General features: G+C 39.6%; 4 protein-coding genes across 4 annotated transcripts in view; 3 read left to right on the top strand and 1 right to left on the bottom strand.

The window, feature by feature from the left end:
- Window positions 1-8,961, top strand: part of coq7 (coenzyme Q7 homolog, ubiquinone (yeast)) — an 11,210-nt gene extending 2,249 nt beyond the window's left edge. The window contains exons 3-6 of the mRNA XM_033967593.2: window positions 7,067-7,181; window positions 7,283-7,422; window positions 7,726-7,794; window positions 7,894-8,961. Of these exons, the coding sequence (XP_033823484.1) occupies window positions 7,067-7,181; window positions 7,283-7,422; window positions 7,726-7,794; window positions 7,894-7,971 (402 nt within the window). The 3' untranslated portion in view covers window positions 7,972-8,961. The remainder of the gene's footprint in view (window positions 1-7,066; window positions 7,182-7,282; window positions 7,423-7,725; window positions 7,795-7,893) is intronic.
- Window positions 8,962-12,496: 3,535 nt separating this feature from the next.
- Window positions 12,497-18,233, top strand: notum2 (notum pectinacetylesterase 2). The gene is made up of 12 exons (XM_033967582.2): window positions 12,497-12,926; window positions 13,042-13,384; window positions 13,558-13,610; window positions 14,027-14,122; window positions 14,195-14,255; window positions 14,326-14,435; window positions 14,561-14,663; window positions 14,923-15,111; window positions 15,191-15,291; window positions 15,375-15,522; window positions 17,569-17,616; window positions 17,728-18,233. Exons 2-12 carry the CDS (start codon window positions 13,044-13,046, stop codon window positions 18,029-18,031), a joined length of 1,554 nt encoding a protein of 517 aa, XP_033823473.1. The 5' UTR covers window positions 12,497-12,926; window positions 13,042-13,043; the 3' UTR covers window positions 18,032-18,233.
- Window positions 18,234-19,168: 935 nt separating this feature from the next.
- Window positions 19,169-22,870, top strand: rps15a (ribosomal protein S15a). Its single transcript, XM_033967604.2, has 5 exons — window positions 19,169-19,258; window positions 19,932-20,069; window positions 20,335-20,414; window positions 20,493-20,578; window positions 22,742-22,870. The coding sequence occupies exons 2-5, from the start codon at window positions 19,937-19,939 to the stop codon at window positions 22,833-22,835; spliced, it is 393 nt and encodes a 130-aa protein (XP_033823495.1). The 5' UTR covers window positions 19,169-19,258; window positions 19,932-19,936; the 3' UTR covers window positions 22,836-22,870.
- Window positions 22,871-51,603: 28,733 nt separating this feature from the next.
- xylt1 (xylosyltransferase I) lies at window positions 51,604-123,928 on the bottom strand. Its single transcript, XM_033971906.2, has 11 exons — window positions 123,583-123,928; window positions 84,350-84,911; window positions 77,068-77,240; window positions 76,717-76,919; window positions 73,079-73,159; window positions 71,331-71,547; window positions 70,446-70,622; window positions 68,465-68,730; window positions 64,603-64,801; window positions 58,738-59,071; window positions 51,604-54,228 (listed from the first exon to the last, which is right to left on the bottom strand). Exons 1-11 carry the CDS (start codon window positions 123,859-123,861, stop codon window positions 53,906-53,908), a joined length of 2,814 nt encoding a protein of 937 aa, XP_033827797.1. The 5' UTR covers window positions 123,862-123,928; the 3' UTR covers window positions 51,604-53,905.
- Between the last annotated feature and the right edge of the window lie 20,251 nt (window positions 123,929-144,179).

Raw genomic sequence — 144,179 nt, 5'->3', positions numbered from 1 at the left:
GTCATTTGTTGCACAATGAAAAAAGGGGGAAAAAAATCAAATTTAACCTCAAAAGCCCAGAGTGCCACTTCTGACAAGATGGCTGACCACATGCTGTTTTGTTGAGCAGGAAAACTACCCAAACAAAATCGTCTTCTCAGCAAACCAGTGGTTGGTAAAATTGTGTTTTTTTGTTAATCTTTTTAGTAATACCTTGCAAAATGTCTAGAAGGGCCAAATTTGGAATAAAGGGTTAAAACTGAAAAAGTGGATATTTCAGTGTTCAGTGAACTTATAACAGTAAGTTAATGCATTGTTCAAAATTTTCCAAAGAAGAAAAGGGTTCTTAGGTTCTCCAGGGTTAAATGCCTTGACGAGACCTTAAGGCAAATCACTACTGTCATAATCCAAAGAATTAAGATTTAAAAGTGCATAATAACATAATACTTCATCTGGAGAAAAGGTTCGTGGTCTATGTAGTTCCCTCTGTTTTAGCTGTTGCTGTATCAAAACAATGCATTATGACAGTTCCCAATGTTATTGTAAGACTTAGACACTAAGACAGTGTCTAAGTTACTGTGACATTCCTAGTAATAAATAGATGAGTTTGTTCCTGTAAAATGAAGCCCTGAAAGTATCAAGTGTATCAAATTATTTGTCAAAGGTTTTGAGGAAAAGCATCAAGTCATCTCAAGTCTTAGGGCTCAAGTCTAAATCAGTCCCGAGACAACGGCCTCAAGTCCAAGCTGAGTCGAGTCTTAGCCCTCAAAATAGTGCCTCAAGTCTGACCCGACTCCAAGTCACGACTTCTAAGTCCCCACTCTAATATGGTCTACCTGTATTAGAGGTCCGGTCTGAGACCGTCTCAAGATTGCCATCTGTCCCGCGTAGATTCGGTTGGCCCCGTATTCACCTGCGTGATCCACTCGCAGCATCCGGTCCAACATCTCTTTCTCATCGTTGTCTCGTGGAGGCGGGATCACACTATGGCACCGAGAGCTCATCACCAGAGGGGGCACTAGAACAGATCATGTTTAGAGAAGATTGCTAATAATTAACAACGTTTAAATCTTACAAAGCGTATTGCCGAATAAGTTCATTTCGCCCATGCAATTCTATCGATTTTGTCAAGATAAAAGCACGTCTCTAAATACTGTACTGGCTCTTAATAGACTCTTGTTTTTAGCATTAGCTAAGCTAACAACATTACTTAACAGTTTTGGACAAAAAAAGCCTTCATCTTACTTTTCAAAAACTGTCGAACCTTAAGCGGACCAAATACAATTAGTCGGGCGTGTGTGGCTTGCTGCATGGCTGTGAAATTTCAATGTTAAACTTAAAGAAAGGTAACTAGGGTTTGGTAACTGTCATTGAACTATCAGGCGAGTCTGGCGCAGAGTTATGACGTCACTACAGGGCGACCAATGTTGATTTGTATTTGTATATAGACAACGTGAAATCAGAAGCGCAATTAATCGTCAGTAATCTTTACAATCAGCTATATCAACCCCACTGATTGATTCGAATACTTTCGTGGCTCTCCACAGGTAAAATATGGTTACTTAGGTAACCATATTGGTTATAAAATCAAAATAAATATATAAAAAGGTAGGCTTTTCATATTTTATATGGGCCATATGTGTTACAATTAACCAACTAACTGCTTGTTAATACTGTCTTTATGTTGTAAGTACATTATTATCTCTTAGTAAATTACTGCACATTCTCTAAAGGTGGCAGTATTGTACAACATGTGCCTCATCTAGGACACTTTACTGTAGGATAATTTGCTGTAATTGTTCACGTTGGTTTACTTACTACGTTGTCTATAAACATAACCTATATTTTGTATATGCCATATCATGTAAATTTGGGGTGTAAATGAGTTCCTTCTTTATAGCTGAAATTTGTGTGCAGGACACAGGGACAGAGGAATTTGAGGAATGAATGGTGTCTCGGCTGTTGGCTGTGATAGTCCTGGGTGCTGCTCCGTGTGTTGGTTTGGGCTGTATGTGTTTGTGGTGAGACACTGGTTATGCGCTTCCCTATCTGTCTGTCTGACTGTGGGCAGTTACACATGTGTGGCAACTATATGGTATGGCCTACGTGTGCTTTCCTTTTTGTCCTTTCCGTACCTAATAAGGACAACATTTCAATTCTTAAGTGTCCTCCTGACCACCTGTGTGTTTAGGAAGAAAGCAAACAGACGCATCAATGCACTGAATGTAAATTAGAAAGATGTATTTATTTCTTGCACAGTTTATTTTAACATTTGCCAAATTCAGACACAGGGATATAAGCCCAGTTTATATTGTGTTGATGTACCACATTCATTAGGAGTAAATGCAGAGCATGGGGAAGGGCATCCAATGTCAAAACCTATGGCGAAGATCCATGCTGTTTTTTGTAGTTTTTTTCTTCCAAGTACCCTTCAAGGTCTTCCAGCTATACCTTTTGATTAGATATCCAATACCTTGACCTTATTAACTTTGTAACAAATAAAGAAGACAATCATTACACTGTTTGCTTTAAGGTGCCTTTTTCATGTTCAGTCTGAGGAATTCTTCAATTAGGTGGTGCTGATGGTTTGTTTTTCAAAAGTCTGGGTAAGACTAGACTTCTTTGCAGAGAGGCATTAAAGAACGTCTGACAGGTGTACCATAGTGTGTGTCATCTTCCAAAAACAAACTTTCTCTTCTATGTGAAAGTATATACAGCATTAGGTAAGCACTAGTGAATCTGAGGTGCAATGAGAAGAAGGAAAGGCGGTCTAGTGCAGAGGAGCCATGACAAATGGATTAAAGAACCAACCACAACCAGAGTGAAGCTCAAATGTATGCACCTTGATGCATATGTGGCTTTCACTTTGTTTATGTGGTGTTTGCATGCATCCATGGACCTGTAGTCTGCACACCCTTGCTCCGAGGCTCTGGCCAGACAGTGCATAGCTGTGGTGGGACGCGGGCTCAGTGCGTCAACAAGGTCTGCTCTCACTAAAAAGAGACGTGATAGGTCTTGTCTCATAGGGCCTGGTGTGGCAGGTCACCCAGAGCTCCCTTTGTGACAGCCATCTGTGTGAATTTAATGTAAGATTTAAATGTATGTGTGTCTGCACTCAGAATTGGACTCATAATTGTCCTTAACAAATTCTTGACTTAAGGTTTGAAGCTCACCCACTGTTATATTTCCCCTGTCAGTTCTTTTTTATTTCTCTTTTATACCAATTGCCCATGCCAACAAGCAGGTGCAATGACAAGACTTATATATATATATATGTTATGTATATATATATATAATTATATATATACACACATATATAATATATATATACATATATATAATATATATATGTATATATATGTATATATATATATATATATGTGTGTATATATATATATAATTATATATATATATACACACATATATATATATATATAAGTCTTGTCATTGCACCTGCTTGTTGGCATGGGCAATTGGTATAAAAGAGAAAATAAAAAAGAACTGACAGGGGAAATATAACAGTGGGTGAGCTTCAAACCTTAAGTCAAGAATTTGTTAAGGACAATTATGAGTCCAATTCTGAGTGCAGACACACATACATTTAAATCTTACATTAAATTCACACAGATGGCTGTCACAAAGGGAGCTCTGGGTGACCTGCCACACCAGGCCCTATGAGACAAGACCTATCACGTCTCTTTTTAGTGAGAGCAGACCTTGTTGACGCACTGAGCCCGCGTCCCACCACAGCTATGCACTGTCTGGCCAGAGCCTCGGAGCAAGGGTGTGCAGACTACAGGTCCATGGATGCATGCAAACACCACATAAACAAAGTGAAAGCCACATATGCATCAAGGTGCATACATTTGAGCTTCACTCTGGTTGTGGTTGGTTCTTTAATCCATTTGTCATGGCTCCTCTGCACTAGACCGCCTTTCCTTCTTCTCATTGCACCTCAGATTCACTAGTGCTTACCTAATGCTGTATATACTTTCACATAGAAGAGAAAGTTTGTTTTTGGAGGATGACACACACTATGGTACACCTGTCAGACGTTCTTTAATGCCTCTCTGCAAAGAAGTCTAGTCTTACCCAGACTTTTGAAAAACAAACCATCAGCACCACCTAATTGAAGAATTCCTCAGACTGAACATGAAAAAGGCACCTTAAAGCAAACAGTGTAATGATTGTCTTCTTTATTTGTTACAAAGTTAATAAGGTCAAGGTATTGGATATCTAATCAAAAGGTATAGCTGGAAGACCTTGAAGGGTACTTGGAAGAAAAAAACTACAAAAAACAGCATGGATCTTCGCCATAGGTTTTGACATTGGATGCCCTTCCCCATGCTCTGCATTTACTCCTAATGAATGTGGTACATCAACACAATATAAACTGGGCTTATATCCCTGTGTCTGAATTTGGCAAATGTTAAAATAAACTGTGCAAGAAATAAATACATCTTTCTAATTTACATTCAGTGCATTGATGCGTCTGTTTGCTTTCTTCCTAAACACACAGGTGGTCAGGAGGACACTTAAGAATTGAAATGTTGTCCTTATTAGGTACGGAAAGGACAAAAAGGAAAGCACACGTAGGCCATACCGTATAGTTGCCACACATGTGTAACTGCCCACAGTCAGACAGACAGATAGGGAAGCGCATAACCAGTGTCTCACCACAAACACATACAGCCCAAACCAACACACGGAGCAGCACCCAGGACTATCACAGCCAACAGCCGAGACACCATTCATTCCTCAAATTCCTCTGTCCCTGTGTCCTGCACACAAATTTCAGCTATAAAGAAGGAACTCATTTACACCCCAAATTTACATGATATGGCATATACAAAATATAGGTTATGTTTATAGACAACGTAGTAAGTAAACCAACGTGAACAATTACAGCAAAATTATCCTACAGTAAAGTGTCCTAGATGAGGCACATGTTGTACAATACTGCCACCTTTAGAGAATGTGCAGTAATTTACTAAGAGATAATAATGTACTTACAACATAAAGACAGTATTAACAAGCAGTTAGTTGGTTAATTGTAACACATATGGCCCATATAAAATATGAAAAGCCTACCTTTTTATATATTTATTTGATTTTATAACCAATATGGTTACCTAAGTAACCATATTTTACCTGTGGAGAGCCACGAAAGTATTCGAATCAATCAGTGGGGTTGATATAGCTGATTGTAAAGATTACTGACGATTAATTGCGCTTCTGATTTCACGTTGTCTATATACAAATACAAATCAACATTGGTCGCCCTGTAGTGACGTCATAACTCTGCGCCAGACTCGCCTGATAGTTCAATGACAGTTACCAAACCCTAGTTACCTTTCTTTAAGTTTAACATTGAAATTTCACAGCCATGCAGCAAGCCACACACGCCCGACTAATTGTATTTGGTCCGCTTAAGGTTCGACAGTTTTTGAAAAGTAAGATGAAGGCTTTTTTTGTCCAAAACTGTTAAGTAATGTTGTTAGCTTAGCTAATGCTAAAAACAAGAGTCTATTAAGAGCCAGTACAGTATTTAGAGACGTGCTTTTATCTTGACAAAATCGATAGAATTGCATGGGCGAAATGAACTTATTCGGCAATACGCTTTGTAAGATTTAAACGTTGTTAATTATTAGCAATCTTCTCTAAACATGATCTGTTCTAGTGCCCCCTCTGGTGATGAGCTCTCGGTGCCATAGTGTGATCCCGCCTCCACGAGACAACGATGAGAAAGAGATGTTGACCGGATGCTGCGAGTGGATCACGCAGGTGAATACGGGGGCCAACCGAATCTTACGCGGGACAGATGGCAATCTTGAGACGGTCTCAGACCGGACCTCTAATACAGGTAGACCATATTAGAGTGGGGACTTAGAAGTCGTGACTTGGAGTCGGGTCAGACTTGAGGCACTATTTTGAGGGCTAAGACTCGACTCAGCTTGGACTTGAGGCCGTTGTCTCGGGACTGATTTAGACTTGAGCCCTAAGACTTGAGATGACTTGATGCTTTTCCTCAAAACCTTTGACAATAATTTGATACACTTGATACTTTCAGGGCTTCATTTTACAGGAACAAACTCATCTATTTATTACTAGGAATGTCACAGTAACTTAGACACTGTCTTAGTGTCTAAGTCTTACAATAACATTGGGAACTGTCATAATGCATTGTTTTGATACAGCAACAGCTAAAACAGAGGGAACTACATAGACCACGAACCTTTTCTCCAGATGAAGTATTATGTTATTATGCACTTTTAAATCTTAATTCTTTGGATTATGACAGTAGTGATTTGCCTTAAGGTCTCGTCAAGGCATTTAACCTGGAGAACCTAAGAACCCTTTTCTTCTTTGGAAAATTTTGAACAATGCATTAACTTACTGTTATAAAGTTCACTGACACCTGAAATATCCACTTTTCAGTTTAACCCTTTATTCCAAATTTGGCCCTTCTAGACATTTTGCAAGGTATTACTAAAAAGATTAACAAAAAAAACACAATTTTACCAACCACTGGTTTGCTGAGAAGACGATTTTGTTTGGGTAGTTTTCCTGCTCAACAAAACAGCATGTGGTCAGCCATCTTGTCAGAAGTGGCACTCTGGGCTTTTGAGGTTAAATTTGATTTTTTCCCCCTTTTTTCATTGTGCAAACAAATGACTGCGGCCAAATATTTGGATATTGTTGCATCCCTATTTGTTGCATGATGTTTTAAAGTAGTACAATTTAGTTTAAAAAAACATATAAATTAGAAAAATTCAGCTGTATATAGAACTTCGGTTTAAGAACTTGAAATGACTGGAAGCTCAAAAAAGAAGACTTGGACTCGACTTGGACTTGGTGCACACTGACTTGGGACTCAACTTGGACTTGCCAGTCTTTGACTTGGGACTTGACTCGGACATGTGCACAAAGACTTGAGACTTCCTTGAGACTCGCAAAAGAACAACTTGGTTCCACTTCTGGATCATATGCATTATCGAGACGTTTACAAATTGATTTCAACCTTTGTGTGTTTGTTTGCTTTCTTTGCCTGTAAATGATAAATACTCACATTCTTCTCTGGTTACAGGAAATGTGGAATCAAGAAAAGAAGCACCTTGAGAGATTTAATGAAATACTTGCTGAGAACAGAGTTCGCCCCACTGCACTTCTTCCTTTGTGGAACATTGCAGGATTTGTTTTAGGTTTGTTTTACATTAGTTCAGTGCAAATTATAATCAGTACATATACTGACCAGTCCACTAGAAATAAACATTGTTTTATTGCTCATGTAATTGGTTTGCAGGGGCATCTACTGCCTTACTGGGGAAAGAGGGGGCTATGGCCTGCACTGTGGCTGTTGAGGAAAGCATCACAGAACACTATAACAGTCAGATCAGAACTCTGATGGAGAAAGACCCTGAGCGATACACTGAATTCCTACAAGTAAGACTGCATCTTCTGCATTTTTGGGTTACATTAAGCCAGAGGTTGCCCAAAGTGGGAGTCAAGCCAGTGGTCATGAGGTGATTTCAAGATAATATTTAAAAAGTGATGGCTTATTTTTTATTTGAAACAGTACATTTTTGTGAAATGTTAAATTGTTGTTTTTTTTACATTTGCACCACCTGAAAGTATTACAGATGTAACTTCAATTTAAATTTAAAACTTACATTTTGGAAACCATACTGAGCTGATGCAATAATGTTAAGAAGAGATGCTAACCAACTCTGTGTGTATCTCTAATAGGTAATAAAGGAGTTCAGGGATGATGAAATGGAGCACCACGACACAGGATTAGAGCATGATGCTGAAAGTGTAAGTATGTCTTCATGTCTGAATACACTCTTATTAAATTAATACATAATAATACTAACACAATCTTAATTTAATGTTTAATTATTTTCTTTATTGTAGATACCTGGATATTGGCTTCTAAAAACTGCAATACAGCTGGGCTGCAAAGTGGCAATATCTGTTTCTCAGCGGATCTAGTTACAAACATCTTCAGTGTATATGTCTCTGACAGGTCATGAGTTTAAAGACTGGTTGCAATGGTTGTTGATCTGATCACTAAATTGCAGCCGTTGATGATGTATAACTCAGTCATACCAGGGTCAGTGAGAATTCCAGTGGCTAACTGCTGTGTGTTAATTCTGCATATGCACGAGTAGTCCGGCAACAGTTAGTTCACAAACTGTATCACTGCTCTGCGGTGCAAGACTAGCAACAGATAAACAAATGCTCAACCACTCTGAGTACAATGTAGAGACTAGCTTCATTTAAAACACTGAAATAACTAATCTTTTCAACCTTTACACCCAGCAAACAGCCTTTTCAGACTCAGGTGAGCCATTTCAGTTTATAGCTGCGGTAACAGTGCATTAAAGAACTTGAAGAGGTGCGTTCTGTAGTTTTTAATGCACTTCACAGAGTAACACCTACACTCCAAATGCATAATGCCGCCCCTCCTTGTTTAATGCTTACTTAAATACTGAGCATCAGGGGAATATAGTTGTCATAATGTGTGAACTTGCCAAAACTCATGAAAGAAAATACTTACAAGATGCAACATGAGCCAAATGGGTATGCAGCCTTAACATCATTATATACTTTATGTGGCGTAGATTAATAGTGGTGACAGTTTTAAAGCATGGTGCAACTGTTTAAATAAAGTAACAAATACACATGTTCAACTCCATCTTGGGTGATGAAACTATAAGTAAATACAAGATTGCACAGATTGCTATGCTAATGTGGCTAGTAATAACCTCAAATGCTACATAAACATCACTTAATCACTGTGTTTGCACATTGTCCTTTTTGTAAATTCTTCAAGTTCTTTGAATATTGTCAAAAGGAATTTGAAATATATGAGAACCTGGCAACAAGAATTTTAAAGGGCTATAAAATCTTCCCCTGTGAAGAATTGAGGTTGTAAATCTTGATACTTCGATAAAACAAATCCATAAAAGCTTTCGGATACAGGTCGTATTCCTTTTTGGCTTGTGTTTATACAGACTATTTCAGACAATCATGTTTTTGGTTAAGGCCCATTTGCACCCACTGACAGTTAACTCAGCAAATATTGCTTGGGGCATTTGACCTTCTCAACAAATAACAATTTAAAATTGTATTTATTCATTCATTTTCGCAGCCTGAGAAAACACAATCTTATGTTCTAAAAAACTGTTCATTCCTGGACTGTCATTTATGAAAGCTCTGAAATAAGGGATGAGTGACATCTTAACTGGGCGAAATGGAGACCCAACATGGCTGTAATGCATGTATACTTGCTGAGGTAAGCGCTCCGGTTTCTACATGCTCCATTCGTTTGGTGTCCCCTATACAAAGTGCTAGGACGACAACCGTAAAGGACAGCCATTAAACTAAATTAGGTCCTATGACAATTTCAGTGCATACTTTCAGGAGGAAGCCACACACATCTGGTTTTGTGGTCATTTTGCTTTGTTATAAATCAAGAAGACTAAGGTTTGGCTAATGAATCTGCTTTCCCTACTATTAAAATAGCAGAACAATTATAATTCATCCAAAGGATTTAATTCAGACTTACTACCTACTATCTGAATCAGACTGTGTACACTTGTGATCACTACTTGGACTGTGTGGCTCATCTACAGTAGCAAACATAAAGGTTGTGCCTCACACACCTCATACATCACACAAGTGTGAATCATAACCCATTTATTACAAAATGTGCATGACAAAAATCAGAAGAGTGAGGCCAATGGCTTAAATTGACTTAAATTGAGTATTTTTATGCTCTATCCAGGTCAGCTTTTCACATGTGAGATAAAAACACTTACTCAAAGCTAAAAAATACTTAAGCTAACTGTTCTACATTATGTGTATACATAAAAATACTTGTAGTGTGATGTCATACTTCAAAAGCAGTGAGCCTCAGTGAGGGGCATGTTAAGGTGATTACTTATAGTACATAAGTTAGATGGTTTATTACTTCGGTGTAATGCATATATGTATGTACACATACATGCTACATGCATGTGAAATATTTCTGTTGATTGGGGTGTGTACAGAGAGCTGTGGCCGTGTGCCTGCATGTCCTCACCTTGTGAACTGACAACACATGATGTAAAGGCCTGACATCACTTCACTGGGAATCCACTCTCAAATGCACTAGAATTATAAAACAAAAACAAAAAACAAAAAAACAAGCAAACTATATTTTAGCTATCATAATGAAAACAGACAACTATCAAACTTTCCAACAAGTTGATCTGTATTGTCTGCTTTTCTTCAGAAAGAAAAAAACTCTGCATTCACTGTATATGATGAAATGGTGACACTCTACAGTTGAGTATTGGGTGAGTTAATAGCAGGACATGACCTCTCCACTAGCATCCATCACTGAACTGACAGCTTGTTGATGCATCCAACACCTCTGCAAGGCTACTATGGTGCTCCATGCTGACACTGTCTTGAAAAACAATACTTGTGCAAACATCCCTTCACCAGTGGTTTACCTAGAAAGCAGATGGTGATGCTGGAGACTACTAATACCAAATATTACTTCAAGTCCTCTGTGAAAGTGACACATCTGTAGTGTGTATACTGTTAGCTCACCAAGTTAATTTGTACTTGGGTGGCAAGTGAATTAATAGGGTTAGATAGGACATAATTGAATAAAAATGCATTTCTTTGTCAGCTCCTATCGGCAATGTCTGTTTCATCAATGTCCCAAATCCAACAGTTGTCCCTGCCTTACATCCCTTCATCTGTCACACTGATGTATTGACAGTTTGTGAAAGGTTAACACGCACGGCCTCTTAGCACCTGGTTTGAGGCTCACTGTGGCTGCCCACCCTGCTGGCCTCATGTAGTGGCACCGCACCTCACACTGATCCCTCCTAAGACCACCCTGTCATCTTCAGTGATTCAGTGACTGCATTACTCTGGTAAATAGCATATATCTCACTGGAGGCTTGTTTTGATGCCTTGTCTCTCCTATTTATCACAGGCTGCTCCTGCAGCTGTGCCCTCTGCTGCTGCTGACAGCCTGCACTCTCAGAGTGATGTTGTCACAGATTGTCAAATTACACGCAACATGGCTACACTGAGAGCCCTTCACTATATAAAGTTTTGGTGAAGGCGCGTAATCTTGTATAACCCAATCAAAAATCAAATTACATATCTTTATGACTGATCTCAGGATCACCCACTGAGGTATTTTATAAAAATATGACAAACTTTGATTTGATCATTGTTGAACCTGTCAGCTAAGCCTGTAGTTCCTCGGTTTGGTGATGACACATATGCTCAGCAGATAAAGGGCTCGGACCACCCGAGCTTTAGGTGTCCTGACCTTGAAGGTTGGCTGTGAAAAATAACAACAGAGAGAAGAAGAATGCCTCGTATGCTGCTCAAGAGGTCAGGCCGTTGCTCCTGTCAGTCTGGAGTTCAACCTGTCTCCTCGGATCAGCACATGCTTTGCAACAAAAGACTTCTTCCTAGTAAGACTCATTATTGAATTGGGTGAGATTCAGACATTTGTATTAAGTTTAATAGCGGGGTCATTTAGTAACACGCATGTGTTTACGCTTATGTTTGTGGTAACCATAAGGGCAACAACTAAAAGAAAAGCACTTTTCGTGATGATCAGGTAAAACAATGAAAGATTTACAGCGATACCTTTTGATTTTCAGATATTTGAGATATCTGTAAACCAGACTGTAGCCTTGATTTCTTGGAAGACAGATGGTGCAGTGCATGCTTCAAGACAACTTAAGGAATGAAGAAATGTTCAGTAGATCCAATTCACTGTACTTGGGCTACATGCTTACAATCTCTTTCACTTACTATGCAGTTATGAAAAACTAACACAGTTGAAAGTTATAATATCATGCGCTCAAAATTAAAAGAAAAAGGCAAAATCATTCATTTTATTATTTTATAATTAGAAAGTTTTGTGTTTTCTTCCGTTGGTTCTTTAAATTAGCTAAATTGAGTGAGTCCAGTTTTGAATGCTGGTGTCCCTGTTGTTGCTTTCCTGCAGACCTTATGTACCCCCATACGGGCCCAAGAGCCGCAGTTAGCAAGAGATCATTAATTGTTATGATTGACAAGTTAGGATGGTGTGCATTTCATTGATGAGAATTTTACAGTCCTAGAGCTTGTGATCTTTCAGAGATCAGCGGTGCGTCACCCCACAGCCATCCCAGAGGATCAGTGTCAGATTCTCCTTCTTCATAAATGCAAACTGCACTTTTCTATGTCACTGTGGGTCAAAAGTCCAGATGGATGTAATGGTATGTTTTATACTTACTAACTATAGCACTTAAAAACAACATATTTAGCTTACTTTATTTGTGATGAACAACAACAAATCCTCATCATAGAGCATAAGCGAAAGCAGTGATGTTGCACGATGGGCCTGATGCCACAGGCATGATGTCATGCACCTGCTCTGTGTGTTGACCACTCTCCAACCTGCACTCCTCTTCATTCCTGTGTCGAAGACTGTTTGAGGTGTGTGCTCCAATGACCCTGGGGTCACATACCACACAGAAGGTCCATGCAGTTATGCCAGTCATGTAGATGTTTAAATCAAATCACTGACCATCAGAGGTGGACACTGAAGAGCTGCAGCTGAAACCTTGCTCCAATGGGAAAGTGTTTGTGGTGAGTGTGTGCACAAGATGTGAAGTATGCCAGAGAAATGTGTGTTATGCTCTCCTCTTAGAGCATCAGGACCTCCCCTCGCCATGTCGTCAGCTGCTTACCTAAGGCCCTGGCAGAAGCTCCACCACAAAACAGCAGGAAATCTGATCCATATGGTGGCTCTATAAAGCTGACCGCTGATTTGAGTCGTCATCAAAACCCAAGCAAGCACTTCTTCCCTTTGATCGCCACCACTCTCCTCTGCACCTGAGCACTGCCTCTGTCCCACCAGCACCACTGTTCCACATAAGGTAAGTGAGTCTGGATTAACACTGGCATGTGTGTGTTATGTTCTTAACACAAAAGACTAGGACCAAATGACTTGAATGAGATATTTTGAAAACATTAACATATTCATTTTCTTAGATATGAAGATACTCGGCCTTGTAGCTTTTCTACTTTTGCTTGGGGCAACTGTTTGCCAAAACAACCGCCAGAACAATGTCAAAACAGGTGGTAGGTCCACCAAAAAGACTGGTGGGGCACAAGGAGCAGATGTGAGCCAGTCCTCCACAGAGGTAGATCTACCTCCCAGAAGCACTGGAAGTACTGCGGCAGCAGCCTCCAGCAGAGAGCAAGGCAGTGGGAACAGAGGAGCAGCTCCTGTGGGGGCTGGTAGCACCAGAAGCCCTGGACAACAGGCCGAGGAGATGAGGCTGCACTTCCTCAAAAACACACATGTCACATGCAACGATGGGACAGCTGCAGGGTGAGGCTTACTGCATCTCTCTCATCCATTACCTCTTATTTTTAATCTTTGTTTTTCTGTCTTTAAGTTCTGTCTTACTTCTTCATCATTATTTCTTATCTTCTAATTTGTCTCTAGATGGCTATATGCTCTGTTAACCAGCTCCTCATTCCTGCTTATTTGTGATGCCACAGGTTTTACCTAAGAGAGTTCAGGGGGAGCCGTCGATGGCTGTTATTTCTGGAAGGTGAGTATTCAAAAACTCAAGTAGTTAATTTGGTCCCGAAGGTCAACTTGGTTTGGCGTGAGGCCCTCACTGGAATTTATCCTTATCCTTTTCTGGTCACTTTGATTATTGGTTGTGCTTACATGTGGATTGCGTATCTTAATTTTAAATATGACATGACATTAACCCGAGAATAGCCTGTTTAGTACAACAAAGGGAACAAATATTACTATCAATTGTTCATGTGAGAGACTTTTCAGCTCATTTTAAATTTCCGTTTGGTCATTTCAATGTGTGAATGTGGCCATGAGTAGGTTTAGCTGCAGGTGCATCCTCACCATACCCCACAGGCCTGTGTAATGGGCTAAAAACAGGGACCACTTAAAGAGCCCTGTGTGCCGGATATGACACCCTAATTTTAGTGCTTGTATTTTTAGGAGGCTGGTGCTGCTACAGCAAGGAGACCTGTGATTTCAGGTACCAAAATATCCCACGGCTGATGAGCTCATCGGCATGGCCCCAAACAAAGACAGGTTGGCCTTGTTTATGTACATTTCAATGGAGCACATGTACTGGAAAGCTAAATTGAATTTTTGATTTTACAGGGAGTGGCATATTGTCTTTTCAGGCTGTAGAAAATCCACATTGGCACAATGCTAATATTGTGTAAGTATCGTTTTATCCGCACAATACCATCAATAACTCTGTTTGAGATGCCACATTTTTGTTCACACAGATTTATTCCATATTGTTCGAGTGATGTGTGGAGTGGAACAGGACCTGCTCCAAACCCACTTCCAAGGCCAAGAGGCAGAGAAAAGGAAAAAGACCAAAATGCAAATACAAGTACGCTTTTTAATTCACTGCAGTACACACATTGAGTATTGTCATTTTGTATTTATCTATAGTTATAAGACAAACAATGAGATAATCAATACATTCAGATCACTGTTCACTGTAATTGATTGCAGCTGAATACACCTTCATGGGGTCCTTGATCATTCGTGAGGTCATCAAAGACTTGATCCCTAAAGGAATAAAGCAGGCCAAGGTTGTCATGCTGACTGGCACAAGGTGAGCTCCTTAATCTCAGCTGTCAACAGCAGACACTTGTAGGTGTCCTTTATTTAGTCATGAACTGAAGCTATGCTACTTTGTATTCAGGCTCAAGTGAAGATCTTAGCAGTAAGCACTGACCTCCTTTTTAAGCAGCATCCCAGATAACACTGGCAACATTAAAGCTCTGTAATATTATAATTGTCAGCACAGGGCTGCACTGTATGACTTAATTGATAAAAGCCATTGCATAGTTATTTTGTTTGTCCGTCCACAGTGCAGGGGGAACTGGTGTCTTACTGAATATTGACAGAGTGGCTGCTCAGCTGGAGCAGCTGGGGGCAGAGGCACAGGTCCGCGGCTTGGTGGATTCAGGCTGGTTTTTAGAGAGTAAACAAGAGAGATCTCCAAACTGCCCTGAGACGGTTTCATGTTCTCCTGAAGACGCCATCAAGATGGGACTCAGGTGAAGATTTTCTGATTCTGTTTCATTTATTAAATCTCTAACACATTCTTATTTGCTTACATGGACATTGTTTTCTCAGATTGTGGAATGGAGTTGTCCCTAATAGATGTCGGCAGCTCTATAAGAAAGGAGAAGAATGGCAGTGTTTCTTTGGCCATAAACTGTACTCTACAATGACATGTAAAATCCATACTTTCATTCATAAAACTTCTGTGGAGATGCTATATGGTCTTTTATCATATGTTCCATGTTTGTTTGTGTAGCCCCACTGTTTGTGGTGCAGTGGTTGTTTGACGAGGAGCAGCTGAGAGTGGAGAACATTTACTTGGGAAGCCAGCGGATGACTCAAGAGCAATGGCAGTACATTCAGAACCTGGGTCGAGAACTGAAGACATCTCTCAGTGATGTTACGTATGTATTCCTAGTAATTACATAATAATAATTGAGATTGACAAGGCACAACACAAATGGCAAGGGGGAGTTAGGATGCCAGGTCAGAGGGAAGTTAACGACAACTCCCAACCGAAGATTGGGTACAAAGTCCCAATAAGTATCATGCTTATTGAGTGAGGCAACGACTGACCTGAAAGATAAGATCATGGCCCTAATGAACACAAGGTAATCCTGACGCCAGTTACAGAGGCTAAGTGGAGTACCAATCTGAAAGTCTCATAAAAGATGTGAATGCAGCATTGAAAGCGATCCTCAACCATCAGAGAAACCAAGGAGCTGATATGCACTTCAGCAGCAGTGATCCTAGAGATGCTTAGCTATAAGAGCAACCATGGGAGCCATGAGAAACAATACTAGAAACATTGATAATTGTCAGAAGCCCAGAGAAGTGCAATGAAAAAACAGGTACCCAAGAGGTACAGCCAGATGCGCATACCTGAAGCACTGGGAACTGCCAAAGGCCTTGGACAGCCGCCTAAAGATGTATGCAAGATAATGAAGCCAGCTGAATAAGCCATCTGTTCACAACACAACTAGCTAAAGTGTACACTCAATGGCAGGGTAATAACACCAGAGGAGACCCACCAAGGTTGGAAACCGAACAATGCTGGAAAGGCATATGAGAAGGAGGCATCATATAACAGTGATGTACCGGGGGCCGGTGGCTCTAAGAGAAGACCACAGCAACCTCTCTGAACAGAATCCAGTCACCGTCACAGTGGCAGATTTCCAGGAAAGAGTCTGAGGTATGAAAAACTGGACGGCACCAGGCCCTGACATGATCCACGCCTACTGGCTAAAGAAGCTCACTGCTCTCCATGAGTGTCTGGCAGCACAAATAAACCAGCTACCAAGGGGTGGAACTCACCCTGAATGGCTAAGGGTGTACGATCCTGATCCAGAAGGATCCCTCAAACGGTACAGTCCCATCCAACTATCGGTCAATAACCTGTCTCTCCACAATATGGGAGCTCCTGTCAGGCGTCATCGCGGCTAGCATAAGTCGGTACATGGATCAATACATGAGCACAGCACGGAAGGGCATTGGCAAAGATACAGGGGAGACAAACGCCATCAGTCACCTCCTCTACATGGATGACATCAAGCTGTACGCTAATGAGTGAGACATCGACTCACTGATCCACACAACCAGGATCTATAGCACAGATATTGGAATGTTGTTCAGACTTGAGAAGTGTAGCTGGATGATGACAAAGAGAGGGAAGATAGTCTAACCAGTCCACGTGTGCTTTGTGGACCTGGAGAAGGTATTCGACCATGTCCCTCGTGGTGTCCTTTGGGAGGTGCTCCGGGAGTAGGGGATCCGGGGCCCGTTGCTAAGGGCTGTCCGGTGCCTGTATGACCGGAGCAGGAGCTGTCTTCGCATTGCCGGCAGTAAGTCAGACCTGTTCCCGGGGCATGTTGGACTCCGCCAGGGCTGCCCTTTGTCACCGGTTCTGTTCATTATATTTATGAACAGAATTTCTAGGTGCAGCCAGGGCCTGGAGGGGGTCTGGTTCGAGAACCACAGGATCTCATCTCTGCTGTTTGCAGATGATGTTGTCCTGATGGCTTTGCAGCCGAGTGTGAAGCAGCTGGGATGAGAATCAGCTCCTCCAAATCCGAGGCCATGGTTCTAGATCGGAAAAAGGTGGCTTGCCCTCTCAGGGTGGGTGGAGAGCCTTTGGCCTTTGAAGGAGGCCGAGGACTAGTGAGTGTGAGAGCCCCTGTCCAAGATGAAATATCCAAGATCCATAAGTACACCCATATATATATATATATATATATATATATATATATATATATATGGGTGTACTTATGGATCTTGGATATTTCATCTTCCCTGTCCAAGATGAAATATCCAAGATCCATAAGTACACCCATATATATATATATATATATATATATATATATATATATATATATATATATATATATATATATATATATATATATATATATATATATATATATATATATATATAATCTATGTTTCTATTTTAGGGCCGTGTTTGCGCCATCTTGCCTCTCACATACGATGATTACTAAAAGGTAAGGTCCTATTTGAGTTTAAAGTATATAAAATTTTCCTCAAACATATGTTTTATAGTTTACTTATTGTTGCAATTAACATTTTTTGTAACTTTTTTCCTGTTTTTTTAGTAACTGGATGACTTTCCAAGTTAAAGGCACTTCTCTGCCACGAGCCTTGCAATGCTGGGACAAGAATCTAGAGGCTGCGCGTAACAACAGGACCCCTGCAAGAGGCTGCCCATTCAACTTGGTGGACACCTGCCAGTGGCCCCAGTGCAACCCCACCTGCCCAGCCTTAGTGGATCAGACTACCCAGCAGGAGCTCACCCTTCTGCAGATGCTAGTAGCCTTGGGACTGGACCTCCAAACTCTGGGGGTAGATCAACAAGAAGATGGGGAATCCTTGGTTAGCATAGTTAGCAATGGGGGCTAAGATAAAAAGAAAAGTGGTGAGAGACATACATAAGCTTGGTGTTAAATTAACACATGTCAAATAACCATTGACACAGTACATAAATCTGGTGACTTGTTGCTGGTATGCATTCCATTATACTCCATGGGTCTGCCAAAAGATGACTTGGCTGGGGTAGCCTATGTGGCAGTGAGAGAATGGTGTAGCGCCCACTACTGGACACAGGACAGAACTAATTCATAAATTAGGCTGTCTGTAACTAGATACTTATGCCAGTCAGTGGATTTCACCACAGAGATCTGCTTGTATTTTGTGTTGTAATAAAAACGGTAGTATTTAATGGGAATTACACATAGTGATATGTTTGAAGTAAATAAAATCATGTTATGAAAACAATAACCACATGGCTTTTTTTGTGAAATAGACTAGGTAATAGGATCCCCTTTGTAAATGTCAATATTGATCAATCACCTATCTAAACTTATATAAATATAAAATATAGTGTTAATACAGCTGGGGTTGTAAGGAACCTCAAGATAAAATAGGCCATGTATCGAGATTGTCCAGGGTCTAGAACAAATGCACTTCCCATACAATGCCCCACATTACCATTCGGTTCAGCAGTTCTTATACTGCAGTTGTCAGCATGTAGTTAGTCAGTGTTTCACTGCATACTGAAAGAGTAGCCTTTCCTATCACAATAAAGGATCTATTATGTCAATACATGCCTAGAAGTCGGTCCGGTTTAAAGTGTATGATAGGCCCATTGATAATTGTTTACCGTGTCTTCTACTGTATCAATTACAGTCCCTTGCTCCTAGACATAAGCGCTTTTCATACAAAAATGTAACACAAAGTGCTTTACAATTATTTAAAAAAAATGTTTCTATTATTTTTAGTTTATTTTCTTCACATAGCTAAATTGGGAAGCAAATCGAGCAGCCTGATTTAATGTATACATCTTACAAAATGAATGAAAACATAAAAAGAAAGATGCTTTGGTAGTAAAATGAGTCGCCGATGAATCAAAAAGTTACTCCGATAAGCTACTTTTCTTAGATAGATACTTTACTGTGACCCCAATAATTAGACAGACACACAAATCGCATTTAAAGCAGTGTCCATTTTATTAATTTTACTATGCGATCTCGCCATGGGATGGATCTCGCCTAGAAAAGGTCTCAGGATGTTTCCCATAATGCTTTGCAGATTTTTTCTACTTCCTCTTTCCGCCATATTGCAGAACCGGTAAGATGTCTTTTTACAGTCCTTCATACAATCTATCAAATATCTCGAACATCTGATCATCAGCCCGCACATGAATAGGGTCTGAATATAATTCACACGTTGTAGAGCGTTCATGGGTGATTATTGTTTCAATATTTACGAAGATAATAAGTTAATTGCACATTTCATTCCGCACCCTCTTCACTCGGCCCCTGAATCGGTGTGTTTAAGCAGTCTTCATGAGTGTTAGCTTTTGGAGATGATATAATTCGTGCCGTGTAATTCGTGTAATACCCGTGGTGTCCGTAAATCGCTGATCAGAAAAAGCTTTATTCACCGGTTGATCCATATTGAGGACCTTTGGTGTTCTGTTCGTCAAGTTTAGTAACGCAAACGGGAATTACTGTGTCAAGAGAGCCATGCTTTCAGATGAGCACTCTGGAGGCTGATGAGTTGTTCAGAAAGGCCAGCGTTCTCCCTATTCTATCTATCTGATATGAAACTGGGAGTTTACTTAGTTGTACAATAGTGGCTCCTTGACTGTTCAGTAGCCTTTGTAAGTTAACGTAATGGAGAAATCCGTCTTATTGCAGGTTATAGCTTATATGTCTCTACATTTACTGTGTTGGTTACAAACACACACTGAAATGACAAAAGAAATGCAGTTGTGCGTATTAATTTCTCTCTCCTGCAGGCATCATGGTGCGCATGAACGTTCTCGCAGATGCCTTGAAAAGCATCAACAATGCAGAGAAGCGTGGGAAACGTCAGGTCCTAATCAGGCCCTGCTCCAAGGTCATTGTGCGCTTCCTAACCGTCATGATGAAGCACGGTGAGTACCTTTTGTAAATACATTCATAGTTGTGCAAAAATGCTCTAACATTGACATGGGAATCAAATCCCATTGTCATAACGGTAATCGGTCCTTGAGACCAGATGAGATCTTGTCCCATCTTTTGTTTTCACTACGTTCCATTGGCTATAGGTTGCTTACAAACTAAAACTTGTGTTCAGTTTATAGTAATGCTACTCATCTTACATTATTTGCTGTGACTGGAGCAAAATCAGTCAGTTTTAAAATTACTTTTGTTTTCTAGGTTACATTGGTGAGTTTGAGATTATTGACGACCACAGAGCCGGAAAAATAGTCGTCAATCTCACAGGCAGACTGAACAAGGTAAACAGTGAAACTTTCAAATTTTTTAATGTGCCCTGTTAAGTTTAAATAAATCATAAAACTTTTGTTTTCCTCTAGTGTGGTGTGATCAGCCCACGTTTTGATCTCCAGCTGAAGGATCTGGAAAAGTGGCAGAACAACCTGCTCCCCTCAAGACAGTTCGGGTGAGAACCACATACTTTTACCCCTTATACTTGGTAGTGTCTGGTCCTGAGGGCTGATGATGCTCTTTTTTTTTTTTTTTGGGGGGGGGGGGCTGTATTAATTACTGTCTGTGTTAAATGGCTTGCATTTATGTGGAGTTCCAAATTGCTTTTCCTTGGATCCTAGTGAGTGTGGAATTTCAAATTTGCACTTAATGACTGTTAGGGCTGTCTTGAGTTGTGATGTCTTAATGGCCAGTTGTGTTACTTTTTACTAAAGCCTACCATCTAAACTAGATAAATGGTAACAAAGAGATTTTTTTCTTGTGCACTGACCAGTTGCTTCCCTCCGGTCACAATACACCAGTAGATGGGCAAACCTCAAATCAAAAGGGCTCTAAATTTTTCTAGTTGCACAAAATCTATTAAATTTGTCAAACTTGGACATTGATGAAGAGGTTATGAATGGTCTTGGTCTTTATCAAAAGCGATTAAGTGGCGTGATTAAAATAAACTATTGTATGTATATGTGCCAAGAGGGTTAGGTGCAATTCAGGTGCACATCTGTTGATACTTAAACACATTTTTTGATGTGCTTTATAAAAAATACCAGACCATATGGTAAAATTTAAAGGCCTGTTTTGTTTTTGTCCTTTGTCTATCATTGTATCAAGCCTATTCCTCAATTTTAGTATTGTGGCAGCACTTTCACCATACATTTTGTTTGGGAGCCCTTTGAGCTTGTATATTTATTTAATGGGTGCTGCTGAGCTGTCCGTTTGGAATCTGGAGAGGCAAATTAATTCATCTGTATCTGCACAAAGTGTCTCCTCCTGCCTCTGTTGCACTTGGCATAGAAATGTGCTGTGCTTTACTATGCAATCAGTGCACTTTACCCTCACTGTTTTTAAGACACAAGTGAATAATAGACCACCATGCAACTTCAGAAAGTGAAGCTGTAATCTTTGAACCATTTACAGCCAAAATGTGCACACATTTTGTCTGGACAGATCCTCAACAACGGCGGACATGCAAATTACATCCAAAGTTTGTATTAAAATGTGCTCTGATGCTTTCCACCACTTGCAAAAAGTTGTGTTCCTTATAAGCTCTGTTTGAACTCACCGTGATGAGCACGTTTGGCAGGCATAGAGGAGGCATGAGTTCAGATGTGCTGTGTAACTCCTAACTGCAATATTTAGACTTTCAGCTTTTGTGGACCACTTTATTCAAACTCTAAAGGATAGCAATTTAACCACAGGAATTCACTTTTATTTTGAACATGTCAAACTTTCATCCTCAATATCCCAATATACGGTGGTGTAATCGTTCTAGTGATACCTTGCAGCTGATGTCAACATTCCCTGGGGGTGTGATGTCAACTGTAAGCACTGCTGTCTGAAGCTGTTGCTCAAATTACACTTAAATCTGAGTTTTGTTTTAATCTATGGAGAGCTGAGTTGTGCTTTTAAAGTCTTACACATATTAGTTGCTAGCTGGCATTGGCAAAGTTTTTCGATTGACCAGACTGTTGTTTTTTTTTTTGTAAAATCAAAGGCTTAAACAGGACCATTAACGCTAGTCTTGATCACAGGCTCCTGAAAATGTATTTAAATCATTTTTTTTCCCTAAAGTTTTTTTGGTAGTTTGCTAATGTGTCCATTGTGTCACCATGGCAACTGAAGATTCCTCCATAGAAAATGCATGCAGACACCTCCAGGGAAAGCATAAAAATTGATTGGTACATTTTAGCACTATGCCCAAGACTTGTATAGTTGTAGTTTAGTAAAATGTTTTTAAAATCAAGATTTGCCTGTCAGGTTAGTGGACTGCACATTTCATATTTAAATGAACATTAAAGCAAAAAGTAATGAGAAAAATCTGTTTTTACTGGTGGTTACTTTTGCAAACCTTTTATTAGTATTGAGAATGTTGACAAATCACATTTTGAACAAAGGTTGCAGTGTAAAGGAGGTGATGGTGACAAAATCGGTAATCAACAAGATGAACATGAATTTATTAACTGGTTAAAAACAAGTCATTTGTTTATTAGGAAGAAATTACATGACAATTGTCTGAAACAAGCGATAATGGCTTTTTCCTGAGTCCTAGTTTTGTGCATATTTCAGTAGTTTTTGCAGAAGTTTTACTTAAACGTTTAAATTGTCACTTTTGTTTTCACAGATATATAGTGCTGACCACTTCAGCTGGCATCATGGACCATGAAGAGGCCAGACGGAAACACACAGGAGGCAAAATCCTTGGATTCTTTTTCTAACATGTACAAACTACAAATAAAAACAACCAAGGAAAGCTGCTGGCCTCCTTTTGATTACTGTTACTTTGGGGGATGAGGTTTAGGGATTTGTGTTTATATGGCACAAACATGCATATTAGTTGTGCTGGGATAAACTTGGGCCACCTGCCATGTCCTTGTGTTATTTGAAATGTTCCGTCGTGTGGCATTAAACTGCTATTGTAATTATAAAATTTCAGTTATTGCTCAAATATCACTTGAAAAACATGACATTCATACAGTGAGCAGACTTTGCTCTAGAGATCTGACCTGTAAGTTGGCTACTTATTACCATGGAGAAGGATGAAATTGATGCCATATTGTGGAAGTTTCCAGGAAAAGTGATACGCCATGGAGTGTTTTGTATGAGACTTTCAGTAATTGATCATTATCCATGTTGCAGAGCTCCCGGTGGCCTGACTCCTGTGCAGGTTGTGAAAGTGGTGCTTTTTGCTCCTACAGACTTGAGTCCAGTGTGACCTTTTCCGGGTTCCTGTTTCTCTTCAGAGTTGACCTCCGCTCAAAGCCAGATGAGCTGCAGTAACAGCTGCTAATGCACTGCTCTATCCAAAGGCTTGTGAGTGTGCAGCCTGCCTCTCCTGGGCCCAGAGCACTTAGATACTGGCTTGTAAAGTGGAAAAAACACTTGTTCTGATGAAACCAAACTGCTCAGAAGAGCTGTTCCATTGGACTGTCTGCTCTGTTAACTCTGGTTGTTTGAACAAATGCATGAAGCTAGTGCATCCATTATGGGCGTGACTTTAAATTTTAATTGCTTTATCTTCTGCAATATGCTGGTAATACATTTTATTGTTGCACACAACCCACTACAAACACAATGGGACTCCATTAGAGTTAGGTAAAGGTTTGGTACTTTTGAACGAGGGTATCTATGTAAGAATGTAGTTAAAAGTTATCTATTGTTTTGCTGTGTAACTGCCCTGAATAGATTAAGCAAACCAAAATTGAACAAAATTGATGCTGTTCACGAGTTTGGAAGTTAGGAAGAAGGTGCCAATTTCCAAGATGTCTTCCAATGCAAGGAATAATGCAGATTCCTAAAATGATTTAATCCCTTTCAGCAGTCGACGTGTTGAAGTGTATGCGTGCAAGCCCCACCATTTTGCTTGGATATGTGACAGTGACAGCCAAATCGTAAAATTATGAGCTGCCAATTATCTTCAGTCTGGGGAAAATTCCTATTGATTTGCAGTTACATTTCAAAACCACTTGAGGGCAGCAAGAGCATGTTTAGTCTCCTGCTTTTGATAATGGGATATTTGGACAAGAGGCTACGGTTGGCAAGCAGATAGAATAATTATGATTGATTTGGTGATAATACCCCAAAACTAACTGAACTAAAATATGAGGCCATAAAATGAGGACAGGAGATCTGTTAGTCCGTGGCCTGTCTGTGCCTATTCCAAAAAATGTCAAAATGGCCTCGTCCCTTTTGTGCATATATAAAATATGCAAACCCAAATAGTAGAATAAGACTGTTTTTTTTAAAGAAATATCTCCTGTCTTTTAATTGGATGACAAATATGTTAAACTTGGGGCTTATAAAGTAAACTTATCTTGAGGCAAGTCTACATATTTTGAATAGACATGTAGCAGCTCCTCTGAAATAGTAAGATTTTTAAAAATATATAACCTTCTGATAAACCTTAAATGTTTCTGTTCAGATGTGACAGTGTTTGTTTTTGGGTATCATATTGGGCTTCAGTCTTCCTCTTGCAGCCATGTGATGTATTCTACCCTAAAAGGTGCCCTATCTGCAGAGAGCCCCGGAAACTTCTGTATAAACTGCCCATCTGAAGGCAAGATATGAAAATGTCTTTTGCAGCGCATCAGAAGAACACCGCAAACCCAATGCATTCAAAGAGTCCAAGGTGAAATAGAGGGCTGCTGCACATTGTCATATGGCCATTCCAGCGATAGACTTATCTCATGTTTTCGCTCTTCACCCTATCTTTGCCTATGCCGTATTTACTATGGGAGGTAGAAGTGTGGGTGGGAGCTGTGTAGTGTGCATATGATGAATGAGATAGTTAGGAAGCGCTGAATTTATAGCCGTGAGTGCAGCCATCCATTCTTGGCCCGCAGTCTCTGGGTGTCCTCAAGGGCAATTTGCTCCTTAGGGTCCTGGCTTAGGTGGTGCTTGGGTGGTGTATTAGACTACTACTACTACTATTACTACTACTATGCATGTTTTTCTTGGTATTTCTTGGTAGAAACAATACACCTGAAATTAAATAAATTAAAGATACTGTGGCCCGTTTCAGGCAAATGAATAACATATCAATGAAACACACGCGAATGGTGAGGCCCTGTTGAAAGTTCCATACGGTAGATACCTCTGCGTTTAAGGGGACACCAACTACAGGCAAACTTCATGTGCAACTGCATCCCTTCTTGCTTTTTGTTAATTAACAAGCGACAAACACAAGCTGCTAATGCACATATAATAAGTGCTAGGCCAAAGGTGCCACACAGACACTAGTGTTATTAATTAGGCCGCTCATTTTGCAGGCATAGATCACCTTGAGCCTTGCAGCGCTGGTTGCGGATGATGTACAGTGTGCCTGCAGTAAACCACAGCCACACAAGTGATTACAGCTCAGGCTAAAACAGCATGTCAGGACCTATAATATGTAATGCAATAATTATATTCTCATTATTACCCCCCCCCCCCATATATATATATATATATATATATATATATATATATATATATATATATATATATATATATATATATATATATATATATATATATATATATATATATGATATGTGTGAGGGAGAGAGAGAGAGAGAGAGAGATGATAAAATTATGTATATTTAAAATATTAGAGACAATAGACCAGAGTTGATAAAGTAGAGGGTAGAGGTTCTTTCTGAGAGTGATGTTTGGGCAGAGGTCCAGCTTGTATTACTTAGGCCTGTCACCTTGCTATCTATATGTAAATCGGGGTGTATATAATTAATCAATTAAGCACTGACTTTATATAATTCCTTTCAAGATATCCAAAGCACTTTACAGTGCATTATTCATTTGCTCTGCACTTGGTGGCAAGGCTGCCAATCCGCACCATCGGCCCTTCCAACCACCAACAACACTCACGCACACACCACATTCATACTAACCAATGTGGCTAAAGTGTCTTGCCTGAGGACACAGCAGTAGTGTTTGCTAGTAGTGTTTCACTGGCGCCCCACTGTGGCACCTGGTTTTCCCAGCAGTCACCCATCCAAGTACTAACCAGGCCCTGCTTTGCTTAGCTTCTGAGATCTGATGAGATCAGGCTTTGACAAGCTGGTACATAAGGTTTGCAGAGTACTGATAAAGGACATGCACTTCATTTCTGAGAATATGTAGATATGGTGGAACATCATCAAACATGTACTAGAACCTATGCATTAACACTATAATCTCACTCACTGTCCATTCAGGGATATTTTCTAACCATTCAATTTTTTTGTCCTTTTTTGTAATCCTTTTAGTCCTGAATTTCCACCAAATTATTCTCTGGAGAACTTTTCAATTTTAAATTGGCAGCTAACACCCAGGTTCCCAAAAGCAATGTCAAACTTTTCATTTTAAGTGCAAACCAATCAATGTGCCCTATTCTCTTTATTTGTCAGAAAATCCCATGCTGCCCAAGCCCAGCAATAAAATGGGCTGTAATAAAACACTCCCTTCTATTCAAAAGGCTGCAATGTTTTTCCTGAAAGATGTACATAAAAAAAACTTTGACACTTTCGGCTCATGTGTCGACAAGCTCTGCGCGTCATTAGGAGTATATTGGTCCATTATATTCTCCATTTTCAGTCCTTGGTACAATAATGCTGCTTTCCCTGCATTCCAAACAGATTGACATTTTAGTTAGTCATCTTACTCGCTTCAGGCTCATGTCTCCGATCTGGACCCATATCCGAGTCACTTTATTATTGCAGCTGGTGAATCATCCTCTTTAAGGTGGAGTAGCAAAAGTAAGCCTGTTTTTCAATTATGCCCCCTGAACACAAGCATGCTGTTTACAAAGATTATGAAAATACCTGAAACAAATAGAGCTTTTTCTGCAAGCCAAGGATTTTGTATTTCAAATCTGCTTATACTTTCAACATGACTCCAAGCATTCAGACAATTCAGGGTCATTATGGAATACTGACATTTTTGTTTTGTGCTTAAATTGACTAAATTGACTGAACCTTGCATGCACATTTTGTAGCATGTAGTACAGGCATTGAATCATTTAAAAAGAAAATCATATGTGTAAATGTGCTGGGACGTCATAGAATATATGTGACAACATTTCATAACTGTAATTAAAAAGTTGTGGTAATTTCTAAAAGTGACCTTAGTTGTGGTAATATTTAAGGAAATGTTGTTAGTTTACTTCATTTGAGATGACATCAGTACCCGATTACATCACTTTCTTAGTGGGCAAGGGGAACAATGACTGCTTTGAGTGACTGTGATGGGAAACAGTGAGGGGCTGCAGAGCCTATAGCAAACACACTGTAAGTAAACAAGAGCTTTTAGTGCATTTGTGTTTATTACACATGTGTGTTTGACAGAGAAAGAGAAGGAACAGCTGTAGGAGCCAGGGGCCCGGAGCTCTCACAACGTCACTGCCAGCTGGATGCCCAAGGGCAGGTCAAGATCAGGACTGGAGACGCAGGAGCAGTAAACTAACCAAAGACCAAAATGGCACAAAATTACAAAACACATCGCGACATGGATCAGTGTAATTAACACTTGAGCAGGGGGTTCACTGTTTGAAGTGTCAGCTACATAAATAAAAATCAAAGTCTATGTGTGAGGAGCAGATGTGTCTCCTTACACCCACCACTCCAATGTCTCACTTATTTCTGCTGCCACAGGCAAAATACTGAACACAAATATACTAACAATGTAAAAGCACTATGTAAGGTTGTACATGTTTGTATTCTCAGAACACTATAGTATTTATTATAGTATCAAAATGGTATTTTTTACTGCAATAAGATAACACAGGCTCAATTATATTCTGTAACACTAAGATAGAGAATAGATTTACAACAACAATTAAGAACCTATAGAATTAGTCGCATTACTCAGCTTTGAGAAAACTACCTCTGGGTTCAAAGGTCCATAGCAATCCAGGATCCGTCTGGCCATCCCTGCTCCTTCCTCTCTGCTCGGCGGCCTCCGTATTGATTTGATTAGCTGCTAATTAAAACTTGGCAGGATGGGCTGGGCACAGAGGAGATCGCTCAATTAACGTGGTGTCAGGCAATCTAATTCTCTCTATGTCACTTTGTCTTGCCTCTCTTCCTGCTCTATCACACATCTCCATTCTGTTTAATGAGTATAAAGCAGGGAGGATAACTCAAGAGACCAAAGCATCCAGCTCTGTAATCCTAGAGCTAATCTTTGTTTAAACATGCCGTTTGCACATAAGGTGGCTGTGTTTGGAGGTTTATTCTAACAGCCTTGCGTCCTTTACACACTTAAAGTAACAGGCTTAACATGACGACTGATAATTGGGGGGTGGGGGGATGGGTGGAGGCAGGACGACAGCGCCATCTATAATCCGACTTCTTCGGGACAGTATCCCAGGTGTGTGAGGGTAAAAAAATCATTCATCATTGCAACCCTGGGACAACAAACATCACTGCGGGATTGGAGGCTATTGAAATACGGAAATGTGCCCATGGGACTTTAAACCGGGACAAGGGGCCATTTTACTCTCACACACCTGGGGTACTGTTTTGAAGATGTCGAACTACAGACGTTGCTGCCGTCCTGCCTCCACCGGTAGGAAGACAGCCCTAAAACCTGTTCACATCAACTGACCGGACACATCACAGCAACATGATTATGAAAACAAACTAATCCTTGGTCTGGAAAAAGAAGTGAGATATACTATAATTGTTGTATCATAATCATTGTATCTTAAACCTTTTCTTAGGATCAAAATCAAGCTTGAAATTCTTGTATCACGATAACACTACTATTAACGCATAAGTGTGTCTATAATGTGGAATACAAAATAAACTAGAGATGTAAATAAATGTACTCTTACAATTAACATAAATCACTATGTATTTTTTGAGAGAGGTGTGAGAATATACACATTGCATCAGTTTGTTTTATATAGGTTTGCATAGTAGACAGATGGCGTCACATCACACATCTCATTAACCACATTTGATAAGACAGTGATTAACGATTTTTCTAGTAGCTATGGTTGTGTAGCTCATTACGATTTAATTCAACAGAGAACCTCCAAAACATTCTTACATTTTCCAGATAGACCGGATTCAGAGACATCTCCACTGGAATACCATGCTGCTGCTCCGCAGAGCCCTCTGGGGGTCAAAGTCTCTCCTCACTGACTTGATGCTTTTATTCAAATAATCAACTGCACACACTCTGAGATACTTGTCTGTCTGCAGTCTACACTGACAAGGTACTGCAAGTATGTTATGTATGTTTTTTTGAAAAGAGATTCTCTGAGGCAGCAGTATAGAGGCCATAGGTATTAGTGGCGTTCATCATTTGGGTCTTACTCCACTTAAAGTCTCTTACTGTTAAATGCAGGCGCAGGGGGAGCTGGTGTAGAACTGGGAGGGCTGGTTCATGGTGTTATCAGTTCATTGCAGGAGTCTTGGATTTTCTCATTCTTCTTCATTTGTCTCTCCACAAGGCCAAGCTTAAAAACTACACAACATGAAATAGAATTAGACGTACACAGTCAGGGGCTTGTTTAGGGGTATTTTGGGTAGTGTCAGAAGGATAAAAAAGTTTAGGGTGTTTTTGTATGTTACACACAATTGAACTGAACTGAATTTACGCATGTAAGCCTATATGGTTCTCAAAAATATAATGGAAATTTCATTTCTGTTAAAGAGTGGTGACGTCTATAAGAATCATAGCACGTCATGTTAATTGCATCGTGTTGCTGGATATTTATTAAATTACCAGTGATTTTATTGTTCAAAACTCGCTGAAAAAAACATGCGTTTTTACTGTCTATCTTTTCCTTCCTACAGATCTAACCAGTAATTTGGCCAGTTTGCATCACTTGCTTGTCTCAGTGAAAATAGGTATGTTTAATTCCTACTGTGTAACATTCCAAGCAAAGTAAACCAGGGATACAAGAAACGATACCTATGTTATGCAAAATTGATTCTTGTGAGCTTTAAGCCATGTTTTAAAGTTGTCACCTCCTCAAAGACATACCTGGTTGTGCTTTGTTTCATTCACAAATGTTTAGTAATCCTTTATTATTAGTCAATCTACATCTCCAAAGCTCAACATGTTCTGTTCCACGTTGTCATAAATTGGTAGTTTCCAAGTTAATAGCTCCTTTTAGTTCAGTAGAGATTGGAAATTCCAAGACTGAAATCATCCAAATGATTCTAGTGAAGGTGTATGGAGTTTAGAAATACAGTGAAGCACTTTTGTATTACCACATAACATCACAAGGTGGAACAGAATGTTTTCTTTTTAAGAGAAGAAGTCAGCCAAAATATGGGGGATTTGTATGTTAAACATGTGTGACTGAAACAAAACACAACTCCAGGTATGTTTGTGATGTGGAAACAACATTACAACAGATCAGAAAACAGCATGATATGGAATCTTTAAGCACAGCCCATTCACACTCTTTCCTTTAATAATACTTTATTATTGTTGAACCGTTATTAAATACAGGACTATAGCATTCCATACAGTACAGAATCACATGCAGTCCAGGGTGGGGACAGCATAAAACGTTTTCAGCATTTTTGTATATTTATGTAACACAAATGTAGTTGACAGACTCATAACACTGCATATAAAGTTCACCTCCCGAAGCTACACCCACACATGCACTCTCATCGGACAGGGCTTGCATTCATTAGTTAACTTCTTATATAATATTTACAAGCTGCAGTTTATATGACTGCCGGGACCTGAGCATTCACACGTTACAGCTTGGTCATAGCCTTAATAGGAGCTCAGTTGGTAGAATGTTAGTCCACTGATCTGAAGGTTGGCGGTTTGAATCCCGCTCTCGACATAAAATTCTTTGGTGGAGTGGCCTAATGTACTAACCCACAAGTTGGTGGTGCAGTTCCAACTCCCACAGATGAATGCTGTTGTTGTGTCCTTGGGCAAGTGTCTGTGTACACTGGTGTATGAATATGGGTGAGTGAGTTTGTTGATGTGAAGTGCTTTGAGCCTTAAAGGTGAGAAAGCGCTATATAAAATGTGACCATTTGCCATTTTAATTCCACCAGTGCTTAGCTGATTGGCTGTGGACTTTATACCATTCTTCCATTTTGCATTGAAAGTATCAGTGAGGTGCCAGCAGTAGATGCCAGTGGCCATGGCTCATACTAGCAGGCTGGCACTGATTAGCTCTGAATAAGCCTTAATGGTAACCTGGTGTGTGGCGTACATAGTGGGCCATTGTGTGATGATAGCTCAGTGCAATCTCTGTGGATTTCCCCCGGACATGCACCAATAAAGTAGGCAGATTAGTCCTATTATTTATACAAAGAGGCCCTATAGAATACATTACTGCTGCTGCGCCCCGAGCTCCACTCTGATATCGCACAATAGAAATAATCAATACACATCGTTCAAATTAGCACACTGTTATAAGTAGCTCTATGTTTGTACTATGCTTTCTTGTTTTCTTGTAAATGTTCCTATATATATCAACAGAAATGGAAAAAATCTAAGGTTATTAACGGCAATGTGCAGATGTAGATGAAGACAATTTACAGCAGTGTGATGTTTTCACTATTTGTATTTGATCATTTTAAAACAATCAAATGTAGTTTTTGTTCCATTTCCAAGAGCACATAAATTTGGAGTTGTGTCAGGAAGGATGTGGAGTAAGAACTTTATTACTATGTGAATCTATGCTCAGTGAATTAGTAAAAGTAGTGCTGTAAACAGAGGCTGTTGTAGATGGCAGAGGTGGAAGAAGTACTCAATTTTGTTACTTAAGTAAAAGTACAGATACTGGACCAAAAAATACTCAACTAAATGTAAAGGTATCACATGAACAAAATTTGCTTAAGAAAAAAAATATTAAAGGAAAAGTTTAAAATGTGAAAAGTAAATAAAGTAAACAGAGTAAAAAGTAAAACTATTTCGCGCAGATTTTGAGGTTTTATAAGGCGTCAAATGTAGTGATTTTGATAAAGATTTGTATATTTTCATTTGCTGAAATTATGAATATGTTAATGAATATGTTGTTTGAATTTCTAGGCGCAGCCAGGGGCCGGAGGGGGTCTGGTTTGGGAACCACAGGATCTCATCTCTGCTGTTTGCGGATGATGTTGTCCTGATGGCTTCATCGAGCCAGGACCTGCAGCAGGCACTGGGGCAGTTTGCAGCCGAGTGTGAAGTGGCTGGGATGAGAATCAGCTCCTCCAAATCCGAGGCCATGGTTCTCGACCGGAAAAAGGTGGTTTGCCCTCTCCGGGTGGGTGGTGAGTCTCTGCCTCAAGTGGAGGAGTTCAAGTATATCGGGGTCTTGTTCATGAGTGAGGGAAGGATGGAGCGTGAGATTGACAGGCAGATCGGTGCAGCGTCAGCAGTGATGCGGTCGCTGTATCAGTCCGTTGTGGTGAAGAAGGAGCTGAGCTGGAAGGTGAAGCTCTCGATTTACCGGTCAATCTACGTTCTACACTCACCTATGGTCATGAGCTCTGGGTAATGACCGAAAGGACAAGATCGCGGATACAAGCGGCCGAAATGGGTTTCCTCCGCAGAGTGGCTGGGCGCACCCTTAGGGACAGGGTGAGGAGCTCAGTTACACGGGAGGAGCTCGGAGTAGAGCCGCTGCTCCTACACATTGAGAGGAGCCAGCTGAGGTGGCTCGGGCATCTGCTCAGGATGCCTCCTGGACGCCTCCCTAGGGAGGTGTTCTGGGCATGTCCCACCGGGAGGAGGCCCCGGGGAAGACCCAGGACACGCTGGAGGGACTATGTCTCTCGGCTGGCCTGGGAACGCCTTGGGGTCCCACCAGAGGAGCTGGAGGACGTGTCTGGGGTGAGGGAAGTTTGGGAGTCCCTGCTTAAACTGCTGCCCCCACGACCCGGCTCCGGATAAGCGGAAGAAAATGGATGGGTGGATGAATATGTTAAACATTAAACTCTCAGCCTTTTTTGCAGGTCTCAAACAATAATGAAAAAATACTTACTTTTTAGTTCTGTTCAAAATGTAGTGGAGTAGAAAGTACAGATATCTGGTCTCTAAAGTATCCAGATACCAACTTTTTTTTTTTTTTTTACTTAAGTATAGTACCTTACTAGTTTTATTTTGTTACCTTTCACCAATGGCAGACGGTTAATGATGCTGAATGTTTTTTTTTTGTTTTTTTTTTATTGAACTGGTCACAGGAAAAAAAACTAAGTGACAGGTTGTAATGTGTGTTTTATCACTGTATAATGAGAGCTATTGGTGCAGAGATAATCTAATCTAATGAGAACAGAACAAGTTTAAGATGTGGGTCACTATTACATGGTTATAACTCTTACACGGTTATAACAGGGCTGGTAAAGTGCACGAAACATCCAAGAAACTAACAGCCAAAAGGATTCCAGTCATTTTTTCTCATGCACCATATTAACAAATGGTTCAGTTTGATTTGACTTTAATGTTGCAGCTCTAGTCTTAATCAAACTGAAGGACGTGTGTGGTTTTAATGGGGTTTCTTCATGTAACTTGAACGTTAAATCCAGTAAAACTCAGCTTACATTTGACAGAGAACAAAGAAACATGAGGGATTAGGAATGATCTAAAAAAGAGTTTAAAGTGACTATGCTGAAGGAGAAGTGAGAAGTGTATGCGTGTGTGTGTGTGTGTGTAGGTGTGTGTGTGTGTGGGGGTGTGTGTGTGTGCGTGTGTGCGTGCGAGCGTGCGTGCATGCATGTGTGTGTGAGGAAGAGGTGACAGAGAGGGATGGGGACATGGGCAGGTCCTGGTAATGAAGGACTGATAAGTCCCTATTTCAGGGGCTTGGGTTAATTGTGCCACAGATAAAGGATAATAAATTGTAACAGGGTAATGGCAGCAGCTGAGGCTGGGCCCTGTCCCACATTCATCATGACTGGTCCACAGCACAGAGTTAGGGAGAGGAGAGATGGAGAGAGAGGAGAGACGGAGAAGGAGGGACAGCGAAAGGAGACGGAGAGGGGAGAGATGGGGAAAGAGGAGAAGAGAGATGAAGAAAGAGGGGGAGAGAGAGAGAGGAGAGACAGAGCGAGGGAGAGAGGAGAGACAGAGAGAGGGAGAGAAAAACAGAGGGAGAGAAAGAAGAAGGAGAGAGGAAGGAGAGAGGAGAGATAGAAAGACAGAGGAGAGGGGAGAGAGGAGAAACGGAGAGAGAAAGGAGAGGGAGAGAGAGGAGAGGGAGAGAGAAGAGACAGAGAGAGAGGGAAAGAGAAAGGAGAGGGAGTGAGACAGTGAGAGAGAGCAGAGATTGAGAGAAACTCAGAGTGTAGGAGCATAAGTCTCTATAGGCACAGTGAACCACAGACTGTATGAAACCTGCTATAGGTGCAAGAATAATGATCAGTCTCTATTTTAAACTGTACAACTCTCCATTTCAGTTTGTACAAGCACACAGCACATATGTAACTATGGTTTACTATGGCCAACCCTGGATCATGCACATGTATCCCTCTAAGATATTGTCAGTTTAAGCTTGATTTCTTCCATTTGTTTCATCTGTTTAATAATGATGTCACATGGGTCACATGACTCTCCAGCTGTGGCACCCTCAGTAAACAAATGACTTCCAGTTGTTTTGATGCAGCTGTAACCTACAGCATCCAAACACATAGTGACTTCTTACACTGTCTTTATAATGTTTATGTTTGTGACTGGATGGACCTGCTGCCTGGATGGACATTATGGATAGGTTGAGTACATGTCTCAGTTTCCTCTCTAACAACTGTGGAGTATAAATGTCACTTAGTGCCTGTATTTCCTATTGAAGAAGTCGTTTCTGAACAGCATAGCTCCTTTTTCTTGTTATTTTGTATGACAATACAAAGAGTACCAAAGCATGATTTTGTCATGTCTGTGTATATGTTGTTTCAAGACTACAACAGAAGAGAACTACATCTATAACAATGTCAGTTTGACTCAAGTGGTTAGTAGTTGTCTTATAACCAGATGGCGATATTCAGAACTCTCAGCACTGCATACATGGTGCTGGGAAAGACCATTGGCACAAATTAGCGGACACAATTCCAACTGTCAGCTTCAGGGCAGCTGTAGTTTGTCTTTGGTGCATTTCAATCAGTCAATCAATCTTTATTTATAAAGCACTTCACAGTAACACAGACAAGGCAAAATAAAATAAAAATAAAATAAAATGTTGTGGATTGTGTCTAATATAAACATTAGACACAATATATGTAACAGTCCAAATGCGAAAGAATAGAAAATTATAAATATTTAAAAATCTAAGAGTGGCACAGTGCTCGGTGTAAAAAGCCTGTCTGAACAAGTGAGTCTCTAAGTTGGACTTAAACAGGGACACGTCCGAGGTAGCACGCATTAAGTGACAGGCTGTTCCACATTTTTGGGGCAGCGGAGATAACATGCACTTCATTTAATAATAAATCTAAATCCCTCTTTAAAACTCACAGGACCAAAAGTGTCAAAGCTCCTTCCTTCATGGTGACTGTTACATGCAAACACTGTTCTGCTCTGGGTACTGCTCCTACCTCCCCTTTGTCTCTCTCCTGTCTCTCTCCTCTTTCCTAGAGGATTCTAGTCTGGTAACTTTGGTTGGGAGGTTGGTTTAGGTGAGTGGGTACCCTATGTAGGATTATGTTTGTTTATAATGTTTATACACACAAATTTTATCAGTTGTCAGCTATCAAAGTCTTTTTAGATACATTAGATCAGTCTTTTGATTTCTTTCCTTTTTTAGCCCATGTTTTTTAGTTAGGCCCTGTTTTTGTTCTGTTAGTGCAACTGTTTCTCCATGTCTTATAGTTTTAAAGGACATAAGAGTGACAAACACAGATGTAGAAGAACGACAACACCTGAATATGATGGCTGGCCACAGGAGGCTGATGGCCACACACATAAGGCCATAATGACACACAGCGTGCTCTGACATATGATGTGTGTACAAACAGTGCAGAGGAGGGGCGAGATTTTATGTGGGTCACACCAGGAGTACCGGGGCGCAGTGGAAGGGAGGGTGTTTTTCATATAGCCCATAAAGAGAAGCAAAACAATGCCCTTGAGATGTGCCTCTGGGTCCCACAGGAAATCACCAGCTCTGAGTTATGAGCCGTACGTCTGGGGCACTGAACCTGCAGGAAAAAGTTTACGTTCCGTGTGCTGTATCCTATTTAGTTTCTTTTCTAAAAAACACCAATCCCATAATGCGTCATGCAGTGTGTTCTTTCAACACCGTATATTCTCACAAAGTACAGTGGTGCAGTAGCAAAGCAAAATGACTTTCTGGACAGCAGTCAGTAAGTAAGGCAAAAACATAAAATTGAAAGAGAAACTAAATATTTAGCCAAGACTTTGGATTTGAGTGTAGAACAAGAACAACAAAAACCTTTTTATAGCAATTTAACAAGCAGTATCTGTTAGTGCATATACTGCTTGTTAGTGCATGTTACTTCTCATCATCCAAACAGGTCACTGATGAATTAAATACAAGCATAGAAATCTCTCAAATAAACCCAACTTGGCCATTATTCAGCACTCAGCCCAGCCCAGTAAACTCTTGTCATAAAGGTTATAGACCTGTAACAAGAGGAAAATCACAGCTAATTACCTTTTATTTTGTAATAACACAACTGACTGCATGTTGTTAAATCCATTGGGAAAAGTTTGACCCATTAGAATTCGAGTAAAGTCTTTGTGATACAGGCTGAGAATAGATTTCACAGTGTAGCAGATATACAGCCAGTGTGAAGGAGACGATGAGATGGAAAACGGGGAAAGAGGGTGCAAGACGTAAACTCAGCGATTCTTTAAATTCATTTGTTCTCTGTTTCTAGCTGGTCGCACCCACCTGTCTGCTCCAGCAGCCACTATTCACAGCCATAAATCTTGCGGTGACATTTGGGCACATAAACATGACCAGTGAAATGCCAGTGCACGAGCCGACGGGCCTGTCTCCGGACGAGCAGAGTCAGACCTATAATGTCACCACACTTAAGCAGCGTCGGCCCCCATCTCTCCTCCTGACATTTAGGAGTTGAATTCCACTTCAACCTTCTGGCCAATGAGCACAAAGGAAACATTTTTGAGAGTGCGTGGACAGGGTTAGGTTCTCCTTTGGGTTGTGGAGCAAAGGGATAAGCTGCTTCTCTTTAAAGTGCCCATATTACACTGTTTTCTGATCTCTGTTCTAATACTGTTTCCTTGTCACAAACATATCTGGAGTTGTGTTTTGTTCTTTTCTCAAACAGAAAACACTTATGATGTCATGGGGTGGGAAGGGAAGTGCACCACTGTGCCTTTAAACTCCATACACCTTCACTAGAATCATCTGGATGATTTAAACCCTGGAATTGCCTATTTCTGCTGAAATAAAGGTAAAAGAAGCCGTTAACTTGAAAACTACAGCAGAATTTTGAGCTTTGGAGATGTAGACAGACTAATAATAAAGTGTAAGCCAAACATGTGTGAATGAAGCAAAACATAACTCCAGGTATTTTTTTGAGGAGGTACCGACATTCAAACATGGCTTAAAAATCACATGAGTCAGTATTGCGTAATATTGGCACTTTAAGCCCAATTACACACACCAGTATGTACACTTTAAAATCATTATTAAAACACACTAATGTTGAGTTGCATTGCTTTTGGGGAAGATTACACTGACTTACATTCTTATCCTGGAGACTGCACCTAACCTTAAAGGGACAATAAACTTAACTTAACTAAACTTAAAGGGAGAATATGTAACTTTTCCAGTTGAGAATCTGCCACCTGCTTGTTTCCATAGAGATGTTATTGCAATACCCGGAATGTTTCAAAGTTTTAAAGAGACAGGCAGGCACTTGGCCAAATTAAAGGTCAGATTTACATAAAAAAAAGACCTGTGATTGATTAAATGATAAGTTTAATGCCATACTGTGTAACATTACAGACACAGCAAATATCATGTCCACGGAGGCAGGCAAGCAAATCAAAAGGCCCTAGTAAAGTAATCTGTACATAGATTCAGTCCCCCAATGTTATAAAAACCCTCTAATAGTAAAATAATTAAAACAGAAAAATTTGGACACAGTAACTCAAAAATACGTGGGCATCAAATTTAAGCTTATCAACAAAAAAGAAGGAGTCAAACTTTCACTATGATATAAAATGTAATTATGCTATAAACATTACCACCAATAGTGTGTTTTTTAACCTTTATGCTCAGCAGCTGTCCTCTGTAACAGCAGCATTAAAAAGTAAAAGTTGGATGTTGAGTTGGCAGATATAATTTGATAGTTATTTTTACGACCCTGTTTTACAACCAGACAAGCCATCGAGGAACACATTTTTCTCTTTGATTTGTGTTGCTATTGACAGCCTGAAGCGCCCGCAGTAAACCAGAGGACAGTGCCACTTCAAATTCAAATTCTGTCCTTAAAATGTGTTGGAAAAAAGTGAAGAAGGTAATAATGATCGCAGATTTAAACAGAAGTCACTTGAAATTCCTTCTCTTCCTCCCTCATGCTCGTTCTTTAATCTGCGCTGGGCGGCATGGGGCTGCTATTGATTTTAAATGAATAAGTGAGAGAGCTAGCTTAAGCGGCCTTTTCAAATCTCCATGGCCTGCTTTCGTGATTTACTCTGCTCCCTTTGGCCTCGCTGATCTATAGCTCCTCTTTGTGCCTTTGCCCAGAGGTGTGGAGACGTTGCATTAGTGACAGATACATACATCTCTGTAGTGTGATTTTTGTAGCAGTAATAGGCTTGAGTACAGTTTTTGGCTAATAATCTTGTGATGTTGTCCGTGTTGTTTCATTGTCATCACTGAAGGGTTACTATAGCAAAGCGGTATTTAGAGATAAGAGAGATTTTTACGCTGGATGGAGTTCCAGTCAGAACCTGTCACCTTACTGTGACTGTGTGAGTAAGTGACATGACACTGAAGCTGCTACTGTTGCCACCATCATGTTCGCCATATTGCATTGACAAAACTTTTCACACCAAGTACCACCTACAAGAGAAGATCTGGCTTTCTGAGAATCACCTGATGTAATGGATGAAGTAGTCCTTCCTTTCTCTTTGTCTCTATCTTTTACCCACTCCCTCTCTCCTTTCCTCTCTCGTGGTGGGCTGCTGCTGTAGTAGATTCAGTCCCCCCCATTTTTGCTCTCTTTCTCCCTCCCCCTCCTCCCCTCTCCTCCATCCTTCCCTCTCTCCTGGTGAGCTGTAGTGGATGCTGCTCAGTGACAGGTTGATCAGGGGGACTGGCTCTCTCTCATGGTTGGTTGCTTGGGCCTGTGGTTGGTGCGTCTCATCTGTCAGAGAGACATGCTGTTGTTCTAGACCTCTGCTGGGAACTGTCTCCTCATCTCTGTCTCTTTCTTTGTTACTTTCTTGGCCACAAATTTGATTCTCACCCTCAAAATATATTACTAATCAAAGATGCCTCAAATGGAACAATACATTTTGAACACAGTCAAGTTGATGTGACGATGTTAACTACTCTGTCACAGAAGTATTTTACTGACTTTTGTACTCTTAACTGAGTAAAGTATACAAACTGTGTAACAATGCTCTTACTTGGTCAAACCTGCTGGTCTATTCTCCTGTAAGAAGTCTACTGTGACAGCTTTATGTTGGCAATATTAGCTGATTTGAACAATTGTGTTTCTTGCAGCGCCCCTTCAGATATGTTTCCTCATTTCAAAGCTTTGAACCACGCTATAGTTGTTTCCCTTCTCATTTACCCTCTCAAAGTTGTTTTTGAAGTAATTTGTACATGTTTTAGCAATCTTTAATCACCTATTTTGAAGACGCCATATTGCCGATCAATCTCCCGATTTCACCGCCACTGGTGACCCACTGCTCTGCATTTACTTCATTCTTCAACTTTATTTTCCTAATTGATGATACATGCAGGATTAGGTGGCATTGCATAATCATTTTGGAACAAATGAAAAAAATTGCATGATGTACAGTCATCCATAGGAGGGGCCGACAGCTACATGGCTCTTTGTTGTGATGACGGTTACGGTGACGTCAGCTCTCATTCCACACTGCAGTTTTCTAATGCTTATTAAGTCATTTTAGATGAATATTGTGATTTAAAATATGCAGATTGTAACATAATGATCCATGGGTGTCATAGATTATAACTATATAGCAGACACAAGCACAACATGTCTTCTTTAATGATTTGCCCTTTAATTTTAGCTTCAAATTATCACATGTTATATTCATTTTCAGACATTTACTTTTAACTACATTTACTTCAGTAGTAGTTTGGTTTCCCATTTTTTCCTCAAATTTAGTACTTCTACTTGACTAACATTATTTTGAAGTAGTGTTCCTACTTGCTTCCTGAGTATCATTTATTGCTATTCTACCTCTGTTTATTCCTCCTAACTATTTGCCTGTTGTAATGACACTAGTTCTTAGGTCATGATGTTAGAGTGAAATGCTCTTTGAAAAAACACTATGCATATGTAAATACAACGTGAGGAATATTTTAACATATGTAATTCTAAATGCTGCGTAAAGTGTGATTACCTGGAGCTGGTAATCAGCGAGATTGGCATCAGCTGTGTGGTAGATGCTGGCTCAGTGGTCGTCGTGGTTACACAGGTGTTTCATAAGATTCCTTTTCACATTCTGGTGAGCAGTGCATACACAACAGGCATTCCCACATCCGATTAATAGCAATACTGAATATAAAGTTCAATTCTGGCAAACAACAATATAGTGATCATGTTTTGTTTGGAAGGTTGCCTGTTCAAATTCCAGTGCATATATATGGTTATTTTGACTTACCTTATTCCGAAAGTTGCCGTGGGCGCCACCATTGTCATTCAGTTTGTATTATTTTGCATGGGCCTGCTGATCTTACCAGTTAATAAGTTCTACATGGACTGCAGAGCTCTGGGATTCCCACCTAACCGCAAGTGCCACCACAAAGAAAGCGCAGTTTGGAATTAGTTTGGATTTAGTTTGGATTTAGAGGACAAATTGGGCAAGCTTTCAAATGTTTTGTAGTTACAACATTTGAAAGCTTGGTAGTGCAAGGTGACTACTACCCAAAGCTTGAATTATTTCACAAAACCGTATTTGTCATTTTCTGGAGCCACCAAAGCAAATGATTTCCTTTGTGGTGCGCAGAGATTTGAAAAAAAAATGCATTTGCTTTATACCTTCAGATACTCGCTCTGACTCCAACAGGCTTCATAGAAATAATACATGTATTTTAAGACAGATCATTGTCCACCAGTGCTTGATTTCATGTCTTTTTCATGTGCAGCCCATCCTTCGCTCCATTCATCTGCAGCATACATAAATGCATGAGCTCTGCGTAGGAACTTGCATATCTCTGAGCCAGGTTTCCTCGACGGTCTCCATGTTGTGTGTCTTTTACTGCTCCCATCTCTCCTCTCTTTGTCTCGCCTTGTAGCAGCAGGTGTACGTGGAAGCCCTGGCCCACTTTAGCTCCTAACTTTAGCCGCTGTTGTTCTCAGTCTGAATGCTTATGTTTTCTGACACTTGCCCATGTAATGCTCACACCGACCTGTCACCTCTCACGGTTGCTCCCACTGTGTAGTATTCAGGCCACTCTTTCCTTTACCCTCTTTCTCACAGTCTACCACTTGTTACTGAAATATTTAGCACCACTCCAACTCAAACGCCTGCCCTGCCTTTTGCACAGTCTGCCTGGAAATGTGTTTGTAGTCTTCAGTGCAGTCTATAGGCTCTTGAAACTGCTGTATCCATACTCTACTACTACTCCACTCTGTACTGTTTCAGGTACTTCAAGTAATGAGTTGAAAAATATCACAAAAGTAATTAGTCAGCTGTCTAATGTAACACTTAAACTGTGTGCTGCTACTGGATTAGATACAGGCAAGGCAAGTTTATTTGTATAGCACAATTTGTACACAAAGTGCTTTACCGAATAAGAAAGACATTAAAATCACAATACAATAAATCAAAATAATAATAAATAATAATCATAATTATCATAAAATCAACATTAAAATACAAGAGTGCAGAATAAAAACCTTTCAGTCATATGCACGGTTCAACTGAACCGTTTGGAACTTGGATTTAAACATTGTCAAAGTAGAGGCCTGTCTCACATCTTTAGGAAGAGGTTTTAGCTGCATAAAACTGAAACGCTGATTCCCCATGTTTATTCCTGACCCTGGGCACCAGCAGGAGGCCGGTCCCTGAAGTCCTCAGAGTGTGAAATGGTTCATATGGCTCTAACAAATCGGAGATGTACTTTGGTGCTGGTCCATGGAGAGACTTGTGCACAAGACCTGAGCTGCTTTAAAGTTTATTTTCTGAGCCACAGAGGCCAAATCTTCAAATCTTCTTCTGGCACTGTATGCTTGGAATAAATACACTGTTCTGTTAGCTTTCCTGCTTCTGATAATTCTGTCAGCATTTAAAAACAAACAAACAAACAAACAAACACAAAACTACACAACAATTTTCAATACAGCATCACATTATTCAAAACAAAATATCTGAATCTTTTCACTGGGTCACGATGTTACATTTTAGCGTTATGATTTTTGTGAGAAGAATGAATGTCACAGTGTTACAGTTATTCATAATTATTAACACTGTGGGAAAAATATAGTAAAATCATGAATACATTTTCTTAAATTGCATCTCTTATGAACAGCTTGATGACTAAAAACTTCTGAATGAAACAGTAATGTTAATATAACACAAAGAAGCATGATAAAAAGCTCTGCTATGTTCATTTAGATAACATTCAAATAACTTATTTTTTTATTCTGAAGGGGGACTGATTTATATTTAAAAAATGCTTAAAATGCTTACAGTTATAATTAAGATTTGTGATGAATGAGTTAACCTCTTAACTGGTTTTGGAGGAGATAGGCAGGAGACTTGGACTCTAATATATTTCTTTAAACATGTTTTGGTGAAGCCTGGATCCACTCTTAGGAGGTTTAGCTTGTTTGCTCTGAAGGATGATGTCATTATAGTGGCCACTGGAGAGGCGATGCTGGAGATAAGTGTCATTATGGAGCAGCGGGTGATCAAAGCCTGACCATTTCCATCCAATTTAAATCTTTTTGTGCTCCATAGTGGTCTTAAATCGTTCGTCGCTGCTTTGTTTCAAGTCGATTCCCCACTTGCCTTCAGTGAGCTCTCTGTGTGAACATTTTCAAAAGTCACAGATTTTTCAACAGTGCCACAAATTCACAAGAAGAATTGTTGAAAATGCATAACAGCGGGACAAGGAGGCAGCGCATCTAGAAGGGGAAGTCGCTGGAGCTTGTCTTATATTCAGTGTAGTTGATGAAGAATACATGCTTACCCTTGGGCTGTCACGGGTCCTCCTCTGAATACATTTAAATGCAGTGTGGGATGATAAGAGTTTAGTGGTTTATATAAAAAGATAAGTGTCAGATAAAGGGCATCTTAGCTCAGGAGAGTAGTGACACTTCAACTTGTGTTTTTGTCGCACGGGGTCAGAAAAGTTAGCAAGATTAAAGGGCCTATATTGCACTGTTTTTATCTGTGTTATAATGTTGTTTCCTCAGCACAAACATACCTGGAGTTGTGTTTTGTTTCATTCACACATGTTTGACACATAAACCCTGCATATTAAACTCCATTCACCTTCACTAGAATAATGTGGATCATTTCACCACTGGAATTGCCAGTCTCTACTGAACTAAAGATAAAACGCAGCAGTTAACTTGAAAACTGTGACATCACAAAGTGGAGCACAGCGTTTTGAGCTTTGGGGATGTAGACAGACTAATAATAAAAGGTTACTCAAACGTGTGAATGAAACAAAACACAACTCCAGGTATGTATGTAAGTAACAACATTATATATAGTATCATATGTCTTAAAGGTCACAAGAGTCAGTTTTACATAATACCTCTAAGTAAGTGCATGCATTAGGTCTTGTTTGTTATATGGATGAATCATAAACCTGCAACACTTGGTATATATATTTTGTATTCAAAGGGTAAGGGAAATAACCATTGTATTCAATAGTCAAAGGTAAAATTTGCTTTTGAATCAACATCACTGTCACTGGTAGAAAGTGTCTGTGTAATCCTTCAGTAGTCCAGGTATGGCGGTCACAAGTCACAGGTAATGGCAATGATGACGATAAACATGGTGGCGATGGCGATCAACATGGTGACAGTTGGAGTTTGTAGGTTGGCAAGTGCTGTGAGCTCACCTTGCCTTTTATATTCTGAGCAGTCGCCAAAGTCATCTGACATCATTCCAGTTGCCTTATTTGAGAATTAATAATCAAAAACATGTCAAACAGTACGTGTTTACAGTCATCTATGTGCTCACTGTAGTAATACTATCAACGTTGAGTGATTGGCAAGCTGCATGTCGCCGATCGAACTACACCCAGATGCACACCCTACCTCTCATCAACTCTTGGAGCAAACATGCCATTTACGCATCAGTGCTTAAACAAGGACATGCGGTTTTGCTTGGGAATACAAACTCCCGTTTTGATAAGAGGCATCAAGGATCAGCTGTTCCATCTTTTCTGTGTGCCATACTATTGCTGAGCAGGGATGTGCATGTTAACCCTGAACCTGTCGGGGGAGTGCTAACTGGAGCTAACGGCGTTTCACCTCTGTGTGGATCTGCTACATTCATGGTCGCAATGAGTTACCCACATGAGCATTCACCACAAACACACGAATTGATAACTTGTCAGAAACTGTGAGCGTCGGTGTGGAGGATATAACACTGTCGTCTTTCCCTGCATCAAAGCTCGATGCGCTCTGCCCTGGCGGCTCCAAGGTAGGTGCTCCGGTACAAACATCAAGCACAGAAATACTACTGGAGACTGTAAAACACTGGGTAAATAAACAGAAAAGTGCCGTAGGGAAGGTTTTACGTCATGTGACTCAAAATTTGCTGCTATTAAACAACAAAAACACAGACTATTTCAGACTGTAAACCAGCCAAAGTGCTATGGGATCCAAAAGTTAAACCTAAAGGTGTATTTGGGGGCACATAAATATAAGAAGTGTTGCGCCTAAGGCTGAACAAGTTGACGAGCTGTTGACACACTCTAATCTTGACTTTTTATGCCTTTCTGAAACTTGGCTGTAACCCTCAACCTCAAATACTGCTATCCACGTCCCGGGCTATAATATCTATAGCAGTGGCAGATTCCTTGGAATGTGTGGGAGTGACTATTCGACTGTCTCTTGAAATGTCATCTTACTGATATTTTGAAAAAGTATAATGCAAAAGAAGTCCTCCTTATGGGTTATTTTAATATTAATTGGTTAGATAAATATTGGAGAAGAAAACTAAAAGAAATCACTCACAAATTTAACCTCACGCAAATTGGAAATGCAACCCAGATTACAAAGACATCACAAACACTTATAGACTTAATTTTCACAAACAAAACTGGCCACACCACAAAGGTGTATAATCTAATAACAGGCCTATCTGACCATAATTTAACATTAGTGGCCAGGAAGCTGTTAAAAGCATGTTATAGAAATCTAAATAGATTAGAATCAAATGAAACTGTATCATACATCCCCAGAAAAGACATTTAGTCATATGATAATGAAATAAGACAGGTAAATTGGAATGAAATAGTCTATTATAAAGACAGCAATAAAGCATCCAGGTTTAATACAAATGTCCCTGCAGCTCATTTTTAAATTCTCTAAAGTAACAAATCCAAAGCATAAAGGAAAAACTCCCCTACCCCGGGTGAATGATGACCTATGGAAATTGATGCGTACTAGAGACTCTGCTCTTAAAAAGTCTTTAAAGAACAGGGCTTACAACCGATCGACTATTATATGCCGGGCTTCAAAATAAAGTAATCCAGCAATTTAGAAAAGCTAGCGCAACAAAATGTGAGATAAACAACTACAGTCCTATTAGTATATTACCTGTAGTATCAAAAAAATCCTAGAGAGAACAATTAAAGAACAGTTAATAGAGCATTTTAATGACAATAATTTCTTGTATCTATTGCAATTTGGCTTTTGCAGCAATCATTCCACCAAAGCTGCCTGCTGCTACCTGACAGAGAGCATTAGAGATAGCCTGGACAGAGTGGACACAGTGAGTGCTGTGTTTCTAGACCTACAAAAGGCCTTCGACACAGTAAACCACTTTGTCCTCCTGTCCAGGCTCTCTCAGTACCATCTTTCCATTGATGCATTGCATTGAGTAAAATCATATCTCTCTGATTGGCTACAGTGTGTCAAGATAAACAATTCTATGTCCTCTTTGCAGCCCTGCATAACAGGGGTGCCACAGTGGTCAATTCTGGGGCCCCTGTTGTTCAGCATTTATATCAATGACCTGAGACGTGCACAAAGATGTAGACATCATCATGTACACAGATCATGTACACACATGATGCTCTCATCTTCGCACATGGAAGGGAAGCACAGCAGGTGGCCACCACATTATCTTCAGATATGGACAAAATTGGTAATTGGCTCAAATCTTCATGTCTGACACTGAACATTGATAAAACAGTTGGTATGTATTTTACCAAAACTAACAGAATTAAACAGAACAGAATTAAAGGGAGGCCCAACATCTTAGTTAACAAAGTAAAAATAAATATTGTAACAGAGACATAGTACCTAGGGGTTCATTTGGACCAGACTTTGTCTTTCAAAAAGCATATAAAAAAAGTACGCAACTCAATCCGATACAACATCTCTTCCCTAAGACACATGAGGATCAGCTTGACAGTAGAGGCCACTTTCACATATTTCAATGCCATGATTATCCCACACATGACTTACTGTGTGTTCAACTGATCTCAGGCCAATGAGAGCGGCTCAAATCTCATAGATCCATCTATAATCAGGGAATAAAGGCAGTCAATAAAAAAAACCCCTTTGTTATCACCACTGTAATATCCTAAGTAAATACAAAATGTTTCCACAATTTAATTTTGTATTCAAATCTAAGAAACTGCAGCTCCACCTACATTGAAAAAAATGTATTGTGAACAAAATGCATTCTGAAGAAACTTCTCAATCCACTCGGGCTTCTGTGAACCAAAATTGCATAGTTCCAAAAAGTTCCTTGGCGTTTGCTCAGGCAGCCTTTTCTTTTCAAACTAGCAGACAAAGAATCAGCTCCAGACAGTCTGAAATTGTCTGTAGATTTGAATCATTTTACTAATAATATAATCAAATGTGTCCACATTAGTTTAGTTAATTTGTACTGTTCTGTCTCACTGTAAAAACCTGCACAAAATGATTTTTTTAATACTTGTATGGACCATATAAACATTAAGCATTGGACATGGGGACATTTTATTGTATTTAACTGTTAATGCTAATGATGAACTGATAGTCTCATAATGTAATTGTAATGAATTGTGTATTTTAATGTTTGTTCACTGGTCCAGGGACTGCAGATGAAAGTAGCAAAAATAATAATTTCTTTGGTAAGATTAAAGAGTTTGTACATGGTTCCTGACAAATAAAGAATAAAGAAAGAAACAAAGAACAAAAGTAAAAGTACTGCTTTTTACATTATTTAACTACATTTTACTGAGAGATACTTCTTACTTTACTTAAATTTACATGAGACCTGCACTTTCTACTCGCACTATATTTTTGAACTGGACTTAGTACAAAGTCATTGTCATTATGGTCTGAGACCTGCTGAAATACCTGAGGGGTTATTTTTTAGCATGTTCATGATGACATCCTGCTCAAAGGTCGTGAGTTCATCACTGGGCTTAGAGTAAACAAAAATATATTCTAAAGATTACTTGGCAAAAGCAAGATAGGTACAAAAATTGAGTATTTCTGCCACTATTGCACACAGACTTTAGTTTTGGCACGAGTACACTTGACATGTGACCCCATGTGGCGGGATTCAAAAAAGCTAATAATTAAATGAGTTTTTTCTTTTTCTTTCTTTAAGATATACATCCCAAAACCGTAACAGCAGTAGCAGAACCAGCAGTCACCTCAGCCTCCCAATCACCTCCTCCTCACCATCACTGTCCATTTCCAGACATCATTGTTTAATCCTCTCTTGGTTGAAATATAGCTACTGTAAGATGCCTGGGCACAGTCGAACGGCTCTCCAAACATGAAGCCTTCTCCGAGTCCATCTGTTGCCATGGAGCCAGATGGACACTTGATACTTTCTTGGACGGACACTTGACTTGGCCACTACACTGCGGAACATGGGGAGATAAAGTCTGCATTGTTTTAAATGGAGAGTGGATGAAGTGTGGACATGTCACAGTGAACAGTGCTAGAAGAGAAATACTATTCACAGCTCCTCTGATAGTGTAGAAAGAGGATGTCATTGTTCAAACTACTCCTCAATGTTCCCTCCATAGTAATACTCACGTTATAACTTTGCCATTGTGTACTTTAAATAGTGTTGAATGTACACAACTTAAATCTATTCTACTATTGTGTATTTTGTTGACTATCTCTGAATGCAGTCCACACATTGCATTTCCGCCTATACAACAAAACTACACAGACTTATAGAGATTGACAATCTTACCAATCATAACATAAAAATGGATTTATATAAAAGGCATTTTCACAACAGCACCCGGCAACTCCACTGTTAGCCTAACGTTTTATCTCTATGGGGTTTTTGCCGAGTCACTCTAAAATTAATATTTAAAGATAAGGCAGTAGACGGGGAGCAGCGTGTGGATGTCACTGACAACATGTTAACAACTACACAAATACGATGAATAGCCCACGTCACTAAGGACAATTCTGTGTTTAGAAAGAGGGATGTAATAATAAATATTAAAACAATGCCACAAACTCAAATATTCTACATTTAAAACAATCGGGTGGTGTCATTTGAATTTTAAAAGGCTGTTTATTTTATATTTTGCAATTTGAATAAAGTTACTTAGCTTTGAGATAGCTTGAGACACAGTGAGCTATCTAGCTTGCTATTGTGCACAGAGCCTTTTGGTACTTTTTGATATCGAAACACTACCTGCACTTGTAATTGAGGATAATTCTAGCTGTGTAATTGTAAGTGGTTGTGTGTTTGGTTGCCTCTTCTCTCTTATACCTACAAACACATAACAACACTACATCGTCTGCACTGATTGGCCAGAGCTCAAAGAATATGTGGACTGCTGTATCTAACGGTTTCATTCAACTGTTTAATTCAAGTTTTGCGTAAAAGACTAATCTTAAATGCTACCAAAAATGTACAGAAATAACTAGACTAGCACTTTGAGTAGTGTAGCTTATGTGTACTTCATACTTAAGTACTAATTTGGGACAGTAGACTACATTTTTAACCATGTAATTGTACTATTACTTGATTAAGACGGTTCAGTACTCTTTCCACCATTGTTACAGCTTATAGTGAGTACTCCTTCTCATATTAAAGATAGGCTTATGTAAATGGCATAATAATGGGCCCCTGCAGTCACACATTCAATAACACGAGTAATAATTCATCCGTGTAACATTTAAGGGTGATTGTGTTGAAAGCGTATACCCGTGATTACTGTTTATCTGTTATTAATCCTACTAATTTCATCCAGTGACAGCAGGAGAGCTTTTAGCATCTCATTCTCCAGTTGAACAAACAACCACGTTTCCTGTGAACTCTCTCCGCATATTCCAAACGCAGTTATCTAAAAGCTGTATGCAACCTCCCATTATCCAGCCGGGCCACTTAAGAACAGTACAGTCATTTAAACCTAGATTAATTAGTCTTATGGGACAGTATATTATGCGTTTTCACTGCAGGGTTCCTTTGATCAGGCTTGGGAAACACAATAGTGCCATGTGACTCCTGCTATGGGAAAAGCCAAGGAAAAGATCTGAGTCAAATATTAGTGACTGATGCCTGTTTTAATGATGGTTCACAAACAGTTGGTGGTTTTTGTTATGGTAATTTAAGAGTTTGACTGGGGAAACAAATCTGAAAATCGCCACTAAGTTTATCTTCAAATTATATATAAGATGTCAGTTATCCACTATGTATTTTTTTAATCTGCAAATTGAATCAAGAATTTTACACCCATGGGAAAATCCGGAAACTACATGCAATTTTGGGAATTTTTACTCTTTTTCAGTGGTGGAAGGTAACAAAGTAAAAGTAGTAAAGTACTGTATTTAAGTAGAATTTTTAGAGTATATCTGTACTTTACTTAAGTACCTTTTACAGTGGCTACTTTTTACTTTTTGCTTCACTACAAAATCTGTACTTTCTACTTCACTACATTTTTGAAGAGGACTGAAAAGTAAAAAGTACTTTCATATGATCTGAAGGGTTATTTTTACCATGTTTGTGGTAACATCCTGACCAAATATTTTTATTCAAGCTTCGGCTTTGAGCAAAAAAAATTAATTAATAAAAAAAAAAAAAGAAAAGAAAGATTCATCTTGCTACGTTTGACCAAAATATGTCTCTCTCTTTTTAAAATATCACTACATTTGCACTTTAACAAATTAAAAACACGTGCGTGAAATACTTTTTACTCTAAAACAGATACTTAAAAACTTTTACTTAAGTAGATTTTTCAATGTGTTACTTTTACTTAAGAAACAAAATTGAGTACTTCATCCTTCCCTGCTCTTTTTTGTTTTTCCTTTTGTTTATGCCACTGTTAATTTTGTATTATTTTGGATGTTTCAATGCTATGAGTAAATAAAACTCCATCCGACACCACTGCACTAAAAAGTGTACTTTCAGAGCTGGTAGCTGGTGTGAAAATTTGAGCTGAGAATCCGCTGAGCCAATCTCTGTAGCTGTATTTCCAAAGTGTACCTGGATTTATAGTGCCATGTGAGGCTTCGCAGTGTCCCATTTTATAGGCGAGCATCAGTCACCCGGAGAGCTTTAACTTTCTCTAGAGCCACACATTAAAGAGCTGCTGTCGTGGGCGTGGGTGGGAATAAGAACAGTTTGGTGGAAAAACATATGGGAGCAACTATAGCACTGCCCACAGTTAATGACTTTGGTCAGGAAGACACTACTTTCTACAATGATTAAAGAAACAGGCGTGAACTATCAAATAGCATTTTAGATAAGGCCATGATTGGTAAAAGGTTTGTGAGAATTTTCGTCAGATTAACTAATTTATCACTAATGAACCCGGACAATATACTTTCTACAAGCCACAGTACTTTGTCAATCCTGTGTCTGAGAGTTAGGCCTGGTTAGTACTTTGATGGAAGACTGCTGGGGATGCCATTTGCTGTAGTACTGTTGTGTCCTAGAGCAAAACACCTACACCTTGCTTAGTGTGAATGTGGGTGTGAGTGAGTGATTGGTGGTGGTTGGAGGGGTTGATGGCACATATTGGCATCCTCATTTTAGTCAGTCTACCCCTGGGCAGGTATGGCTAATTGCTTACTACCACTAAGTCTGGAGTGACTGAATAATGCTATGTAAAGATCTTTGGGGTCATGGAAGGTGCTATATAACCTGAAAATGTTATTTTTACTCTTCAGTCTTTTAATTTGATCAGTACTGTTTTGGGTTAAAGATGAATCTAGTGATAGTGAGTTGTTATTACCCAGAATATTCATAGACAAAACAATCACTTTTCAGCTTTTATTTTCAAAAAGCAGTCAGAGAAACATAAAATAAGCCAGTCAAGTACAACAAATGTCATTTTCAAAAAAGGCATAAAACAAAAGGTGGTAAAGACAGAAGGCCTGATGAAAGTACACAACAGCAGACATCTATTTGGTGTTGCAGTACTGGCAAATCAAAAGCAGATTCATGGTAGTCATTACACAAGGTCAAATTAAAAGAAACATGTGTCATTGTAAAGACAGAGAAGGTTCTAAAGTCAGCTAAGGCACACAGAGCCTCCCCGAGAACAACATGTCAAATAATTGAGTGAAAAAGTGAGACGTTTGTGCAACAGTTGCTCAACAATACATTCCAGTAAGAATAACAACAATCTGGCATTAGATTTACTCTGAGGCGGCAAACAGGCGCTGGCCAAACACTGATAGATTAGGTACTTTATCAATATACACCACCCATTTTATTTACTTTTGTGTCCAATTACACACCTCAAAAACCTTTGAATAAGTCACCATCTTTTTAAACCACATCTGTATTTACATGTACAATACTCTTGAAACAATGACTCATTACAAAATTCTTATGTACATTTTCATCATTGTTAATCATTTTGTTACAAAATAGGACTTTCACATTAATCAAAAAACTGTTTTTGAAATGATCTATTCACTATTAGTTGTATTTATTTTGTATGAGTAAAGTGACACTGCATGTTTCTCATTGTCTCTACCCACAGAAGCAGTGGAGTTCAGGGAGGAGGAGAGGCAGCAGTAACCAACACATTTGACACACACAAGGTCAACTTGACATTAATGAACAGTAATGTCTTTAATTAGGCTTCACTACAGCACTCAATGCTGAACAAACCCAGGTGTCACGCACTGCACAGCTAATGGATGATTTAAACTAAAACTAACACAGACCTCATTATGTGTTTGTTACACAGCCCATCCTCAGATTTCACATGTCCCAAAGGTCCAGATTGTCTTGATGGTTGAACTGTTAACTCAGTTTATGTACTTCATTTAAGTTTGGGCACAGTACTATTTAGTGTGAGCTGCACATTATTGTCACAATGAAACACTACCGTCACTATCACTCAGACAGACAATGAAATAGTGTCCAGTGTAAGTAATGTTTCCTTCCTTCATCTTCTCGGTTTGGTGACGTTGTTAGGTAGCTGACCTTTGACCTCATAGGTCAAAGTTAGACAGAACACAGACTGACACACAGGTGCGGCCATAGAAAGTACAGTTTGAGCTGTGGGCCTTTGTAAATAAAGGCGACTTTCTTTACAAAAAATATTTATCATGCTGCCAAGGCAGCGACGCACTTATTTAGTCACTGACTAAACTTATCAGTCTCCATATAAATTTATAAATAAATACTCATGGACTCTCGTCATTCACACACGTTTGAGACTTCTAGAATTATATACAACATCAAGCGCCATTGAAACTGGAAGAAAGATAAAAATGACAGAACAAAATGAGAGTTTAAGGTCAGCTCGAAAGTTTCAAGTTTGAGGCAGTTTTGTAACAAACAGTTTGTTCCGTCGCCCCCTGCCTGTCACAATATGTGGGATTTATTAAAGACACCTATCCTCTGAATGCTAAGTCTCCAAACATGACAAATGTAGCGATTATGAGTTGAAACACAAAAAACTACCTACATTAGATTTCCATTACAGTCCAAACAGAATGAATTATTCTTGGAAGGCCTCTGTATTTGCATTTGTCACTTCCATTAAGCACAGCAGCTCTGATCAGGCACTCACATGAAACGCACTGAGCTGCTGCACATTTACACTTTTAAGTGTTGTGATGCTAAATATCTGTTTAAAATGATTTGAACGCCTCTGCAGTACGGCACATTACAACATTTAAATATCTTATTTAGTTTGTGCTGACAGAACACTAGGAGGCACATAGTACTCAGTACCCCTCCCCATAAACTATGTCATAAACTATAAGGCCTTTCGCAGCAGGATTCCACAACTCAGCAGTGGGGAGCACATGGCCCTGGTCTGGCTCCATCCAGAGGAATATTAAAGGCTGGACATTTCAAAGTTTGATCACAGTAAAACTCAGCCATGAGGAAACAAATAAACACACTGAAAAAGCAATGCCAGCATAATCCCCACACGACTGTCCCAGGAGCCGTCTCTGCATTCTCCGCTTTACCAACATCCAGAATATAATCCACTTCCTCTGGAGACAGGAAGTGCAAAGGCCCATTTATGAACCCTTTGAAATAAATAAACTGTAACAATACTCAGCCTCCTGTTCCAGTTGAGGCGCTGCTGCTACCTTATGCGCCCGTCAGGGCGTGGAGGTCCCAGGTGGGATTTGGGGTCTGCGCTCAGGGAGCTCCAGCGGTTCTTGGGACAGGCCTGCATGACGGGGCACGCACTAAGGCCCACCGCGCACACATCCACTGCCTCCCACATGTCTCCTACCACACTGTCCACCCAGCCCTCTAGCTCCGCCCCTGTCAGAGCCGCATTCCTCTTGGAGCGCTCCACCAGCTCCAGGCTCACTGGAATGTTGAGCACCGGGTTCAGGCCATGGAAGCTCTGGTCCATGTAACTGTTCTTCGCCGGGCCGTTGTGCAGCTTCAGAGCATCCTCTGGACAAACAAAAGAACAATAAAAGAGTCTGAATGAACACAAACATGAAAATCTGACTGCCTCCAAAATATAAATAAGATTTACATTTGTTATACACAGGGATGGGTGATATTGGTACAGATGTATATCTGAATGCATTTTTGGAGTATTTTGATGACAATATTCAGACCATTTTCAGTGCTGTGATTAAAAGTAGGTAGTGCTTCTACTTAAAACTCCACAGGATGTCTGCTCCTCACTCTGATGTGGTTGTAAATTCCTCACTGCAGCTCGAGCTGGGACATTTAGCCCACATGTTAGCCCACACATTTCTTTTCATGGGCGGGTGACAAGCTGTCAGTCTGAGGAGCTCACTGCCCACTGCCTGGGGCCGGAGCCTCCGAGAGCTCAGGGGTTTGTGTGAAAAATGGTGTAGGGGTTAGGTCACGTCCACTAGCACAAAATGAAAGAGATGGACTGATGAAAACTAACATTACAGCATCCTCAGACGTCATGATTAGGTTTAAACTTTACCAAAGGATATCAAACATAGAAAAATAATTTCATACTTTTTTCCTTCGTCTTTGTTTTATTCACTACAGTATGATTGTGTTCAGATTATAGACTCTCATGATGTCATACTCCAGTTTTCCTTATTCATTGCATGGTATTTTCATAAGAAATATCCTATAGGCAAACATACATTTGAACCAGATCATTTCTATAAGTGATGAGGCCATTGAACTTGCAGTGACACATAAAATATCTGCATATTAACAATGAGAATATTACCCGCACCATATCCATGAAATATTATAAGCCAATCTATGTCATCTGAGACTAAACCCCAGCAATTGACCAGGTAGTTAAAATTCATCCCAATTTCAACAGTTTTAATGAGGAAACAATATATCATGACTAAAAGCTCATTAAGTCAGTTTAGCATGTACAAGACCTATAAGTAAAGTTACTGTCTAACCTAAGGCAACGCATTCCTTTACCACTCCACTCACTAATTGTTCTTTTAATAGAGTGAGGTAATAGTGATTGCTCTCAGTAATAAAACAGCTCTATATTTAAAGTAATGATCAGTTAAAGGTGGTGAGAGTAGGAGGTAAAGGGGGTGATTTGCATAAATGGAGCTGAGGATTCATAATTACTTTTCATTAATGCACAATTATCTGGAACTGGTAATACGTGCAGAAATTGTTTAATGGTTATCCTGGTGTTGTGTTATCTTCTGTGGAGGTACTTCTGTTGGTGTTTTTGAGTCCGGATCTGGCATATCTGTATTTGCCCAAACACCTTACCGATTTTTGTATTGTGACAGTACAGAAGAAAATAAATATTACTTGTAAGACATTTAATGCTTTTAATACAGAAAAGATTGCCTGGAAAATCTTGTTAATCACTGATACGGGAACATACCAGATCACATGACTGCATAAGGCTAAGGACTAGCCACACTACAACTGAAACTGAGAAAATAGAATATATTTCAAAATCAAGTTAAATCAGATACTTTGGTTAATCTGGTAACTTTATACACACACCTGCACCTGTTTTTAATGTTTTATATGTACTTGTATATGTTTGTCTTGTTCTTTGTGTGTATTGAAAAAAAGAGAGATGAAAAAGAGAGTCTCATTGGTCTCCCCTGTATAAAGATAAAGATGATAAAGATTCACCGGTGACCAGACTCACATCTTGGTAAAATATTGAAGAAGTGTGTATTCTGGATCCCAGGCAGCAGAAAAGTAACTATTGTGCACTAAAATCAACGGTTCACTTTTATTTTCAGTATGATGAAAGACCAGCTCCTGCCCCTCAGAGACACAGGTTAAAGACAAAACTGGCTCCTCATTTGTTGCTTCTCTTTGTCATTAGAAGATTATTTAACAGTGAATGGTGCGATTACTCGGCTTTAGCTTCAGCGACTCTCCAGTGACTTTGACAGCCCACGGGCAGCTTATGGACCGGTACAATGTCGCGGGGCCGTTATCCACGCCAGCTGATTGATTTAATTGTGTCATTGTTTTGGGATAGCTAAGTGTGTGCGGTTGTTTAACACACTGTTTAATATGTATGAGCAGCTCTGTGGGTTATTAAGGTTGACTTGATGACAAACAACACGTCCTCAGAGGCCCGTGGGCTTGATTAGAAAGGACATCTCTGCAGATACAAGGATGTCTGCATAGCACGTGTGTTTAGACCGCTCCTATTATTGTTTTAGATTGGATAATGGGCAAACAATACAGGTAATTAATTTCAATGAGCCTAGCCTGAGATTTGCCTTTATTTCAGTTAAAGACAAATTAACTCCAAGAACAAGAGCTGATTTTTGCTTTATCGTCTGGGGAAATATCTGCTCTCAACGCTGAACTAATTTTCACAATCTATCATAAGTATTAGACAATACTCTACTAATCTACAGGCTCCATATTTGGAATTCCGACAGCGAGTATCATAGCAACCAAAGAGCCAATCGGGAGCAGAGCTGTAGCAGGTAATGCCCATTCCCGTTCGCACCACTGGTTTAGCAGGGGTCGGGCGCTTAGCAATGTCAATCAAACTTGTTGCTAACGCTGCAGGAAGTGACCTCGGAGAGCGACCTCGATGGAAAGAAGGCAGCTGATTTGTCTGTTATTAATGTTCATATCTTGAGTTATGGACACAAGAGCCACATAAAAACACCAGGATCACGTAGTGCGGGTCATGAACATTTTAAGACCGAAGTGACAAGCCTGACAGCAGCATTTACGGAGAGAGGGGCGACAGTTTTCTAATGTAAAGTGACCTGGAGACAGAGCTGATGGACCTGGAAGCGCAGCCCATGAGCACTTCCTATTTGAAACGCAGCAGTTAGCACATTAGCTACATCCATTTATACATGCAGTCTATGATATATATAGTAAGTAAATGTGCAAGTAAACATATACGACCTCAATCTCACTGAAATAAGTCTAGGACAACTGAATAAAAATTCACATTACACCACTGCAAATATAAAACTGATGAAGCTTGGTCTAGAGTTGCCCGTAACACTGAATTCAAAGCGCCATACAAACCTGAGACAGTACTTTTTCCACTCCATAACTTTTCATTTCAGTATCCCCAAAGCAAAGTAGTACAGAAACCTGTCTATGGGCCTAGCTGTTGTTTATCGTCAAGCTGATCCTGCCAGTTATGGATTTATTGCAGAGAAGTTGGTAACTTCAGCCGAGAATACTCTGCTGGTTTAAAAGCTCACAAAGTTCTCTATCTTCTGTCACAGCAGCACCAATTTAATAATGCTATAATAATTCAAGAAGCAGCCCCTCTCATGTGTAACAACAAAATATCAAACAAACCACAAAGACTCGGGCTTCAGAAATGACAAAAGAGTGGCGTGGATTCCTTTGTGACTGAGTGTCCACAAGCAACACGGAAAACATTATATGCTTCTCTTGTATGGGTTTATTACAAAGAGTCCCGATTGACTCGCTCAGTGCATAGTTTGGATCACTGTAACCATGATGTGTTATTGGAAGTGATGTCATTGCCAGGAAGAAGTATCTTTTTTTCCAAACAGCAGTAGCAAGTCCCAGCTACTACAACAAAGTGAAGTCCCATTTGATTTTAGATCACTTTTTGGCATTACTGTCACTATTCAAATAATATTAACTGTTAAATATGATACTCTCTTTGAGCTGAGCCTATACGATGATGGTAATATGAAAATCCTATATTGCTCTAAGGCTTGTCAAAAAATCATTAACTAGAAACTAATACATACAAAAACGAGTACTGTAGAATCTGGAAACTACCAATAAAGTATCACATTTTTGGGGGTGCTCCGGAAGTATGGGGTCTGGGGACCTTTGCTGAGGGAGAATCGGTGCAGCGTCAGCAGTGATGCAGTCGCTGTATTGGACTTGTAGTAAAGAAGGAGCTGAGTCAATCTACGTTCCTACCCTCACCTATGGTCATGAGCTTTGGGTAATGACTGAAAGGACAAGATCACAGATACCAGCAGCCGAAATGAGCTTCCTCTGCAGGCTAGCAGGGCGCTCTCTTAGAGATAGGGTGAGAAGCTTGGAGTATAGCCGCTGCTCCTCTACGTTAAGAGGAGCCGGCTCAGGTGTCTTGGGCATCTGTTCCAGATGCCTCGTGGATGCCCGAAGGAGGCCCTGGGGAAGACCCAGGACATGCTGGCGGGACAATGTCTATCAGCTGGCATGGGAAGCCTTGGGGTCCCACCGGAGGAGCTGGAGGACATGTCTGGGGTGAGGGAAGTCTGGGAGTCCTTGCTTAGACTGCTGCCCCCACGACCCAGCCCCGGATAAGCGTGAAAAAATGGATGGATGGCTCTTAACTCAACATTATATAAACTAATTTTGCTGTTGTATTGTATTAATAGCCATAATATTTGTTTTGATTTTTCAATTTTTTATTTTTTTTTACGTTTTAGATTAAATGTGATTCTGATTATAATATGTTTGTGTATTACTGATTTAGTTTAAACAAATACGACCTCCTCCTGTCCTCACCTTGTCTTATGGGCTGGTGCTTGCTGTAGGCCAGTGGTGCAATGAGGAAGCGCAGCTCAGCCACAGGGCTCCAATGGTGCAGGATCCTGACGTTCCACACTCCGGGACGCAGCGGCTGTTTTAGCGGAGGCCGGTAATGTGTGTACTCTGCACTGGCATCGATCAGGATGTCGTAGGTGGCGGCGATAACGTTAGTTGGATCTATCCACACCACCGTCACTGTAACATTTGGGCCTTTGTTCCACTTCTGCATCCCGACCGTCTCATCCATAGGGCCCATCAAACCCCCGAAATTCCTGAACATACGCTCTTTGGCGTCCCACTCGGTACCGACCTGACAGGAAGAGAGTGGGAGAGAGAAAACAGGAAGAGCGGAGTGAGTGACAGAATGAGGTAAGCACAAACATCAAAAGCTGAGTCTGGAAAAGGCTGGGAAATCATTTGCCTGCTTAACACAGCCCACAGTGAATAATTAAGCACTGATTCTGAAGAGAACACAATTAACTTAACCAATACATTGGCTTAATTATCTCGGGGAATTATCTGCTCATTCTACTGTATAGCTTGCATATTTTATCAAACAGTACCATACACCCTCCCATCTATCTCTCATGGATGTTATATAAGTGACGCCATTCTATTTTATTTGCAGAAGCAAAAGCATTGAGAGGTGTTTTAACTTGTGGCATAAAGTATTTGTTAAAGCAAGGCAAAAATGAATACATCTGCTGGTGCGAGACAAAGGGACTAATGTTACAGATCTAAACACAATCAGGATAAAATTGTGTTTTTCCTAGAGCTGAAAAATGCATTGAAGCATTAAAAAGCCATTGTTAAAAACTTGTCATGGTGTGAATTATTGGTTTGTTTAGTTGTTTTTGTAGATTTTTTTTATTTGTAATTTTGTTTTATTTTGACATCTGTGTTGCTTCTTTCAGTGTTTTCCTCCCGTTTGATTGTTGAGTTTTATTCCCAGTGTATTTGAGTCCTGCGTTCTGCCTTGTTCTCTGTTGGTTCATAGTCATTGTCTCATAAATAAGTTTAATGAGTGATTTACATTTTTGGACTTGGACAATTTTGTATATTTTGTTTCTTCTCGAGTTCCCCTCATTTCCTCAGACTTTATGTTATAGCAGTTGTGCACTTTGTGTCTCTTTTTAATAACAGCACATGATACAATGAACCTAGTCAGTATGCATACAGATTGGCCTGTCATGATGATTACTATATCAACATATCATTTAGTATATGGAAGCTGAAACAATATATTTTGGAGTTAAACATTTTTCATGTGTACATTTTCTTCTTCTGCAAGTGTGGAGATTCAATATTGTCATTTAGCACAATATTTCTCTGTGACAATATACTGTGCTTTGAAATTTGAAAATGTCTGTGTGAGCATCTTCATTACTGAAAAGGCAAACTGTACAGCCACTCTCAAAACTCCAGCTAACTCACTCCAAGTTTTCTTCTTTCTGCTGCATAAATTCTTATAATCCCCAAAATAAAATGACCTCATCAACCAATTAATCAGACTGACAATCTTCACAAATGTTTGGAGACTGTAACTCAGCAGGGGTGAAGCTGAACTCAGACTGAATGATGTAGACAAGCAGAGATTAAAGACACAGACGGGCCCATGGAGAGGTGGGACGTCCTGACAGTGACTGATGGTGGCGCTGCTGGCTGGCTGTGAGTGGCGTGGCTGTTTTAGGAGATGCTCAGTCTTTACAAAGCAGCTGATTAACACAGCTTCACCCTTGTGTAGGATCGATGCCTGACGGGAACTGCCTCTCCATAACATCCATGGAGAATACAGATGGCCACGTCCCGTATAAATAGCCAGCATAAATGAGACGCATGGAAAAGAGCGTTCGTTTCACGGCTCTTCGTAAAACACACTTTAATCTCAATTATTGGACCAACCTCCGTTATCTGCGCCCCACGGACCCCGGTGTTTTCTTTTCAAATCGTTAATCAACTCGCTTGTCTTGTGTATAGCTCATTACTTTATCCAAGGCCGTGTCGCTGGCCGGCTAACATCCCTGATTGATTGGCAGCAGTCTTGTTTTAAAGCAGCAAAAATGAAGAGAGTATCGACATAGGGTTTTCAGTGTAATCCACTGGGACGAAGGTAGAGGAAGTGGAGAGAAAAAGACTCTAAGGATGTTTGCTTTCAGAGGGTTGAGAGGGCCCCCGGAGACTGGACTGCCCGTAGTTCATTCTGCAACATACATCGGCCAAGAAAACACTAATTATATTCCACTGGTGTCAAGGTTGAGTCTGCAGTGCGAGTGTAGGAGCAGAATATTCAGGCCAGACGAGTGGGCAGCTGCCTCCTGCCTCCACCAGCCCGCAGGCTTGCCGTTAACTCAACAAACCACAATGAATAGTACTCCCTAGAATAAATATAATGTAAAAGTAATTTGACAGTGCATTCAGTTATTTCAGACAGTCATAATGACATTGTAAGAGCTCAAACAAGTATATTTCGAGCAAAAATAAGGTGAAAAAAAGGCTTTAAAACTGAAATTTAATATTGAGAACACCATAAACTCTTTTAATCCAAAGATGTTACAACCTTTGGAAACATATTAAAGATAATAATAGAGATTGTTAAAGTTATTACTATTGTGATGTGTTGAGGCTTTGTGTTTTTGTATTTTAATCTTTTGTCTTTTAAGTTTGAATTTTTGTCTGAACAAACACTCAAAACTATAACCATGACCTCTGCCAACCAAATATATAGCACTTTTCTACTGTCAACCTGTTTGCAGAGATTGAGGCCGAGGTGGGTTAAGTGTCTTGCCCAAGGACAGAACAACAGTGGGAGCTGGAATCGCACCACCAACCTGGACGTGAATCTGACCGATCTAACAACGATGTTTACCACTGACCTTCAGACTGGAGGACAGCCACTCAACCTCCACCTGAGCTACTGACCTAACGCGTTTACTTTCACTTTCTTTGAGCATCTGACTGTTTGGCTTTAGACATTGTGGATAATTAATGAGGCCAAAGTAGTGGACCACCTTTCCTCCAGTATGGAAGTGGGTCAAACTGGGATTAACTTGTGGCCCATTTGAGCCTGAGCCTGAAGCTTACACTGACCTCCACATTCAACCTGCCTCCTGCTGCTTCTACTGTCAATAAGCCAATAAGACCCAATCACCCTCTCACCAACGTGTAAGACACATAGAACACCTACCGGTAATAGTATTTTGTGATTCATTTCTTCAAGCAATTATATTCCTAAAACTATTACGTGATTACTCTCTGACCAGGGCAGGGGAGATTTAATAATTTACAACAGGTTTAAGGTTTGGTGTTTTTTTAATAGACAGGCCTACAACCAATAATGTGGCAGTACGAGCTCAGCAGAGTTTGAAATTTTGAAGATGAAATTTGATCACTTTTAAATGGCATTGGAGTCTGAATAATTCATTTGTCATCTTAGTTGAGGTTTATTTTAAAATACAAAAATATATACATACTGCCCAGCCCTAACTCTAACTCAAGAAGTCCAAAAAGTCCAGCTAAGGGCATCACTTCTTATTGGACAAGCGCGTATTTCTATGCAAACACGGTCGCTTGGTATTTGCCAAAACACTATTTTGGTCTAGCCTGAGCCTGGATTAATAAAGAAGATAAAAAAAATGAAATATGTCTAATCACTCAAGATCAGGAAGCTGTTGAGTAGTGGATACTCATAAAGGCAAATGTCAGTAGAAAATATTACACTGACACACCAGTGAGATTTTGTAACTATATTTGTGGCAGTACAGTATGACTATAAACAAGTTCTAACAAAACCATCTCCAGCACAAGAACAAAGCTAATAGGTCCCATATTAGACATTTTACTGTTTCATTCGATCCCACTCTCTCCACCTGATTTAATAGACCACATAAAATGCTCCCATCTTATTATTGAGCCTTTCCCAGTGCTTCCCCATGACCCTGCTGACCTCTGCTAACCTCTGTCCTTATGAATGTGACGGTGGCGCCTTGAGTCTGACACCTCTATTAAACATTACAGGTAAATTTAATCAGGACCGGCCCAGCCCATAAACGGCCTCGAGACTCTATTGGCATTTATTAGTGGCACTTCTGTGTGAGGTAATCACACACAGGTGTTCAATGCAGCGCATAAAGAGCCCCCAAGGACTCCAGCTACACAATGGAGGGATCGGGAAGGAGACAATTGTATTTACAGTGCTGTACAAAATGCATATAATTGTGCAAAGAACAAACCAAGAAGCGGTTCTGTATCAAGAAACAGACTGGGTAAGATAGAACATAAATGAAACAATAATATCCTGTGATCTGGCTGTGGCCGAGCACAGCTAAATTATGCCTGACCTTTCCAGTGTCCTCTGGTGTTCACAGTGTAAATACAAGAAGGGTGAATTAAATTATAACAACTCTTTATCCAGAGTTATATAAGTGATCTATGCTATGTTAAGATAGAGCAGTAAAGGGCACCTTCTCATGAGGTTCTTTTTATGTACTAGCCTTTAGCTTCATAAAGGACAACTTGACAAAACACAATCTGGGAAATCTCATCATACAATATGGTTTATATAAAATGCTTTGTTCTTCTATGTCTTCAAACCATTATGCTGCTGTTGGCTATAATGAAGCAGTTGTTTACTGTCAGTAACCTACTGTACTTTCATCTTCCATCACAATTTGTGTATACATTTTGTACCAAGGATAAAGGCATCATTCACAGACTCATCCAGTACAGGGTAAAAATCTCTCAATGTCAAGTCTGTCTTGGGGTGAAATACTAATTTTAACAGTGTGGGCTGAAGCTGCTCTCCTCTAATCACTCCATAAAGTCCTTTGCAGGCAGCTGGAAGGCGTCTATTGAAGAGTTTAAACAGACATAACTGTCCTTCTTTATATCTAGGGGAAGACAGGGAACACATTGTTAAGCCAAGCATATGGTTTATCTACCAAACCCCATATTGCCTTAGCATAATGGCATATCTGCTAAGTCGACAAAGGGATAAAGCTATTGCTGCTTCTTATTTAAAGTCTTTCAGCTTTAAATGACACATGGACAAAGTGAGTGACAAGCACTATAGAGCCGCCGACAGAGTGGCCTTTCTTCAACTGAGCATCCTGATAAAAGCTACAGCTCAAATCACTGCACTGTCAGTCAGGGCCCTGACACCACCACTGCTATGTTACGGGAAGCGGTTTGCACTTGGTTGTTTGTAAAGCCACTAAAAAGGTTCAATAGGGTCACAGCACATGGTGAAAATATAAAAAAAGAAGAGACCATAAAACAAATGACTTTTTGACATTCCTGCAGATCGTCGAAAAGGTCAATTTGCATTCACATGGCTAACTGTGTGCTTTTTTGATAGACATTTGGTAGCTGTCACATCAGAGGGGGGCTTTGTATCCTAACAGGCGTCATGGTAAACAGAAACACAGATTAACATAACAAGACAATCAGGGGAGGCATGGGAGTGTGAAGGTGAGATGGAGTCCTATTAAGAGACAACAAATAAGCAGCACAAGCCGCGCTCGTCCCCATAAACTCCAATGAAGCCAGTCAATTTACATTTTACAGGGCTATTACAGTCTCTCCGTTTAATTGTCTGAAAATGTGCAGCTAGCTCTGGGTCTGGGCAAGGGCGCTATAGCCATGAATGTAAGGTCAGGATGGCAATGAGTTGTATACTTCACCTCTAATTATATACTATAGGGCTGTGTTTTTGCTTACACTTTTAATAGAACTAATTTCCTCTGATGGGCAACGCTTGACTGATTGTTTTGCAAGCGAATGCCAAGCAGGAGAGAGTTAACTGTAAATGAAAAACAAACGCACAACACTAATATGCTGACTCACCTCGGCAAACTGCAACCTGCTGAATGTGCTGCTAGGAGGGAGGGTCATCTTAAAGTTTTTCTTAAGAGCCACCCAGGTCTCCATGGTTTCCAGTTTGCTGGTTGCCAGGTTGGTGGCGTGGTGTCTGACCAGGTAGCCCTGAAACTGGTCCTCCTGGAAGTAGAGATGCACCGATATGGGATGTCCCATGGGGAAGTACCTGGCAGCACACACAAGAACAGAACAGAGGAGAAAAAAATCCAGTCATTAGCAAACCTGATCCGTGTTGACCTACCCGCTGTGCTGCTTTTAGGGCCCAGCGGTGTAAGGCGAGTAGCGTATCTTGATTCATCGGGATAACGGTCGGTGAGCCTTGCACATGCTAATGCACTCAATGCTAATTTATGCTCTGAGTGAAGGTTACGGGGGCTCGTGATTGTGCGACACGCTGGACATTAATTCACTGACCTTTTGTAGAATACCAATTTGTCAAAGACATGAGTAGACCATGCTGATGCAATTTTTTTTACTTAGGTTGCTCTAAAGTTACTATTTTCATACTATGGACTAAGTACAAATGTTACGGGTGTTTCTGATATCTCCTATCTTATTGGCCTATATAGTCCTCTTTCATTGAGTTGTTAAGCTCTAAAACTGTATTTAACAATGTTTATGTGCCTACTGAAGAGAATAATTTGTTAGTGAGAGATTTTGTATGTTTGCTCAATATCTTGAAGTAGTCCATAATCCCTCTTTGTTTTTCAGTATCTATCTATCTATCTATCTATCTATCTATCTATCTATCTATCTATCTATCATCCATCCATCCCTCCCTCTCTCTCTCTGTGTGTATATATATATATATATATATATATATATATATATATATATATATATATATATATATATATACATACATATATATATATATATATATATATATATATATATATATATATATATATATATATATATATATATATATATATATATATATATATATATATATATATATATATATATATATACACATACGCATGTGTATATAGCTGAGAAAAAATATTTGAGTTGTACAGTATTGTACTGTTAACAAGAACTGTCCTTCGTCTTAATTACTGCTTTAATTTGGAGCAGTGGCCTGAACATGTGCTGTAGTCCTGAAGCAGAATGGATCGCTAAATGTGATAAATGGCAGATGGGTTCACAAGTGTTGACAAAGAACACACAATTATGTCATAGATGAGGGGTTTGTCAGACAGTTACCTAGTTACCTAAACCACAGCATCCTTGGTTCAGTTCTCACTAGGCAGACATGCTTGTGTGGAATAATGCTTAGAGATGCTTAGAGGGTGAGGCCTGTTTAAAAAGTATCCTGCTTGATGCTCATCAGCTGCAGAGACATACAGCCTGAATTTACACTTGCGCTTTGAGTAGTTTTCTCTCCAAAAATAATTTTTGACTACTTTTTATTATACAGTATATGTCTTGCTAATACAATTCTGCCTCCTTCTTCTCTCCTTCCTCCCCTGGACCTCTCCATGTGATCTGTCTACACAGTGCCCCCTGCTCTCTGGTGCCTATGGCCTCATCAGTATTCCTCTAAAGGCCCAGGAGTCAACTCGGCCCGGTAAACGCTACTCTGACAAGCAGAACAGCAAATATTTACACCCACAAGGATAGCAGCGAGCAGCCTGTCTTCGGCGCTCTTTCGCAGTGCATGCATTTCTTATAGTTTTGAATACCATTTTTCTCTGACTGTATTTTTCTGTATTGTCTTTAGGCAGTAAGTCTTTAGTTAGTTAGTATATATAAAAATATGTTGCGATGAGCTACTCAACAATCCAAATGAACAAAGTAAAGGCATTATGATGTAATTTAGGTGTAATTACTGGGCCTTTTCACGTTCATCTGGCTTTCTCTGGCATCACAAATAAGAACTGCAGGCGTGCGTTTTTTTTCCCCCTTTTCTTTTGCTTGAGAGGACATGAAAGATTATTTGGGGATTTACAGTTTGGGTATTTCATTCCAAATCAGGGAGTAACCCATAGACTAATACAGACCACTGAAATCATCAGATTCCCAACCGATTGAGTAAATACAGCTCATTGCTACCCATGTCTGGTCTTAGGGACTGACTTTTCCTACAGACCCACAGTAGCCAGTGTTGAGGTGGTGGGAGAGGAACACTGGGCGTATTCTGCACAGACGCTCTATTCAACAGGCTCCTACTCTGCAGCCTTTCCAATCATTTCACAGCAGACCCCCTAAAAGCCACCTCCAGGCCCGGCCCCTCGCCCCAGTCTCACTCTCTGTCCATCTGGAGCAGGCACATCTAAATTCTACACGCATACTGAACAAGGGCCCACACACGCCATATGGGTGTAGCAAAGAGATACTTAAATGTAAAAAGTCTGTTTGTTCTTTACAATTGGGTTTTGGTAATGGGCATTGCAGATCAATAAAGCAGAGCCTGTGTAGTCATGCCACAGATCTCGTGTATTTAATTATTAGGCTCATAAAGCAGTGGCTGGATGAAGTCACAGTGCAGCACTTTTCAGACTTAAGTTTTCGTCTGAGTGCAGCCAACGTATTGTCTCCTACTACTTATTTTTTCTCTTCAAATTAGCCTTCAACCTCACGCTCACGTTTGGGGACAGTTTTCTGTGTGTTTGTGCTTTGTTCCAGGTGTCTTGGAAATCTTTTGAAATACTATACACAGCTTGCTTTTTATCTATCTTTAACTTAACCCCTTGAACGTCCTAAGTTTAACATTTTTGGATTTATATAATGTAATGTAATGAGAAGTGAGAATGACAAGTGATGATGGTTTGTAATGAATAATAACAGCAACCACATTCACAGAGTCATAGCACAGACAGCTGTAGATTTAAAAGATTTTTAGGTTCAACATTTGGAGAGACACTTACCAATAATGCATTTGTACAAGGATGGTTATTATGTTGAGTGTATCAACTTGAAAATGACAAAAAATTCATTGCTAATGTATATGAATTACACAATCTCACCCCTTTTTTCACCCTTGGATCCTCTACCTATATATATATATATATATATATATATATATATATATATATATATATATATATATATATATATATATATATATATATATATATATATATATATATATATATATATATATATATATATATATATATATATATATATATATATATATATATATATGATCTGAGGGTTGACTTTATGACTGTACTCCTCAGCAATATATTTACAGCCAGTCAGCATCTATAACTTTAAAATAATGTAATCTAATCAATTACATAACATCTCCATTTCTCCATTTAATACAATGGGTAGTGTGATTTATGTCATAAATAAATAATGGCCCTATAAGGAACTATACTTCTAAGCGGTTAGATCTTTGATTGCATATTTTTATTCCTTATGTAATTTCTGTTGGAAGAATTTCCCCATTGTGGCACAAATACAGGTTCTTTTGTCAACCTAAGGTTTTGTAACTCAAAAGAAGACACATTTTAGAGTCCAAGTCTGGTTAGTATTTTTTGACACACCTTGACCACTATTAGCCTTGTGTAAAGTATGCATGAAGTTATTATGCCAGGGCTTAAGTGACAGAGAGTCATATTTTGTTTCAAAATAAATAGGGCTGCTTCACGCTGGCTTCTGTTTATTGGAGAAAGCTATTGTAATGAGGCCGCTTTGACATATGATCACATTACATAGGAGCACAAATGCTTTTCAGAGTATGCTGACTTCTCCTGGTTACAAAGGTGTGGTCCTCATAATATCAACCTACCAGCCTACATGTGGAGCAGGTGCGCACTGTCTGACCCTAAAAAAAACATATTTACATACAAGTGTGTGTTTTTAGAGGACCAACCTGCAGCTGTGGTCATTGGGGTTCCCTTGCAGAGAGGAGGCAGCCCGGGACAGTCCCAGTCTGGAGAAGGAGTGGTAGTAGGTGAGCTGAGTGTCAGATAAAGTGGCCACTCCATCGGGCTCGTCGTAGATGTTTTCCCAGTACGAGTTGAGGGCTGGTGTCCCATGAGGCAGAGGGCCAAACAGGTACGAATCCAACTGGTTCACGATCTCCTGGTTCACGCTGGCCTCAAACTTACGAGCGAAGAAGGTGGGGCGGACAGTTTGCTGCATAAAAAAGACATATAACAAATAGTTAGTTGTGAGCACAAATGAGCAGTGTTTCCACATTATGCTCAAGTTGCATCAAAATATTTTTTACTCAATAGAAAATAAAATTAATCATCCAAAAGATTAACGTGAAAGGACAAAAATATAACACTTTAGAGATGAAATTTCAAAGTCTCATAAAACATGGGCTGACCACTTTGGCTACTCATGCCAAGAGTCACCTCACTTTTCCATTACTTTCAGTGCATAAAAAAACAATTCAATCCAACAATCCATTACCGTATCTTGGCTGAAAGAGGAAAAATAAACTAATACTCAAATTTAGGAGATGAGGGGCATTTAATGACCTACAGTGAGACCGTGCAGAATAATGAATTACCTCCCGAGATACATTTATAAATATAAATATATGTAAACTCTGAAATCAAATACTCTTTGTAGTGATGGTTAAAATCATTTAAGTCCAGCACAATTCAACTACAGGAGCTAACAAAGTAATCCTTATCCAGAGCGTGTGAGAATTGAGTGTAGTGAAAGGAAGGGCACCAGGCATAAACCTAGTCTAAATCAGTGAATGTAGGCAGATGGTTTAAAAGCTACAGACGGAAAATGTTACAGTTTACCATCTACTGATATGTATAATCCCTCCCCTAAACATCACTCTGCCAAAGCACTTTGTGAGAACCCAGATAGTTGCAACGTAATTATTCGTCTCATCTGCAAACCAAATTAAACTTTGCTTTAGTGCGTCTCTATCTTTCCACTGCAAAGGTTCAAAGGGAAAATGTGATATTAAGCCCCATTAATACTGAGGTCTGGCGGGCTTGGATGGGCTGTTGGAAGAGACCGTTTTTGTTCAGGGTTTTGGACTTTGCTGATCCCACAGACTCTGAGCAGTGATGCCAGAGACCCGTGGTAATGTGTTGGCACTGACCAGGGCCAGACTGCAGCCAGACAGCGGGCACACTCGCCAGGACAAGAAGCAGTGAGGTCAGCCTGGCGCCTCTCACTGTGCTGTCAAGGACGGGAAGCCCACCACTGTCCTCAAGTCATTTAGCTATGGTCAGACTTGTGAAAATGACTTATCAATAGTCCATTCAGCTTCACTTTGCAATGACAGAGGAACTATTTTTTTTACATTACACCATCAAAGATAAAAATATACAACCACAACAACAAAAGTGGGAATGAACTCATCTAATAATCAGTAAGTCAAAATCAAATAATATTGGGGAAAAATGGGTAGTGGTAAAAGTAATAAGTCAGATTTTAACAATTAAAACTATTAAAACTAAAAATAACTCCCTTGGATAGAGACATTTTTTAATTTTTAGATGACCCTTGCCTGAAATACCACCAACTATTACACAACTGTTATCACTGCTAATAAAGCCATACACACTTTCGATACAGATTTTAGAGCTACTTAAGCCTCTACTACTACCCCTATATCTGTCACAGTGCTTAACATGTTTATAAAATTACAAGTTTTACAGTTATAAATTAATTGCTAAAATAATAAGACAGAAGTACGGTAGTAGGTTTTTATTCTGCACTCTTCTGTTTTAATGTTAATTTTATAATGATTATTTGTGATTATTTAGGTTTTGATTTGTGTGATTTTAATGTCCTTATTCTGTGAAGCACTTTGAATTACTTTGTGTACGAATTGTGCTATACAAATAAACTTGCCTTGCCTTGCCTTGCCTTACCTGGAAGCGGTGGAAGTCGGCAGGTTTGAAGTCGTTGGGGGAGCAGCCGCACCAGTCCACAATGTGCTTGTACTGGCATTTACAGCCCAGTTTGCGGTTCCAGTTTGTGATGCGCAGATTGTTGTCCACCATGCTCTCGCAGTAGACGCTATTCTCCAGCACAGTGTGGAAAAATGACTGTGACAGGGAAAAAACACACAAAAGACAGTAAAAAGCTGAAGTGAGAAGCAGTGAAATCAGAAAATTGTAAAGCCTTTTATAGGTTTTGCCCACCATCCAATTCACAAGAGGAAATAGAGTAGCAGCACAGAAAGGCTCATGATAAACATCCCATTCGCCCAATTCAATTCTCATCCAATCCTTGTATTTGGCTGAAAAGGAGGGATTTACACCATGCTTTCACTTTACAGTGTTGTCTGCCTCTGTTCATTTTCAAGATAAGCAGAACTGGCACAAGCAGGCAAATAAGGAACACTATTTTGGGGACACTCGAAAATGTGCAATGTACAACAAAAAGTTTATTCAACTCAAATAAATTGCAGCTACACTTTAACTACAACACTTAGGCCCATGCAAGTTTTTAGTACCTTTCATATAAGTACCTTTCATTAGATTGTATTTGATTGTATTTGATTGTATTTGTACTGTATGTTTATGCAGGGAAATTCAGATGTATATAATGCCAAATTAAATAATTTTGTGTAGATACATATATGTAGATATTTATAAATGATAGAATAGCTTTGCCAAAAATCTATTCTTTACTCAAAATGATAGTAACCACATGCATTTAGTTTGTTTTAGGGAGCTAAAATATGTTTACTGTAAACTTGCTTCTTTCTCTATGTACTGACACTAATGACACTGTACTGTAGAGCAGTGTACCTCAGCAGGCAGCAGGGTGTAGGCGTAAAAGCGCTTCATGTTGGTGACCAGGTCGTCCTGAGACTTGATGACATATTCCACAAACATACGATTGAGCAGGAACCAGTCTGAGCCTCCGTCCACAGAGATGCCCTCTGGGATCTTCCTGTCACCCAGTCTCCACATGTGGGTGTCACACTCATAGAACAGGCGGTCCAACCCCTGTTTACGGATAAACCTAGAAGAAAAACATTTGAAATGGTATTATACATTTTATCAGCTAGTCTCCATAAAGGTCATAGGTGTGACTAAAATGAGTGTGTGAACTTAAATATACCGAAATACTCTATTAAACATGTATTCTTATTGTGAAGATCACTTCTCCACAGAACTGATGTAAATTGGCCTGATGGTGTCCCCTGCTCTTCTCCATGAAGAAAATACATTTTATGCCATTATGTGGCTAAATACCAGACAAAGCAATAACATCTCCATGGAGACAAGCAGGTGGTGGACTCTTCATCAGAAAAGTTACAAAGTGCACACCTGCTATAACCTATAGTTATACATATTGCAATTGACATGATTATTAGAATTATATAAAATAAATACAATAGGCCAAAAAAGACAAGGAGCAGTAAAGGGACAAATAAATATATAATAAGGGCTTTGACACAGGATAATTTACAGATAAGATCAGTTACACATGAACTTGACCATTTGAGGTTAAAGTTCGTGTCTGAACACCACATTTAGATTGAGAGATAGGATCAAAGACCACTAATCTCATTAAATGTTAAATTGCTCATTTAACAGCAATTTTCCGTGTTAATGGATGAAACGAGCATTGCTACTCTAATACAAAACAGCATTGTACAGTATCAGGACCCTTAATAATGCATACACCGTTTCCATGGAGAGAGTCAGACAACATGCATTATAGATGACAGGAGTCAGGTGACGGGGTCAGGCTGTTCCTCTGCTCACATGCGACAGAGGATGACTGACTTTGCGACTTTGAAATGTAAACAAAGGCAGGTGTAAACAGTACAGAGTATATATGCATTGTATCATAGGGGATTAGCAAAATTAATTATAGCTGCTAGATAAACCAAATTAAATTAGTCATAAGCCGCTCGCCTCACTGAAAAATATTTTAAGGAGTGACTGTGTTCATGTAGGTCATATATGTGTAAATTCCACAGTGTGAGTTCTCCATAAGCATAAGGTGTATTTTGATAAAGCAATATGAAGAAGTAGACAAAAGAACAAAATTGGCACTTGCCTCGGATAGTACTAAAATATATTAAATCTAAAGTCAGGCATCTATACAACAGCTCATACTACAGCATTACAACAACAGTTCCACAATTCAATTTCACAGTTACAACACATGAATTACTGTTACTAACACAATATTGTTTTTATAATATTTGTGTTACTAATGCTAGAACATGCAGCTTTACACTTATAATTAATTCTACTTATGAATGTAGTGAATGCTTGGAGATGCATTTTGACTCGTTCACAGTTAGTAATGACAGAGCTGCGGGACAGTAACAGCAGTGAGGGAAGTTCTGGCTCTCACCTCTTCCTCTCATCCCATCACCAAGGTTAATTAATAACGCCACAGATGGGAGCTAATTGTATTATGATTCAGTGACCACATCGCTCTGGCAGCACCGCGCCCTGAGAGAGGAGAGCCAGGCAATCCGAAAGGCGGGCACTTTAGAGGGCAAATGAAAATGAGGTTTGGAGGAGTGTCTCACCTGGCGTTATCTCTGCCATGGGACTTGATGAAGTTCATCTCTCTGTATTTGGACAGGAAGGCCACCAGCTGGTTATTGGTCCTGAAACGGGACAAACGACTGAGTCAGACAGGGGAACATATGGTGGAGCTGAGCTGGGAGTGAAATATTGATTTTGCTGTAACATGCAGGGCAGGTGCAGTGTAGCTGCCAGAAAAAGAGATCAAACCAGCTTTGCTCCTGAACCAGCCTGGGTAACTAAGTGTGTGCAGAGGAGAGATGCTCTGATGATTTTACTTTACAATGTCCAGTTATCACGATATGCAATTTATGTTTAGAGAATGAAATAAATTACATTTTTACATATTTAAAAAAGTACTTGCAATACCAGATTATGCTCATATATGTATATAATATCTTATGTCAGTTATACAACGCCTCTCGCCATCATATAATACTGCAGTAACACTTTAGTTTAGGGAACACATATTAATTAAGGGTTCCTTCACACTTGTACCTGTGTATCCTGGTTTGAACCCAGTTTAGCAGCATATTTTTTTCATTTGTATCAAAATGACTATGCGACACTGCTGAATCCTACGTGTATCACCAATTAAGGAAATAAAATTGGAGAACGAAGTAAGAACAGAGACGTGGCAATGAAAACAGGAGCTGATCAGCAATATGGTGTCTTGAAAATAAAAGATTAAAGATGGCTCAAATGTGCATGAATCACTCCAAATACAATTTTGAGAGTGTAAATGGTGAGGGGAAACAACTATAACATGGTTAAAAGCTCTGAAAAGTACATTTATGCAGAATAGGTCTGCTTTAAGACAACATGCATTAAGATAATCCAATAACACCCATATGATGCTAAAGACATATATAAATGTTTACTGAATAAAACATGAATAAGTACTTTATACACACTAATAAAGACCTCTAAATAACCATGTAATATGCCTATTACTACTGGTTAGCCATTAATATGTGGTGCCTAAAAAGTGCCTAATTGCTCTCTGACTTGATTGTTGCTTTTTTGTTTAATATTTAAGAGAAAAATGTATAAACATATGTTTGAGCTGCTTTAAGCCATGTCAAGATCAATTAAACTCCTCTCGTTGCAGCCCTTGAGTCCGTTCATGCTGTTAGTGGCGTTTAGGATAACACAAAAGATCTATGATTTTGATGAATGACTGCATGCTGGTGTTACATTGTAAGGCCGTCTACTCCCTCATACATGGGCCAGACAGGCTAAAAGCATTGCTCTGCAGGCTGTGCCCCAGTCAATGCCTTCAACATTTCATCTGCACTGAAGGCCTTTGATGATGGCTTGGGGTGGCTGTTCTAAAAGAGCAGTGAAGCCATGGCAAAAAGGCTCACGGATCAGTGGGGGGAGGGACCAGCGCATATTAATGTCATTTTCTCTTCAAGGAGCAATTTCACAGCCTAGGGGGTTTATCTTAGGAGGTCCTGAGCCACAAAGCCTAACTGATGATTCGCCCCAGACACTCTCCACTTCCTGAATGCACACATAGGCCCCGGGTGCATCTGCTACACTGCACAAACGCTCCAGGCAGCACTGACACATGCAGTCGCACTCAATGAGGAAGTTCATGTACAGCTCCAGATTAGCCACCTGAACGGTCACCTCCTCCACCATGTCTACTTGGTTTAGTCAGTGTCAGCCCTTAGACTTACTCACCCACAGTTCTCTGAAATAAACAAGAGGGTGTGAGTGTCCAGAATAGGGTATTCATTAGTGGAACTTTATTCTGTAACTATACCCTTGTGCATTTGTAGACACTATAAATTATCAAAGTAAATGAGTTTCAAGGCCTTTCAGGCCTGTGTGATTGCGGCTCCTCTAATGATGACCACATTTGAACACAGCACCTTTTGAACAGGGACTGAAAAAGTGGCGGAGCTTGTCATTGACTCATCAGCTTAGACCTCTTAAAGGTGGTACTGGAGTCTATGAAAGAGCTTTAAAGGGAAATGGCTAAGGCAGAAGACAGTGTAGATTAAAGCTGGGGTGGAGGGCTGCACTGGGAAACGCAGATTCCCCCTGGACACTGCCCCTGTGCTGGTGTGAGGCGCTCTCAGCCTGCCTTTGAGAGGCAGCCATGCGGCAGCACTGATATTATCAGAGAATTAGAGGGGAAATAATGCTTGTCTCCAGTCCCACTGATAACAACTGCGCTAGTCAGAGCAGAACAGGGAAGGGAGCCCCCCACATTCCTCTTCCAACTGCAAAGAGAGGGCTGTTGGGGCTCCAACCCAAGACTACTTTGCAGTCTCGTGATGTTTATATTGTACACTTTGTTGTAATGAGCCCAACAGAAATGCGTTGTGATAAGACGGTAATGATGTAGAAAAATACTAGTGCTACTGTACTGCTGCTACTACTGTACTTTATGTAAGGGCCTGTACACAGCACAGGTTCTGGGCAGATAGGATGGTTAAATGTAATGCTGATGTGTTTATTCTGAGGGAGGAAGTCGCACAGATCACAAAAGTTGTCAGCAGCAAAACAACTACCTGGTTTTATTTTCCTGATTCAGGACAGTCTGGATTCACTTTGACTTGGCAAAGCAAAGATAGTGCATTTGTCTACAATACTTCATACTGCACAAACATGCAGTTCCTGTAGTTGCCCTGGGGCATCTCTCGCTCCATCAGTCCCTTCTCTGCAGATGGGGCTTAAGCCTCACTGTCAGCATCCACCTGATGCAAATGAGCAGATGAGGCAAAAGAGCAGAGGCAGAAAACACACACCAAGAACTGTAATCATGCACTGAGGCAGACAGACAACCCAAACACACATCAGCGTGTAGACAGGTAGTGAGCAGGCCGGGGAAATAAGCATGTAACAGACAGGTAGTGAGCAGAATGCTGGGATAATGCATGAACACCGCATGTATGCGCTGTGCACTGATACAGAGAAGACACAGACATCTGAGAACAGAGGCTCCAGCTGTGGAGCTCCTTTTGCCCACTGGCCATTACAGTCTGTCCAATTCAACTGGTGGACATCTGGCTCTAGCGAGGAGATAACTCTCTCTTTAACAGGAGCTTTTTAATTGGCTGCTGTGGAGCTACATCAAAAACCCAGCAGACCCTGAACTCCCACAAGGACCATAAACCCACATAAAAAGGTACACGTCCAAAAGGCTATTTCCATGACTTCATGTCCAGCTCACACTCTTTTAATTACCTTTTAGAGCCTTTAAAAGCCCCAGTTTCGAGCAGAGACGAGCCTGGGACGGTACAGTACACATCAGGCAGCACAGTCAATATGTATTGACCCTTCGCAATTAAATTGTAATCAGTTCAGCATGTAGCCCATTGAGTGCAGCTGAGGAAAGGAAACAGGGATGGAGAGGTGCGAATGAACCGTGCTGGAGAAAAGCAGAGGCTCTACTTCATTGATCTGTTTGCTTTGGAGTGACTCTTTATTTAAAGCTTGCAGCTAACCACAGGGGCCCTGACCAGTCTGGATTGAATTTCCTCATATTGGCTCAGCGCGCTCTGCTATTATTTTGCACACTGGACATCTGCTTTTGAGGGAAAAACTGTAGGTATTTGCTATCAATATATGCCACTTAAACATCCCTCTTCATAGACACATGCTACTCATGGTAACATTACGTCACCTGATGGGGTAGTCGGCCGCACTGAGGTTGATGAAGAAGTCCCAGCTCCAGTCTCTCATGGCCAGCAGATCGGCCATACTGCGCAGGTACATGGTGAGAAGACTGGCTCCGCCCCAAATGGTGGACATGCGCCATGGAGTCACCCTCACGTTGGGATACTGAGACGCCAGGGACAGCACTTGTCTGTGTAAGTAGTTGGAGCGCTGGAAGGCAAAATAGTGTTACATTAACAACTGCATTTCTTGTCATTTTTGTATTTTTTCAAATGTATTCACTTAGAAGAGATAAGCTCTTTTGAGATGAATGATATTAAATGATTTTTTACCAACCATGTGTGCACACAGCACTTACCTGGTCAACGTGTATGTAGTAATAGTGTGATGTGTGGTAAATGGCTTTGAAAAGGCGCTGCAGTTGTCGAGAGGCTCGTCCATGGACCACCAGCACAAAGGCGATTCGTACTGGTTTAGATAGAACAGTCTCAGCTGAGTCCTCATCCCACTGGATATTAACATTGGCTTTACCTGTGTGAGAAAGAATGTTGGGGCCATATTAGCTGTATCAAATCTATTACAGTACATCCAAATGAAATCAATGGGAGTGCCCCCTGCAGTTGAGAAGAATACACCTTCAGGGAACAGACTCAAAAGCAGCTTTTTTTTTCTTTTGTCTCTTTTTGTTGAAATAAGGCATTATAAGCACACACAAAAAAATTATGTTGCCTAGCATAAAAAAGTCAGAGTTTCCCAGGGGAATTCTCTTTGAGTTGATGTCCGCCATCTTTTCAAGAGTTGCTTTCTGCCCAGAGACAGCAGGTGGAGACGACGGATGCTTCAGACCCCTAAAAATATGTATTTAACCATCACTTACAAAGACATTTGGTAAAATGTTACTTTGTTCTGTTTTAATAAAATGCATAGCATGATGTACCATAAGTATTTGACTTTGAACTGGTATGAGAAAATATTGTAAAAAAATTAAGTTTGAAGAAAGATTTAAAACAGTACATGGACTCCCAGTTGCATACGACAGTGGCACTTCTGTTTGCTTCTTTTAGTTAAAACTCCCCAAAGACGCTTTCCATTTCATACCAATGGCAATAAATAGCACTGAGCTAGCAGTCAAGTGGTGCCATGGTCACAGCCTGCCCATCTTGTATCAAATGAAAGTATTCTTATCCTCTCCGGAGAGACACTGTTAACCTCAAATATTTTTCCATTGTTCATGCCATGCTAAACTGCTGAAGAAAAAGATAAACATGTTCCAAAGCAGCACCAGACCATCAAAGCTAAACCTTTATAGCGTTGTTTGTTTTTGAATCTTTACTAATTGTGGCAATGGCCTCACGAGAGGCTTGTACACGTAATGTCCCATAAAGAGATAAATGGCATTTTAAGTTTTGTCCCCAGCAGGATAACCATGTAGACAAAAGATGGAAGAAAACTAAAACAGCATTTCCCTAAATCCACACCTACACAAACAAAACAGTTGTACATTGTTACCACTTTCACCAACTGGCTCTGTACAAAACTAAGTAACTGAGTTCACAGTGAAGCAAATGGTTTGCACATTACAACACAATTAGGTGTTGTAATGTGCAATATTGGAGAAGTAGCACCATATTTTCTATTTGTAAAAAACTTTCTCTCACTTTGCTGTGCTTCGATATAGGCTTGATGAATGAAGCAGTGCTGCCCAAAGTCCTAGTTAAATGTAACGGTAGTAGATGCTTTGACCATTAAGAAACGGTTAATGACACGCTTGCCCAAGTTGAACCTCTGTCAGTCATTTGTTCTGTGTTTTTGTGTATTTGTGTGAGCGAAACAGAGACAGAGCCCATGGGGAGATCTGCTGCAGGCCATATCAGACTGAATGGTAATTGGTGGCCAGCTAAGAAGGTTCACTGGTTTGCTTTGCACATGGATAATTGGCCAGTCGCTCCACAAAGCACTTTGAGAGAGTGCGCGATGCTAGCTAGCTGAACTAATGAGCATTGCAGGGTGTGTGAACCTCCATTTTACTGACAGCTCAGTTCAGCACGTGTGTTTTTGTGTGGCTCAGTGTAGTATGTGAGGTATTGTTGTACCTGAGCAGAGGCTTGTACTTGAACTCATCACTCTTTATCATGGTGGTCTGAGCAATAAAGCTTTTAAACGGCCTGTATCACATCCACCATCAAACCACTCCACATACAACTGCGAACTCCTGCAGTCTTACCTTCAACAGTGCGAAGGAGCCACACGACCTTTGTCACCCAAAATATAGTTACTTTGCAAGGTTTGCAAAGAAAGTTTTGAAGTTTTAAAACAGATGCTATGACATACGTTTAACATCTGATCTTTTTACTAATGTAGTTTAACTTCCTTGTCATGTAAGTGAGTCATGGTCATGGAAGTGAGGATGACAGAACTAGAGAATTGCTTCTCCTTACTGATTCAAACCCAGAGCCAATCTTGTGAGCAGCTCCTTGACTCTGTGGCGACAGTGGGAAAAACTAAGTCCATGTCCATCACCATGATGAATGCATTAGATGTGACCGTAGCTGTTCCCAGTGTAAATTCTGCTCCTGCTGGTGCAGGATGCACTCAGTCAACCTCTGCCCGTGTTAGCCATGATACATGGGGTTGTCATGGTACAGCTAAACCAAAGAGTCCAACTTCCTCTATGCCCTCACACAAGCGGCCCCTCCCTCGTTATAGTAATAGTAAACAAAAGAGAAAGCGCTCACATCATAATGTAAGTCCTAATCAGAAGCAGACATTGGAGCTGTCAAATAGATTTAACCTTCTTGACCTGAACGAGTTTCCAAGGCGCGAGGAGTTAACATCCCCTCTTAGGTCCTCACAGAGCATGACAATGGCACCAACTGCATTGCGACAGCAAAATCAGAGTAATATGTATGTCCTTAAAGATACGACAAATGTGGAAAAAAGAGCAAAACGTCCCCACAGTAACATGGGATTAATCATCAATCTGCTTGGCCTTGATTGTTATGGGAACGGTGTCCTTCACTGAATAAAACCTGTCCTCAGCTCTTCATCGGTTTATCTGTGGTACATCATGTAACCATCCCACGGGCTGCCATCCTGGAGCCCAGGTATCACACATAAACACTGTGCTCACTGTCCATTCGTGCGGACATATCCACTGTGATAGTGCACATCGGCTCCAATCACATTAAACTACAACAGTCCGAGGTGTTGGAAAGTGACTTCAAATAGCTTATAGACACGGTCCTAAAGTTGGGAAAACAATGCGTAATGTCTGGTCCAATTCCATTTCCCAGTTTCAGTGACATGAAGTTTAGTCAAATGTGCCAAGTTGTGGCTTCTGGCTTTCATATTCCGTAAACATGAAAGAAATTATCGTGTAACTTGGTTGACATCAATATTACTAACAAACATAGTCCCCAGACATCAAATTGATCCCAGGCAAACTCAAATAAGCATAGTATCTCTAAAGAGTTAGGCCTATCTGATATGACAAGACAAGGAAGGGACTGGGAATTATACATATGAATATACGTAGTATCACTACAATCTAAATTAGATTACATTAAAGTCTGGGCAGATCAGACAGATAAATAAATAAGCGATAAGGAAATCAATATTGAAACTGTCAAAGTTTTTCATTGTGATGGAGTCTAAAGGAGGAGATGTTTCCATTTATGTCAAAGATCACCTTACTGGACCTTTTCCTGCTCAAAGCCTAAATCTTTTGAATATTTGTCTCTGTTCGCTGTGAATGATCCTGATAAAAATAAATAAATAAATAAATAAATAAATAAAAAATGGCCATTGCTAGTATTTATGGTGCACCTTCAGCACCTAAAACTGCTCTTAATGATGATGATGTTCCTGATGCTTTCTAAACTGAAAAATTATGAGGTCCTAATAATGAGTGATATAAATATTAACTGGCTGGAGAAAGAGTCTGAAACTTTGAAAAACTAATTTCTATTTTGATTAGGCTTGACCCTAGAAATTTAAATAAAGGTACACTTATTGATATAATCTAAACAAACAAACAAACAAACAAACAAACAAACAAACAAACCCCATAATTATGAGGCAAATGGTGTTTTCCCACTTGATATTAGTGACCACTGTCTAATTGGTTAAAAAGTTAAAAAGACACATCCGTGTGGAAAGGTGAGAAAATCATATGAACATTTCAATGAGCAGGCCTTCATCTCTGACCTGTGTTACAGTGATATCGGGCCAACATCAGCCTGACCCTGACATGAAAAGATTGAAATGAATGAAAAACTGTAACAAGCATTGGTTCAACACAGAAATTGTGAGTTTCATTGAAGAAAGATATGCTGCCTGGAAAACTGCACATACAACTAGGTTAAAATTGGATTGGGCATTTTTTTCAAAAAAAAGAAATAGATCTTCATCAATAGTTCGAAAGGAAAAAACTCCTTACTTCATGTCTACACTTACAGAGTCACGGAAATCCAGTAAAGTTCTGTAGGACAGTAAGATCCCTCTCAGAACCTAGTATTCATATATTTGCAACTCATATTTTATTAGATATTGTAAATTCTAAAAAGGAAATAAATGATGCTTTTAATAGGCATTTTATCTCTGCATGTGACGTTTTGGATAATATTGATCCTTCTTAACTTGATTATGTCAATCAGGTGATTTTAAAACTGCAGCAGCATTTTAATGAAATCCAATATTCCCTAAAAAATCTGAAATCATCACTGAATCCAAATAAAATTAAGTATATGATTTTTTTTTTCTAAAAAAAACATTTAAGTGATGCACTCTACAACTACAAATCTTTATACACTAAATGGTACATGGATTTAAGGAGTCACCACCTATAAATATCTTGGCTTGATGAAAACTTTAAAAATACATATCTCAGAATTATATTATGAATTATGTAAAATTCAGATTTTATTATAAAAAGAAATCTTGTATTCCATTGAATTGCCGAAAAGAAATTGTTCAAGCAGTTTTATTTCTGTACTAGTTTATGGAGAGATATAATATACATGCAGACTTCAGCCTCTACTTTGAAGATACACTCTTTCACTCTGCCCTTCGTTGCATAACAAGTGATGAATTTAAACCCATCACTGTACACTGAAAAAGTAGCTTGGCCAACACGATCAGTCAGAAGAGAACAACACTGTATAAACTGATTTATAAAGGAGTACTTGATAAACTGCCTGAATATCTCACGTGTTGAACTTTTAATACAAGATCTCATGATTGTCTTTGTCTAAAAACTAGCAAAATTAGAACTGAAAAGAAGCTTTTGGTTATTTTGCTTTGCAAAAATGGAATATATTTCAAAGACATGCAAAACTGGGTGCCACAAATGCACTTTATTAATCTGGTGATAATTGTTTTTTGTTAGTGTTGTTCTGTATTTTAACAGGGTGCCCATCACATGAAAAAGAGTCTCTCATTGGGCTCTCCCTGTATAAATAAAGATAAATGAAATTCAAAAAATTAAATTTACGCATTACTGCCAAACACGTAATTACCCTACAAATATCACGGAGAAATATTTATTCTATTACAATCTTTGGACATTCAGACTGATTATTGAGACACACGACTACAGTTCAAGACAAGATTCATATCTAGCCATCTAAGCTATGGATATTTTTGCCCACAAATATTGTCAAAATCTAACACTATAAGACCCAGACTAAAAGTATTAAAAAATCTCCTTGTAATAAACGTTTCATCACATTTTAAAGATCATGTCATCTACTCTGGTTCTCACACAGAGTCAGAGTTGACAAAGAGTTGAAGCTAATGCATAGATTTCATTTAAATGTAGATGGCTTTGTTCATTATAAACTACCCAAAGAGCCACAAAAACTCATATGCCATTCTTTATTACATGAATGGAATAAGTGCTTCCTGCATGGGCTTTGCAGTGGGTGTGAAGCATAATAGGTCAGTCCCTTTAGTAAGAGTAACAAGCAAAGAGTCTGGCCAGTAGGTTAATGCTTAATGCGCTCAGGGTCAGTGAGTGACGACATACTACTCCTGCTACTGCCCACTCAACACATAATTAGCCAAGTTAGCACATGGCAGAGGAAATGGTCCAACACACAGCTTGCTTGCAAATATCACCACTAATACAATTACTAATGTAGCCAAGGTCTCAAGGACAGGACAGCTATCAAATAAAATTGGACAATTTTGTACTAACAAGGTTACAACTCAAATTGGGAAGGGAGCGGCAGAGGGGAAGGCAAAGAGAGAGAGATAATGCATTGGCAGGCAGCAGACAGGCGCTGTAAGAAAGAAAAGTGATTTAATTTAGCTGTCGTGTTGTTACAGGCTAGCCACCAGGGAAAGCCCTTTTTCAATTTCTTTGTCTCTTCTGATCAGACTGTCAGTTTGAGTGGGGCAGAGTTGAACCATGAGATGACAAGAGCTTAGGTGCTGACAAATGATAGCGCTGCTCCTGGGACCACGGGGAATGCACAAAAGTTGCAGAGTCACTGGTGCAGCCTGAGTTATGGTGAAATAACTGTGTGCTGTGGACTGACAGTATGTGTAATGGCTTCTAGTCTCCAGTGCCCATTGTCTAGTGTGTGTGGATGCGCCAGACGCTCAAATTTAGGAAACGGATGGCATTATTGTGAGCCTTTGTAGACACAATAAAACAGCCCATGTGTTTCTTTGAGTCCGTTTGACTAAAGAAATTCTCTGCTGTGTGGCCAGTTGGGCAAAATAAATGAAAATGGGGAAAAAAACTCATTTATACCAAACAAGCTCAATTCTAACCATATTTTCTCCACCATTTTACCTCAGCAATTATACAATACAGATAGGAAGTTGTTTGCTGCATTTGAAAAGAGCTATAATTGCAGTGCATGAACTTCAATTCTTCAATGGACACATAAAGTTCTTTTAATTTGTTTTGCTATTGCGATAACAAAAAAAACAAAAAAACACGGAATGTCTTCATGTATCAAAAGAAGAAAGGCTGGTGTTTCAAGTTTTGCGTCCAACAATAGCTACAGTAACCTGAAGTTGCAACTCGACTCCTGAAAGCTACTTATCACCTTTTTGAGTTAACATCACTTTTAAAGGACGATACCATAGCAACAGACTATGACAAGCAATCAAATGGACCAAGCCAAAAGTTGAAGACATTGAATGAGAGGCAAAAGCTAGGTTTTATTGATTGCAGATAAGCAGGCCTATACGTAGACTACTTCTACTATTTCTGTCTCCTCTGCTGTTTTCTCAAGCCAGGTCTAAAAGCTACACATGTAACACAAGAAACTGATATGTAATGTGGATTAGTCAATGGGATCAATGGGATATTTGATGTTGTCTTTTTTGTAAACTTGAGTGTACTCTGCACATCACCATAGCCTGAACAAAGCTTTCCTATCTTTATCCAAATTCTGTTGCAATATAAGCTATTTGCGCGTGTTTCTTAAATTGTTAATATGCAAAGAATTACAGTTTAACAGCACATGATTACAACATAATGACACTGAAGAGCCTTATTGCTATTTCCCAGCTGTCTGTCTAAATTTGCACTACAGAATATACTCCACTGTTATCTCCAAACACTTAAGCATTTAAATGAACTCAAATCCAATAATCAATCCCATTAATTATGATGCCGTACTCACCTTCAATGGGACAGTAGCGTGTGACCTTGTCGGGCATCAGCTGTCCCTCTTTGTGCCTGCAGTACACCTCCGCTATCTGCTGCCTACACTCTTTGCTCTTGGCTCGGGACAGCGCCGAGATGGCCTCTTTACCATTGATCTCGCATTTGGGCGGCTGCTCGTAGGCGACCTCCAGGGGCGCTGCTGCCGCCTCCTGCCTCCTGTGCGGGTGTACGTGCCTGTGCTGGGTCTGCGGTGATGGGACACTGCGGTACTGTTGGCTGACGTGTTGAGAGAAGTTGTTTATTCCCATTGAGAGGTGTTGGGAGTGCCCCATGGGGAGGACCTCATTGGATGCCCGGCTCATGCTGGGCGCACTGTCCCGCCAGGCTTGCTGCTGAGCGTGGGCCCTCTCTTGGAAATGCGCCCTCTGCTGTTTACTCCCAGGAGAGCCCACTGTTTGTCTATGGGGCTGCGATCTCGCCCCGAAATTACTATTGTCTATATTTTCAAAGTCTTTGGGCACTGAGTTCTCATTGTTGCTGTCCACTTTCTCCTTCGGCCGATGCGAGTAATACCCATCCTAGAATGAAAAAGGGAAGTGTAGGGGAAGAGGGGAGGAGGGGGAGAACAAACAAGAAAAACAAGATCAGAACTGAGCAAGCGTGGTGCATATCAAATGTCGGATTAACAATCAATGTGGCATGTATGCGCGGGGAGCTCTGCATCGAACCGTGAGCCATGAAATGAAGTAGCGAGGTATTGAGTTTGAGCGGTTACAAGGTGCAGGAGGTGAGGCGATGCTCGGGTCTCTGCCACTTCAAGCCATCATCAGATTAGCAGCGGTTTCAATTAAATTCCGCCTCAAATGGGCCCAGCAGTCCGTAAATAGATTACCAAGAAGGGATAAAGAACAGAATATGAGTTTATGTGATGTGTGCTGGAGAAATTGCAGTGTTGTCAGACGAAAGATGTCAGAAATGTGTATGTGTGCGTAAGTAAAAGTGTACAATCTTTATGCTGGGATCAACTGAAAGCACAGGGAAGAACACGACGGCAAGAGAGGGAAGAAGGAAGGAATGAGTGTGATACAAGATGGGCGTTCTCGGGTTGAAAAAAAAAAAAGCAGCGTGTTGCCGTGGCGAAAATGTGCAACAGTGCTTCAAATAGGAGAAGCAACTTACAACAGGAGAGCGAACGGCATGCTGACACTATAGGCGGGAGACAGTGCGGTTAAATCACGGCTATCCACTATGTGTTTCTCCATTTTATGAGACAGATGCACTGCGAGGGAAGGGGCCACGGTGCTACAAGTGCAATAAAAGGTTTGTGCAGGTGAAGCAAGTGGAGCAGTGATTGTAGAACAGGGGAGCACTCAGCATGGAAATGTCTAACTGTGCAGCCCCCAAAGCTAGGTCTGTTATCAAGCCATCACGCTGCCCTCTCTGCAGACACCTTGTACCAGCGCAATTACAAAGGCAGCGGCTGACACAACAGACAGGGAAGGGTGATATTATAGAGTAGAGACCTAAGACAAAACAAATAGAACAATATAGACATTGTTAGGAAGTCTTAAAGTGGGTTACTCAGCTTGCAGATGTCTTCTACATAAAGTCCCTATTACTTGACATGCAAATCTGGTTTTCTTTTACTATTTCTTTTACACTGAATGCCTCTCAAAATGCAGCATAAAGAAGGCAGATGGTAGATTGTGTGAAGGTGTATTAGATGGATAGATAGTTAGGTTAGTCTTTGTTTAACACTATGTTTTTGAATGGTTTTGTCCCTGTTTTTAGTTTGCATTTTAAGATTCCTATACCCCTGATTTATAACAATTATACCTACAAATATATGTTATTTTAATTATTTAGTTAAATTTGTTCAACATAAACCGTTTCATCATCACATCTGGTTGTGAAACTATACCCAAACTTTGTGTCTCCCCTGCCTCCTGCCAGTTTAGACAGAGCATGTTGTGTGAATGGCAGAACGTGCTAATCCGGCGTGTAACAGCTGCTTATACCAGTGATCACCTAAAAAGAAATCCCCACGCGCCGACTTTCAAAGGGAATGCTTTATCAGTCTAATCCCTGTGCTGCTCGTCACTGTTTGCAGAGGTAAAATGAGTTAGGGTGAGCGCATATATGGCAGAAATCATTTTGCCAAAATTCACTTGCATTTGTTTAAGACTTGGAGGGAAATTAAATGGGACAGCTTGTGAGTTTTCTTGGAAGGATCCCATTCAAAGTTGTGTGGAATGTGGAAGTACTAAGGATTTAATTGGAATTGGAAATGTCCATGTGAGCAATGTTGCAACACAATATTCCCTGAGTCACCTAAGTGGAACAAATCCTCCTTGATTAAAACGGATACCATATACCTCTAAGTAAAGCATAAAGCTACAAGTAATTACACATTAGAAACTACCTGGAACAGGCCAAGCCAATGTAACATGTTAATCTGCATCAAATAATCTAGAAAATATTAGACGATTAAAGGTGCAATTTGGCACTTTTTTGTTGGTGGTCCTGCTTTGCCAGGAATGTTTCGCAGTAGGACATTAAACCATAGACTGTACAAAGAAGTGACAAAGGGAGTATGACGTCACCCATAGCGCTTGGCTCCAGTCAAATGAAGCTCATCAATCAAACCTGTTGCTAACGCTAGCGGGAGCGACCTCAGGGAAAGAAGGTGCCTGCTTTGTCTCTTATTAATGTATTAATCTTAAGTTACGGACACAATAGTGAAATTAAAATACCAAGATCATGTAGAGCGAGTTAATATGAACATTTTAAGACCAAAATAACGGGCCTGACAACAGCATTTATGAAGAGAGGGGCGACAGCTTTGTAATGTAAAGTGAATTCGATTCAGCTGGAAGCGCAGCGCATGCATTAAACTCATCTATCTTCCATTTATTCAATTACATGTGTTTTTATTTCTCAAAACATATCTTAAATGTGCTTTATTACTGTGAGCCAGCTTGCATCTCCACAGATCTAACCTGCAAGTTGGCCTGGTGGAGGTTTAATGTCATACTGCAAAACACTCCAGACAAAGCAACAATATTTCAATGGAGAGAAGCAGAAAAGTTACATAGTACATCTTTAACTATTTAATAGATCTCAAGTTTGTTATTAAACCTCAAGTTAACAATAAGCCTTACATATAAATTTGATTTTCTTTCTATTATTAAAAGAAGGCCAAACCATGCCCAATATCTAAGCTGCCTTTTTGACTTCAACTCAAGATGTGGAATAATTATATTTTTCAAGGGGTGCAAATCTTCAGAGGGATACGGCTGATCCCAATAAATTATCATCGATATGAATCAGCTGCAGTCAGCCCCTCGAGCTTATGAAGTGGAAATTAGTCATATTTGTTGTTTGCTCAGGAATGATCTCTTTTGGATAAACAGGTTTTATACTGTAACCACCACAACGTGCTACACTTCCAATTAGGCATTACCTCCCGTATCCCCCCAGCCTCTCCCTATGAGTACCTGAGTTAGCATTAGGGCTGAAACAGTTACTTTAGTAGTTGAGTAGTAGTAGTCAGTAGTAGATACAGAATGAATGATAAAGTGTATTACTGACGCAAATCTGAAATAGTCTTTGTGATAAAAATGTCTTTATTCATATCTTTTAAAGGTCCTATATTGCACAAAATTGACTCTTGTGAGCTTAAGCCATGTTAAAATGATGTTGCCTCCTCAAAAACAGACCTGGAGTTGCGTTTTATTTCATTCACACATGTTTGAGTAACCCTTTATTATTAGTCTGTCTATATCTCCAAAGCTCAAAATGCTCTGTTCTACTTTGTGATGTCATGAAGTGGTGGTATTGAAGTTACCAGCTCCTTTTACCTTTTGTTCAGAATTCCAGGGTTGAAATCATCCAAATTATTCTAGTGGAGGTGTATGGAGTTTAAAAACACAGTGGAGCACTTCCTGTATTACCACGTGACATCACAAGGTGGGAGGAGGAGTGTTTTCAGTATGAGAGAAGAACTCAGTCCAAATGTGCAGGGTTTGTGTGTTAAATATGTGTGAAACAAAACTCCAGGTATGTCTGTGATGAGAAAACATTGTAACACAGATCAGAAAATAGTGTAATAATTGGCCCTTTAAAGTCCAGTTAATGATTATGATTATGAAAATACGATTACATTGATTTGAATAGTCGACTGGTCACTATTATTCTGGCTAGCTGTTGCGTAGCTAGTGAGAATGTACCTTAGCTGCACCTTTATGTTGGGTTTGCTCTGTGCAGGAGTGAACCAGAGGATGAATAGTGCCAGTGGTTGTGGGAGATAGGGCATGGAGCTAGGGGATGCTATTGATTGTTACTGTGGATGTGTTTTCCTGAAGGAGTCTGAGAGAAAAGAAGGGGTGGGGTTGGACTGCTCTGCTGCTGCTGACAAGCCAGGAAAAGGCACTGGTAAATAAATGCTCATATCATCCATCAGTGAAATGTACATTTAGGGAGAAGCCTGGAGGGAGTTAGCCCCCCTCCCTCTCCTCTGGGAATGGTTTGGTCCATTCCTCAAACACAAAGGTGCTCCCTTATTTCCTGTGCACAGCGGGGAATATTTCACCTGTCTCTCTCTCTCCTTTTTCCCTCAGTGCAGCGCCAAAAAGCACATATCTCTCTCTCACCACCTGCCCCCTCTCCCGTTCCCCATATCATCCCTGACTCGAGGAAATAGGAAAGGACTGCTTGAGCAGACCCACCCCCTAATGCCATCACTTACTGCTGCGCTCCCCTGGTAGATGCCGTATCAGTTTCACCTGGTCCCCCTTGGCGTGCTCCCTCTAAAACACATCAGTCCTGAGGGGCCAGCTGCAGATAAGGGGCTGTGTGTGGCAGCAAATACTTACTACTCTGGAATATCTCCACTTTGATTTGGCATTTTTAAAACCTAAACTCATTCTGGTAAAAAAAAGACTTTAACAAAACAACAGATAATAAAATCTGTTGTTTTGTTTTTGTAATGTGTATTGGCGTCATTAGCCTCATTTCCACTGGCATGGTTCACTTGGGGCCACCTTGGAGTGGGTCTCTTTGGTGCGGCTCCCTCCAGCCAAGGGCAGGGTCCAAGGGCAGGGCTCTGCTCCGTGAGACACTGACGTCACTCAAACATTACAAATGTTTTCTTAATAAATAAAATCAAAATGATATTTGAATTATACTTGTAATTAAAAGGCCAATTTCTGCAATTCACAAAAAGACATTTTGGTTGTGCCACTGTGAAAACGCAACGCAATGCTAATTCTGGTATATCGTCAGCTTTTTCTGCATTTATTTCACTTCTCTGTGCCTCTACACTTCATTTTAACCCCTCTTTCGATAAACAGTAAAAAGCTGTTGCATTCGTGCTTTGATGGCTCAACATATAAAGTTGCCATAACTGGAAATACGGCATCAAGTCAGCGTTTGGTGAGATATTATTTTCTGTTCAAATCTGCTTTTTGTTGTCTTGATCAACACCTTAGCTAAAACGATCTGTACAGTGCTGGCCCCCTCTGGGAGCTAATACCCTCCAGGGTCTGCTTCAGACTCCTCAGACAAGGTGGTACGGTTCACAACAGTAAAGACACTTGCAGCCCTTAACAATCCGCTCCAAAGCAAACCAGTGGAAACAAGGCTATTGTTTTACTTTTTAAATCAAAAATGTTGTTTTGAGTAATTCGTATACTTTCTGTTACACATCAGTCTTCCATTCACCTGCCCAACATGAGCTTGAAATTGGCATAAATGTCAAACATTCAGTTGAAAAAAACACACCAATAAACATGGACCACATATTTTCAAATAAGTTATAATAAACAACTTCATACTTTATCTTCTTTAGGCTGCATTGCTCATTTTCAATTCAAGCACTTTATTTATTTTACACAAGCTGCAAGAAATTTCCGCAGCCAAGAGTTTGCATATTTGTCCATAACAACTCCCAAAGTGGTTTTCAAATAGCTTTTTTAAATTTGTTTTTAACTCATCCGTGCATCACCACAGCTGCTGAGACATACCAGGACTGCCTAAGCATCACCGCAGCTGCGAGATGCCAGGATTGCCTTAACCTCCAGTAGAGTTAAAGCAGTGGACAGTTTGTGCTGAATGACCTGCCCGAAGCCCGTGGACATGTGCTTAATAAGCTCAGATTAACAAAGTGGACTGAACCCTCTCACTCAGCACAGAGACATCTGCTTGGACACGGAGAAGGACGGAGCAGGCTCACAGCCGCTCAAGTGTTCAGCACTCCACCACAACTCCAGGGAACGAGCCAAGGTGGGGATCAACTCAATGTAAAGTGATACTCTACATTTACTGTACCATTAAAATAAAATTCTAAATAAATACAACATACTATATTTTAGAAATGTCTTTTTAGCGTAGTTTATATTTGACTATTATTAGCCATTGCTTAGTGTTGCACCATATTGCCCAAGCAAGTTCCTACTAGTATTGTGAATGTCTACTGATAATGGCAATGGAACTTTTCTGATTCTGACATCCAAGAAGTGCATTATAAACTCACTATTTTTTTAAATGTTCACTTTTAATAGTGTCACAAAGGAGAAAAGTATAGGCAGTGCTACATCATGGTTTAAAGACAAGGTGGTGGAGTAGTTTGTATGCTCCTAACTCTGATCAAGGAGGTTGTAGGTTCAGTTCTGAATGTCTTGCCTCACCAACATGAGCCATTGCCTTTTGAATGTTTGTCAGTGTGGTATTATAGTCCATTAACCACCTGCAAAATCAACCAGCCACCTGCTATACCCCTAAAAAAGAACAAATACATTTTGTTTGTTGTAAATACACCCCAAAGAGTCATGCTTTTCATAAAACTAAATACTTCCCTGTTTCCAAAAATGTTCCAGTTTATTTTCTTTGTCCTGATCCAGACAATCCCTTCAATCTTCCTCTTCCTGTGGCAAACTCCACAGGCATGGCTCTCAGTCACATGTAGTAATGTAACAGTGTACGTGTTTTCAGGCACAAATAGCTGATTAACGGTGCGTCTGAATGAACAGTCCTGGTTTGGTATGCACACAAGCCTCTTGTTGAGGGCCATGCGACAGGACGTCCCAGTTAGCGTCCTGAAAGGCACTGGTCTGTGAGTGAGTGAGTGAAAGCTGCTTAGACACATACAGGGGACAGACCCGCAGCCCAAATGACTGCAGAGTTTCAACTCAGTAAAGGGGCATTTGAGCCGCCTGTTTTCCACATAAAGCATCATCTCACTGGTTTAAAGGATTTGCATTTTAATAAAATCCACACATGAAACCAAATGTATTCTGGGCAGTGAGACAAAAAGACCAGACTTCTGTATTTATAGTTATTAAATAAGAACAAGAGAGAAATGGTTCCTTTTTGAGCAAAGCTGGGCCATACATACAACATTAAATTATTGTTTGTCTCCTCCATAACATGACTGTTGTGTTAGGGCTCTTAAATGTATCAAAGATGTCACACTAATCAATACTAAAACTACATACTCATTTGAAAAACTGGACATTTCCTGATTAGTTATGATGTTGATCTTTATATGAACGTGGTAACACACACAAATTACTATTATGTTGCGTGAAAAATGACATTGTAAAGAGTCTTTTTATTAGTCGTATCAATATAGTATAGAGTATAAAGCCCGTCCTTTAGTTTTAAAATCCAAACACTAACGTCAGTCTAATTCTATTTTTATACTGCTGTGCTGTAAACGTAAAGCCAGATGCCATTATTACCAAATACTTTGAGCTGAATGCTTGTAAGGCTTGTAACCACGAGATAAAGCCCAACTGCAGTCCGAAAGCTGACAGTAACTCATAATAACCTATATATAGATGAGGTTAGGAAGGCCGTACACTTGGAGGAGGTATATTTGTATCTGAAGTTTTCATCTATTTCAGGATTAAAACTCATTGAGGATTATAATGGACTAATTCTTGTTCAGATGTGCTTGCGTTTACTGGAAATCGGAAGGCCATAAGTACAGTAAGTGAGAGGGTATCACGTTTATTCCCTGTGGGGACTTTAGCCTAAATTGGATTAAGGAGAAAACAGAGTTGAGAAACAGCCTTGAATAACCCTCTCAGATTTACTGTGGACCAACAGTGTACGAGAAGTGAAATCCCCGAGGTCTGCACTGTGGTAGACTGGAGCTGCTCTGTTCAAAGTCTGCACTGTTCTTACATGTGTGTGGATTAATATTACCATACACTCATTCACTAACAAAATATCAGGCTTTTCTGAAGGCTGGAGAAGTACAGCAGAAAGGAGAAAGACATTCCAAGGAATCTCATGTTCAAATGGAAGTGTTGCCAATATAGAAAGTCCTTTTTATTTATTTAATTTATATTTAGATGCAGATTTTTGAATAAGATGATATCATACTCCCAGATGAGGGGAAATAACCCGATTTCCCTATTGATTACATTGTACTTTGCCATAAAAACCCAAAAGGTAAATTCACAAATGCTGACACTGATCATTTCCAAACCCTAGAACTTACCGTATTACAACACAAATCTGCATTTTAACAATATTCATTTTAGCTGCCCCCCATTTGTATAAAATAGTATTGGCCTATAGAATGTTGTGATGTAATCTGAAACCCAGCAATACAGGAAAACCCAATGAAAGCACTCAGAGTGTCTTTTTCATGGACGCCCTGTTCAAAATACAGAAAAAAATACAAACAAATAAATATGTAAGTCAGTTTAAAACATTAAAAACAGGTGCAGGTGTGTGTATAACAGTTCCTAACCAGATTATTATTAGTGTTTGTGGCATCAAAGTATCCAATTTAGCTTGTCCTTGAAATATAGGTGGCTATAACCCAATCATAACCTCATCTTCACACCCTGCTCCAAGCCCAGTGTCTCCCATTAGATGCCTATGGGGACTGTACATTCTCTCTGGACTCGTAAACAAGCATGACGACGGTGACTATTCTCTGCTTCCCTTATAGCCAGCTCTTATTTTAACATCTCCAACTCTGTATGGGGCCCACCATACTATTCCTGCACCATATCTCACCAGTGCACAAAACCCCGCCCCTCCCCACCTCCCCCTCACCTCCCTGTGCAGCCACGAAATGACACCCCTATTTAATCAATTGTGGATCATGAAATTTTGCACAAGAGACCCCTTTTCTTTGCACTTGACAGTGATTGAACTGCACAGCCATGCAATTCCATTCACCACGGCCATGAAAGGGGAGGAAAAAAAAAAGCTTTGGGGGAGGGGGAGAGTTGAAGGAGATTTCCCCCTGACATCATGGGCTGCTCCTGAATGGGGGAGCTACACAGGGAACCTACTATGTGTTAGGGCCAGCTGATCTATAAGAGACTGAGACCAACACAAACTTTTTTTTACATGGACCCTCCAAAGACCAAGGCTAGGAATAATAACAGAGATAGAATGAGTGTGTGTGGTGGGGGTCGCACAGGGGGAAGGGGCCAAACAGAAACGCCTACAGTTTTGTTGTTAAAAGTGCTTTATGCAACTTTTCTGCTGGGGGGTCCGACACCTGCTTGTCTCTATGGAAACGCTATTGCTCTGCCTGGAAAGCTGTACAATACACAGATAATACAGCAATAAGCATATAGTGTGTCTCAAACTGTGGTGCATGTACTGCTGGTGGTACATGAGCTCCGTCAGGTGGTACTCGGACAGCTCTTCAGTTTATGGGCTTGTCTAATTTAAAGTTCATTTCATCCACATTTTTGTCCTCCTTTGGATCTATTTTTGTTTAGAACTACAGGGGAAACGATGTAGTCCACTTTTAGACCTGGTTTACCCCTAAATTAGATCTGGAATAGTCTTATTATAGACCTGATTTAGATTTGGTGGTACAGGGAAAGCCAAATCTTTTCATTGGTGGTACTTGGTGTGATATACTGATATTGGCTATAGATTTTGTATTTATAGATATATGTGTTGAAAATGTGCTCTCTTACTGTGATCATTTCAGGTAAAAGGAATAGCAGCTACATGGAGACAAACCAGGTAGCAGACTCAACCAAAAAAGCAATAATACTACAAATTACAGAAGTAGTGTCAACAATTGTATCATTATTATTACTGCACGTGTTATAATATTAAAAACGATCATCGTCAATGCCATAAAAATGCACATAAAGTTGTAAAACGTGCTAACTACTGGGTTATGTTTTATCCATTTACAGACACATACAAAATTATATAATACATCCCCCAAATATTTTAACCATAAATGCACTTTTTGTTTCATTTTGTTTTTCCAGCCTGCTCTCCCTGATTGTTTGAAGTTAGCAATGCAATGTAAAGCTTGTTTGCATTGTTTAAGCAGGGATTCCTTTAGGTCATGTGACAGGCCGTGACCCTACATGACCCCAACGCAGAGGTCACCAAAGCTGGACTGTTTAAAGCATCTGGCTCTATGGAAGTCCCACTCACTGACTAAGGTTTGGTTTTGCGACGTAACGGCAAAACCAACATAAAGAGAAACAGAGAGAGTTTAGTTTCAGTTCGGCAGCATTCACACAAGGGCCATTTCCAAAAGTCAATTTTTTTTGAAGAAAGGAGAAGTAGAAAATCCATATTGACCACAGAGATTTTAAAAATAACTTTTTTTCCTGTAACTCAAGACTAAGCTTTTTTTTTTTTTTTTCTTCTTCTTCTTTTTTAGTTAAAACACAAAATTCACTGGCTGAGTTTGCACTTATTGAGACTGCAATGCATATTCATACAGACCATATAAAAAAGTTAAGAAATTGGAAGTAACCCATGTAATACAAACTCCACACGTCCCTATTTCTACACACATGGTTTATTATTGGTATGCGTATCCTAGCATCATATATTTAATGAATGTGCCCTATAATTTAATAATAATAGTAAACAAAATGATCTGCAGCACACCATTTAATTTTGTCCAACCCAAAACCCGTAATTCAACCTGTAATGACTTGAATCACAGCTCCCCTAAATTAAAAGCAGCTTAAACGTAGCTGAACTCACCAATATTTTGACAGCCATAAAAGTACTGTAATCTGCTTGAGTCATTTTGATATCCCACGTTCCTGTTACATGATAGGCTCCATTGGGAATGCAATGCACCTATTAATTACAAGCAGTAATGAGGTTATGGTTTTCCACTGGTCTGGTGACTCATTCAGACAACATGGGGCCTATGTGATGCCGCAAATCACCATATCTTTTAAATGGGTGGAAAGTACGTGGAGTGTATAGGAGGAACTGTTGTATTTGTATTAGTATATAGTAATCTAGTCCCCAACACTAAATCCTTCATTAAGTAGTTACCAAGACTGAATCATTCTTAATAAACGACGTGTTCCTTATGAATGAAGTCTTTTTATACTTTACTAATGTGACTAATGCGTTTATTACAGTGTCAGCCGCAGTAGCAGGTTTTTCAGTTTATTTCAGTTACACTTGTGTCTGGAATAACAAGCAAAACTGTGTAGAGCAACGGCAGGTTTGAAAGACATTGTTAAAAGTACACAAACGGTTCAAGGTTTAATTAAGCAGTAGAGGAATTCAGCAGAGCCACATGGGACACACTGAATGTGTTGTTCATGGTCAGTGCAGGAGCCCTCAGACCACCAGGGCACCCACTAAGTAAGAACGGATCAAATATTCATAAGTCAGAAAGAGAGAGAACAGAGGGAGAGACGGAGAGAGAGAACAGAGGGAGAGAAAGAGAGAGACAGACAGAGGGAGAGAGACAGAGACATAGAGAGAGAGAGAGAGAGACAGAGAGAATGAGACAGACAGAGAGGGAGAGAGACAGAGAGAGAGAAAGAGATAGAGAGAAAGCGAGAGAATGAGACAGACAGAGAGAGAGGGAGAGGCAGAGAGAAAGAGAGAGACAGAGAGAGAGAGAGAGAATGAGACAGAGAGAAAGAGAGAGAAAGAAAGAGATAGAGAGGGAGTGAGAGCAAGAGAATGAGACAGAGAGAGGGAGAGATGGAGAGAGAAAGATAAAGACAGAGAGAGCGAGAGAGTGAGAGAATGAGACAGACAGAAAGAGAGAATGAGAGAGACAGAGAGAGAGAAAGAAAGAGATAGAGAGAAAGAAAATGATAGAGAGCAAGAGAATGAGACAGAGAGAAAGAGAGAGAGAGACAGAGAAAGAAAGATATATATATATAGAGAGAGAATGAAACAGACAGAGAGAGAGAAACAGAGAGACAGAGAGAGAGGGGCCAGTAGAGTGGGGGGGCACAGACAGAGAGAGAGGGAGAGAGGGGGGGGCAAGAGAGTGAGAGAATGAGACAGACAGACAGAGAGAGAGAGATGGAGAGAGAAAGAAAGAGACAGAGAGAGAGCGAGAGAATGAGACAGACAGACAGCCAGAGAGAGACAGAGAGAGAGAAAGAGAGAGAGAGAGAGTGAGAGAATGAGACAGACAGACAGAGAGAGACAGAGAGAGAGAAAGAGATAGAGAGAGAGTGAGATAATAAGACAGACAGAGAGAAAGAGAGAGACAGAGAGAGAAAGAAAGAAAGATATATAGAGAGAGCAAGAAAATGAAACAGACAGGGAGAGAGGGAGAGAGAGGGTGGCCAGTAGAGTGGGGGGGGCACAGAGAGAGAGAGGGAGAGAGAGAGAGAAAGAGAGAGAGAGAGAGAAAGGGAAAAGGAGAGAGAGAAAGACAAAAAGATATATAGAGAGAGCAAGAAAATGAAACAGACAGGGAGAGAGGGTGGCCAGTAGAGTGGGGGGGGGGCACAGAGAGAGAGAGGGAGAGAGAGCGAGAAAGAGAGAGACAGGGAAAGAGAGAAAGAAAGAGGGGCCAGTGTCCGGGAGTAGAGCAGAGGAGAAACCGCACACACCTCAGGGCATGTTGGTTTTCATAAGAAGAGTGACATGTTGACTGAATATTTATTACCTATGAGACTAGAAAAATGCAGCATGTACTATCACTATAAAAGGGGCATATACTTTAGTTCACTGAAACATCAAATATTCAAAACTCGACTTCTACTTTATAAGAGTATTATTATTTAGCAGTAATGAAACCACAAGGCTAACCACAAACAACTCAACCATGTCGCAAACTGCAAATTTAAATTAGACTGAATTCACACTTATTCATACAAGTGCAAAAAGAAAAAAAACTTTTGGTGGAATTAGTGAGTTAAAATGTTCATATTACGTCATAAACACATATTTGAATCCAATGCAAACTTGAATATTTGGCTGGAGTATTAAAGTATCTGCAGAGGACAGTCATTTTCTTTCTGGACTGGTGCATTGGGGGAATAGCCACACAAGCAGATACACAAATGTCGTTTCAATGGTGGACCAGGAGATATGAAAAAATATACATGTAAAGCCTGTATGTGTTGGGTGGACTTGTCCTTTCCCGGTGAGCTGAAGGGAGTCCCACGGGTCTACTTGTGTCTGGTCTGTCACGTAGAGCTCACAGAGGCAGTTGTTGCTTGTGGGAGAATTAGAGGTGTAAATCTGTCAGAGTGCGCCACAAATGTTGACTGAAGCAGAAATGGTGTAAAAATTGCTTTTCCAGCGTGTCAGTGGTCCATTGGCTGCATTTACATTCATTTAGTGTGTTTGTCCCGAATATAATTTTCCAAATGATTATAATCAATTCATTTGAAACTTGCCTCGCGACGCTTGTATTTGCATTTATACAACACTCCCAAACAACGGATGGCTCTTGTCCAAACAGCGGCAATCTTCCCAATGGGTTTTTTCAACAACACACACACACAAACTGTCAGTCATGGCTATAAACAGCAGAGAGGCTACAACAGGATTAGTAGAAATAGTACAAAATATAACACTATATTAATAAAGTGTACATGCTTAAGAAGATATAACACTGGTTTAGTTTGACTTTTTTTGTATGTTCAGTGTTTAAAAGGTCACTTCTTCCATTTGAATCATCACAAACACAATATTTTTCAGCACACCGTGACTGCAGTAAAACTCCAGATTGGTATTTGTTTCTCTTGTTCTGGAATTTGACTCGCTTTTGTGTGTCCAAGGCCTTTGTTTGTTCTGCCCAATTAGAACAGAGCAGAGAGATGCTTGAGGTGACTGGTGTCCAATAGATTTGTGAATCAAAAAGAAGAACTGGAAGAATGGCAGAAAACAAAATCAGGACACTCTGGACTAAATACATCAGCACTCAGTCATTGGCTGGAATTGGTGTTTTTTGTCATAATCACAGATGGAGAGCCAGAGCCATTTCTTCCTATTGATTCTTCTTTGCCATGAAATGCCTTAAAGATAAATGTGCAAGTGTTGGATCTTATCATTTCTATTGGACCTACAACTCACTGTATTACAACAAGTATCTGAACTTGAACAATAATAATTTTATCTGCCCCACATCTGAATTAAATAATATTGACCTATAGATTATTGTGATGTCATCTGATACCCAGCAATATCACTTGTTGTTGTACTGTAGTACTTGTTGGTTTACTGTAGTATGTCAGTCTTTCTCCCTGACACACAAGCAGTTTGACTTGAGTAGGATTTGGATCTATGCACGTTTAATAGTCAGAGAAGTGGCACTTTCCCCTGTACTCTGCCATGACTCTAATCTGCTGACAGCCAATGAGAGGCTTGAGTGGCTAATGGTAAGCCCTGATAGAACAAAGTGGATGTTGTCCTAAACAGGGGTTCACATGTTAATGCTCTGTATTTGTGTTAATGGACTAAAAGCATGCTTCTGCTGGCAACAAAAGAATTAACAAAAACACTCAATGGACAAGGGCAATGTATTTTTAGTCTGTAGACAACCACATCTAGATTTTTCTTGTGAATTAGTGTTTTTTTGTTTTGATAAAATCAGAAGGCTGTTTGCAGTCTGCATCCACCCCTGCTTCTCTTCGCTTTCTGAACAAAGCTATTAGAAAACATGTGAATTGTGCAACGGGTTTGTGTGAGTCGTACAAGAGTCATTAATTTAAATACCTGTTTCCTCATTTGAAAACTGGGTAAAGCAGCTTTAACCTAACAGAATAAAAACACATCAAATATAAAATAAATACAATTCTAATGACATGACTTGACATCTGAACATTGCATGCTTCGTTTAATAATGGTAACAATCTCATAAATGTCATATGTCTAAATTTAACATCATATGTTGCATGATATCCAGTTTATATTTCTTTGCTATGAACACTAATCAAGAAGCACAATGCTATTCTTTCCTGTGTAATATCCTCACAGTAATCTCACTCTAGAAAACTCCACCAGATCTTCCAGACCTTTTAACCTCACATCAAAAGCCATTTGTCTCCAGCAGCGCAGCCCAAACTCAGCCACACCCGCAACAAGGCACCACCTCATCTGGTCAAATTACAGTGCTCACCTCCATGTTGTAGGTCTTTAAAAGGGCACCTAAACACCCTGTTGTGGACCACCGGTGTGCTATCAGAGCTCACACCCCCGTGCAGAGAGGAGGGACAGCAGCAACACTTGTGCCTTTCATTTCCTCTGCCACAGCTCACAGGTCTGAGCCAAAGCCAGGATCAGCCTCAAACAACAAATGACATAGAGGCAAAGAGAGGGTGTATGGATCCATCTTTTAAGTGTTCGTTCACAAACTGAAGCGCCAAATTAGGTGTCATAAGTTACGTGGTTATAATTATAATCAATAAATAAACAAAGGGATGAGACATAGGGCATTCAAATATTGTGTGCGCAAATTTAGACATTAATTAATTGTACTTATCATAGCAAATTATCATGGGAGCTTTATGTATTTAAGTCATTTGTGAGTTGTGGTAAGCAGTGGCTTTTGACGGGGTAGAACTGTGCGTGGTTCCCAAAACAAGCTTGTGCCAAGGCTTAGCTGATAGGCTAATTAAGCTCACCACAGGGAATAAATGTTTCTTCTGTGCCTGCCATTTGTCACACCTGGCATGGGAATGTCACTAAGAAGATACACACATACACACAAACACACACATACACACAAACTATGCAAACATAGGGAAAAGGGCTGAGGCTGTGAGGAGAAGGAATCACAAACAGGAGAGACAAAGCATCTCTAGTTCAAAAACATGATCCAAAACATGTAAAATTATTCAGAAAAAACATTCAAAATGGAAAGTGAATCAGTTTTGTGTATGCAAACCAGGATAGCATCAGACTCCCAAAAGATGCCTACTTTCCAGTTGTTTATCAGTGGCCATCATCCTCTGCTACTCGAGCACTAAATACAGAGCCATGAATATTCTAATTATACTGTAGGTCACCTTTGAATATGATTGGGGAATACAGCAACAAAACTGATCACAATATTTCTCCCTTTTCCATATTAATCCATTCCAATTTTCATTTTGATTTTAATTTGTCTTATTAAAAACAACTTCCTGAACCAGCGTGTGAACTCTCAAAGACCCAAGCTTAGCAGCCCTACATTACCTTTAATCTGCTCCTTCCAACTATCTTTAAAAATACCATTCATGTAGTTGTAGTGAAAACCAGGTTACACGTAGTGGCAAGTATGTATTGGAAAAAAGTATGTAAAAATGAAATGCTAATGCCATATATGAAACAGCAATTGCCATACACAGTTTACTCCAATCCTAATGAGGCCTATCCTGTTGTAACGCTGTAATATTAGTACACAGACTACACTGCCGTCGATACGTGGCTGTTGTGAGTGATGTCGTTATAAGCCTTATAATTAAACCACATTGAAACAACAGGTGCTCCACAATGTGCTTGCTGTCAGTTGAATGGAGCTCACCTGCTGCTGGCACATGTTGGCTCTGCTTTGATACGAGACGCTTCATACATAAATCTGAGGTTATTACAGCAGCGACAGCTTAAGTCAAGAGCAGCCCCAGAGCCACTGTCATACAAGCACAGAGACAGGCCGGAACACGGAGAGGCAAGGGTGGTACCGAGGGATGACTGGAGCCAAAATTACACATTTAATACAGAACGAATCTAAGATGATTATTATTATTCAAGCTCCCACAGATGAATGCTGCTGTTGTGTTATAGGGCAAGACTGTGTATGAGTGGTTCCTTGATGTAAAACGCTTCGAGCGCCTTGAAAAACGCTATACAAAAACGTGACCATTTACTATATTTTCGTCTGTTTTATTGGTAAGTTGAGCTGCTATTTAATCCACTTCACCAGCTTTGGTAGCTAGGTTAACAGTCCTGCTTGTGCTATGCCAGAAGTTCGACCTTTTACGGAAAATATTTGAAAATTACATTCTACTGTGAGTGCGTTTTTATTATGATTGCGGTATCAAAATCTGTATTGAATATCAAGCCTTTTCCTTAGCATATACTGTACGTCTAGTTTGGTTAGACCCATCTCATGCCTAATGTTTAACCAACCAACCAACAAACCAACCATGGAAGCAGGAGGAAGACTAGTGTATAACCGCACATACAGCACAGTGTCAGTCCCCGAACACACCACCAAGCTCTACTGCTGCAACAGACTGAGCCCTTTTCCTCATCCACTGCAAATCCATGCGTGCCACATACAGTCAATTCCGCAGATCACTTCAAAGCCAAGTCAAATCAAAGATATGAGCCTTCTATAGCTTCCAAAGATCAAGATAGTAGACTGTTTCATATTTGTTCCTCAGTACTGCTTTATCTGGCTCTTGTCAACATGTCACTTAGCCATCCTTAACTAACACAGATTTCTCTATCAGATGCCCTGCCCCTCTCCAGCTTTTCCAGTCCCACTCCTCTCTCATTGCTCGTCCAATTATTTGCATCCTGGTTGTTGACAGTCAGGGTGTTAAAGCTGGGTACATGCTGCCTGCAGTTAGACAGTGCTCCATATGGAGACTCAACAGCGTGAAGGAATCAGAGATACTTGAAGGGAGCTTGTTAGATCATAGTCCAACATGTCTCAAGTGATTGGGAAAGGGACACTGAAACCACAATAAAAAGGCAGATGTATTTTAATATTATTGTTATTTTTATTAGATAGAAATAAATATGTGACTTCACTGGCACAAAAATACTTTAACTGACTGAATTGGCTGTAAACCTACATTTGATTTATTACACAGCAGAGTGTTTCAAGTTTTGGAGATAAAATGAGAGAAATTGGAGTGAGATGGTTTGAACTTGTACTGAAGTGGATAGTGAATATAAGTGATGAGGAGATGCTGCACATAAACACAGGCTTTGGCTTTGTATGATAAGAATTGTAACCTGTTCAACGGTTAGTCAAACCTTAGACCTAAGAATACAGAACTTAAAACATTCTGATTGCTTACTGAGCTGAAAAATCAATCAGTATATAATTAAATAAGATGTTTTGTGCTTGTGTCTGCTCTATAGCTATAATCCATGACACCCGTGGATCATTATGTTATAATTTGCACATATTCATCTAAAACTACTTAATAAAACACAACAAAGAGTCAGTACCTCTGATGGATAGCTGCTGTTTTGTTTTGTTTTTTTGTTTTTTTTATTTGTACGAAAATGACAATGCTCTTATCACCAATTAAGTAACAACAATTGGAGAATGAAGCAAATACAAAGCAGTGGGTGTATACCAGTCACAGAGAAAATGGGGATTGATCGCTAATATGGCATCTTGATACAATTGCAGTTGAGTAAATTGTGAGGGGAAACATCTATAACGTGGTTAAAAGCTCTGAAAAGTCAATTTTGCAGAATAGATCCACTTTAACACTTGCAACTTTTAGCAACTGGTTGACATTTTGCCCCTCCTCTTCTTTGGGCAGGTACTTATTTATCTCTTAATGTTCTTAAATCATTTCCCATGCCTCCACAAACCCACATTGTGTTTCAGTGCCGCCCATGTTTCTGTGGCTCTGATAACGCAAGCAGGAATCAGACGCATTTGAGCGGCTGCATCTTAATCTGCGCTCCTCTGGCTCAGCCTAACTGACATTCGCTTAATTTATTCCAACCAGGATTCCAACATTTTAATTAGGTCACTGCAAATCTCCTCCTACACTCTGTTATTGCAAAAAAACTTTTTATTTCATCATATTTGTCATTTTCTCATTCTCCCTCTCTTTTGCACTTGTCAGTTTGGCCTCAGTGGGTTATCTCACTAATGATGTATAGTACCCGCCTAAGCAAATCCCACTGCTGCTGCCAGTAAATACAGCTGAGGTAAATGCGTAATTGAATGTTTGAATTGAATAAATGATTGGCTTTAAAAGAGGATGTCTCTGCAGTGTGGAATAGGGAATATAAACATGATTTTTAGCACTATTATACATGTACAACTATGTGTACCGCTGCTGGTTATAGTACAAATCTGATAAAAATATTCAGACGGTATGATGTAAAACCAAAAGAAATGTGTTAAAATGTCTTTGTGTATTGGTGGCTTTCAGATTCAGAATGTGATGACTCCCAAATGGGGGCAAGAGCCAGGTTTTCCTATTGATTATATTGTACTTTGCCATGAAATATTCAAAAGGTGAATACACAAATGATGAACCTGATCATTTCTATAAGGGACAAGACGCAAGACCTCACTGTATTGCAACAAAAATCTGTATTATATCTTCATTTTACCTGCCTCCGTCTGTATTAAATATTATTGGTCTATAGAACGTTGTGATGTCATATGAAACCCAGCAATTACTTGAGGTAGAATCAAACAGAAATTAGGTCTATCACGATAACAAATTCTGAAGTGTGATATGCTGAAGATGCTGTAAGTAAGTAAATATGATAAACAATAATGAAACTAATACTGACACAAAAACCCTCACACAGATTTATCCCCCCTAAAAAGCTGCAATCATTAAATAGCAGAATGCAACGATTAGGCTGGTCACTAACAAAATCTGAAGCACGATATATCGCTACAGAGAAATATAATGATAAATGGTAATGCTGAAATTACTTTATACCACTCTCACAAAGTAGGATGTTCCCAGTAAACTATTTTTAAACACACTGTATGATTTAAAGGCCTGAGCTGCAACTACGAAATAGCAGAATCAACAACTAATTAGCCACAGAAGTTATTTATTCACTTATATACAGCTCATATCTTATTACAACAAAAAAAAAATTACAAAAATCTCCTCATTATTGCAAAGAAAATCTACAGACGATAAATATGGAGCGTAAAAATATATTGTTCCAGCTTTTAAACATTGAACGATAATTATTATGACAGGCCTAGCGACACTTCAGTAATTAGTATCTATAATGAGTCATAGAAATCTATAGAGTCTCAAATCTGATCATATTATCAAAAAAAAAAATAACCATAAATTTCCCACTAGTGCAAAGAAAAGTGCACACGATAAATACTGACCCTCAAAAAATACTGTTCCATTTTTCATATATTGAACTATAACTAGTAATTATTGTGACAGGACCGTGTGAAATGACTCCAAAAGTGCCCTTAAAAATGCAGGAATATAATTAGTAGTTTTGAAAAAGTGTTTTATTATTTCTTTTGACTCTTTCCATTGAACTAAACTGTTCACGCCAACAAAGCTACATATGTAAATTTAAAATGGCTTCTTTAGCAAGTTCTGTTTTTTTGGTCCACAGTGGCTTTTCCTAAATTTGTCTTTGCAAAATATCATTATAAAACACAGTTAGCTATTTCGTAGTTATTATTAGTTATCTATGATGTCCGTGCTGTTCTCAAATGCACAAAACACGTCCAAAGTAACTGACGAGGGAAAATTTCCTGCATGTTTTGAGACACATTTTTATGATTTAAGTGCTTAAAGAGCTGAAGTGTGTGATGTGGGGAGTGCAACCGTCTTTACGATCCATGTGGGCGACTCCAAGCTCCAAACACACAGAGGTGACTGCTGAGTGCCACTGGACCACAGCCAAGTCAGTGTAAGACACAGAGGGCATGAGTTTGTACAGGATAAAACACATCAAACACAAACAATGGAGCTGTACCAAGAAGCCTATAAAGTAAACTAAAGTAAACTTAAGCTAAAGTCAATGTAAAGTATATAACATCCTCACTTTTGATACTCACATGAACAAGAAATTGTATTAATAAAACAGCAATAAATTGTAGTTTTCCACACAAAAGTCCAAGTTGGTCTCTTTGGAACAAACAGTGTGTGAGTTGCTGAGATCATGGCAAAGATAAAGGTAGGAACGCCACATGAAAACAACAAATTATGAATCCAGCTGACACACTAATCCACTTGCTCACATCCTTTCACCTTTGATGTGGCGCACACAGGGACATTCTGTTTGTGAAGAACAAGGCTGCCAAACATGAAGCATTTCCTCACTGAGTTGTGTCTTTGTTTCCTGTGACTTAAACAGGATCTGACTAAAGGCAATGTAAATCACCTCTGTCTGCACCTCACTTGCGTATGTCTACCGGCTCAGCGGTTGTAGATGAGGTTAAGCTTATGGGGAGTCTATATAAGTCTAACTCTCTGTACTCACTTTTGAACATTTGAATTTCAGTTTCAATTGCAATGTCCTGTTCTTTTTTCATTCTTCTCCAACTGGTGCATGGGAGAAAAAACAGTCCAAACCAGTCCTGATCACCAGTCCTCATAGTTTCCTTCCACAGCCTGAAGCTCGTCACACTGCAGGCTGCTGTATTGACTCTGACCCATAGCAGTATAAATGTGAGAGTGACTATTGCTACAAGGCCCAAGGATGGCTAATCCATGACCTTCTGAGGGCGATAAGCTAAGAGTCCGCTGTACTACAGCACACTGCATCGAGGGTGAGGGGGTCTGAAGCAGAGCTCTGCTACAGGATCAAGCCCTGCTCTGGGCTGAGGAGATCCCACCAGCTGAGTGCTGTCATTATGTGGTTAGGCCTGGCAAGTGCCACAGCTCACATTATTAATGCCACTGAAGACCGCTGCTACAGTGGTGCACTGTTTGGCAAACCAAACCAAGTCCTCTTAGAGAGAGGAGCCGGAGCGGCCGCACAGAGCAGCCTCTGTTACCGAGACGCCAAAAAGCACCTTTCCTCTGCAGCAGTGGAGCGGTTCACTGGGTTTATGCTTGCTGCACAAACTGCTTTGTGTTGAGTTTTTGGCTGCATACAGCCACATGCATCAGAGCTGGTACATTACACTGCCAGGCTGAAGGATAGCCACAATGCAAGCACACAGTCAACAAACTGTTCAGCAGAACTATAAATAAATTCAAGATTCAACATTTGGTTGTCAATTTTACTCTCCAAAACTAAATAGCCTCTTAGATAGTCAACATAATCGGCACTAAATCACAGTCATGAGCCCATTATCACTGCTGTATTGTGGAAAGAATTGACGGGTTTAATTACAATGTAAAACAAATGAGAAAACAAAGTGATAGATCAAGTCTAATGCTTAGCCGTACATACGGGAACCATATGGGCTTGTCACCACAGTTAAGACAGCTTCTGCTGTGCTAATCGCTCTGACAGAGCAGATGCACACTCGCAGGCATTATTGGCTAAATTAAAGCTATTTTCCTCTTTTTGCTCTGTGTGGAACAGCTGTCCTGGTCCGGACAGAACCAGAGGACTGGAGCAGTGGCCAGTGTCCAGACTCCAGGCGATGCTCCGATCCCTCGGAGGCAGGATTAGGCCATGATCCAGATTTGGGGCTGGATTTAGGCATTTTGCTCAAGCTGAGCCCAGCTGAAATTCAGATATTAGCCGATGATGTCATTGTTTGTTTGGGGAAACAAAAGGCTTGCAGCTCTCACTTGGTATTCAGATCATGTTTTGGTCAATGTCATCCACAAAAGGAGCAGTTAGCTTGAGCAGTAGCATCAGCCTGTCAGTGTTCTTCACATAGATAAAGGTAGAAGGCACCAAACACACACACACATACATATCCACTACACACATGCACTCGTCTCACTAACTAGTCCTGCAGACTAACACAGACTTCCTGCCCCTCTGCCCTCGCTGCTTCTGAACAAGTCTAATGTAAACAGGACTCCAGCTGCAGCGCCCCCACAGCTGGAGAGGAGAGGGTCAGAGACAGTCATGTGACCTACGTCCACTGCAAACTCAGACAATGTGGAGACCAGTGGACAAAATCACCCTACCTGACCCCTGACGTCCAGTGCACCACATAGACTACTGTATACAAGGCAACATGTGGTACTGTGAGCCACTTTAGACTCCACACACTTCATCTATTAATCAACACAACCGCACACAGGCTTCTGCACTGAATACAAATGCACTGTATGCTGCAGAAAACAAACACATTGATTGGCAATGCTTCACACACATCAGGCAGAATGAACTGTAACCTCCAATAAGACTGAAGCAAACCTAAACAACTTCACTGGCCAAATTACAGTCAAGTAACAGTTTCTTTACATTATTGAGTTGGGAAAAAAAAAAAAAAAAAAAAAACCCGGCTGTCTCAGCCCAAATGGATTCCCCGTTATAGAGCACTTTCCATCAATAAAAAACACAGGTGGGATGAGATAAAGTTTGTACAAAACGAGATGAGACACGGGATTGGGTCTACGAGAATGAGACAAAACGAGATTTTGATATTATTCCTAATAAATAGTGTGCGGTTTAGTTCACAATTTTTGGCCTCAGCATTTTTTTATGTATTTTATTTAATATTTTTATTGTCATTGTAGTACTGCATTTTGGAACAACTGCTTCTCAAATTGTATAAAGCCAGTACTTAACCCTTTTTTGTCCAATCCAAATGTAAAACATGGGGAAAAAAATCTCACAAAATGGTTTTCTTCGTGCGTGGCAATTTTTTCTGCCGAGATCTTTCCCGCCCTAATGAAAATTATATAGGATTTAATAAATGACCAGTCTAAGCCATATAACAAATTGTACCTCTGTGTAAAAGGCTTAGGTGCTGAAACAGACTATGTGAAAGGAAAAGGTTGAATGATTGAATGTCTTGATTTTCTAAATGGGTGCAGCATGTAATTTTTCCTGCTTGTATGTGGCTATGGAGAATGATATACTTAATTAAACTGTGGAACATTCCCAGCCAAGAAATAACATCTCAATGGAGACAAGCAGGTGACAAACCGTTCATCAGAAAAAGTCAGATAGTGTGCCTTTAAAGTAAACAAAGGGCTTCATAGGGACTGTGAATGCAGTGACAGAATACTTCATTTAACAGTACAAATCAGAATGTAGTGTTTATGGCAATTACATTTTACTTCTTGTCGAGATTGCACCTGATATTTGACACTAATTTTACCATCAGTAATACGCAAGCAATAACCTGACCCTATTAGAGCAAAATACAGAGAAATAAGCCTGAAAAGGGAAGAAATTGTTTTGGAGAAGCTAATAAACCACCTGCCTATTAATCTGTATTGCTGCCAGTGGGAATAAAGCCACAGAAAATATAGTGCTATTGCTTTGATTATTCTTCCCCACCTCAGAGCAACACACATCAGGCAAATAGCTACAAACTCATTACAGGGCCTCTCTATTGCTGTTAAATTGCAGTCATTTGTGTCTTTTAGGCAAACAGGCCGAGTGCTAAGCAAGCAGACATGCCCTGGCTCAATTATAATAGGCTTCACCAAATCTCTTTCTCAGCAGTTAGGCCAATTATACACAAACTCCATATATGCTATGGTTATGTGCGGGCTGCCAATATTAATGAACACTCGGACTGTGTTTAAACAGTACAATTTATAGTTCTAAGAAAAACGGTGAGATAGTTTGAGAAGTCCAACAAGTAGTTTATAGTCTTAAAACTTACATCAAATATACAACACATGAATTTATATGTTTTATTAAAGTATACAGCCAAATGATCTAAATCAAAAGGTAGTAATGTAAAAACGTATTCTTAGTATCTTTCGCTCAATGAGGAACTAACAATGGTTGTATATTTTAAGAAAACCCCAAGACAAAGACATAAGAGGAAGGATGAAACATGCACAATCTATAGAGAAGAAAAGAATAAAATAGGCCAGGCCGGTGTTTTTGTTTGCTCAAATCTCCACACGGCTCTCACACAAATAGAGTGCTGACACCAATAAGCAGTCAATGATTTTCCTAATGGGCCGACTCTATGGAAATGGAGCTCTCATGAGGATGGTTAAAGCACTAAGAGCCACGTGTAAACTGCACTTCCAATACAGTAGCTATCTACACACACACAAGCACACACACACACACGTGCACATGTATGCACACACACGCACACACACGCTTCTAAAACTCATTTTGCCAAGCTTTCCTCAAACTATTTAGCTTCACGTTATTAAATTGCTGGTCTGGTCCTGCTGTGTGTTCATTTTGTAGTTTCAGAGAATATTGTAGGCTTTAGTGTGTGGTCACATATACCTCAACATGTGGGATAAATGAGGAAGAACTGCACATGAGGTGAAGGGGTAAAAATACTAAAGAACTCTCTCCCTGCTCCTCAGCCCATGTCACATACTGCCATGTCCAATCAAGTCAAAACATCTAATATAGCAGTTTATTGGTAACTTCTTTCGGTGTTAAATTACTGTAATATTAAAGCCTCTTTGCAGACACTGATTGCTATTTCTATGTTTAGCTGCTACTTTTACTAAAGCCTTAACACCCTCACATTAACAGTACAGTGCCTGTATGCAGAGCACGGCTGATGTTCAAACATCTGCTCCGTGACAGTTGATCTCTGGGTTTGTGCCTGTGGCCACATGTGCAGTGGAGTATAGTGTTGTGTATATGGACAGACAGCATGTGTTCTCATTTGTCATAGTAATTATTTCAAATACTATTCTCATTTCATAACAGTAAGCAATATAATGTAAGGGAACTATTTTTATATTCTTTCAACTATTTTAAATTCAATCCGACCTTGTGATTTAAAAGGGACAACGCTGGACACATTTGAATAATTATTGATTACAAGTCAATAAAATGTGTTGTGACTTAGTGTCTAGGACCTGGAGATATTCATTTTTAATCAATATTCTAAGGACCTCCAGGATCTATTATTGTCAGCTTGGTCCTACAGCAATAAAACACACCTTGGCACTGATTAAAATTATAACGTTTGAATTTTGTGGATTTTCCTTTTGAAAATGTAAATACTTTGCTCCAGAATATGAAAACTACATATAGAACACACCCACGGATATGTATTTATGTATTCAACATTTGACTACTACAGTGCTGCAGTCTCCGGAGTGCTTCCACCTGTATGGTCCCTGCCTCGAGGCATCCCCACCTCATCTGAACTCACAGCCTGGATTATACAGAGCGACCTTGACCACAAGCACACGCATATTCTACATTCACATCCAAAAGGCTTTAAAGCAGTAATTGCCTCTCTATGGCCTTGCCTTATGTCAGATCTGGCTAATACATGGCTCCATAACAGCTATATAATTAGATCTGCATCAACACAACAACATTCAAGAGGGTTACTGACCAGATTTCCTCACACATAAATATGTAACTTTTCTAGTGAAAGATCTGCCTCTGCTCGTCTCCATGGAGATGTTATTGTTCCAGGAGAATGCATGATTTTCAAGGCATTTTTGATCAATAATGAAGTGTGATCATTGACTGTATAAACAAGTGGATTAAGTGAGTGCGGCGTCACCTATAGCGTTCGGCTCCAGTCAAACGAAGCTCATCGAGGCTAGAGCAGTTATAGGGGTGAATTTGGAGCGAGGCTGTTGAAGGCAACGCCCCTTCCCACACGCACGGCTGGTTTAGCATCGAATGGGCATTTAGCAACGCTGTCAATCAAATCAAATTTTGCTAACGCTAGCCGGAGCAACCTCTGGGAAAGAAGGTGCCTGATTTGTCTGTTATTAATGTTCATATATTGATTCACAGACAAACACCAGGATTGTGTTAATATGAACATTTTAAAACCCAAATGATGAGGCTCACTGCAGCAGTTACAGAGAGAGGGGTGATCATTTTTCAGTGTAAAGTGAACAGCAGCCAGAGTTGATGGAGTCGGAAGCACGCCCATGATCACCTCCTATTTGAAACGCGGCGGCTAGCGCATTAGCTATATCCATTTATATATACAGTCTATGTGTGTGATTCAATAAATGCGAGCTAGATTAGTTTAATGCCATACTGTGAAACATTCCAGGCCAAGCTAGAACATCTGCAAGGAGATACCAGAAGACTTACATAGTGCACCTTTAATGAACCATTTAAACCCCAGTAAGTAAATAAGTAATTTAGACAGAGGGTATAATGACTTCTCCGATGTTCTCTGGCCCAGTGGGAGTTTGGGCTCAGGTTAGATTCCAGACTTCTTCTCCAAACCACTCAGTTTTCTTGCCAGCTCCTCTCACATGCCTGACGCCCAAAACCCGGGTTCCCCTCAGGATTACGCTAGGATTTGAGTCTATGTCGGATTTGTAGAAGGGGATGAGACATTTATCTTCTCTCTTTTTTTTCCCCCCAAACATTTCTTCACTAAGCGCTCGCCTCCATCTCCTGTTCTTTCTTCTTGCTCATTCTCTATTAATCACAGATAAGGCAAGTCTTCTGGGCTGCTGGCACTCGCGCTACGCTACAAAACGCTACTGTCAGTTCCTTCCCCTTTTCACGCCTTGGGAAAAAATGGTTTCGTGATGGACTGTATCTTTTTTTGGTCATCATGTTGCCTGTTGAAGTGTCATACTTTTTTCCCATGCTTTTCTGCTCCTGTCACAAAGCGGTCGGTCCTATTAAAATGAAAGGGGAGAGGCAGAGTGGAGTAGACTGGCTGAGGGGGATTTTGCCGTACCACATATGTCATTAGATTGTGTAGGAGGGATCGTATATTTCAAGTGCATATCTATATGTTGTACACTAGCTTCACTGTGTTGTGCGTGTCAGCCAATCAGCCGTGTGCTTATCGGACTGAGGGCTTGTCAAGTGTTTTGGAGTTTGATGTGACCATTACAGTTAAGGGACTCACACTCTCTATACAGGCTAATGATCCCCCACACAAGTCTATTCATGGAGAGAGTGGACGCTGGAAGAAGAGGAAACAGAAGAGAGATTTTGAGTAGGGCACTGAAATGGAGGAGGGAATGGATATGGGAAAATGGTAACACTTTATAACTACACTTAAATTAGCGTTAATAAAGAATGAAGACATAATAACATGACTTTTGCTTCATTAAAAGGCCTATGTTATGCTATTTTCTGATCTCTGTTATAATGTTGTGAAGTTGTGTTTTGTTTCATTCACTGTTTAACATGCAAACCTAGTTCTTCTGTCAAACAGAAAACACTCTGTTCCACCTTGTGATGTCATGTGGTAATAGAGAAAGTGCTCCACTGTGCTAAAACTTCACTTCAGCTACACTAAAATCATTTGGATGATTTCAGCCCTGGAACTGCCAATCTACTGGACTAAAGCTACAAGGAGCTGTTAACTTGAAAACTACTGCTTCATGACATCACAAGGAGTATTTTGAGTGTGGGGGATGTGGACAGACTAATAATATAGCATTATTCAGACATGTGTGAGTGAAACAAAACACAACTCCAGGTATGTTTTTGAGGAAATAGCAACATCCTAACAGGGTTTAAAGCTCACAAGAGTCAATTTGGTGTAATAAAGGACCTTTAAGATGGGTACCATAAAAACACATATTATAGTGATGTGTTGTTTTGTAGATATGCAAAATTGACATGATATTTTTACACGTTTTTACACATTGCTAGTACACTGAATACTGTCATTGGGATAATAAAAAAACACAAAAAAACAAGATAGTCATTTTTTTTTTACATCACCCACTGCTATACAAAAATAATACTGCAAAAGACAATTTGCTACACATGATTTCACATGTTCCAAATAAAGCCAGTCTCATGGGTGGAATATTTGGGTCGATGAAGAACATCATGCATTTCCACATAACTAGGTACCATTCAAACATTTTTCAGTCACATAAGTTGACAATTCAGACTGAATGAGGATAGACCTTTGGCAAGACACAAAACTTTCACATCACACCTCAAACTTTCGAAAGGACAGTTAAAGGATAAAAGCCACAGCAATTTCCAAACTCGTATCAAAAGTTCTAATTAAACAGGGGTCAATTCAAAAACACCATCCGAGGGGAATAATTAAATGTGGAAGCGCTACTTTGAAGAAAATTTAATTACTAGACCTTTTATTATATTCATTCACTGTAGCCAGACTGTATACAATTTTGTTCCGTAACCAGAAAGATCTATACCATAATATGTTTATGATATAATTAACTTTGAATGGCAGATTTAACACGCATTGCACTTAAGACAGTGGATCTATTTGAAGAGATAACCCTGAAGCTAGTACACAGCGGAGTTGAGCGACCTAATAACCCCTCCATATGGCCATGGTCTCATCCAAATGTGCGTTCGCTTGAGGCATTTTAGTCCTAAATATCAACATGGATCCTGGTCTAATTCAGCCACAGTGCATCGTCTCATCGCTCCGGCTCTGCTAAGCCTCTTACCTTTGGGATTATTGGCAACACAAAGTATTATATAGCTTCATTCATCTGGATAACGTGTTATTAATGTATTCTGGGATGAAACCATCTGTAGTGCTGATGGGAGGAGGAGGAGAGGAGATTGGGTAAGGCAAGCTGTCCGCACAATGATTTGGTGTTATTTGATTTCAGTTGAGGGGAACAGCAGAAGGGCTGCAAGATTAATCATAATTGAATCGAAATCACAGTTTGAATGGATATAGACGGCAAATCGCAAAGGCTACCATTTTCAAAGTACCACAATTTCCTCCACCAAAAACAAAATATTCTGTCTCCTATCCTCCTGCATAAATCAGCTAACCCTGTAGATCTATACACACGTGTTGTGAAATGTGTCAGTTTATATTTCAATGTTTTTGTCAATTCTTCTGGGCGCATTTAAAATATGAACCTTGAACAAAATCCTAATAAAAAACTAATCTCAGTTTATCCGAAAAATTCATTCAGCCCTAAATAGTTGATTTTTGTTTTTTGTTGCCTCGACAATGCAGATATTAGCGCTATGATGATGAGGGTCTCTCACTGAGCACAAGAGGGACACGTAGACGGACTAAGATTATGCGGATAAGTGAAGTACGTCTTAAGCATCTCTCAGACGTGCACATCACTATCCAGGTGCAGGGCTCTGACGTCACTCAAACATTATAAAAGTTTTCGTAATAAATAAAATCGAAATCATCTTTGAATTATACTCGTAATCATAAGGCCGATTTTCGAAATTAACAAAAAAAATTTCATTTGTGGCACCGTGAGATGTGGCTGAAGCAAATGTAAACACAAAACTATTTCTGGTTTATTGTCAGCTTGTTCCGCATTTCCTTCACTTCTCTGCCCCTCCACGCCGCGTTTTAACTTCTATTTATGTAATGCATTAGGTTTGGCTCATGTAAGATGCATTATACACTTGAAATATTATATTTTCAATCTTCATATGTTAGTGCCGTGCATCGATAAACAGGAAACAGCTGTTGCATTTGTGCTTTGTTTTGCGACACATTTCTGCTCCACATATAAACTAGCCATAACAGAAAATACGGCATCAAACCGGCATTTGGTGAGACATTATTATTTTCTTGAATAGCCATGTTTTAGCTAAAGCCATCCCTACAGTGGGTGCCTCCTGTGGGAACTCCCCTCCAGGCTCCGCTTCAGACCCATCAGACACAGTGGTACGGTTCACTTTAGACAGTAGAGACACCTGCTGCCCTTAAGGAACCAGTTGAAACAAGGCTTATAAGCTACAAATGATCCTGTATAGTTGAATAGCAGATAAATCTGAAATTAATACAGATATCACTCAGGTGAAATGACAAAGAAAGATATGAGTTAAGTCAGTAGAGCACATATCTCTGACAGTTGACAATCTCACTCTTTTGATGCTCAAAAATTTACATAAAACTGTCACAAGTGATGTTTCACTCCACCAAAACAAAGCTCGAGGGATTACAGGAGGCAATAATAAACACATTACTCATTTTCTTCTTACATTTGTTTCTCAGCCGTGGCATTATGAATGAAGTATGGCTTTTGGAGCTTGGACATGCAGAAAAACTAAGCAGAAAATACAGATGGGATATAACCAAACAGCAACTCACACTACACATTTAGATAGATTAAGTGTAGATAGTCAGGGTAAACAAAGTAGGCCAACTGTTGATTCATAATGATTTTACTACTCAAGAGGATGCCTTTTCTATATAAACGGGATTCTCTTTACTAGGCTGTAGCTGACGTAAGAAGACATGCCCAGTGTATCAATTAAACAAGTAAAAGGCAACAGCCTCACTAATAACCTTACGATCCTTCTGACTTTTTGGGTTTTAAGAAGGAGGTGTCAGAAAAGTTACCACAGGGATAACTGACTTGTGGCGGCCAAGCGTTCATAGCGATGTCGCTTTTTGATCCTTCGATGTCGGCTCTTCCTATCATTGTGAAGCAGAATTCACCAAGCATTGGATTGTTCACCCACTAAAAGGGAACGTGACCTGGGTTTTTGACCATCGTGAGACAGGTTAGTTTCACCCTCCTGATGATGTGTTGTTGCAATAGTAATCCTTGTTAAAGATCATGTAATAACAGAACAGACTCTGAGGCCATTCTGCCATTATGAATGCACTGGAAAGGTTTTCTCCTACTCTAGGACTGTATACTGTACGTGTAGTATTTCAAACATCTGGACACCTGTGGAAAAATTGAATCCAAAATTTAAAAATGTCAGAGCAGAGCAGTCCGAAGTTTGTGGACGATTTTAGCAGGGAAGTGAGATGTTTGATTGTGTTTGAACTGCTATGGCTACCAGGTAACATCCTATAGAGCAAATGTATAATATCGGTATCACTCTTAGAGACGACTTAATTTAGGAGTTAGGAGTTAAGGTTTGGGTATTGATTAAGTAGTTATTAAGTTTGAATCATTATGAATCTTTCTTGCTTTATAAGGTTAATTAAGATATAGTTACTATAAAGTGTTACCATTGAACTTAATTCATGATAAAACTCCTACATTTCCAGAGTTAGTTTGTTGAGACATTGTCTGCATTCCATCAAAAGCACTTCATCAGCTGCATTATTAGACAAATGTTGCGTTGCTAGCTTGAAGCACGAGCATGTACACAAATTGCACTCTAACTTCAAAGTGATTTCCAGTGTCTTTCATGTTTTAGATGAGCACATTTCTTTTCTTTAGATCTGAGCAAGTCCCCACCGATCTCCATTAGAGAAAAACACACAGGCTGATGGACAGGATCCACTTTACTTTCACTCATTACAGGTTTTAGAAAGTAGAATTTTCATGATCTCATGATTTGGACGTTTAAAATTGTGAAATTATACGCTGCATCTTGTGTGTGGCCCTGGACTATAATTATGTACAACCCGAGGTCTGTGTAAAGCACTGGCAAACACTGGAGAGGAGTTTCTGATGGGGGAGTGACACTTTAAGTGCCAATTACATCTTGACTGGCATCTTCAATGGATTTCATACAATGCACTGAGATGGTAGAGAGCAGTGCAAGTGTATAAGGTGTTAAGTATTCATAATGATAGCTCTTTTCTGTTTTGTAGCATTCCTTTGTATCCAGGGTCACCAAATTATCTCCAAGCATATTGTAGTTTTCTAAGATGCTGTTCACATTGTAGTGGTCTTAGAGAAGACATGTTATGCAAAATCAACTTTTATGGGTTTTTAACCATTTTATTATGTTTTTGCGTCATCATTTGTTTACTGTTGAGTTGTATTTCCAGTGTGTGTTAAAGTAATCTTCTCTTATTCTGTATTCAAGGTGTGAAAAGTTGTTTTCACATACTCCCTAAACCCCACCCATGACTCTGTAGTTCCTTATGGTTCTTTAAAAAATGTAGACTCGGGGTCATACACAAAGGGTTAAAAATGTTGCATAAGAAGACAATGAACAACAAGAACCATCTATGTTGGTGATATTACACCTGTCACTATAACAAATTTTGAAGCACAATATATCGCTATAGAGAAATATCATGATAAACAATAATATTAAGATTTAAGTAATGCAAGATAATCCCAGTAAACCATTTGTAAATAGACGGTTTCATTAAAAGACAAGAGCTGTAGCAAATAAATAGCAGAATGTACCAGTAGTTAGCCATAAAAGGGGCTTATTCAACCCTCCACAGCTCTTATTGTACTGCAACAAAAATACTCAAAAATCCCCCAATTTTTGCGAAGAAAAAGTACTCATGATGAATACTGAGCCCCAAAACAGATTGTTCCAGCTTGAGATAAGTCAATGTAGCAACTAGCATGATAGGTCTAGGTGATAGCTTCTAGAAAAAAACTAGAAACATTTAATTTGATGACAAAATTCTACTAAATCTAAATCTACTCAAATCTATACGTTAATATGTAGGTTATAGTCTAGGGATTTTCCAAGGTGTTTAATCAGATTTAGTAGCATTTCCTAGTATTTTCTATTTTTATATTATATGACTAGCCTCGGGATGACGCGAAATTCCCCTGTAGCAGCTGGAGGAAGTTTCTAGGATGAGGGAATTTGTGTATCTGTGTTAGCATCTGAAAATCAATATTGATATATCATTTTGACAGCAATACATGTTCCCAAATATACTGACAACTTCGACAACACTAATCGTTGAGACCGGAGCTTGAGACTAACACAAAGTACTCAGGACACTGCAAACTCCAAAAATACTTCAAATTTCAAAGTACACTGAGTTCTATAAATACCCTCATATAAGTGGGTGTATGTGGCGATCGGCACCTCTACACTGTATATTATATTGTGAGTGTGAGTTTGTGTGAGTCAGCACTGAGATCCTGGACTCGGTGGGATGAATCACACTGTGGGCTGCTTGTGGTTCTGAACAGACCGGTAGCTACAATACATTTCCCAAAAGTACCTGGAAAAAAAACACATGTACAGAAGAGTGCATTTGATTACAGCTGGATAAGAGCGCATTGATTACACCTCTTCACAGCTATCTTTGGCTTTTTGCGGACCAGAAGACTCTGTTATTTACACTGACCGGAATAAGTATCAAATCAAACCAAATGAGAAGGATGTAGTCAGCAACTTCAAACTGAACTAAATGAATCTTGAGTTGTGAATATAGACTGTATATATAAACGGACATAACTAACCTGCTAGCTCCAATTTACGTTACATTCGGAAACTGTCACGCCTCTCTCCGTAACTGCTGCTGCTGCTGTCAGGCTCGTCATTTTGATCTTAAAAAGATTCGTATTAACCCGCTTCGCATGATCGTGGTGTTTTTATTTCACTATTGTGCCTGTAACTCAAGATATGAACAAGAGATGAACACTTCTTTCCCAGAGGTCGCTCCCACAAGGGTTAGCAACAGGTTTGATTGACAGCGTTGCTAAGCGTCCGCCCCCTGCCAAACCAGCGGTGCGGGCGGAAAAAAGACATTACGTTCAATAGCTTCGCTCCAGATTGGCTCTTTCGTTGCTATGAAACTCGTTGTCCGAATTACAAATATGAAAATCGGCTCCAAATTCGTCCCTATAACCGCTAGCCTCAGTGAGCTTCATTTGACTGGAGCCAAACGCTATGGGTGGCGTCACACTCACTCAGTCCACTTCTTTATAGAGTATACGGTTGTGAAGTAAATTGAACGTATAAAGCTAAAACTATAATCCAATAAAACTAGCCATTCGTTGCTTTACTAGTTTGGCGATAGAACATCATTGTTTTCTAAATATATTGACTTCATTAAAACATTTTAAAAGGAACAGCCCTAGTATCTGTAGCTGTTACTGCACATTTCCTAAACTTGATATTGATAAAAGTTGGTACAAGGCATTTTTACTGTTTCACTGACACGATAAGAAGTGAACAAAGTAACACCACACAACATGTACTGTGTCTTCTTTAGCAAAAAAATAGTCAGAACCACAAGCGATATGGATAAGGAGACAGTGATAATAACATTTTGGGCAATTTGTCAGAAAATAAATAAAATCAAAGTTTTTCATCAAAAACAGTTGGATGAGGCAGTGGGGGAATTGTACAGAATAAAGAGGGAAAATGATGACTCAGATCCTAATTACAAACTTCAGATTCAACCTCTGATTCATCGTTTTTAGAAGACGCTAACCATGAATTAGCCACTTACCCTGGCTGATTGCTCCGGGTTAGGGCAAACAACATCAAAATGCACTGAAATTATGAAGTCCAAAAGGTGGAGGAAGTACTGAAGTAAAAATACTGTAATGTCATAATCGCATTATTCATGCTAAAGTAAGCCAAGCCAAGAAAAACATACTACATTTTGCTTTTTATATTTGTCTGTAAATCCATCCTATTTTTATATGCTAACCAGTTGAATTCTGTTCCTCTGCTGTCACGCTTCCCAGGGCAAAACTGTTGTGTGCCAAGTGTGCCACAGTGGGTAGAGAATGCTCATAAAATAAAACAGGACATAGTCATTTGTGGTTTTGCATGTCGCTTAAACATTATCACCACGGTCACTGGTGTTGATGCAGAACAGAAGGAAAGTGTCTCTTATGTCGTATTCTGGCCGTAGGAAACCCATTTGGAAAAAAGTGATGCGCACAGTCGTGGATATGGAAAGTGTAGATCGGAGGTAATGCAACATTGTATGACCATGACTAACAGGGAAACTCTTCATACAGCATGAGAGGGTAGGACACCCGCAGAGAATATTACCGCTACACAAGCCCAGAGGCAGATGGAAAAAAGAAAACGCTGACGACCAGATGTGGAGCACGGGACAGACGCTGTTTGAGTATTAGGCACAGCAGGATCAGGTCAAAATCTGACATAGCTACACACCTCTGTCTCAGGCTGGGTCATGTGGCAAAACTTAATAAATAATCACATCTCTATTCCCACATTGATGTATAGTCACAATTGTTGTTTTTTTTTAAGCAAGAATGCAAATTTTTATCATTTTCATCCACATGCTTTTACTGTTATGGCAGTGGCTAAAAGACCATGTCACTTAAAATGCCCCAAGCTCATCATTGCAACCTACAAATGATTCGATCACATGATTCAATTCAAATATAGTGACAGACTCCTCAAACTCCATTAATTCAGGCAAAAATAAGACTTTTATATGTAACTGATGAACATGTTGCTGTATGGGCCATTCTACTAGCCTTTGTATAGCACAATGGGGATAGTACACATGCCCATTGTGCTATGATTTTCATTTTATCTCTAAAACACAGTTAAAGTGAATCTGTATTATTGCAGATAATCGGGTCCAAATGTGTAAAAATGCATAAATACATATGGTACAAATGGTCAGACATATAAACCTGTTAGCTGCATATTTAAGTGGATGCAACTGTGAAGAGCATTAGCAAGCTGATTAAAGATGAAAATGTCAACAATCACGAGCAGCTTTTTCCTCACGAGACACAACAGGAGACTCACTGATGACAACTGAGACTCCACAGACTGCTGCCTGCTGCGGAGACACATCCTCTGCTGCATAATCTCCTCTCCACTCACATCAGTCCTATGTGCTATTGTACCGGTACTATGGCTCCCGGCGTATTCTATTGAGATGGAGCGCTCTCATAGGCGTGGTACGTTCATTTAAGAGGCTCGTGCTATGTTAATTTTGCCATTGCATAAACCGACGGCAACCTGCGGCTCCGGAGCTGCATGTGGCTCTTTCATCCTTATACTGTGGCTCTGTATGTATTTCATTGAAGTGTATTTTATTTGTGTTCATTCTTTTTTTTAATTGTAGTTTAAATTGAAAGATTTTTTTCATTTTAGATGTGAAAAAGTATTTGCGGCTCCCAGTGTTTTTTATTTCCCGTGGAGACCGGGTCCAAATGGCTCTTTGGGTGTTAAAGATGGCCAACTCCTGGCATAGATCTATCAATAAATAAATAACTGAATTAACCAACATTTAGTCATAGATGTTACTTATTCAATTCTCTGCAGGTCAAATCACATTACAACAAAACATACCCATAATCTCCCCACTACTACACAATAAATACCGAGCCCCAAAAGATATTGTTCCAGCTTTCATATATTTAATGCTAAGTTTGAATAGTACGGTGAATAGTACGGTACGGTATGGTGAAAGGCCTACCAATGCAACACACACTCTGTTATGCTGTGTTAATCTACAATAAGTGCTGTTTCAACTATTATAACTGCTGCTGTAGGATTTTACACCATTAGGGACCATTTGTACAATACAATGTGGCTTTTTTTATAATCTGCATAGGACAGCTGTTAATGGAGGATTGTATGTAGTGTGCAATACATGCCATTAGAAAAAGTCATCGGAGGTATGTAGTTTACTCTTAGTATAGTAATAATTTTAAAAACCCAAATGTATTTTACTGCTATAAACATATAATCCCATCCCTTCTTGATGTCAAAACAGAGATATCCATTTTGCGATGTTACACAGACTCAATTAAGGGGCAATTGAAATGAACAAACCCACAAATACATACAAAACCTGCTGAAAAACTGCCATTATGTCCTTAATAATCATACCTATATTTTTTTACAGTACTTTTCCTGCTTATATACTGGGTAAATGACCCGATTTCGAGTAAATACATAGTAATTGACATCTAGGTAATCTGAATATGTCACAACCCAGGACTACATGACCACACAGACATTGACCCACAGTGAAACAGCAGTGATTAACCAGTCAAAGGGCCATTGTCGCTGAAAGAGACTGGTTGGTTGTCAGTGGTGATACAGGGGTAGAGTTGACAATCTGACAGACAGCTCGTGAGTCTGAGCAGGCTGTAGGACAGGAGGTGTACAGTCCTTTTGAAGCAGCAGAAGCAAAGGGGATGAAAGCCCTCCTCCAAAGGTCAACCTCTAACATCGCTCTGTGTGTTAATACTGAACGTCATCTGAACAAATCACTGTTGACGCCTATGAATAGGTGCTGACACAACTGATCTGCCATGAAAACACCAGCCTCTCTTATGTAACGCTACAGCCTACTTATGTACAAGCCTTTAAAGACAATTCAGAGGCAATTCAGAAACAATTAGGAAGAATACCCTCAAGTGCCATCATGCAAACTGGTTAATAACATTGTTGATAGACGTCGTCCCCGTGCGGCCATCACAGACACTTTCACTGGAGGATTCTCAAACTGTCAGCCAACTCATTACTATCAATTTGAACAGTGAAAATATAGTTATCAGTGCGGAGGCGGAAAAATATTCTACAGATTTTAAAAGTAAAAGTACAATTTTAACAAAGACGATGCAAAACATGCCACAAACACAATTACGTCCTACAAATTTTACACTTATTTTATTTCTCCCTATAGCCTTCTTCTCTGTGCAGAATTAGCATAGTGCATAACAGTTAAATTACTAGTACTGCTCAAAATACATACACGCTTACCCTTATAACAAAAAAAACCCTTAATATGCAACTAAAACTTAACAACGTAACTACTGCTACTATCACTACCATTATCAAATTAGTCAAGTAACTACGGTGAGGTATCATGCTACAGGTAAATGGCTTATCTGCTGGAGGCTACTGGAGACTGTGTTTTACTTGAATGGCTGGCTCTTTTATGAAGGGAAAAACGCAGCAGGACTTGCCAAAAAACAACTGCGTACAATTTCTTTGGGGCACCCTTGAATGCTTGAGAGCCCAAGCAGCACAAGAAGCCCACGTTTTTAATTCCAGGCATCAGGTACTGGAAATGAATCACATGCTGTCTCACAAAACCTGCTTGTTGTAGTCCAATAGAGGAAATGAAGGAGATTGGAATTTGGAAAAAGAAATTGGTTCATGGGCACAGGTTTAAGCTTTCACAGGCTTCTGGATTGGACCTATTTATGAATTGTTCTTTCTTATTCTTGGTTTGGACATGCTGTGACCCTTGCTGCTCATGGATTTTATCAGGTTGTCCATAACAGACCAAACAAGAGGACCCCTAAACCCACTGATTTCTAAAATGAGGGTTTGCCTCTGCCTCGCTTTTACACTGCCCCGGTGTGAACTACACGCTGAGTTCACATTTCGTTCTCAGTTGTGGTATTTGATTCTGGAGTGAGCTGCTCAGACAGCGCTGCGTGCCCCACGTCTTCATTGAGCTGAGGATCCCCGTCTCAGCATCGCTCCTAAACGGCTACGTAGCATCTGTCTACAGCGACATCATCCAAATATACCCGCGCTCACCGCTGACAAGAACTCATCTGGGCCTGAACCTGAGCTAAGAATTTAAGCAGAGCGTAAATGTTATGACCTGTCGGCAAACCCATTCATCTCCAGTTTAGCGTGTTTTATTGGGAATACGGGGTAAGAAATGTGTGGATGTGAGGGGTATGGCTCGTCTCCTACCGGCTGCTGTATGTGTCGAGACGCCCCTCTTCCAGGCGGGGAGAGATGCTGCCGCTGGTGGTGCCCGTGCTGGAAATAGTCGCTGCCAGCGGCTTTGTTGCCCGAGAGCCGGTCCCTCTTCTCGCGCACACTGGATCCACGGTCCTCTCGCTCTTCGCCAGAGTCGAGGCTGCTGAAGTTCCAAACGATGAGCGTCTGCACCAGCAACACGGTGAGGGCTGCTATAAGGGTGGACCGCGAGCGCCGGGCCAACCTGCGAGCGCACAAGCCGCCGACCATGTTCACTCCGGGCTGCTGCTCTGTGGCTCTGCGCAGCGCGACGCCAACACGAGTGGAAGTGTAGCGGAGGGACGGCAGCAGGAGGAGGTGGGTGCGCTGGAGGAGAGGAGGGAGCTTACGGCGGCGACGCGAGGAGGAGCGTCGTCAAGGAGAGGCACAGGGCCACCGTGTGGAGAGAGAGGAGACTGGAGCGAGGCGGGGAGCATGTTATTGAATCCTTTTCGTTGGATTCCCAGCGCACGTGATAACGTCAGCTATGATTAAGTTTCTTTTAGAGCGCCATGACCAAAACTATAGGCTTTACCTTAGGCCAATTATGTTGGTCTGTCTCTTCATTATCCGTGATGCTTTCCTGACTCCCAGTCACAGTGCATAGGGTGGCTCCAACGTGCGTTTTGCATATCATCATATAGCTTCAATTTCAGATAGGTGTAAATTCTGAAAGCCTGCTTAATCAAATTGTGCCTTACAGGTCCAAGACATATCAAGCCCTATTTGAGGCACAAGTAATATCTCCACGTTGTTGGGATTAGTGCTGAATTTTAATAAATGCTGCTTATCCTCTGAGACTGAGTTGCAAAGGATGCAATGCTTCAGGCAACACCAGTCTAAATGATTCAGTTGGAGTGATAGGAGGATCCAGCTCATTTTAAAATATAATATTCACATTACAAGGCAGAGCAGCAGGATTAAACGGTCTCCAGAGGCCCCTGACTGACACTTTTGATCCCAACAGGGCTGTAGCAAAAATCTGTATCCCCAACACAACGCCTAGAGCCCCTCTTCACTAAATCATACAGCAGGGTGTTAAATTAGCCTTGTTTAGCTTTTAGAAATGAATACGATGTCTATTTCACACAAGACTGTTCCCAGCTGAGGATGATGCATTTCCAGTAGTCCCTTTTCTACATACATCACGATGATGAATTGGCATCATGGGAGTTACTCATCTGGGTGACTAGTCAGATTAACCAACTTGCCGCTAAATGATTTTTAATCATCCATTATTAATGAAGTACATGTTGTGTCTCATTTATAAATAAAGCTTTAGTAATTGCTCGGTGAAGCATTACCATCTGTTGAGTTAGGACACATCAGCTGTCCAAGGACACAGCTCCTTCAAGTCAAATGGGACACCATTATTAAAAATGAGGTCGATATTATGACAGTATTCACAGGAACAACAAAGTAATTACATTTTTTTTTACAACATTAATTTGCAACTTTAGTAATGAACTCACTGATAACAGTCGTCTAGTAATCTTCTGGAACTGGAAACATTGTTTATAAGAAGCTGCTTAAAGTTTAACTCATATTCATAATATCAAATAATGCTAATATAAACTTTGACTCATGCAATGCCAGTTTTAGAGCCTATCTACCAAAATATTTCCCCCCACGATCTGATTCAGCCGACTGTGGCTTCCAAGGCTCTGTGAAAGAGGCTGACGTCATTCACAGTTTGGTGCACACTTCTGGCCCACGCACCATTCAGGGAAAGTCAAGTTACACAATTTGACTGAAGTGACAGTGGCTCAGTGGTTAGAGCAGTGATCCCCCGACCTTCAGGTCAGGGGATCACTGCTCTAACCATCACTGCTCTAACCATCGATTCACACTCATGTTCTTGGGCAAGACACTTCACCCACTTTGCCTAAGAAAGTGGTGGGGCTGTGATGCAGATTGGCAGCCTTGCTTCTATCTGTCCCAGGGCAGCTGGGTCTTACCACCACCAAGTATGAAGTGAATAAATAATGATACTGTAGTGCTTTGAGAGGCAAGCCTGTAAAGCACATTACAAGTGCAAGGCATTATTATTACTGACTTTGTAGATCTTATAAAACAAATCACGACTAAAACTTAGCGTAACTACTGCTACTATCACTACCATTATCAAATTAGTAGAGTAAGTCTATGGTGAGGTATCATGCTACAAGTAAAATGGCTTATCTGCTGGAGGCTACTAGAGAATGTGTTTTACTTGAATGGCTGGCACATTTATGAATGGAAAAACGTGTCAGAAAACAACTGCATACAATTTCTTTGGGGCACCCTTGAATGCTTGAAAGCCCAAGCAGCAGAACAAACCCAAGTTTTTCATTCCAAGCATCAGGTACTGGAAATTAATTACATGCTGTCCCACAAAACCTGCTTGGTGTAGTCCAATAGAGGAAATGAAAGAGATTTGAATTTGGAAAAAGAAATTGGTTCATGGGCACAAGCTACTTGAGTTGGTACTATTGTAGGATTCACAGGTTTGTGGATTGGACCTATTTATGAATTGTTCCTCTTTATTCTTACTTTGGTCATATTTATGGCGTGCTTTAAGCTATTTTAGTTTTGCATAAGTCATTTTTGACCAGGGGTCACCAACCTGTAGTAGTATCTCTCCACCCCTTTTCAAGTAGCTCTTCAAGGGATTTCTGAATTATATGTATTGTACTGAATAACTCAAGATTGATGAATTAAATGGCTCTTACCTTTGTACATGTATCATTTTGATCCCTATCGTGGTTCACTAATAATGGATTATGGTTATGTTTTATAGGCATCTAACTGTACCCATCTAAGGCTTGCCATGGCTCTCGGGCATCTGCTTAGCTGCATGCTGCTACTGTCAGTGCTCGAGCTTTAGCATTAAAGATGTTGAGTCATGTTAGTTGTATAGTTGTGTATATATATATATATATATATATATATATATATATATATATATATATATATATATATATATATATATATATATATATATATATATATATATATATATATATGAGATTTGGCCTGTAACATGTAGCAAAGCATGAATATGCAAGGCTCATTGTACAAATTATTTTCCAAATGCATTAATTAAATTAATAATTTATTTATTAAACTTCTGTTAAACACGGCAAAAAAAATTTGAACAAGATTTACCGTTACCTATTATGATATAATTTGGTCACGTTCAGCGGGCTGGATTAATAAGCCCAAAGGGCCGTGTGTGGCCCCTGGGCTGTACTTTGCCCATGTCTGGTTTAGGTTGGCCTTAGGACAGCACATCAAACTGAACCTTGCTGTTTCTGGACTTTCATCAGGCTATAGAACAATTCACATGACTTAAGTAGGTCTAAGAAGACGTGGTCAAATATATATCAAGCATAGCCAAAGACAACCTTGTTTGCAGCTCCACACTGCACAAACTGATCCACTGGGTATTCTGGCACTTTCAACAAAGAAAACTGCTTTCACTTTTCAGCAGTTCTTTAGCTCAGTATTGAGTAGACAAAATAGTTTAGCATTTTGTCTTCTTGCAGAACATATACATTCACAGATAAGGAGAGCCCCAACTGAACAGCAGTGTTAGAAATCCACAACTCTGATCCTTTTATCAGCAACCATAACTTCAGACTTATGTTTTACACATCTTTTAAGGCACACTTTTTCTGCCTCCATGAAGGTTTAATCTGTGCGCGTATTACCTGTCTATCAGTCATAGTGTTATGGCTAAACTAAAACATATTGCTAATAGGTTGCGTTCACGTTGCGTGAAAAGCTTCTCAAGAATGTCTGTTAATTAATATTGAGCTGGAGACAAGGTCCATTGTCTCCATCGTCATGCTTGTTGTCAGTTTAATATGACAAATGTGTGGAGCCAGTCCTCAGCCAATAATGATATGGTTCAACATTTGGACATTTTTATTTTGGAAGTTTCTTTCAAAAACAGTGGATCTCCCATGGAATTATATAGCCCCCTGTCCTCCATAAAGTATGACATCATCAAATGTTATAATATGAATCCAATCTATTGAGTTGATTAAACAAAATAACTTTACTGATAGCTGTTTGTACTTCTAGAATCCAGAAATAACTACTCTGCAGTCCACAGAGAGGCAGAGAGAGTGGTCTATGCAGTCCTGACAGCTCTCCAGTTGTGAGTCATATAAGTAGATTTACAGACTGTGTATCTTCACACTTCATCATGATGTCTGCTGCGGCGTGTCTGGTCAGCCCCAATACAGAAACACAGAGCTCACACTTTCTCCATATCCTCACATCTCATCAGACCAAAATAGCACGCAGACATCAAATTACCACCAATGGTACTGTGCATTTAGATAAGTCTACTGCATCAAACCACACTGCAAACTAAATAAGACAGGATAGTATTTTGTCTGTACTATTTTTAAAAGGATCCATAGGGCAATGGATTGGACACTGATCTGTTTTCATGTTGGATAAATAAGAGGTAGTTGTTACATCACATCTTTCTGTATTGATAAAAGAAAGGCAATCCTAAAAACTTTTTCTGTTTAAGCTGATTTATGCTGTTTTAGTTTTGCCTAAATCATTTCAGACATATTTCATTGCGTCAGGGACATGCAACACTTTTGCCTGGGATCCAGAACACACACTTCTTCAATACTTTACAAAGATGTGAGTCTGGTCACTGGTGAATCTCACCGTTTTCAGATGGGTGTGATTGACAGGTGTATTTGCCAATCACAGTCATGGTCCGTCCATATTGGAAATAATAAGGGAGACAGAAAAAAAAAAAAATCACAGGAGGCTGAAAAACAGGATTTCTGGAGATTCAATTAGTGAAGCAGATAAATTAGATTTTATTTGTAAATCATAGGTGACCAGTGAGCTCCTTTGTGTCACATTTGTCACTGAAAAAATAAATCTGATTGGACAATCACATTTGTCTGGGGTTGAGACAAAACAAAGGGCCAGGGACAGACTGATATCAATCTGTATAAAAAATACAGAGATATATCCTACTGGATTTGCCAGGCAAGCAACACCCTATAATTGGCACGACCTGTTGTATTCTTAACTAGGCCTAACACAATTAAAAATAATAAGCTATAAGCTATTAGCATCTCGGCATCTGCTTAGCTGCATGTTGCTACTGTCAGTACTCTATTGAAACATTAACACTAAGGATGTTCAATCATGTTAGTTGAGCCATCAAACACAGTTTAGGTTGGCCTGAGGTAGGCCTGGCACCATAACACATTTTCAAGTGCGATGTATTGCTGAAATAAATATAGACAATGAACCATAATACTGAAGCCAAACCATAAAGCAGAATTATCTTAGAATAGTATTCTAAATGTACAATATAACAGAATAAATAACAGAATGCAACACTTGAGTAGTTAACTTAACATCAATAATGAGTCACAGAAGTTCATAATTCAACTTTCTACAGCACTAATTTTACCACAGTACAGAAAAATACCCAAACGTTTCCTACTACTGCAAAGAAAAAGTCCTGACGAGAAATAATGACCCACAAAAAGTATTGTTCCATTGTTTCATCTCTCATGTATTGAACGATAAGTGGTTGTAGTAATTATGGTGGCAGGCCTGAGGATGGCACATCATGCTGTGACCCTTGCTGCTTCTGGACTTTTATCAGGCTGCCCTAACAGGCCAAACGAGGGGACTCCTAAATCCACTGCTTTCTAAAATGAGGGTTTGCCTCTGCCTTGTTATTACACTGCCCCGGTGTGAACTACATGCTGAGTTTACATATCGTTCTCAGTTGTGGTATTTGATTCTGAAGTGAGCTCGCTCAGACCAGGGACCAGGCATCAATCTGAATAAAAATACAGAGAGACATCTCAAAAAACACCCTATAATTGGCATAAACTGTTTTATTCTTAACTAGGTCTAATAGCACAATAAAAAAATAAAAAAAATAGCCATAAGCCATTGGTACATTGGTGCTTTCTTTGAACTGTCTCTGGCATCTGCTCAGCTGCGTGCTGCTACTATCAGTTACTCTAAAAAAAAAAAAAAAAAAAAAAAAAAAGTGAATTTAGAAGGTAGTTGATAGAAAGAATGGGAATTAAGTTTAGTTAAAGCAGGACACAAAGCCTTTGTCAGTGTTTGGCCTTAAATAGGTGAAGAGTTTTGGGGGCTTGAAACATTATCAATCCTGTATAATCAGTTATCTCATAATGAATGAAGTGATTAAACAATACTCTGAAGGTTCATAAATTGTTGTACCATATCATTGACCCATATCTGCAAATAACATCACTATTCACTAAAGCAAATTATAGTTTATGAATTCTTATTGACCAAGTTACACAGAGAGTATTTGAATATGAAATATGCAAATGAGGGTGGTTTACTTTAGACTTAGGTCTAAAGATTGAAGATCAGATAAAGTGCCCAAAAGTTATCTAAGGTTATGTGTTGAATCTAAAATGATTAAGCCAGTCTGTGATGTGTGCACATACAACCGGGGAGAGCAGAAATGTTAGTCACTGGAGGTCTGATGCCTCAGGGTGTCAGGTCTGAAGAATCTCAAATAGTGTTAGGCCAAAAGAACGCAGTATTCTCTTTAAAGAGGAGAAGACGCCTTTGTAGTGGTAATTTAGATTAAAAAAAGTCAAAAGACACACATTTTCTAGAGAGAACTAAAAAGTTTAATATTTACAGACAATATGGAAACAATATTGACAATATTCACAGCATGAACAATGACATCATTCCTCTTTTTTCTGAGGAGAAAGTCATTCATTGACTGTTCAAGACTGTTAAGTCTCACTACCTTTGTCCTTTAACTGTGAAGTTTTTCAGTTATGGCACTTTTCTCTGAATTACTTCAGTTTGTCATTTGTTTCATTGTAGGAGACACTTTGTAGTTCTTTATTCCAAAGTTTAACCCAACTTTCAAACATCTGTGTCTTTGCCTGTCCAAATGTGCCACCATAAACTTGCCATGGAATTAGTTCTTGTATGATGGGGACAGCATCAGAATGCATCTTTCTGTAGCTAAACATTTAAACAGTTTTATGAGTCAATCTAGGGACCCTAGAAAACTTGAATATTAATGTTGAAGCATGTTAGTTCAGCCATCAAACACAGTTTAGGTTGGCCTGAACATGAGCTAAGCATTTAACCAGTGTGTAAACATGTTCTGTTTATTTTGAATGCATAAGTGAATGAGCAGCAGGTTATCTAAGGAAGATGGAATAAATTATATTTTGAAATGCTATGAAATATAACTTCATGTTTGAAATGCAGTATAGTTTTACAATGGCCTTGATCTATATGAACATGAACTAGTAGAGTACAGTATAATGAAGAAACTACTATTATTTATTTGTTGAAAATGAGTTTCTATTGGATATAAAAGTGTGTTTTTACTATTATTGTGGTAATAAAATCTGTATTGAGCATCAAATATCTTCCTTAAAGTGTAAAAAATATAATTTCAAATTGTAGTCTTGTGACATCACTATATTGTGAACCAAAAATAGCCTAATCCTACTTAAAACAGGAGACATTTATTATCAAACCATAAGATGTACTGCATTGTGCCTAATTTGGAGACTGTGGCATGCTTTTCCTCCAGGAATGTCTTGGCAGTCAGTCAGACAAAGATTATTCCACATAACAACAGGTTTGAGGAGAGAGATGAGTCTGTGAGAGGCAGCTGACCTTCTAAAATCCACGCGCCAATTAGACATTCCTGCCATTTATAGAATAACATCAGACTCTCTATAATAGCAGCCCATCCTCAGACTTGAAGGTTGGTTTAGCTGAGTTGAGTGCATCACCAAAAACTTTTGTGAGGTATTCACTACCTTCAAAGAGCTAAATGAAAAAATATCAAAAGTGTTCTAAAAAAGGAAAATAATAAATATCGTGAAATATGGACAATGTGGACTGTACCAGCAGTTGTGTACAAATTAGTAGTTTACAGCCTTCTTTCCACTGGCATGGCTCACTTGGGTCTGTCTAGGAGCGGGTCTGTTTGGTGTGGCTCCCTCCTGCCGAGTTGCATTTCCATGTTCTGGGCATGGCTCCGAGTCCAGGGGCTCATGTTTTCTTAATAAATAAAATATAAGACATATCTGAATTATACTCATAATTATATGGCCAATCTCAGCAATTCACTAAAAGATATTTAGTAATTACAAGTTTGTAGAGCTGTGAGACAAGGCTAAAACTGTTATAAACTTCTACCTCAGCTTTTTCTGCATTTATTTCACTTCTCTGCGCCTCTACGCCATGTTTTAACATCTCTATATGTAATGCATTGGGTTGGGCTCATGTTAGATGCACTATGCACTGGAAATATAATATGTTCAATCTTTATATGTCAGTGGCCTTCATCCAAAAACAGGGAACAGCTGTTGCAATTGCGCTAGCTTTTTGAGGACCATGTTGGCTCGACATTTAAGTTGCCATAACTGGAAAAACAGTGGTTTATCATAACATCAAGTCACTGTTTGATGAAAAATGATTGTATTATGCTATATCTGCTTTTTGCTTTCTTGTTTTCGCCAGACTCTATTGTCCAATCATCTCATCTGGTTGTTAACCACGCCTGGAGCCGTACTGTACCGACCCCAGACCCCGCTGGGAGCTAGTACCCTTCAGGCTCTGCTTCCCTCATATGAGGGGCCTGAAGTGAGTCACTTTAGACAGTGGAGATACATGTGGCCCGTACCAAGCCGCTCCAAAGCAAACCAGTGTAAACAAAGTTTATGCTACTTTAAAGATGCATTATATGGTGGTTGGTTAAGTTATTCAATTACTGGCATTTTTATGGCTTGGTTATACCTGGTTTGGTGGAGTCACTTCCTTGTCTTTGTGTAGGTTGCTACGTTTAATGCAATTTTGTGGAACACTCCAAAACTACATCTCCATGGAGAAAAGAAGGTTTCTGACCTTCCACCTAAAAAAAACTTACAGCGCTACTTTAATATGGTTTCACTACTCAATACGCTGCATGTATCACACTTTTTTGACAATATTAGAAATTGGTCCTTTATAATTTTCTAATTCATGTCCTGAATATTTATATGCTTCCAGATTTATTAACAAATGTATAATTTGTTAATAAATCAAATGATAAGACATTCAGCGATAAGACTGGATACCACAGACAGACTGCTAAATGTGGCATTGGATTACAGGCCCTTGTTCTCACTCACTCCAAAGATATCAGAGCATCTCATGAATGTTAAATCCCACCTCATCAAGGACACTGAGCGACAGGAGGAAGGGAGAGGACGGTCTAGGACGATTTTAATTGTGGTAAACATAAAAACGCAGACAGGGAGGAGGGTAGGAACTTCACTGTAAATGAGAAGTAAGATGATGTTCAGAAAGACAGAAATAGAAATAACTAGATTACAGAAGCTATAATCAAAGCATAGCTGGGATACCTCTGACAAATGAGTGAGACAGACCAAGGCAGGGCATATAGGGCAGACACGGGGCAGCAAGACAAATGAGATCAATATGAAGTAAATACAAGAAGCTTGTGATTTTCTGGAAGCTTGCCGTCCCTCTCATTAGCTGCAGTTCTGTTGCTTAGGGGACCAAGTGGGCTGGATTGTCACCACAACAATACTTATGATCGCCCGCGGCAACTAACAATTCTAATTAGCAACAACCTTTTAGTTACCCAGACAGAAATGCACAAAGAGACGCTAGAGAGTGTTTTGACAAGATTCTGACTGGATTAGATCTTAGATTAGCTCTGATTTCCTATAGTGATGACATTTCCACAAAGAACCAGTTTTCTTACAATGACCTCATAGTATCTGAATTTACTATCTGTTTTAAGACATTTTGGCTGCAAAACTGTCTCATGTGTAAAATAATCCAAGGTTGGGGTGATATGGGTAGATATGATGTAAAGCCAAGAAGTCACAAGGGGCTTATATTGTACATTTAAGTGAGTAAACAGATGTTCTTTTTCCTGATTACAACAAAATCATTAGATACACTTTATTTCAAGATACTGTATTATAAATAGTACATTTTTTCATGCGTCAGTTTAAATTCTTCAGACCCTGTAACATCACACAGACTGTTGGAGGGAAAGTCTTGGAAAAACAATTAGGGTAAATGAGCGTGGGGCTAGATGAGGAGAGACTTAGGGATCCTTAGATGCCCCGTGCTGGACACTGTCTTACGTAATAAGGCTTGTACTCACTGCTACACTCACAGAGCAGACAGGTGTCTTTTGCTGAGCTCACCCAAGGGGACCACAAGGCGCCTCTTTTCTCCGTCTGCGATCTGACAGGACAAACCAGGAAGACACGCTTCCACTGCAGATCTGTATTCATAAGAATAACAGAGGTGCAATAACAGAGTTTTATACCATTCTGCAACATAGGTATAAACCCCCCAAAAACAAAACACTGTTTCAAAGAACAAAGCTCAGAAAAGCAAGCAGTTCCCGAGTTAGCCTTTAAAATTGTTTTCTTTTGAAATTTTAGAAAGAGCTCTCCATTACCAAGACCTATAAAACAATACCACAGTATTTCATCACATTTGAAATCTCACATGAACTGCTTATCATTCAAGCTTTGAGTCATTATTAAATATGTCATGTTTGATATAATAGGACAACTTATAATTCTATAACATTTGCACACATCATGGTATACATGATATACATTCTTTGGACTGTACTCTCAGATCATGTCAAACTGGGTTCTTCTTGCTCTGATGTGAATTCAGTGAGTGAAAACATGCTTTGTCTTGTCTTTAAATTTGATTAAGAATTAGCATGGTTCTGAACTCATCTTTTATTTAAGGCCTAAAGGTTGGCAAGGTTTTCATTCAGTGTATTCATTTAACCCTCTCTAGGCTTGGTTTCCATTTTGTATCTTCTGTTCGTGTTGTATGTAATAATTTTGTTGGGACTACACATTATAAAGCAAATGTTCTCTGCATGGTGTGAGCAGTTGGAGAAACATTGCTATAGCTCTATCTGAGCCTATGCCTCCAGTGCCCCACTGTGTGTACAGAGATGAGGAGATTTTCTCACACTGGTCTTATCCTGAAGAACACAGAGCATCTTATCAGGGGCAGAGTCCCTCCAGAGAAGCACAGAGCCAGCACAGTCCAGACCCGGCTTCAAAAGGCCAAGCGGATAAGTGCAAAACAAGTCAGTCAAAGCAACAGCACCTCTCCACTGAGTAAACTGAGGAAGTATCAGAAGACGTCTTAACATTAGCATATCACAACCAGGGTGCAGAATTGGTGTGGAGGATTAACTAGTCTGCAAAGATAAGAGGATTTTAACAACACTGGAAAACTATGAAACTATGAACTTGGGACACATCACGTTCACAAAAAAGCGTGCCCTTATTTATCTGTGTGTGTGTGTGTGTCTGTGTGTTTGTGTGTGTGTGTATACATATATATAAAACTATAGCTGATGAAAGAAACTAAATTGCATATATCATGGCTATATCATAAATGAAAATATGTCATAATACAAATATCTTCACACAAGCTTCTGTCTGATTCCAGAGTGATTCTGTCATTCATTTGTTTTAAATCAGATGTCTGTCTGACGCACTCTCTGGCATTTGAGAGTTGTGACTTTTGCAGGAGCTGGGTTATCAAAACTAAGACAAAAGCTTCAACAGTTTTTTTACTTCTAATCTTTTCAGTTGCACCTGTTCTTTGTAATGACCTATACACTTTAAAAATGTAAGTAGATGTTTAAGCAAGTGATCCTTCATGATGTAGTGGGAATTTAAGTGCATTGCATAAAGAATGTCTGTTTAACTTGTCAAAATACGACAAAGCAATGGTAAGTTTTAAGAGAGGGTAATGAGGAGAGTGAAGAGAGAGACACAGATTCAGATAATTGAATTTGAGAAACATAATTACACATAATCTGCACTTATTTCAAAAATGTAATGAGGCCTACTGCAAATACATCAGGGGGTAAGTTTCCTCATGCAACAAGAGTCATAAAAAGAAATGAAACCATCAAATTACTCACAATATTAGTGCTGCAGCCTGTGAAAGATATGAGTCATGTAAGACACTTCAGACTCTAACGTATACTATACTGTAGTAATTTGGGAGTTTTGTGTGGTCGTTGTATAGACATCAGAAACATACCAGATGCCATTTTGTCCTTGTGTCTTCTGCTGGCAACCAGGTACAAAAATCTATGCAGAAACGTACTTGTTTTCTCTAAATAATTTTTAAAAGTAAGAAAAATGTGAAATGCCAAAGCAAACAAATAGCACTATAAAGTAGCACTATAAAGTACGTCTGTGGAGATGTGATGTTTGCGAACGAGTCAGCTCTTTTGAACAGTTCCTCAATGTGAACGCTTGGAACTGGATCTCAACCAAATATTTTTCATCGCTATTTTTATGCATTTTTACACTGATTTATATTGAACCAACACAAAAAGTATTATTGTAGTGCAACATTTTATTTAGGTTCTACATCATTTCAAAGGGTAGAGATATCTCCAGACTCAGTTTGAACCATTTTAAACACATCTGAACTCTGCTCTCTGTGATTAGTTTGTAGATAACGATGTTCTCACAATGATAAGAAGTTCTCAGATTGGCTTCTGTCATATAAATAAATAAATATATAAAGAGACAGTCTTTTGAACAGCTCTTTGCAATAAACAAATCCAAAAGATCTGGATCCCATGAAAGAGCTGAAAGTCCCATCACTAGTAGTGAGAGTAGAAGAGGTAACTATAATAAAGCAAATACCCATATCGTTTCAGTACAGTACAATTAGTACAATTGCATAATCATAGCAATAAACCTTCTTTGCTTGTGTATGGATTAATGTGTTTGCATAAAATTTATATTTAATTTATACTAAGGGGCTGTTTCTATTCTTTGGCACATTTCAGTCTTACTCTGTTCGGTCACACTGAAAATGTCATGAGATGCACCTTGTCAGTAACATTAACCTCTGCTGCAGCGCCACGTCCCGCTGAACGTCTATTAATATTGATATAGTCTGGCCTGAGTCTGCTCCCTGTTTGTCCCAGGTCTCTGTGTGAACTCCCTTTGCTGGAGTCACAGCGTTTTACAGAGATAACTTACCCCAGTGCCACTTCATTAAATCTCTGAATAATTTATCCCCCATAGACCCAGACCCTTGTGCATTTTCTGCTGAATGGACACAATGTAGACAGGCTTTAATGGCTCTGAATGGGCGTGGGTATGTGACAGACACAAAATGACTTCTGCGGCATTGACATGTACTCCTTCTCTCCGGAGCATGAGGTTTTCATATTTCACTGAAGCCAATGGATTGTATCAAACGGTTCGTGTGTGAACTCTATGTAAATAGGGAGATATTGGATTTCCTATTGCTGTGCCTCGTGCTTCCACAAAAACATGTATTATGTGTAAAATAGAAGAATTTGGATTTGAGTGTTTGGTGATCAAGGAGCACTTTCTTAAATGTAGAACATACATTTTTTTCCCATTTATTTGAGTAAAATTTCCCTTGTCCCATTACAGATGTATTGTATAAAAATAAGACAGCTGTTTTATGTTTGCATCTAATTGTATAGCTCTTTATTGTGTTACTTGCTGTTACTTGTTACTAGCTTTATAGTCATGTTAAATCTCACTCTTCCCTCTGAAAGTTGTGAGAAGTGCTTATAAACTCATCATGGGGAATAATTAGGATGATTGGAATGTAAGAGAGGAATAACACTGGACCACTGCAAATCGTCAACTAGTGAATGAGCAAAAAAGCAAAAAAGAAAAAGAAAAAGCAAAGTCTTATGTTGTATAGAGTTGTCTACAAAGATGTGTGGAATGTGGTTGCACAATATGAAGTACATATTTAAAGGCCATTCTCTTAAAAAACTTTTAACTCACAAAGTATCTCAAAGTTTTCCCTGTAAATGTCATACAACTTCCATCTACACCTTGATCTTTCCTGTGGCTCTGGGCTTTGTCTTTGGTCTAAAACACGTCTTCCTTTTCATTCTCTTGTCTCTCTTCCTGTCTCTCAATATCTGCACTCTGAGCTCTAGGGGCCTTCACTGTGAGGTTAAGCCTATCCACAGTCAGATGTATTGTGCCTGTGTCTCTGCTGCTCTCAACATTTCGTGCCTCTGTGACCAAGCAACCTTGTTAGACCGGTAAAAATAGTAACACCAGCAATGATTTGAGAGCAGCAAGAGACTGTGTGTTTTGAAAAAAGAACAAGGAGAGAAGCAGGTAAGGTAATGAGGAAGCAGGAGACAGAGGTGGCAGATTATATGTCGCTATGCTCCGTCTGATTAGTGATGACCTTATGTGCAAAAGTCGTGCCGCCAGAAAAGTCACGTTTTACCTCATTTAGATCACAGCTTCAAGAAAAAAATAAAGGATTTTAAGATCTAAAGACGCATCATTATTAAACTGCTGAATTTTGATCCACACTCACGTGTTTAAAATCCCATTATCCACAAGACGTGACAGTGGCTCAGTGGTTAGAGCAATGGTCCCCCAATTCTCACTCAGACCAATGACACCAATGTGTCAATGTGTCCTTAGGCAAGACACTTCACCTACTTTGCTTAGTATGAAATTGGTGTGGTTATCAGAGGGCTGTGGTGGTTATTGGGGGAGTGAATGAATAATGTAACCTGTAAAGTATTACAAGTGTAAGATTATATAATTATTATAATTACAGGTTGAGAAATGATTCCCGATTGTTGCCAATGTTTCTGTGTATATAATATAAACCCACAATGCATAGTTTAGCCATGGCATATAATATATGTAAACCTTGAGGAAATTAAGTAGACATTAATAAACCTTCTAAATTTATACTAAAAACTTCTTGGAATATTCCCCTCGTTTTGTTAGATCCAAACTGGGCTTCTAAGGACTTGGCAACCACAGCGAGGTTTTACTTCTTCTTCTAAGGTATTGTTCTTGAAGAAGATTAGAAGTAGAAGAAGATTGTTGACGCAGCTTGGCATTTACAGTACAGTAAACTTTGAGAGACTAAACAAAGTGCAATAATAACAACAGTTAATTTGCAGCAGTAAAGTTCACATAGAGGCCAGGTCGAGCACAATCTTTGGCTGTAGCTGTGCTGTAAAAAACCTTGCTGCATTCACCATTTAAAACACTAACAGTTTCGCACAAACTTTTCCAGAATCAATAAAAAGCCAGTGTAAGCGTTTACTGTGTAATAGTAAATTCATATTGCTGGGTTCCTCCTCTCCCTCACAGCTCCGCGTGGCTGTGCACTCATTGCTGCTGCTGCTGGTTAACTTTTCCGGGGAATAATGGAACACAGTGGACTCCGTATCGATTTGTTTGTCTAGATACAAGTCGTCCTCAGTGGAGCGGGGCTGCTGTATTTCTTTGTATTGTGGGCCTGTGTCGATGCCTTAGCCAAGGGAGTGACAAAAGGGCTGCAAAATAGGCCACATGTGTCAGCTAATGACAAACACACAACATTTTCAGCCAATTTGTTTACTTTGTGTTCCTGATGAGGTCAATGATGGATCTAATCTACAAAGTCCCCCTCACTCTGACAACAACCAATACGTCTTAGGTGTCGGTGTTGGCTGCATAATGTTTGGTCTTCCTAATGAAGCATTGTGATAAATGGGACTATTTCACTTGGTGCATGAGAATGTGCCTCCTCCATATAGATCACTAATGGACAGTGTGATGCCATTTTGTTTGGCACACCTCAACACAACATTATTTGAATCACTATCAGGTGAGAGAGAAAGTTATTGGTCCTCCTCTCCAAATGAACCGAAATATCATTGAAAAAGATCATGTTAAAGATTGGATATTTTTTTTCATGAAAGGACAATGTAAACAAAACAGTAAAGAATTTCTTGACCTCGATTTGCAGAATTACAAAACAACTAATAAACAAGACATTTATTTACCATGAGTGTGACATATTGTGAAGAAAAATGAAAGTCTAGGCCTCACAAGTTGTCTTAAGGCAGTAAGTCCCAAGCTCAGAGTGGTAGGGCATCTGGTGTAGATAGTGGTAGAATGAAGCACGTAAAGTGTTTTATAATTTACTTCTTACTCCTGTCGTCTTCACTAAATCAGATGTTGCCGACAACATCAGGTCCAGGCCACAATCTTCAAGGACACTTATAGATTAAGACAAGACAAAGATAGCAGCTAATAGAAAAAGGTCCAAGGCTCTCTGTGTATTAGACTGAGATAAGAGAAAGTAAATTCACTGTATAGCCAAGTCCAACCATATGCCTTACCATTAACAGTAACAAAATATTTCTTCTTTATTGTTACTGAAAACCAGTAATACTAATCCTCATTTTGTCAATCCACATTCTCCATCTCAAGCACATTGACCTAAACCTATTTTTTGTACAGACATGATGATTGGGTGTGATTTTCTAAAGTGGCCTTGCTCCAGCGCTGGGCCAAAGATCTATTAGGTGATAATTGCCATCGCCTTTTAGCCACAGGAGTGCAGGTGCATGTGCTCTGTGGATGCCATATGGACCAGGTTTGAGTGTGTGTATGTGTGCGCATGTATTTGAGGTGGATAAGGTTAAGGGTTGTGTTAAGCTTTCATCTCCGTTGTGCTTTAAGGCCAATATAGCAAATAGCACAGAGTGACCAGCTGCTTGATGTGCTTTTCTACCGGCAGCCTTCCCAGACGCCCTCCGGAGGCTGCACTGGCTCTCTGCCCGCACACACCTTCCCTGATCTCTCCTGCTTTTATCTGCACCTCCACTATCACGCTGCTCCTGCCAGGCCGCTATCTGCTCCATCCTCATGTCCTTCAATTGTGCGCCTTTCATTTCAGGTCTGTCTTTTATTGTTACATGTGGCAACTCTCTTTCAATCCAGGAAAAAAACTACTGGAAATGTCAGTCTTTTAATATGTTATGTTTCATGCACTTAGCTGAACCTAGATTTTCTTCTGTTACTCCGGTTCAACAAGTCTTTGACTAAACATGCACATAAATAGTTTGCAGTGTTATAACCAGAACCTGCACCTAATAGGCCCATTGAAGGACTCCTTATGCATAGGTAAACTGCATCTCATATGAGTCTTTGTCAAATCCAGTGCCCACCGGTTTAGATTCCGCATTAAAACATATTCATGTTCAGGTTTCATGTAAAATATCTCATAGACATTTTCTGAAACCTGGCAATCAAATATAATAAGTGATGAAGAAATCAATATTGAAAATTGCAAAGTTTTTTATTGTGTCAGGGAATCTAAAGGAGGTAGCGTTGCCATTTATGTCAAAGATTATCTGTCTGTGGACCTTTTATTCTCCTGCTAAAAGTCTAAATGTTTTGCATATCTGTCTGTTAGTTATGTAAATTATCATAATAAAAATACATCTTGAGCGCCTAAAATGCTCTTAATGCTCTATTCACGATGCTTTCTAAACTGTAAAATTACAAGGTTCTAATAATGGACGATATAAATATTAACTGACTGGAGAAAGAGTCAGAAACATTGAAAAACCTGTGCAATAGCCTGAATCTAAACCGATGGCAGAGAGCAGTCAGATTTTCTCTTTAAGACCTTTCACCTAAATGAAGGACTTAAATGCACGCCACTCCACAGACCCAAAGACGTCCAAAGGAGCTGATGACCTTGATCCAAAACTTCTATTACTAGCTACCCCATATTTAATTCAACCTCTATTACATATGTTTTATTTATCAATTCAAATGGCAGTTATACCAGAATTATGGAAAACTGCACGTTTTGACTTTACATAAAGGTGGGAGAACTAAAAATGTGAATAGATTCTGGCCAATATTTAAATTACCTTGTCTTGCCAAAGTTTAAGAAAAGTTAGTTGCAAATCAAGTTGCAATTTATTGATTAAATGCTCCACTTTTAAGTCTTATCAATCGAGTTTCAGAAAAGGGCATAGTACTCTCACTGCAACCACAAAAGTGTTAAATGACATTTTCACAGCCCTTGATAACAAACACGAGTGCCTAAAGCATATTAGATTTAACAATGCTGCATGTAATTGGTTCCAAAATTATCTTTCAAACTGAACCCACACAAATTTTTAAACTTTAAGCAAAAGAGTGCCCCAAGGCTCAATCCTGGGCCCATTAATTTTTACTATATTTATTAATTGAATTGGTTGCAATTTAAGAGAAAGCCTCATACATGTATATGCAGATGATGCTGTTTAGTTCGTAAGTCGTCTCTCTGCTGATCAGGTGATTTTAAAACCAGAGCAAAGTTTTAATGAAATCCAAAACTCCCTCAAACTTATTCTTTAGAATACATGTCTCAGAATTATATAACAGTTTAAAATCAAAATTATCATTTTATTATAGAAACAAATCTGATATCCCATTGAAGAACAAAAAAGAAAAGAAAGAAAGCAACATTTCTTTCTGGATTATCTGGATCTGGATTATGGAGTTATAATATAATTGCAGACTTCAGCCTCTACTTTAGACGCACTCTTTCACTCTGCCCTTCGTTTCATAACAGGTGATGAATTTAAAACCAATCACTGTACACTCTATGAAAAAGTAGGTTGGCCATCACTATCTGTCAGAAGAGAACAACACTGTATAAAATATATTCATAAGAGACGACTAGATAGACTGCGTGAATATCTTACTTGTTTGTTGAACTTTGATATGGGGAAGGATCTCATGACTGTCTACTTCTAAGAACTGGCCGCGCTAAAACTGAAACGGAAAAAAAGCACACCTGCACGTGTTTTTAATGTTTTAAATGAGCCTATGTAGTTCTTTGATTTGTTTGGTTTTGTTTGTGTTGTGCTGTATTTTAACGGCATGCTCATGAAAAAGAGAATCTGGTATTCCCATTGGGCGCTACCTGTTTAAATAAAGACAAATGAATGAAAAGACGCTAACAGGTCTGCTCATTGGCCACAGTCTGATGGTGCAAACCACTAGCTACATGCTATCCTTTTGTGTTGCATGTGGTCATATTAAAGGTGCACTATGTAACATTTGCGGTGGACGGTCTGTTTGTCTTCATGGAGAATGCCACAACATAGCATTAGATAAGAAGACAATGGAGACACGCAGGAACACTAGTATCAGGAGAACCCTTGTTAAAATTGTATACAATGCATGAAATGTTACTAGAAAAATCAACCTCAGATTTTAAATATGTTTAGCTTCAGTTGCGAGTTATGTATTTTATTGTGACAAGCTTATTTGGAATATGCGTACTCAGATCATAACTCGCAGATACTGTCTTGACTCGTCTCCTGTCAGGTCTAACATACACCCAGTCATCATGAGGAGTATATCTTCTTTCTGATCGCTGGTTCTGTTAAGCTCTATTTATCTAATTCTGACGCCGAGGCTGAGATGATAATTGTTTTGACAGTGACGGTGAGAGAAAGGGTCATGATTGTGCAGCGTGGGCGGAACCGTCTTGCATTCACATCGAACACAACCATGCCAAGGTCCTTCTGTCCTCAGCCGTAGCCCCTGGACACGACTGGTCCTGATGTCTGAGGAGATTAACATATGACGCACATGAACACTGTAAACCCAGGAAAGTAGCTATTTAAAAATATGGACAATGTGCTCCATTAGAGATGATGAAAATGAATATTGTAGTGAACTCTTGAAGAGGTTAAGCTTTTGCCAAATGAATTAGTAAATCAATGTACAAATACACTTAATAGTTTTTTTGTGGGGAAGAGAAGATTATTCATTCAACATTATTATTCATTACTGATTCGCCCTCATTCAGATACAAACAACTAAAAATAGACTGTATTACTATTCCAATCAAATCATCTAACTTCAGTCCATCAATTCTGACCACTGGATCACAGACACTGAGAAAGTTCTGGTCCCTGATATACAAAATAATAAAATAATAATGAAAAAAAAATGTACAGAGCTTGCTTGAGCCAAACAGATGGCTTTTTCAGTAATCTATATTCTATTCTACTGAGACCAGAGTGTGAGAAAACCAAAGGCGGGTTCAGTGAGTCCACATCTCCAGATATGAACAACAACACAGCAATCTAATTTTTGTCCGAGCTTTTCAGCATTTAAATAATTTTATCATACCTTGAATTGTAATACCATGGACTGAAAGAAACAATGTGAATAACCTTTAAATGAAAAAAATGCAGTTCTGTGAGATAACATACGTGATTGTGACAAACGTATAACAGGGTGACACACGTAATATGGTCATGTTCTTTATAAACAGTTGGCTTATAAATGAAATTAAACCTACATTTTGTTATATATGCTCTAGACAAACAAATGATACTAATATAATATTGTTGAGTCCTAAAAAAGGTTTTCAGTTAGGGCTCAATTTGGTACAAATGTCTAATTGCAATTTTTATTACAAGTGTTGCGATTGCAACTGAATTTTCTTCAAGCATAAAAGAAGCACAATATGTCTTCTTTAATGCTTAAAGAAGACATATTATGCTTTATAGTTATAATCTATGACACCCGTGGATCATTATGTTATAATTTGGACATTCTAAATTATAATATTGATCTACACAACTCGAGTGATGTCTGCATTAGAAAACTACGCTGCCCAAAAGATCCTGACACCGG

The sequence above is a fragment of the Periophthalmus magnuspinnatus genome, chromosome 1, assembly GCF_009829125.3.
Source record: "Periophthalmus magnuspinnatus isolate fPerMag1 chromosome 1, fPerMag1.2.pri, whole genome shotgun sequence".
NCBI lineage: Eukaryota > Metazoa > Chordata > Actinopteri > Gobiiformes > Gobiidae > Periophthalmus > Periophthalmus magnuspinnatus.
The sequence above is the reverse complement of the archived record's forward strand: the minus strand, read 5'-3'. Positions and strand labels throughout refer to the sequence as shown.

Excerpts from the sequence above, each read along its gene's own strand:
- xylt1 (XM_033971906.2), bottom strand. The coding sequence starts at position 123,861 with ATGGTCGGCGGCTTGTGCGCTCGCAGGTTGGCCCGGCGCTCGCGGTCC. Across the intron at positions 84,912-123,582 it reads CTCGACACATACAGCAGCCG|GATGGGTATTACTCGCATCG; the intron begins GTAGGAGACGAG and ends TTTTCATTCTAG. Across the intron at positions 73,160-76,716 it reads GCGGCCGACTACCCCATCAG|GACCAATAACCAGCTGGTGG; the intron begins GTGACGTAATGT and ends GTCCCGTTTCAG.
- notum2 (XM_033967582.2), top strand. The coding sequence starts at position 13,044 with ATGAAGATACTCGGCCTTGTAGCTTTTCTACTTTTGCTTGGGGCAACT. Across the intron at positions 14,664-14,922 it reads GTCATGCTGACTGGCACAAG|TGCAGGGGGAACTGGTGTCT; the intron begins GTGAGCTCCTTA and ends GTCCGTCCACAG. Across the intron at positions 17,617-17,727 it reads CATACGATGATTACTAAAAG|TAACTGGATGACTTTCCAAG; the intron begins GTAAGGTCCTAT and ends CTGTTTTTTTAG.
- rps15a (XM_033967604.2), top strand. The coding sequence starts at position 19,937 with ATGGTGCGCATGAACGTTCTCGCAGATGCCTTGAAAAGCATCAACAAT. Across the intron at positions 20,070-20,334 it reads AACCGTCATGATGAAGCACG|GTTACATTGGTGAGTTTGAG; the intron begins GTGAGTACCTTT and ends TTTGTTTTCTAG. Across the intron at positions 20,579-22,741 it reads CTCCCCTCAAGACAGTTCGG|ATATATAGTGCTGACCACTT; the intron begins GTGAGAACCACA and ends TTGTTTTCACAG.